We start from the raw sequence: 141,542 nt of genomic DNA on the forward strand, positions 1-141,542 counted from the left end.
AAAGAGCCTCTTGATGAAGGTGAAAGAGGAGAATGAAAAAGCTGGTTTATCACTCAGCATTCAAAAACTAAGAGCATGACATCCGGTCCCATCACTTCATGGCAAATGGATGGGGAAGCAATGGAAATAGGGACAGACTTTATTTCCAGGGCTCCAGAATCACTGCAGATGGTGACTGCAGGCATGAAATTAAAAGACACTTGCTCCCTGGAAAGAAAAGCTATGACCAACCTAGACAGCGTATTAAAAAGCAGAGACATTACTGCCAACAAGGTGTCCATATAGTCAATGCTACAGTGCTTCCAATAGTCATGTATGGATGTGAGAGCTGAACCATAAAGAAGGTTGAGCATGGAAGATTTGATGCGTTTGAACTGTGGTGTTGGAGAAGACTCTTGAGAGTGCCTTGGGATTCAAGGAGATCAAACCAGTCAATCCTAAAGGAAATCAGTCCTGAATACTCACTGGAAGGACTGATGCTGAAGCTGAAGCTCCGGTACTTCGGCCACCTGATGAGAAGAGCTGACTCATTGGGAAAAGACCTTGCTGCTGAGAAAGATTGAAGGCAGGAGGAGAAGAGGGGTGACAGAGGATGAGATGTTGGATGGCATCACCGACTCAATGGACACGAGTTTGAGCAAGCTCCGGGAGTTGGTGATGGACAGGGAGCCTTCCGGCTGCAGTCCATGGGTCGCAAAACGTCCGAGAGGACTGAGTGACTGAACAGCACAACAGATGTTTCTGCTAGTTAATAAAATTATCTTTTATCCCTCACGATCTGTCTGAGCCTCTTCACAGGCTTCCTGGGAGGTCTCATTGTCTCATCCATGCTTTTGCCTGCTCTCCGCTCCTTTTCACGTTTCCTCGTTGGACGTGATCTCTCTGGCTGCAGCCACATGCACCTCGTCTACTAAACCGATGTCCAGAAGCGCAAATGGTCGGATGAAGGCGGAGCAAACCAGGAGCCATCAGCTTCCTTCGGGCGCCCCTTGGATCAAGCTCCGGACGTCTCCTGGCCGCTGGCATCTGCGGCGGAGTTGGAGCAACGCGCGGCGGGGACACTTCGGGGACCTTCTGCCCTCGGAATCGCACGGCTTCAGGAACCGCGGAATGAACACGCTGAGTGGACTCCATCTCTCAGGTTGTCCGAGGCTCGGAGGGGGAGACGCTATTCTGAGAGACACAGGTGGCTCCGGCTAGCTCCGTAAGCATGCTTGCTTTCTGTCGGAGTAAGCTCTCCTCGTGTCTCTGTGGTGCAATCTGTTACGGAGTTCGGCTGTTAACCGAAAAGTTCCTGGCTCGAGCCCACCCAGGGAGGCATCTCACTCTTAGAGTGTAAATGATATACGATTGTTTCTAATCTCTGCATCCTCTCCTGAGCTCCAGTACTACATTACTCTGTGTGTTGGATACACACGCGCGCGCACACACACACACACACACAGGAGGACCTATGTCCGGGATCTCGGGGGAAAGCAGGTCACCGGAATCCTGGAATTCACGAAACAGTAGGCTCATCATCTACCCTGTAAACTCATTTTACTAATGAAGTTTCTTCCACTGTTTGTAGTAGTCTCTATTTAACCTTTCCCATATGCTTTTCCAATTAATTTGGTTCTATTCTTTTCCTCCATTTTCCATCCACTGGATCATAGAAGAAGCCAAAGAATTCCAGAAAGACATCTGATTCTGATTCATGAACTACTCTAAAGCCTTTGACTGTGTGGATCACAACAAACTGTGGAAAATTCTTCAAGAGATGGGAAAAACAGACCACCTTTACCTGCTTCCTGAAAAACCTGTATGCAGGTCAAGGAGAGATGAAACCAGTCAGTCCTAAAGGAAATGAACCCTGAATATTCCTTGGGAGGACTGATGGTGAAGCTGAAGCGCCAAGTCTCACTCCCTGCGGCGGGCCTCCAGTTTCGTTTAAAATAAAAATCTAAAAGTTTGTGGAGAGGTGCTGCTGTTTCCGCCCGGTTTCGAACCGGGGACCTTTCGCGTGTTAGGCGAACGTGATAACCACTACACTACGGAAACCACATGGCTACTACCGCCTAGTGACATGCTCAAGAAATGCATGTTTGGACACAGGTGGCCTTCAAATTTTCAAAGGAAGAAGCCTCTGGAAGCCCAAGTGATCCCTCAAGTAAGGATCTGGGGTTCCTGAAAGGCCCTGACTTAGGGTTCCTCACCTCTCCCAGAGCGAGGTCCCTGTGGGTACCCAGGCAGTTAGACCTCAGGATGCCCCAGAATCTGCTCTCCACTCCCCCAACTCTTCTCCCAGGCCAAAATTTCAGGCTCCTCTGTGAACTGCAGCTGGTCAGTTACTCCTTCCATTAGCGAGGTCCAGAGGCTTTCAGGACCTTGATAGTTGAAAAGCAAACATCAGAGCGATGCAAACCTTTGGGATTTGTCTTCCAAAAAAAGGAGTTGGAATGGAGGCCCCCAGGTGAGACCTGGGATCCCAAATATCTCTAAGGACCACAGATGTGGGAAAGGGGACAGCGTCAATGGATTATGCTTTCTGGGAAGGCCCCGGGTTCCGAAAGATACTCTGGGTCTTTCCCCTTCCACCCCTGTGGCAAGGGTGTTTTCCCACCTAACCTGATGCTCTGTTGGCTCAGACCGAACACACTTCTCTTTGACACCAGTCTTTCAGACCACACTTCCAACTTGTCAGAAAATCCTATTTTTCTTTGGTTAGTTATGCATTTTGAGGCACATAACCTTTTTCTTGGTCTGATTTCCTCCCTCAGCTTTACTCATAAAGGCCGGGAGATGGATTCAACTCGAGAGTCTCCCTCCTTTGAAACTGTAGGGTTTGAGTCTTTTAACCTCGAGTGTGTGGGGCTGGGCCGAGGTCGAGAACTCTCTTGGCCAGGTCGGTCAAGATTGGCCTCTCCGTGGCCTGTCCTCCAGGGTCGGGGGCAGGGCCGGGCCACTTCAGCATGGCCCCTGTCGCGGGGTCTAGAGCCCCACGCAGGCGTGGCCCCGCGGGAGAAGCTTCAGCCGGCAGCGTGGATTCAGTACGCCACGAGTCGGCAAGGCGCACCCGGGTGCACGCGGCGAATTTTGGTTCTCAGAGAGCCGGTGCTCTCCCGGCCCCCTGGTTCTCATCCCGCGGACAGTAACCTCCCGGCCAGAAGAGACCAGTAGGAGAAGAGCAGCATCTCCTTCAAGCCCTGTCTACTCAGCATCCAACCATCCAACAATGGTCTTGAAGAGACACAGTGAGAAGTGGTAATAGATTAGGGGAAAAGAAGAAATCCTTGGTGATTTCCTCATCGAAACACCTCATGAGGATGAAGTGGGAGCCTGCAGGGACCCAGTCCTCCTGGCGCTGCTGAAGGCCAGTCTAGTTCCCACCAGTTGCTGGAGCCAAAGCAAACGACCTTGGGCAGGTGACCAGTGAGTAAGCAGTCCTTCTTCCTCTCCAGCTGCATTGCACTTGAACTTGCAGCCCTGGAACGTATCCCTTGGCTTTTGATGGGTTCTAAAGAAGTAACACAGGTTTCTTTCTTTTTTTCATAAGTTTTTTTTGTCCAACTTTTTTGAGACATAATTGACATAACAGTGTGTGAGTTGACCACGTTAATTGAGCACAGTTATATATAACAAAATGATTCTCACCAGAGCATTAACTGGCACCTCCATCCCATCACATAATCTCATTTCTTTTTTGTGATGAGAACATTTATGATTCAGTCTCTTGCAGTTTTCAAGTGTACATATAATGAAGTGCTTTGATGAAGTTTACACCCAGGTAACTGACATCTTAAGATGTGATAAGAAATCCCTGGAAGTCTAGCGGTTAGAACTTGGTGCTTTCGCAGCTGTGGGCCAGGGTTTGTGGAACTAAGATCCCACAGTCTGTGTTCAGTCATGCATGCTCAGTCATATCCAACTCTGTGGGACGCCATGGACTGGAGCCCACCAGGCTCCACTCTTCATGGGATTTTCCAGGTAAGAATACTGCAGTGGGTTGCCTTTTTCTACTCCAACAACAGATAGGTTTCTTCTTAATGCACTTATTAAGGTCGGTAGTGGCTGGTGGCCAGATGGCACAGCATGCTTTGTTTGCTGATATGGCAGGCAACATTTATCATTCACATTCCTCCCCTCTCCCTTCTGATCTCATTTGTTTGGCTGCACCCATTGGATTCCATGGGCAAGAAAGACCTGGAAATGCTGGTTGCCAGGGTCAGCCTCAAGCACACAGATCGGGGCAAAACCTAGACAGGAAACCAGGGACCAGGAACAGCAGAGAATATTTAGCCCAAATGTAATGAGCCCAACATTCAGGGGGCCTCCTATTAGTCCTGGTGCCACCACTTACCTTCCTTTTGACCTTGGGTCAACTCCAATTTGCTAGGCCAATTTTGCAAATGTCATATGAAAGAAATAATAAGTACTTCATAAAGCTGTTGTGTAGATTAAATGAGATAATCAAATAACACAGCTGGCACAGAAGGTGGCCAATATTAAGTATGTTCTGGGAGGAAACAATCAAAGATAAGCTGGCACTTCAGTCTTTTGTAACATTTGAATACATTTTTAAATATTTCAATAAATTTTGTCATGATGAATGTAACATCCATTCACAAAATAAATGTATATTAAAGATTAGAAAATGGAAACGGAATTTATAAAACATATGCCCACAAAGAGACTTGCTTATAGTAGCTTTGTTCATAATAGTCCCCAAATTGAAAAGCATTCAAATGTCCGGCAGGAAGTGAATAGATATAATTGTGACATATTCACTCAAAGGAATACTGCTACTGCTGCTGCTAAGTCGCTTCAGTCATGTCTGGCTCTGTGCGACCCCATAGACAGCAGCCCACCAGGCTCCACTGTCCCTGGGATTCTCCAGGCAAGAACACTAGAGTGGGTTGCCATTTCCTTCTCCAATGCATGAAAGTGAAAAGTGAAAAGTGGAGTCGCTCAGTGGTGTCCGACTCTTAGCGACCCATGGACTGCAGCCTACCAGGCTCCTCCGTCCTTGGGATTTTCCAGGCAAGAGTACTGGAGTGGGGTGTCATTGCAAAGGAATACTACTCTTCAATAAAATGAAACACATTCCTGATACATGGCACCGATATGGATTAAAATATCACCCTGAGTGATGAAAAGAGTACATACTCTGCGGAGCCACCTATGGGAATTACTCAATGAGACAAACTAATCACTAGTGACAAGAACTAGATCACTGAGCACCTGGGACAGGAAGTGGAAGGGGGATTGACGGCAAAGAGGCTCAAGAGGATGTTCTGGAGTGCTGGAGATGTTCGTGAACTGGGTAGTGTTTCCATGGGTACGTTCAGTTGTCAAAAGTCATCAGATTTGAAATGGATAGATTGTATTATTTTAAAATTAATTCTTAAGAAATTTGATTTTTTAAAAATAATGAGAAGAATCATCCCACATTTTAATAACTTAATACAATGACACTCATTATTATTATTAGCATTAGAGGGTTCTTTTAGAAACGTATGTCTCTTAAGGTAAACAATTTGATTGAAAGTTCAACAGTTTCTTCATTTTTGTGTTTTTTCATTAAATTTATACACTAGTAAATTGAAATACTTTAAAGTTGGAATAGATTCTATAAGAGCTCAATCATATAAAAGCATATATATATTTTTTCTCTTGGTTGGTATACCTAAATGACTCCATTATCATTTACTTACATTAACAGAAGTTACTTTTGAATTTAAGATGTTTCAAAATTTTACGTATTTGTATGTTCTGTATCATTTTAATTTTTTAAAATAACACATATAGAGTGTAGGGGCTTCCCAAGTGATACTAATGGTAAAGAACCCATCTGCCATTGCAAGAGGCACAAGAGATGTGGGGTCTATCCCTGGTTCAGGAAGATTCCCTGGAGGAGGGCATGGCCACCCACTCCATATTCTTACCTGGAAACCTCTCATGGTCAGAGGAGCCTGGGGGGCTACAGTCCCTGCGTCCCAAAGAGTCAGACAGGACTGAAATGATTTAGCATGAACCCATGCACTTTTGATACTTAGAATAATGTAAAAACAGATTTGAAGGAAAATGTGCAAAGTTGTTAACAGCAGTCCATTCTAGGAGGTGGGACTACGGATGACTGCTTATTTTCTTCTTTAGATATAGTTAACATTTTTAAATTAAAAAAAAAAAATGAATGACCTGGAAGTGAAAGAACAGAAGAGCTATGGAAGAGGTATTGGAAAAGTGAGAGGAAAGGATAAAAGGGAGGGAAAACCTAGTTCTTGCAGAAGTGTGTGTAAGTTGGGGAATCAAGGGGAGCAGCTCTTGGAATAAGAAAGGTGTTTGGGAGGCAAGTGGGTCATGAGGATACTGCAGTTTTATTCGTCTTACATGACTCCTCCTTGGTGTTTTGTCAAAGAAACATGCGGGCTTAAATCTCTTGCCAAACATTTTTACCATTTGTGTTCCTCTTTGACTAGCACCATATCCTGTGGAGCCAGGCAGGCTCCAGTTCAAATTGCTGCTTTCAGATCCCACTCACTGATTGAGTGACTAGACAAGTTACTTAACCTTCCATGTCTCAGATTTCTCATATGTGAAATGAGGATGATGATATGATAGAAGCCTGTTGAAAGGATAAAATGAGTACACCCATGTAAAACTTGTAGACAGTGCCTCAGCACATGGCACTTTGCATGTCACCATTGAGTGTAAGCTCTTGCATGTTGGCACTGCACTGCATAAAGTCTGGGTGCGGTTTTCTTTTAAGTTAGTGATATCTTTCAGTGGCAGTGGAACTTTCAAGAGAGAGTGAAGGAATCCTGTCTGACCAGCAGTAACCTCCTGGGCTTGTGGGATCTGCCAGTTTACGCGTTCATCTGATCAGCTCATCAAAAGGGGAACAGTAGCCTAATTCCTTGCTTCAAAAATCCCCCAATTAAAAAAAAATTAAAGTTTTACAGTGGAAAACATTCCTATACATGACACAAGACCCAGAATTTTACATAACATATATATATATATTTATGACTACATAAAAATTTAAAGTTAAAATACAAGCAATGGACCTTACTATGTGTATATCTGTGTATATACAGCACACACACACACACACACACACACACACACACACAGTATCAAGTTACACATGCCTGCTGAAAAGTAGTCCACTGGCACCTTGTCAGGTTCCCACTCCCACTCCTCCACCAACATAACCACTTTCACTGACTGCTTGGCTGTTGATCTCCTTATCTTGAAATCAATATTGATATCCGCACTCAGATTTTCCAGTTTCCCACCCAGACCCTGAAGGCCAGCCTGAAAAGGGGAAAGTGAATTTGTGTGTTTCCTTGCCCACTAGTCATCTCCAAGGTAGCCCACAGGTCTTGCATTCACCTGCAAACCCACACAGCCCAACTTGCCCCTCCTCATGGAACCAGCAAAGGAACTGCCAGAACAAATGTAAGGCCAGCAACTTTGCGATTGGGGGTGAACCGGATTCCCGGACACCTCAGTAAAGCATGGGAGCTGAGCAAGAGTCAGGCGCTGTGATGTCCCCATCCAGCGACTGTCCCGGCCGCGATACCAGCCGGCTCCTCTCTCTTGCAGTCCCTTTCTCCCTCTGGCTCATTCTCTGTTCTCTCCTGCCCTTGGCCTTCCTCGGATCTATTCGCCCTCTTCACACCTTTCCTTTCCCGTCCTCAAAAGACAGCTAAAGCCTTACATTGTGTGGATCACAACAAACTGACCTCTTTCCAGCTGCAGCCACACGCACCCCATCTACTAAACCGAAGTCCAGAAGCGCAAATTGTCAGACGAAGGCGGAGCAAACCAGGAGCCATCAGCTTCTTTCTGGGGCTCCTCGGCTCAAGCTCGGGGCTTCTCTTGGGCGCTGACATCTGCGGCGGCGAGGACGCTCAGGAGACCTTCTGCCCTCGGAACCTCCCGGCTTCCCGACTGGAACGAACAGGCCGGCCGAGTGGACTCCATCTCTTAGGTTGTCCGAGGCTCCGAAGTGGAAACGCCATTCTGTGAAACACAGGTGGCTCCGCCCAGTTCCGTAAATATGCTTGCTTTCTGTGGGAGTGAGGATTAAACTCTCCTCCCGACTTTGTGGCGCAATCGGTTAGCACGTTGGTCTTTTAACCGCAAAGCTCCTGGTTTGAGCCCATCCAGGGACATGTCTCACTCTTTTAGAATGTAAATGATGTATGATTGTTTCTAGTCTATGCATCCTCTCCCATGCTCCACTACTACCCTAATCCTCTGTGTCTTGTACACACACACACACACACACACACACACACACACACACAAGGACGTAGGTCCAGGTAGTCTGTGATCCTCAGAGAGGATCTCTGGAGGAAAGCAGGTTGACTGGGAATCCTAGAATGCATGAAAGTGTAGGCTCATCATCATCACCCTGTACACGCCTTTTACCAATGAAATTTCCTCCATTGTTTATATACTCTCTATTTAACCTTTCCATATACTTTTCCAATTAATTTGGTTCTATCCGTTTCCTCCTTTTCCCCTCCATTTTTCCTCCATTGTATCATAGAAAAAGCAAGAGAATTCCAGAAAGACATCTATTTCTGCTTCATTGACTCTTCTAAAGCCTTTGACTTCGTGGATCACAAGAAAATATGGAAAATTCTTCAAGAGATGGGAATAGCAGACCACCTTACCTGCTTCCTGAAAAACCTGTATGCAGGTCAAGGAGAGATGAACCAGTTAGTCCTAAGGAAATCAACCCTGAATATTCTTTGGGAGGACTGATGGGGAAGCTGAAGCTCCAAGCCTCACTCCAGCCGGCAGACCTCTATTTTGTGTTTAAAATATGAATCTAAAACTTTTGGGGGAAAGTGGAGTCGTTCCCGCCCGGTTTCGAACCGGGGACCTTTCACGTGTTAGGTGAACGTGATAACCACTACACCGGAAACCACACGGCCAGTTTTGTCTAGTGACATATTCAAGAATTGCATGTTTGAACACACCTAATCTTCAAATTTTCAAACGAAGAGGACTCTGGAAACACAGGCAATCCATCAACTAAGGATCTGCAGGTCCTGAAAGGGGCTGATTTAGGGTTCCTCGCCTCTTCCGGGGCAAGGTCCCTGTGTGTGAACTTTGCGCCCAAGCACAGAGGTCGCCCCCGCCGCCTCCCCAGTTCTCAGAAGCCTCAGGACCGAGGGGGGCGCGAAGGAAGTAAGGTGCGTCTTAGCCCCAGGTGGCCCCACGTCGGTCAAGGTGGACACAGCCCTTCCAGAGGCAGATCCAGTGCCTTAGAGTCCCTTTTCATGGCGCCAGCGGGGACGGGGCTCGATGTTTCAAATCCCACTCGGGAAATAAAGGATCCGCCCTCCCTTCTGCCCCGCCTGACCCGTGCGCTCCTCTCTCGCAGGCCTTTCACAGCAGCGCTTTTCCAGCGCCGCCTGGCACTGGGGGGTTCCTCAGATTCCTGCGTCTGTGGCTGATTCTAGTCCTCTAGTTTCAGTCCAGACTTGCATCACGCTTTCACATTTAGCAGGAACCGCCGCAAAGACTGAGGCTCGGGTCACTTGTTGAATTCCTTTGCCTACCAGGCCCAGCATAAAGCCGCGGAGGAGCCAGGCGCGGTCCACGCAGATCTGATGTCTTCATTCCAAACTTGAGATTCTTCTTGAAGGACGGCTTTGTTTTACATTTTACAATGTCTGAAACCCCTCTTCTTTTCCTTTTATAATTTTGCAGTTCAACAGTTCGTGGAGCACGAATTTAACAGAGAGGTAAAGGCGGTTTTTTTTTTTTTTTTTTTCCTTTCTTTCAGAAAGCAGGTGTCTTGAAGGGTTTTCCTATTTCCCTCACAGCAGGCAGTTTCTTTTCGCTGAAAGGTTTTAATGCAATGTTGTCTGTGTGTCTGTCTGTCTCTGGTTTCCTTTAGCAGTAGAGCTTCTCAATTTGAGGAATGGATGTGCCCTTTTCTCCAGCAGTGGTTTTCCTCCTTTTCTCAGTGCGGCGACTCCTTCGCGTCGGAGGTTCAGTGGCTCAGACCCCAAGGAAGGCGCGGGCCGCATGCGCACCGTCTCCCGGGCCACAGGGCTCCTCCTGGATCCGCGTGGACTCTGAGTGCGATCGAGAGTGAGACCGTGCGACAGCACCCTCAATCGCGCTAGAGGCCTGAGTTACCAAAGAGGCGGACTTGAAAATAGCTTTAGATCAGGGCGTTTCTTGAGATTTCGCCTTGCTTTCCTCCCCTGCAGGTCCTAGTTTGCACCTCCCAGGTCGACAGAGGAGCGGATTCATCGTTTTCTGTCGTGTCCGGCATGCTGACGTCCCACTGGGATGGGACGAGGGTGACGTGGTCCTCTCCCTGTCAGGGTGGACGCACAGCGGATGCCCGAGGGACCACAGACACAGAGCTCCCTGCAGCAGTAATGGTAGGCCCAGGGCTTCAGAGCCGGCGAGTTGAGCGCGCGGAGGGGACGGATCCATCCCCTGCCCCCGAAGATGTGACAAAGCACAACGATGGCCGCCCAACCCCTGGATCAGAGGTTCAGCCTCATCCAAGAACTGGACAAGGGAGGCTCCGCAGGTCGTGTGGGAAGACCTGGAATCCAGGTGTGGTGAGAAGCCAAGCTCTCTTTCTGAACCTGTTTCCTTGTGAAGCAGGGGCTACTTGGTTCTCAGCTGGTGATGGGCGGGTCCATCTACTCCCTGATCTTGACCTGATTTCTGGGCCTCCCTTGATAGCGGCTCTCGACCACCTGCTGCTTTTCCTCCTGTATCAGCTCAATCCGAAGAGCCTGACCCTCTTCATCATTGTGTCTTCGGCTGGAAACCGCGGTGTAGAGTTGAATTCGTTCCCTTTTGATCTCTGACTCAAATCAGATTGTCCCACAGGTGTGCTAGGGTGAGGAAAGCGAAGTGTCTTCACAAGGGATGAACTTCTTGGTTTGCAGAGAGAAAATAGGTGTCACGGGTAGAGACGATGTAGGGCCCAGGTGAAAAGGTGAGGGGATATCAGGAGGTAAAAGTATCCTGCAGTCAGCTTTGTCCTGTGCCCTCTTGGATTCACTGACTGTGGCATGTTCTACAAGGTGACTCAGAGCAGAGAAAGATGGGCTGGTTGTAGGCCCTATGGAGCTTTCCCGTGGTAAGGAACTGTTCTCCAATTTCTTCAGTTCAGTCGTGATCCAAGGATGGCAACACGCCAGGCTTCCCAGTCTATCACCCAAACCTGCAGTTTGTTCAAATGCATGTGCATGGAGTCAGTGATGCCATCCAACCATATCGTCCTCAACCACCCGCTTCTCCTCTTGCCTTCAATCTTTCCCAGCATCAGGGACTTCTATACTGAGTCAGCTCTTCCCATCAGGTGGTCAAAATATTGGAGCTTCAACTTCAGCATCGGTCCTTCTGATGAATATTCAGGACTGATTTCCTTTGGGATGGACTGGTTGAATCTCCTTGCAGTCCACGTGGCTCTCGAGGGGCTTCTCCAACACCAGTTTAAAAGCATCAATTCTTTGGTACTCAGTTTCCTTTATAGTCCAACTCTCACATCCATACATGACTACTGGAAGAACCAGAGCTTTGATTAGCCGGACCTGTGTTGGCACAGTAATATCTCTGCTTTTTAATATGCTGTCTAGGTTAGTCATAGCTTTTCTTCCAAGGAGCAAGCATCTTTTAATTTCATGGCTGTGGTCCCCATCTACAGTGATTTTGGAGCCCAAGAAAATAAAGTCTCTCACTGTTTCCATTGTTTCCCCATCTATTTGCCGTGTTGTGATGGGATCAGATGCCATGATCTTAGTTTTTGAATGTTGAATATTAAGCCAGCTTTTTCACTCTCCTTTTTCACTTTCATCAAGAGGCTCTTTACTTCCTCTTTGCTCTCTGCCATAAACGTGGTGTCATGTGCATATCTGAGGTTATTGATATTTCTTGCAGAAATATTGATTCCAGCTTGTGCTTCATCCAGGCTGGCATTTCACGTGATGTACTTTGCATAGAAGTTAAATAAGCAGGGTGACAACATACAGTCTTGACATACTCCTTTCTTAATTCGGAACCAGTCCGTTGTTTCCTGTCTAACTGTTGCTTCTTGACCTGCATACAGATTTCTCAGGAGGCAGGTAAGGTGGTCTGGTATTCCCATCTCTTGAAGAATTTTCCACAGTTTGTTGTGATCCACACAGTCAAAGTCTTTGGCGTAGTCAATAAAGCAGAAGTAGATGTTTTTCTGGAACGCTCTTGCTTTTAGTATAAAACAATGGATGTCGGCAATTTGATCTCTGGTTCCTCTGCCTTTTCTGAATCCAGCTTCCACATCTGGATGTTCTCAGTTTACATACCGTGAAAGCCTCACAGTGAGAAGTTTGACCTTTCCTTTGCTAACATGTGAGATGGGAGCAATTGTGTAGTAGTTTGAACATTCTTTGGCATTGCCCTTCTTGGGACTGGAATGAAAACTGACCTTTTTCAGTCCTGTGGCTGCTGCTGAGTTTTCCAAGTTTACTGGCATATTGAGTGCAGCATTTTAACAGTCAGGCCCCCCTGTCCATCACAAGAGTTTTTTGAATGTTCTTCCCAATGGCCCATGAGTTATAAGTAGTCCAGTCTGTGTGGGGAGATCATTTAGATACAATTGCTTGTCCTGTGTGAGCACCAGGTGTTGTTCCAGGATCTTTTTAAAACGTTCTTTCCTTGGCCTCAGGCACTTTTTTCATGAGGATACCCCGATCATTACTCTGCTGAATACCTGAGGGATCCCGTTTCATATCCCAGTATTCTATCTCTCTCCCACTCTCTGTCATCACGGGACCTTTCTTCATGTTTCTTTTTTTATTATTAACTTTTATTTGAGTATAGCTGTTTTCCAGTGTGTTAATTATGATGTTGTGTTAATAGCACAGTGAATTGGCTATACATATATTCCCTCTCTTTTGGATTTCCTTCTCATTTAGGTAACACAGAGCATCCAGTAATTCCCTATGCCATACAATTGGTTCTCATTTGTTATTTATTGTACAAGTTGAGATCAGTTCAGTCGCTCAGTTGTGCCCGACTCTTTGCGACCCCATGAACTGTAGAACGCCAGGCCTCCCTGTCCATCACCAACTCCCGGAGTCCACCCAAACCTATGTACATTGAGTCGGTGATGCCATGCAACCATCTCATCCTCTGTTGTCCCCGTCTCCTCCTGCCCTCAATCTTTCCCAGCATCAGGGTCTTTTCAAGTGAGTCAGCTCTTTGCATCAGGTGGCCAAAGTATTGGAGTTTCAGTTTCAACATCAGTCCTAATGAACACCCAGGACCGATGTCCTTTAGGATGGACTGGTTGTATCTCCTTGCAATCCAGGGGACTCTCAAGAGTCTTCTAAATACCGCAGTTCAAAAGCATCAATTCTTCAGTACTCAGCTTTCTTTTTAGTCCAATCTCACATGCACACATGACCACTGGAAGAACCTGTGTTGGCAAAGTCATACCTCTGCTTTTTAATATACTGCCTAGGTTGGTCATAACTTTCCTTCCAAGGAGTAAGCCTCTTTTAATTTCATGGCTGCAGTCACGATCTGCAGTGATTTTGGAGCCCAGAAAAATAAAGTCTGCCATGGTTTCCCCTGTTTCCCCATCTATTTGTCATGAAGTAATGGGACCAGATGCCCTGATCTTAGTTTTCTGAATATTGAGCTTTAAGGCAACATTTTCACTCTTTTCGTTCATTTTCAACAAGAGGCTCTTTAGTTCTTCTTCAGTTTCTGCCAGAAGGGTGGTGTCATACATAGCATCAATAGTGTATTTAGGTAAACCCTAATTTCCCAATTCCCCCAACACCCCTTTCAGCCTTGATAGCCATACCTTTGCTCTACATCTGCTTTGCAAATAAGAATCACTGGATCTTTATCCTGTGAACTCTAGTTGCCTTGCTCTCCACCAATACTACCTGAAATCCTCCTCTTGGTGCCCAGCCTGGGAACTCACTGAAAGCAGGAACCTGGGCCCATGGCAAGATTCATCTTGTTTGTTTGTCACCTCTCAGGGCTTGCTGTCCTTTGTTGCCTGATTTCCAGTGCCTTAGAAATCGGTATTTCATGGTTTTTGTCTTTTTGTTCTTTGGGAGTGGGACAAACAGGGAAAGTGAGATTTAGGAAGGAGGGTTAATCTGATTTCTGTCACTGCACCTTTGCTAGAAACTGAAGGCATCTCTTTATGTTCTTAATTTTCCCTAAATAGATGTGCTAATTTATATTCCAATGTATTTTGCCGACTCAAAGAAAGAGTCTTTTTCTTCATGGTCTTGGCATCACAAGAAATTGTCAATACACCTGTCTGTTACTCTAACAAAGGAATTTGTGCCCTACTGACTCAACTTAGTGGGAAATACAATGAAAAGACAATGTGTACATTTCCAGAGCAGCAACCAAACTTCCAAGCTGATTGGAAAGTATTCTAATAATTGTAACTGTTTTCAGTGCTGACGAAGTCATTGAGTCCAGACAAGACCAGCCAGAATGACTCTGGAGAGCCTCTTGCAGAGCAGCTTATGGATTACAGGAGTTAAAAAAAAAAAAAGCCCACTGGTCCCAGACATTTATCCTCTTTCCTTCATGAGTTGTATTTTGGCTTTGGTTGGATGCACACAGTCTAATGAGGGGTCTCCCTCTAGTATGTGGGTGCATTTGCAAGCCTGAGACTGTCTCTGTATGATATCTGGACAGTACGTGGCTACATCTGCAAAAGTTATCTCATTTGAGACACATTGTTGCAAGCTACAGAATCCTGCACCGATAATACATCTTGGGCAAACCTGGATCCTTAGAGTTCCTGGTTCACCTTCCACTGATTCCTCAGTTGAAGTTCATGAGGAAAGAAGAGCTTTTCAGATTTTCCATACTCAGTTAAGGATATCTCTAGGTTCTAGGACATTTCTCTCTGCCCTTATCTCTCCCTCTTGGAGTTTTTGTCCTTCTGTCCCTTATACTCTAGGCCTCTGTGGATCTTACCCACATTCTGTCCTCTTCATCAGTTTTCCGAAAGTGTGTATTAGAAGTCCTTCAGTCAGCAAGCACTTACTAGGTGCTCACCAGGCACCAGGCCCTTCTCCAGGAAAACTGCTGTATCAGGAGCAAAGTCAAGGTCCCACTCCTTGGTGCATTCACAACAGGAGGCATCAAAAATAAGAATCTCACTCACACACACACAGACAAATAAGAATCACAGCAGGAGAGCAGCCTGTCATGTTCTCAGGTTCACCTGCCTTCCAGCACCTAAGGACCCCGAAGTGACTAAAAAAAGAATTACCTAGCACATGGGAAAATGGGTGACTTGAGATCTAGAAGGCAGGTAACTAAGAATCAGTAATTTTTTTTTTTTTTAATGAAGGAGTACATCAGGTAAGCAACACGTCCTTACTTAACTTAGAGAGTCCACGTGTTCTGCTCTTCTTCAAGTGACGTAATGGCTACATTCAGGAACATCTCCTAAAGGTACGCACACATTCTCTTAAGGTGTTAAGCTAGAGCTCTTCTATATATAACCTATAAAAAAGTAGGCATTATGATTTCTACTTTAATTAGAAATTTTCCGGGCAAAGATTATACATTAATTCAACCAATTTGATATCAGTCAAGGAACTTAAAGTTAATGATAGATCTTAAAATTGCAATTTGAGCTGAGTCGTGTCTGATAAATGCTGCTTAGAGTCACACATTCGATGATACCTAAAAACATTGACCCCAAATTGAAAGGGGAATAATTAAGTCATTATGATTTCTTAAATCAAAAGACTTAATCCTGATTTAAAAGATATTATATGGTATATTTAATTTACTGGAGCACATAATTTTAAATTTTATAAATAATAATAAACCTGAAAGTAACCACGAGGTAGTTTTTAGGCCAAAATTATTAAAGTAGTGTGGTGCATACCAAAAGTCATCTCTGTGAGCATGACAGGACAAACATTTTCTATGTAATTATACATCAATTATTAGAATTTTCAAGAGTGTAAAAGTATTCAAGATTCATCCTTATAATCAACTTGAATTTTATTCTTGTTTGTAGCATGGAGAGCACTAATTTATCTAAAGCTAAACCCTTTTTATATTCCTGAGTTACATTTCAGCAAAACAAAGTTAAAGGGAAAAAAAAAAAGAAAAGACCCACATGGTTGCTCTTCATTGAGATAGAAAAGGTGGTTCAGAACTCCCCTTGGAGAGAGGCAGAATCACATATGTGTGGGAAAGCAGGGTGCCTCTGTGCTTGAATTCAGACTGGACCTGGGACTGGGTCAGGGCCAGAACACAAGGCTAAGCACTATTGTCATAGGGCAGCCACCCAACCAACAGCGCCCACACAGCAGTTCTGGGAAGCTTTTGAGAATATTCCCCTCCCTTTGCAGCATTTCCCATCTGGTTCTCTCATCCTCTGACCACAGGGAAGGATTCTTCACCTCTGTGTCCTGACAGAACACTTTATGCTCCCTGCAGGGCGCGGAAAGCCAGGCAAGAGCCAAGGGGGCTGCTGTACTGCCTCGATAGGTTTCTAGCAAAGGAGCATGGAAATCCCAAGGACAGAGGAGCCTGGTGGGCTACAGTCCAAGGGGTCGCAAAGAGTTTTGGACAAGATTGGGCCAGTGAGCACGAGCAGCAGGCGGTTCCACCACTCAGACGGATCCAAAGCACACCTGAGTGCCCGCCAAAGCAACCCGCAGGAGGCCAGAGGGCAGAGGGCAGCCGGTACAGCTGAGGGCGGAGGAAGAAAGCCTAGACCGTCCTACAAGCACAGGGCATGAGTGGCCTGCACTTGAGAAAGACCTGAATAAATCTACATCTGGGCTATCCATGCAAATATGCTCTCTATAGTGGCATTGGTGGTTCAGTGGTAGAATTCTCGCCTCCCACGCGGGAGACCCGGGTTTGATTCCCGGCCAATGCATTGTTGTTGTGTTGGTTTTGAGCTTTGCTGGCCCATGGACAGAGGAATGCTACAGTCCAAGGGATGGCCAAAAGTCCAAAAGGACTGAGCGACTAACACACATATACCTTCTCTACATCCTAAAGAGAACGGATTCCAGGTTCCTGAAGGGCCAAGAGGACCCTCTTCCGGACGGGAAAGCTGTTCCCTGGCCTTGGAAGACAGGTCCCACAGAAGTTAGTTGTGAGAGGGACGCCAAGGGAAGGAACAATCCCGAAATATCGGTAAGTTACTATCAGGTGATGTCATGACTTATATAAAGAAAGAATGTGATGTTAACTGGGTACTTAGGTACAGGATATAGGATGTTCGTATTCTTGCAAACTTTGGTATCTTAAAAAAGCTTTTGGTTTGGGATTTTAATGAATTTTTGGAACTGAAGCCCCACATTCTCCTTGAATGAAAACTCTGTTAAGTAAGACTCTGGGTTTACCATGCCAGGAGAAAAGAGTGTAGGCCAGAGCTGGCCAGCACAGGCTGTTCACGGCATCTCAGCTCCAACAGCCAGCCCGAGGTCCAGGACCCTGAGGCCCGGACTCAGCGGCATTTAGAAACTCTGTGCAGAAATGTTCTGCATTGGACCTTTAAGCAAAATACAGTTCCGATCTGGGCAGCAAGAGAGAGACTTGTGTGAGTGCAGACGCTGGAAGAAAGAAAGCTTTCCCTGACCGGGAATCGAACCCGGGCCGCGGCGGTGAAAGCGCCGAATCCTAGCCACTAGACCACCAGGGAGCTGTAGACAAATACCTTATTTAGCTTCTCCAGGTGAAAGGTGAGTGGAAGATGACCCTTCAGAAAGTCAGAAAGCGGGAAAGGCAATGTCGCAGCAGCCCAGGGCTGTGTGCATCTGTTCAAGGCTCCCAGCCCTGCCCCGTTGCTCATCGCCCTTCACGTCTCCTTTCTTGGGCGTCGCTTTTGCTCTGGGGCAAGGACACAAAGTAGCGGGCTGGGTCCCTCCTGGTCTAGCTGTAGCGCTGCGTGCTGCCGAGCCCAGGACTTGCTCTCTTTGTGAACCTCGGTTTTCTTTGTCGTCAGGCTCGGTGATGAGTGGCTGGTGATGAGTGAATCCGTCCACCTCCAGATCTCTAAAGTGGCTCCGAGGCCTCTCCTAGCGCTGAATAAAGAGACTTCCAGGTGGTCACCAAGTCTTCCTCCAGCTGCGTCCCCTGCCTCACCCCGTGCCTTTCGCGCCTGTTGGTTTTTCCAATGATAAGACATATCTCAGCGGGGCGAAAAGAAAGAGAAAAACCTGTTTCCGCCCGGTATCGAACCAGGGACCTTTCGCGTGTGAGGCGAACGTGATAACCACTACACTACGGAAACGGGATAAACTCTACTCCTGAACAATGTATCCATGAAATTCAAAGTCCCGCCACCAGTAATCACACAACCAATTCTTAACACTCAAAGAGGAACCTTGAAGCTCCAAGCTCTCTCAGGCACGGAGACGGCGGCTCCGGAGGGCCCTGCTTTAGGGTTCCTCCTCTCCCATGAAGTGAGGACCCCTGGGCCCCTCAGGTTGCCTTCGGGGCCCCGCACCCAACGAAGAATCCTCAGATCCTCAGCTGCGCACCCTGAGTTCAGGGGTCGCCCCCGCCGACTCCCCAGCTCCCGGAAGCCTCAGGAGGCGGGGACGGTGGGTGCGCCCGAGGCCCAGGTGACCCCGAAACCCAGCGGTGTGGAAGCCGCCCCTCCATGGCTGCGGACCCGCGCCTCGGTGGTACTGTTTTCGGCGCCGGCGATCAGCGCTCTGGGCTCTCAGGAATGACCGACGCTTCCAATCCACCCGGGACGCGCCCTCCCTGCTGTTCCTTTGCACCTGACTCCTGTTGTGTTTCTCTGAAAGTCCGTTGGGCGCATCACTTCTTCGGTGTCCTCCTGGCAAAAGGGAGTTCTCTTTGGTGTTGCCTAAAATGTCACCCCCACCGTCCCTGGGTGGGCTCGAACCACCAACCTTTCAGTTAACAGCCGAACGCGCTAACCGATTGCGCCACAGAGACAGCACTACGGGGTTCTTTTGGACACTCTCTGGAGTAGACACTCATTCCCGGGGTGAGCGCTCTGTCCCCCAGAGAAACGGTGCTGTTTCTCTGCCCCTACCCACCACAGATGCCAGTGCCCCCGGAGAAACCGCCATCCAGGCCTCAAAGCTTCCGGGCTTGAACCGAAATAGATCCAAGCACAGCTGAACACCGGGTTGCTCCCACGGTGACTCTTTCCGTTTCGGCGCCTACACCCAACGAATGAGAGTTTGCCCACCCTGGCAAAGGCCTCCGGGGCTGTGCTTCGGTTTCCTGTGTCCACTAGGCGGTTTTCACCAGAGTGGGCTTTCCTGGGGGTCAGACGGTAAGAATCCGTCTACAACGCAGGGCACCCTGGTTCAATCCTTGATTTTGGAAGATCCCCTGGAGAAGGGAATGGCCACCCACTCCAGTATTCTTACCTGGAGAATCTTTGGACAGTGGAGCCTGGCAGGCTACAGTCCCTAGGGACACAAAGAGTTGAACACGACTGAGCGACATTGACTTCAGTTTAAGTGAGTATAGCTCGTATGTCTGAGTGTTTTCTTTAAATGGTTATTTGTACTCACATTGTAAATTTAACAATATACACTTGTTGTGAGAATAACTTATCCCTCTCCAAATCAGAAATATATGAAGAATAAAAGAAGAGTTCTCCTGCCTCCATTCCCACCCCACCGCTGACACACTTTATATGTTACACGTAAGAGGTGGTGGCTGCTTAGGTGTGAGATCAGCGCTGTGAGAAAACTAAGGGACCCAGGAAACCCTGCCTCTTGCCCTGACGAATGTCTGCCCTCCCTGGGCTACGGGAAAAGGCAAAGAAAAGGAAAATAACACTGTTATTTGCAGAAATTTTACCTCCGGATGGGACACTCTGGTTACCTGAACAGAATATGCGGTTGGTGATAGAGACCTAGGGGGTCATCCCCGGCACAAAACCCAAAGTGGATTTCACCTCATTTTCTGAGGTGAGAGTGAGCTGAGTCGATCAAAGGAGAGGAGCGGAGAGAAAGCGAGAGGGTTGAGCACCTAGGGGAGTCAACCGTATTGGAGTCTCCTCAGGACCTTAGAAGAACTGCCCTGAGCTTTTGGGTGGGACGTACGGAGGCTAAAGAAGCGGATACCGTTGTCTGGCGATGGAGGCGAGGTGGCTCCGGAGGGGGTTCCATGGTGTAATGGTGAGCACTCTGGACTCTGAATCCAGCGATCCGAGTTCAAATCTCGGTGGGACCTTTCTGCCTACTTAGAAGAGAAGCACTTTTTACCCCCGAATAGGACCCACCTGAGGTCTCCCGCGACCCTCAGCGGCCTGGCTGACACGGACACGGTGGACAGGTGTGGGACCGATCCTGGGCGTCCTCGCTGGACCCGGGCGGCTTTGCCCATCTGTGCCTTCCAAGCCCCGGCCAGGGGCGCAGCGGCCCAGCCAGTGCCTCCCCCTCGTCGGGTGCCCTAGGTCTCTGAATTAAAAGGCAGAGGCTGAGCCCACGGAGTCCTGCCTTGTGAGGAGCCTTCGCCCTGCCCATTTTGTAACTGCACAGGTGTCCCTGTGAGTAAATGGTTGCCGGTATGAGTTGTCATGTCAGATATTCACATATTACATGGTACCTAAAAACATTTACCCACATGTTGAAAGGGGAATATATGTAACTATGATTTCTATAATTATACGACTTAATCTTCATTGAAAAAATATTATATGGTATATTTAATTTTCTGTGGCACATAATTTTGAATTTTATAAATGGAAATAATTTTTGGAATTAGAGTTTGCTTAAGGGAATCAAAACAATACAGGAAACTTAGGCAGTTCACTTTCATTAGGATTTTGAATAGAAAATAAATGCAAGACTTCTACAACCTAGAATAGTATGGTACCAATATTTTACACATTTTTAGAAAATCTGAAAGTCAACATGAAGTAGGTTTTAGACTAAAATTATTAAAGCTGGGTAAGGCGTACCAGGAGTCATCTCTGAGAGTATGACAGGACATTTTCTATGCAATTATATATAAATTATTAGAATTATCTAGAGTGTTAAAAGTATTCAAGATTCATCCTTATTATCAATTTGAAATTTTTTCTTGTACGTAGCATGGAGAGCACTAATTTATCTAAAGCTAAATGTTTTTTATATTTCTGTGTTACATTTCAGCAAATCAGAAAGTTCAAGAGGAAAAAAATACCCAACCCACATGGGTTCTATTAACTGAGATAGAAATGGTGGTTCACTACCCCACTTTGGAGAGAGGGAGAGTGGAATATGTGTGGTAAAGCTGGATGCCTCTGTGCTTGAATTCGGACTGGACCTGGGACTGGGTCAAGGCCAGAACAACACAAGACTAGGCATTATTATCCTGGGGCTTAGACCCACCTGACAGCACCCACGCAACAGTCCTGGAAAGCTCTTGAGGATACTCCCCCTCCTGTGGACGCGTTTCCCATCTGGTTCTCTATTCCACCAGCCGCAGAGAAGGACTTTTCACCCCTGTGTCCTGACAGAATACTTTATGATCCCTGCAGGACACAGGGAGCCAGGCAAGAGTGAAGGGGGCAGCTGCACTGACCCGATGGGTTTCTAGCAAAGTAGCGGGAAAATCCCAAAGAGAGAGGAGGCTGACTGGCTACAGTTCATGGGGTTGAAAAGAGTAGGACATAACTGAGCCAGTGGAGGTGAGGACGAGGTGGTTCCACCAATCAGAAATCTCCGCGATGGGGTGGTGGGGGAGAGCAACCTGTTTCCTCCCGGTTTTGAACTGGGGAGCTTTCGCGTGTAAGGCGAACGTGATAACCACTACACTACGGAAACGGACACCCTCTAGTCCTTAACACTGTATTCATGAAATCCCGAATGCTGCCACCAGCATCTAGACCACCTAATTTTAACACTCAAACAGGAACCTTGAAGCCCCAAGCTAGCTCAGACGCGGAGACGCCAGTTCCCGAGAGACCTGCTTTAGAGTGCCTCATCTCTCCTCAAGTGAGGACACTGGGGCCCCCACAGGCTGCATTTGGGGTCCCGCACCCAACGCAGAGGCCTCAGACCCTTAGCTCCGCCCCCGAGCTCAGGGGTGGCCCCAGCCGATTGACAAACTCCCGGAAGCCCCAGGAGGCGGGGACAGTGGGTGTGTCCGAGGCCAGGAGACTCCACGGCCCAGCTGTGTGGACGCCGCCCCTCCCACGCTGCGGTCCCGCGCCGCGGTGGCCCTTTTCACAGCGCCGGCGGTCAGTACTCTGGGCTCTCAGGAATGACCGACGCTTCCAATCCCCTGGGACCCGCCCTCTCCGCTGCTCCTTTGTACCTGACTCCTGTGCTCTTGCATGCCGGCTGGCCACTGCACTTTCTGGTGTTCTCCTGGCAAAAGGGAGTCTCTTTGGCGGTCTGTAAAATGCCACCCCACCGTCCCTGGGTGGGCTCGAACCACAAACCTTTAGGGTTAACAGCCGAACGCTACGGAGAGAGCAGTACCGGCTTTTCCTGGAGTCTTTGGGGTTGACACTTCTTCCTAGGATAAGACCCCTACCCCCAGGGAAACGGTGCCACTTCCGTGCCCTCTACCGACCACAGATGCCAGAGCCCCCAGAGATACCAGGAGCCAGGGCTCCTATCCTGTGGGCCTGAACGGAAATAGATCCAAGACAGCCGAACACACGGGGGGGGGGGGGGGGGGGGCGGAGCACCCATGATGGCTCTCCCCACGTCCTCACCTACACCCAACGAATCAAAGTTTGCCCACCCCTGGCATAGGCCTCCGGGGCTGTTAGGTTTCCTGTGTCCACCAGGCGATTTCCACCAGAGTGGGCTTCCCTGGGGCTCAGACGGTAAGAATATGCCTGCAATGCAGGACACCCATTTTCAATCCCTGGTTTGGGACTATCCCCTGGAGAAGGGCGTGCAACCCACGCCAGTATTCTTGCCTAGAGAATCCCCATGGACAAGGAGCCTGGCGGGCTACGTCCATGGGGTGACAAAGAGTCGGACAGGACTTAGCGACTAAGCACAGAGGTCGCGGGGATGGTCATTCTGTGTCCGCGCCGGCGACAGAGTCGGGCACTCACTGCGATGCTCTAAGACTTGGATGAATACATTGTCGTCTTTAGCCCTTCGTCCCATGAAGACCGTTGAGAAGGGAAACACAGAAAAGTTTTCGAAGTGAACGGTTCTTTTTTAAAAGACTTTATCCCAGTTTTTGGAATCCGCAGCATCCAGTGGGTTGGGCAACGGAAAGGCCCCCGCGGAGCAGTCCCAGGAGGTTGGAACTCCTGCATCCCAACCTGGGCAGGCTGCATTCTGTGAGGTCCGCCTGGGAGCGGGAAAGGGTGAAAACCAAGCTGGGAAGGCTGGTTTGGGAGGAAGGCATGGAGACCTCCCAGGAGGCTTGGGCAGGAATCCTTAGAGCTGAACAGTGCTCCACTCCAGGTAGCAGAGTGGGGAAGGAGGGAAAGGGCTGGTGCAGGCAAGAATCAAGGAGGTCTACGGAGAGGGGAGGAAGGAGAGAATAAAAGAATTTGTGCTTCTATCCTTCCCCCCTCCCTCCTCTTGCCTTCTCTCCTCTTCTTGGTCTTCTTCCCATCCCTACAACTGAGAAATCTTGATACACCCACTTCTGAGAAGACAGATCCAACTATCTGTGCTTGAGTGCACAAATTCTGGGTTGTAAAAATAGTTCTGTCCTTATGTGGCTTTAGACAAATAAAGAAAATTTCTTGTGCCTCCCTTCTTTCTGCTTTAAAATGGGAGTAATGAAAGCATTTGTTGTCAGATGTGCCTGGGTTTAGAAACTACTGGATGAATCATGTTATCAGCTGTGAAATCATAAATATTGTTGTCACTATTCTCAGAATCTTTTGACAAACTCTCAGTTCAGTTCAGTTCAGTCACTCAGTCCTGTCCGACTCTTTGGGACCCCATGAATCGCAACACGCCAGGCCTCCCTGTCCATCACCAACACCCGGAGTTCACTCAGACTCATGTCCATCGAGTCAGTGATGTCATCCAGCCATCTCATCCTCTGTCGACCCCTTCTCCTGCCCCCAATCCCTCCCAGCATCAGAGTCTTTTCCAATGAGTCAACTCTTCACATGAGGTGGCCCAAGTACTGGAGTTTCAGCTTTAGCATCATTCCTTCCAAAGATATCCCAGGGCTGATCTCCTTCAGAATGGACTGGTTGGATCCCCTTGCAGTCCAAGGGACTTTCAAGAGTCTTCTCCAACACCACAGTTCAAAAGCATCAATTCTTCTTGGGCGCTCAGCCTTCTTCACAGTCCAACTCTCATATCCATACATGACCACAGGAAAAACCATAGCCTTGACTAGACAAACCTTTGTTGGCAAAGTAACGTCTCTGCTTTTGAATATGCTATCTAGGTTGGTCATAACTTTTCTTCCAAGGAGTAAGCGTCTTTTAACTTCATGGCTGCAGTCACCATCTGCCATGATTTTGGAGCCCCCAAAAATAAAGTCTGCCACTGTTTCCACTGTTTCCCCATCTATTTCCCATGAAGTGGTGGGACCAGATGCCATGATCTTCGTTTTCTGAATGTTGAGCTTTAAGCCAACTTTTTCACTCTCCACTTTCACTTTCATCAAGAGGCTTTTTAGTTGCTCTTCACTTTCTGCCATAATGGTGGTGTCATCTGCATATCTCAGGTTATTGATATTTCTCCTGGCAATCTTGATTCCAGCCTGTGTTTCTTCTAGTCCAGTGTTTCTCATGATGTACTCTGCATATAAGTTAAATAAGCAGGGTGACAATATACAGCCTTGACATACTCCTTTTCCTGTTTGAAACCAGTCTGTTGTTCCATGTCCAGTTCTAACTGTTGCTTCCTGACCTGTATACAAATTTCTCAAGAGGCAGATCAGGTGGTTTGGTATTCCCATCTCTTTCAAAATTTTCCACAGTTGATTGTGATCCACACAGTCAAAGGCTTTGGCATAGTCAATAAAGCAGAAATAGATGTTTTTCTGGAACTCTCTTGCTTTTTTGATGATCCAGCGGATGTTGGCAATTTGATCTCTGGTTCCTCTGCCTTTTCTAAAACCAGCTTGAACATTAGGAAGTTCACGATTCACATATTGCTGAAGCCTGGATTGGAGAATTCTACCCTTATTTATTTCACCTTGAATTAACTTGATACTTCCAGAAATTTCTGTAAATGGAATCAAGACAAAGGCTCCCCTGATTGCTCTTGCAGTTTGCTCCCTGAGTGTTCTTGAAGTTTGCTCCCATGTAGCTGGACCACCCTTCACTGCCAGTTCTCTGCTTGCAGATCAGGACCGATGTGCAGGCTGGAGGAAAAGGGAAGAACACACATCTCCACCCATCCCAGTTCTAACCTCACCTGATTCTGTCCTTGTCCCTTGTGAGAGCCCTGTTCTCCAGGTTTCCTGGCCATTCTGGGATCTCTCAACATACTTTCTATGGGTTTCTTTTCTTCCTTTATAAGTCAGAGTCCATTTCAGGTCCTTGAACTCATAAACCTTGCCTTTGTGTTGTTCGTTACCACTCAACAGCTTGATTTTCCAAAAAGAAGATTCATATTCTCACCCTGGAGCTGTGAACTTCCTCCTCATAACAAGAGCCTCCCCTTTGCCTTCTTCCTCCTTGAGTGCCGGGAGCCGGTGGGGCATTCCACTCATGACAAAGGTCATGAGGAAGGAGGCTCGGCATACGCAAAGGCGGGATCGAGCCTCAGGAGTCCCCTCGGATATTCTCGAGCATCTTCCCCCCAAAACCAGAGTCTGCCTACTTTATTGCTTTGTGCTCTCACCTCTGACTTTACTGGGTGCTGTTCCGTACCACCATCTCGCTCTCTCTGTCAAAGAGTTAACTTACAGTTCCAATTAATAAAAGTTCCTGGGCAATTAGGAGTGTTTAAATCCAAACCCCTCAGATGGCTCTCTAACTCGCCTGACAAGTTTACCCAGACTCCTACAGCTATGCATACGATTGTTTACAGTCTCCCAGCCTCGAGAGGCACAGGAAGCTTAAGATATTCAAATAGCTTAGAGCCTCTCAGAGAGTTAGAAACTGTCAGAATAAAACTAGTAAAAGATTTCATTGATGAGCCAATGCTTGTTGCCAAGTTTTCACATCCCCTGAATTGTATCCTTGAATGTGTATTAATTAATATAGTTGGTATGTAGAAAAAATAAGTAGTGGCCTTGGTGTTAGTAACTTTAGACCCTTAAGGTAATAAATTCTTTCCTTTGTTGTAAACCCATTACACATCCGCCCTATAGGAATGCAATTTTATCATCGGAAGATGGCGCTAAACCTTAAAATAATTACTCTAAGAGAAAATAAGTCTTATGGTTGATAAGTCTTTGTCAAGAGCCATAAAATGTTAATAGGCCTTCTGGCCAGAAGATGATGTAAATCACCTAAACCATTTGTATACGATAAATTTGCAGGAAAAAAACCCTGGTTTTTGATAAGGGTCAAAGACTGCTGACTTTGCATCCCCTATTATCCTCTATGTGTAACTTAGGGTATATAAACCCCTGTTAAAAATAAAGCTACAGGCCTTGCTCACCAACGCTTGGTCTCCCCATGTCATTCTTTTCACATTCTGGCTGAAGTCTCCATCTGGAGCGCGGATATCCTCTGCAACCATTTATTTGCCTGGGCTTCAAAGACCCACTCGAGAAGGTGTCTAAGGTGGGACACCTTCTGCTATTCGAGAGGGCGCCTGCGGCCTCCGTGGTCAGAGCTAACCTGGTGTCACGGGTTATATTGATTTTCCGTGTAAACCAAGCTACTCAGCCTCTTTTCTCCACTGAATTTTCCTACTGAGCTATCCTCATTCTATTACTCTTTATATCTTTGATAAATATGTAAATAGTCGCCGACTCCGTCTCCCGTTCGAATACTCTGGATCAGCCGGGGCTGGACCTTGGCACTTGAGTAAACCTCTCTCCAGTCTCTGGAAGCAAATATGTCTCAAGGCAACACTAGGCATCTTTCTGACTCTTTTGACCCGCCAAAAACTAGTGCTATTTTTTCTGTTATGTGTATTGGCTTAGGGAAGAAACACTTTTAGGATACAATGAAGAAGTAAAGATTATTATTCTGAGCCCTGATAGGATTTATACCTATTATACATGCAAATATTTAATGTGGTGGTATTTTGGGTACATAAGTACCGTCTGTAGTGTAAGACAACTTGGATGTGCAACCTCTATGATTCAGCAAACAGTGCTCTTGTGTACCTTGATATTTGTATGCCTTTTTTAAAACTGCAATTTCTAGATTTGATATGTTAAGAAATGGAAGAGAAACTGACTTGACCGACCTGACCAAAGAGTCTGTGATTGCCTAAGTGTCAGAGCTGTGCCTCATGTCCTCCTCAACATGTGGTTGATTTTGAGTCACCCCAGGTGACTTTGGGTCTTCCCTAGTGGCTCAGCAGGTAAAGCATCTGCCTGCAATGCAAGAGACCCAAGTTAAATCTCTGGGTTGGGAAGATCCCCTGGAGAAGGGAATGGCCACCCACTCCAGTATTCTTGCCTGGAGAATCTCTTGGACAGAGGAACCTGGCATGCTCCAGTCCATGGCATCACAAAGTCAGACTAGACTGAGCGAGGTTCCCTTCACTTCTAGGTGAGTATAGCTGGTTTGTCTGAGTGTTTGATATAAATGGTTATTTTTACTTATATTGCAAATCTAACAAATACACACTTGCTGTGAAAAAACCTCACCCCTCCCAAATCAGAAATATATGAAGAAAAGGAGCGTTCTCCTGCCTCCATTCCCACTCCACTGCCCACACTTTACATGTTACAGATAAGAGGTGGTGGCAGTGGCTTTGGAGGGTAATCTGTACTATGGGAAAACTAAGGGACCCAGGAAATCCTGCCTCCTGCCCTGACAATCATCTGCCCTCTTGGAGCAATGAGAAAAGGGTGAAGGCAAGGAAAAGGCAAATAACACTCTTATGTGCAGAAATTTTAGCTCAAGATGGGACATTCTGCTTAACCAGGGCAGAATATGTGGTTGATGATGGAGAGCTAGGGGACTCTTCCCTGGCACAAAACCCAAAGTGGATTTTACCTCATTTTCTGAGGTGAGAGTGAACTGAGGCTACCAGAGGAGAGGAGCAAAAGAAAGCAAAAGGGGTGAGTGTCAACTGTGTTCAAGTCTTGGGAGTAGGAATGGGACTTATGGAGGCTGAAGAAGCAGATGCCCTTTCCCTGGCAGTGGAGAGAAGGGAGCTGCCAAATAGTCTTCATGGTGTAATGGTGAGGACCCTGGATCCAGCGATCCGAGTTCAAATCTCGTGGAACCTTTCTAATTAGAAAAGTTGTCCCTGTGACTAAATGGTGACGTGGAGGGGCTGCGATGTCGATAATCAGCTGGGAATCTCGACAGCTTTAGGGTCGAGGGTTCCAGACCTGAATGAGAAGAACTGTGTTTTATTCAAGTTCTCTATTCTTCTGACTTTTAATTGACCCTGTCCCAGTTTATTACGATTTTATTCAGAGTTTCTTGCTCTTAAGTCTCCGTTGGACACGCAAAGCCGCTGTTCGGTCAAGATTCGAACCGTCACTTCTGGAAATCTCGTCCTTTGGTCCCAAGCTCAGACCGAAAGAGGTCGCAGATTTCGGCGTCTGAGGAGACCCAGGTCCCTGACCCAGGGCCGCCCGGCCAGGCTGCTCCGGGGCAGAAGGGGAGACGAGCCGCTGGGAGTCCGGAGCCGAGGGCTGGGTTCCCTTCGTTCTGCCGCGACTCTGCTCCACCGAGAAGACGTCTCAGGACGTGAGCGAATGGAAACATTTGTGTCCTCTACTGCTCGGGAGAAAAGTACAGATGAGGCCCGTGATGGACCTGAATAGTTAGTTTTCCTTTCGCGGTGCTGAGAAGCATCTCTCTGATCTTTATAATCTGAAACTTTCAGAGGTTACAAGGATAGGTATGAGGCCGGCGAAAACATCCGAGGAAGGGCCAAGATCAGGAGAGAACAGAGGATGAGCCGGAAGCAGAAAGGGACTGGAAGAGAGAGGAGCGGGCAGGTACTGCGGCGGGGCCGTCGCTGGGTTGGGGCGACCACAGCGCCTCACTGCGAGCAGCTCCCACCCTTTACTGAGGTGTCCAGGGACCCGATTCACCCCAAATCGCAAAGCTGCTGGCCTGGCATTAGTTCTGACAAAGTTCCTTTTGCGGGTTCCGTGTGGAGTGGTGAGGTGGGTTATGTAGATCTGCAGGTGGCCGCTGCCTTGGAGATGACTGGCGGGCAGGGAACTACACAGACACTCCACTTTCAGCTTTGCAGGCCGGTCTGCAGCGTCCGGCTCCGGAAAATCCGAGCGTCAATATTTGCTTAGAGATAAGGAGATATATAGCCAAGCAGTCAGTGAAAGTGGTTATCCCTGGAAAAAAGGAACATGGGAAGGGATCAGGAAACTACTGTCTGGGGCGTGTGTAACATTGTATTACATACAGGATATTTTCAAAAGTTCATTGCTTGTATTTTGGATTTAAATTTGTGTGTAGTCATAAGTATCAGTCTTTAAAAATTCTGGGTCTATTGTCATGTGCAGGGGAGTGTTTTCCACTGTAAAACCATGATTTTTTTAAAAAAGTTCAAAATTCCGGAAGGAAGGAGTTGAAATATTATTGCTCTTTTGTTGATCTGATCAGATGAGCTGATAAACTCACAGATCCTCCCAGCCCTGGAGATAACTGCAGGTCAAAGAGGACTGCTTTACTCTTCTCTTGCCACCTGAGAAGCTCGGGGGCAGCAGATTCAAATTGCAGGGAGCTGGAGAGGCACAGGTGCACGGTGCACTTGGATGCACGAGGCGACAAAGGTTCTCAGGCAGCCAGTGGCCTCCCGGCCGCTCTGGTTGTGAACCCCAGGGCAGTAACGTCCAGGCAAGAAGAGACCAGTAGGAGAAGGGCAGTATCTCCTTTAAGTCCTGTACGTTCAGCATCCAACAGTGGTCTTGAAGACACACAGTGAAAGAGTGGGAATAGATTAGGGGAAAAGAAGAAATCCTCGGTGATTTCCTCATCTAAACCACTCCTGAGGATGAAGTGAATATAGGCAGGGACCAGGCCCTCCTGGCACCGGTGAAGGTGGGTGGAGTTGTCCTCAGCAGCTGGAGCCAAAGCAGACATCCTTGGCTAGGCGGCCAGTGAGTAAGCACGCCTTCTTCTTCCCTAGCTGGGTAACACTTGAACTTGCAGCACTGGAATGTGTCCCCCTAGGCTTTTGATGGGTTCCAAAGATACAAGAGATCGGTTTCTTTCTTTTTTTTATAAATTTTTTCTCCAGCTTTATTGAGATATAATTGACATATGACACTGTGTGAGTTTAGGGTGTGCAGCACGTTGATTGGATACAGTTATATATAGCAAAATGATTCCCACCAGAGCATTAACTAGCACCTCCATCCCATCACATAATTCTCATTTCTTTTTTGTGATGAGAATATTTATGATCCAGTCTCTTGCATCTTTCAAATACACATATAATGAAGTGCTTCTACAAAGTTTACACCCAGGTAACTGACATCTTAAGATGTGATAAGAAATCCCCGGCAGTCTAGTGGTTAGAACTTGGTGCTTTCACAGCTGTGGGCCAGGGTTTGTGGACCTAAGATCCCACAGTCTGTGTTCAGCCATGCTTGCTCAGTCATATCCAACTCTGTGGGACTCCATGGACTGTAGCCCACCAGGCTCCTCTCTTCATGGGATTTTCCAGGTAAGAATACTGCAGTGGCTTGCATTTCCTACTTCAACAACAGATAGGTTTCTTCTTAATGCACTTATTAAGGTCGGTAGTGGCTGGTGGCCAGATGGCACAGCATGCTTTGTTTGCTGATATGGCAGGCAACATTTTTCATTCACATTCCTCCCCTCTCCCTTCTGATCTCATTTGTTTGGCTACACCCACTGGAGTCCATTGGCAAGAAAGACCGGGAAATGCTGGTTGCCAGGATGAGCCTCAAGCACACAGATCAGGGGTGAAAGGTAGACAGGAAACCAGGAAGGGCAGAGAATATTTAGCCCAAATGTAATGAGCCCAACATCTGGGGGACCTCCTTTTAGTCCTAGTGCCACCACTTACTTTCCCTTTGACCTTGGGTCAACTCCAATTTGCTAGGCCAATTTTGCAAGTGTCATATAAAAGAAATAATAAGTACTTCATAAAGCTATTGTGTAGATTAAATGAGATAAGCAAATAATACAGCTGGTAGAGCATGTGGCTAATTTTTTTTTTTCATGTGACTAATCTTAAGGATGTTCTGGTAGGAAACAATCAAAGGTAAGCTGATACTTCAGTCTTTTGTGACATTTGAATACATTTTTTAAACATTTCAATAAATTTTGTCTTTATGAATTTATTCATAATTTGTGAATGAATTCACATTCACATAATAAGTTTGTGAATTTATAAAAAGTTTTAAATGGAATGTATAAATCATATGCCCACAAAAAGAACTTGCTAATATCAGCTTTGTTCACAATGGTTTCCAAATTGAAAACCATTCAAATGTCCGTCACGAAGTGAATAGATATAATGGTGATATATTCACTCAAAGGAATACTACTCTGCAATAAAATGAAACAAATTCCTGATACATGGCAACAATATGGATTAAAACATCACCCTGAGTGATGAAAAGAGTATATACTCTGTGGATCCACTTATGCAAATTACTAGATGAGGCAACCTAATCCCTAGTGAAAAGAACTAGATCCTTGAGCACCTGGGACAGGGTGACAGGGTGACAGGGTGTGGCAGGGTGATTGTCGGCAAAGGGGCTCAAGAGGATATTTTGGAGTGCTGGAGATGTTCTTGAACACGGTAGTGGTTCCATGGGCATGTTCAGTTGTCAAAAGTCATCAATTTTGAAATGGATAGATTGTATTATTTTTAAATTAATTCTTAGGAAATTTGATTTTTAAAAAGTAATGAGAAGAATCATTCCAAATTTTAATAACTTAATTCAATTGTAATCATTATTATTAGCATTAGAGGGTTCTTTTAGAAATGTATATCCCTTAAGGTAAACAATTTGACTGAAAGTTCAACAGTTTCTTCATTTTTGTAACTTTTCATTAAATTTATGCACTATTAAATTGAAATACTTGAAAATAGGAATAGAACCTATAAGAGCTCAATCATATAACAGCATATTTATATATATTCTTGTCTCTGTTGATATACCTAAATGACTCCATCAGCATTTACCTACATTAACAGATGTTACTTTTGAATTTAAGATGTTTCAAAATTTTACATATTTGTATTTTGTGCATTTTTTGAAATTTTAAAAATAAACCTATATACTTTAAGGGCTTCCCAGGTGATACTAATGGTAAAGAACCCACCTGCCAATGCAAGAGACACAAGAGATGTGGGGTCTATCCCTGGTTCAGGAAGATTCCCTGGAGGAGGGCATAGCTACCCACTCCATATTCTGGCCTGGAATCCTCTCACGGTCAGAGGAGCCTGGCAGGCTACAGTCACTGGGGTCCAAAAGAGTCAGACGGGACTGAAATGACTTAGCATGAACCCATGCACCTTTTGCTACAGCTTAGAATAATTTAAAAACAGATTTGAAGGAAAACATGCAAAGATGATAACAGGAGTCCCTTCCAGGAGGTGGGACTATGGATGACTGCTTATTTCCTTCTTTAGATATATTTAATATTTGTAATTAAAAAAATGAATGACCTGGAAGTGAAAGAACAGAAGAGATCTATGGAAGAGGTATTAGAAAGGTAATTAAAAAAATGAATGACCTGGAAGTGAAAGAACAGAAGAGATCTATGGAAGAGGTATTAGAAAGGTGAGAGGAAAGGATAAAAGGGAGGAAAAATCTAGTTCTTGCGGAAGTTGTATTTAAGTTGGGGATTCAAGGGCAGCAGCTCTTGGAATAAGAAAGGTGTTTGGGAGGCAAGTGGTTCATGAGAATATTGCAGACAATTTTATTCATGTTACGTGACTCCTCCTTGGTGTTTTGTGAAAGAAATATACAGTCTTAAATTTCTTGCCAAACATTTTTACCATTTGTGTTCCTCTTTGATGGGCACCATATCCTGTGGAGCCAGGCGGGCTCCAGTTCAAATTGCTGGTTTCAGATCCCACTCACTGATTGAGTGACTAGACAAGTTACTTAACCTTCCATATCTGAGGTTTCTCATATGTGAAATGAGGATGATGATATGATAGAAGCCTGTTGAAAGAATAAAGTGAGTACACCCATGTAAAACTTGTAGACCATGCCTGGGCACATGGCACTTTGCATGTCATCACTGAGTGTAAGGTCTTGCATTTTGGCACTGCACTGCATAAAGTCTGGATGTGGCTTTAAGTTCCTGATACCTTACAGTGGCAGTGGTAGCCTCCTGGGCTAGTGGGATCTGCCAGTTTACCAGTTCATCTGCTCAGCTCATCAAAAGAACAGTAGTCCAATTCCTTGCTTCAAAAATCTCCCAATAAAAAAAAATTAAAGTTTTAAGTGGAAAACCTTCTTACACATGACACAAAACCCAGAATTTTAGATAAGATATATATTTATTTATGACTATGTAAAAATTTAAAGTTAAAATATAAGCAATGCTCCTTACTATGTATATATGTTTGTATACACACACACACACACACACACACACACACACACATGTGAATGATACCGAGTTACATATACCCCAAAGAGTACTCCACTGGCTCCAGTCAGGTTCCCACTCCCACTCCCCCACCAACATAACCACTTTCACTGACTGCTTGGCTATGGATCTCCTTATCTCTAAATAAATATTGATTTTGGCACTCAGATTTTCTAGTTTCCCACCCAGACCCTGAAGACCAGCCTGCAAACGGGAAAGTGAATTTGTGTGTTTCCTTGCCCACCAGTCATCCCCAAGGTAGCCCACAGGTCTTGCATTCACCTATAAACCCACACTGCCCACCTTGCCCTTCCTCATGGAACCTGCAAAGGAAAATGCCAGAACAAATGCCAGGCCAGCAGCTTTGCAATTTGGGCTGAACCGGATTCCTGGACACCTCAGTAAAGGGTGGGCACGGCTCCTGAGTGAGGCGCTGTGATGCCCCAACCCAGCCACGGCTCCCACCGCGGTACCAGCCCGCCCCTCTCCCTTCCAGTCCCTTTCTCTTCTCGCTCATTCTCTGTTCTCTCCTTCCTCGGATGTTTTCGCCGGCCTCACACCTTTCTTTTCCCTAAGTCCAAAGACAGGTAAAGCCTTTAACTGTGTGGATCACGACAAACTGATCTCTTGCCAGCTGCAGCCACACGGACCACACGCACTAAACCGCTGCCCAGAAGCACAAATGGTCGGATGAAGGGATAGCAAACACCAAGAGCCAGCAGCTTCTTTCGGGGGCCCCTCGGCTCAAGCTCGGGGCGTCTCTTGGGCGCAATGCGCGGCGGGGGCGCTCAGGTGACCTTCTGCCCTAGGAACATCTCGGCTTCCCGACGGGAACGAACAGGCTGAGTGGACTCCATCTCTCCAGTTGTCTGGAGAAACGCCGTGCTAGGGACACAATTTTAGGCGGAAACTGCATGCTGCGAAACACAGGTGGCTCTGCCTAGGTCCCTAAGAATGCTTGCTTTCGGTAGGAGGGAGGAATAACTTGTCTCAGGTCTGTGTGGCACAATCGGTTAGCGCTCTCGGCTGTTAACCGAAAGGCTGGTGGTTCGAGCCCACCCAGGGACTTGTTTCACGCTTTTAGAATGTAAATGATGTATGAATGTAAATGATGTATGATTGCTTCCAGTCTGGGCATCCTCTCCCAAGCTCCACTACTACCCTACTCCACTGTGTCTTGTATACACACACACAGAAGGACGTACGACCAGATAGTACCTGATCCTCAGAGAGGATCTCTGCAGGAAAACAGGTTGACTGGGAATCCTAGAATTCATGAAAGAGTAGGCTCATCATCATCCTGTAAACTCCTTTTACCAATGAAGTTTCTTCCACTGTTAGTAGTAGTCTCTATTTAACTTTTTCCATATATTTTTCCGAATAATTTTGTTCTATGCTTTTCCTCCGTTTTTCATTCATTGAATCATAGAAAAAGCAAGAGAATTCCAGAAAGACATCTATTTCTGCTTCACTGACTCCGCTAAAGCCTTTGTTTGGATCACAACAAATTGTGGGAAATTCTTCAAGAGATGGGAATACCACACCACCTTACCTGCCTCCTGAAAAACCTGTATGCAGGTCAAGGAAAGTTCAAACCAGTCAGGAAAGGAAATCAACACTGAATATTCACTGGAAGGACTGACGGTGAAGCTGAAGTTCCAAGCCTCACTCCACGCGGCAGGCCTTCATTTTGTGTTTAAAATATGAATCTAAAACCTTGCGGGAAAGCGGAGTTGTTTCCGCCCGGTTTCGAACCGGGGACCTTTCGCGTGTTAGGCGAACGTGATAACCACTACACTACGGAAACCACGCGGTCTATAGTGCCTAGAGACATACACAAGAATTGCATATTTGAACACACCTGCCCTTCAAATTTTCAAAGGAAGAGGATTCTGGAAACACAGGCAATCCGTCAAGTAAGGATCTGCAGTTCCTGAAAGAGGCTGATTTAGGGTTCCACGCCTCTCCAGGAGCGAGGTCCCTGTGTGCCAGCTTGCGCCCAAGCGCAGAGGTCGCCCCGCTGAGTCCTCAGTTTTCAGGAGCCCTAGCAGCCAGTGGAGTTAAGTCAGTCTGATCTCCAGGAGGCTGGACGTCCTGCAAGGTGGACGCAGCCCTTCCAGGCTGCGAATGCGCGCTTTACAGTCCCTCTTCATGGCGCCAGCGGGCAGCGAGCTCGATGCTTTAAATTCCACTCGTGAAACGAATGACATGCCCTCTCCTCTGACCTGCCCTCCCCTCTGCTCCGATGCGCCTGACCCGCGCTCTCTCACAGCCCCATCACAGCACTTCTATGGTGCCATCCGGCACTGGGCGGGGCTGCGGGCAGGGGTTCCTCAGGAACCACTGAGGTAATGCAAGACTTGCATCACATTTTCACGTTTAGCAGGAAGTGCAGCAAAGGCTGAGGCTCAGGTCATTTGTTGAATTCGTTTGCCGACCTGGCCCCGCATAAAGCCGCGGAGGAGCCAGGCGCGGTCCACGCAGATCTGACAGTCTTCATTCCTTTCTCATCAAACTTGGTATTATTCTTGAAGGACAGCTTTGCTTTACGTTTTACAATGTCTGAAACGTCTTTTGTTTGCCTTTTATAATTTTCCAGTTCAACATTTCATGGAGAGTGAATTTTAACAGAGAGGTAAAGGCGGTTTTCTCAGAAAGCAGGTGTCTTGAAGAGTTTTCTTGTTCACCTCACAGCAGGCAGAATTTGTTTTCGCTGAAAGACTTTAATGCAATGTTGTCTGTGTGTTTGTCTGTCTCTGGTTTCCTTAGAAATAAAGCTTCTCAAGTTTAGGGATGCATGTGCCGTTTTTTCCAGCAGTGGCTTTTCTCCTTTTCTTAGGGCGGCGGTCACTGCATTTCCTTCCCGTCTGAGGTTCAGGGGCTCAAACCCCAGGAAGGCGAACCCAGGGTGCGAACCGGCCCCCAGGGCCGCGGGGCTCCGGCTGATTCCGCGTGGATTCCGAGTGCGTCTGGAGGTCTGAGTCCCCAAAGAGGCGGACTTGAAAATGGGTTTAGATCAGGACGTTTTGAGAGGGTAACAGGCAGGAAGGCCAGGGGTCTCCAAACGGAGGAAATAGCCTGCAAGTGTCAGACATTTTTCTCTCTCTTAAGCGGCAGGAGGAAACAAACTAGCGATATGTTTTCCTTCTCTATACAAATTTAAAAGGAGGTTTCTCTTAAAATACTGTGTTGCCATAATGACACTTGGTTTCACCTGAAGTTAAGCAATGCCTTTTTCTTATGGAAATGTTTGTCTTAAGCTATGCTAATGTACTTTGCATTTACCCCCAAACTCTGTCTTCAAGTCGGTTCTGCCTCTTGGCTCAGAACCTATTTGACAAACCAGTACGTTATACTCAGAGAATCCCTTGGACTGCAAGGAGATCCAACCAGTCCGTTCTAAAGGAGATCAGCCCTGGGATTTCTTTGGAAGGAATGATGCTAACGCTGAAACTCCAGTACTTTGGCCACCTCATTCGAAGAGTTGACTTATTGGAAAAGACTCTGATGCTGGGAGGGATTGGGGGCAGGAGGAGAAGGGGACGACAGACGATGAGATGGCTGGATGGCATCACTGACTCGATGGTTGTGAGTCTGGGTGAACTCCGGGAGTTGGTGATGGACAGGAGGCCTGGCGTGCTGCGATTCATGGGGTTGCAAAGAGTCAGACACGACTGAGCGACTGAACTGAACTGAACTCAGGAATATAAAAGTTTTAGCTTTAGATAAATCAGTGCTCTCCATTCTACAAACAAGAATAAAATTCAAGTTGATAATAAGGTTGAATCTTGAATACTTTTACACTCCTGAAAATTCTAATAATTGATGTGTAATTCCATAGAAAATATTTGTCCTGTCATGCTCCCAGAGATGACTCCTGGTATGCACCACACTGCTTTAATAATTTGGGTCTAAAAACTCCTTCATGGTGACTTTCACATTTATTATTATTTATAAAGTTTAAAATTATGTATCCCAGTAAATTAAATATACCATATAATATCTTTTAAATCAGGATTAAGTCTTTTGAGTCTCGAAATCACAGTGACTTAATTATTCCCCTTTCAATTTGGGGTCAATGTTTTTAGCTATCATCTAATATGTACTTCTAAGTAGCATTATATGCCATGATTCAGGTCAATTTACGATTTTAAGATCTGTCATTAACTTTAAGTTCTTTGACTGATATTAAATTGGTTGAATTAATGTGTAATCTTTGCCTGGAGAATTTCTATTTGAGGTAGAAATAACAAAACACTGTTTAAATATAATGCTGCCTACATTTTTATAGATTATATATAGAGGGGCTATAGGTTAACAGCTTAAGAGAATGTGTGGGAACCTTTAGGAGATGCTCCTGAATGTAGCCATAGCGTCACTTGAAGAAGAGTACAACACATGGACTCCCTAAGCTGAGAAGTAAGGACCTGTTGTTTACTGGAAGCACTCGTTTATTTATTTTTTTTAATTCTTCTTTATCATCCGACTCTCACATGGTACATGACGACAAGAAAGATCACAGCTTTGACTATATGGACCTTTGTGGGCAAAGTGATGTCTTTGCTTTTTAATACATGTCTAGGTTTGTCATTGCTTTCCTTCCAGGAAGCCAGTGTCTTCGAATTTCATGGCTGCAGTCACCATCCGCAGTGGTTTTAGAGCCCAAGAACAGAAAATTTGTCACTGCTTCCACATTTCCCCCTTCTATTTGCCATGAAGTGATGGGGCTGGATGCCATGATCTTAGTTTTTTTAATATTGAGTTATAAGCTGGCTTTTGCACTCTCCTCTTTCACTCTCATCAAGAGGCTCTTTAGTTCCTCTTTGCTTTCAGCCACTAGGGTGGTGTCATCTGCATGCCTGAGGTTGCTGACATTTTTCCCAGCAATCTTGATTCCAGCTTGTAACTCATCCAGCCTGGCATTTCCCCTGATGTGTTCTGCATTCAAGTTAAATAAACAGGGAGACAGTAAACAGCCTAGTTGTACTCCTTTCTCAATTTTGAACCAGTCAGTTGATCCGTATAAGGTTCTAACTGTTGCTTCTTGACCCACATACAGGCTTCTCAGGAGACAGGTAAGATGGTCTGGTATTCCCATCTCTTTTAGAGTGTTCCACAGTTTGTTATGATCCACACAGTCAAAGGCTTTAGTGTAGTGAAAGAAACAGAAGTAAATGTTTTTTCTGGAATTCCCTTGCTTTGTCTATGATCCAGCAAATGTTTGCAATTCAATCTCTGCTTCCTCTGCCTTTTCTAAACCCAGCTTGTACATCTGGAATTTCTTGATTCAAGTTGAATGCTGAAGCCTACCTAGCTTGAAGGATTTTGAGCATAACCTTACTAGCATGGGAAGTGAGCACAATTGTCCAGTACTTTGAACGTTCGAATGGTAGCACATCACTGAAAGACCTGATACATGGGTGACTGATGCTCCTGAAAATACCCAGGGATGAGAAACAGTTTTTGGAGGAACAATGTCAGATAATTTCAATCATAGTAAAGATGATAAACCCACCGATCCAAGGAGCCAAATGAACAAAATGAATGAGCACAACAGCACAGAAAACACACATCTAGTCGCATGGTAATTAAAGTGCTCAAAGCCATTGAAAAAGCATATAGTCCCCGAGGGACCAGAGGAAAAAGACCGGATACATATAGAAACAAAAGTACACATGTCAGATTTTATCAGAAGCATAGAAGTGAGGGACTTCCCGGGTGGTCCAGTGGTTAAGACTTTGCCTTCTTGGTGTGAGTTGGATCCCTGGTTGGAGAGCTAAGACCCAACAGGCCTCATGGGGAAAAAAAAAAAAAAAAAACAAATAAAACATGAAACAGAAGCCATATTGTAAAAAATTTAATAAAGACTAAAGGAGGAGAGAGATGCATGGAAGTTATAATACAGTGGAGCAGCCTCTTCAAAGGACAGAAGCCAAAATAGTCAAGGTGGAATTCTATCACTACCCACCTTTAAAGTCCTTCAATATGAAGGTGAATAATGACCATTACAGACATACAAATGCTGAAAGACTTCATCAGCAGCAGACCCACTGTACAAGGAATGCTAAAGGAATCCTCCAGGAAGAACACCACCAGATGGAAATCTGCATGTATGCACAGGGAGGAAGGAAAAGAGAAATGGTATCTGTATGGGGAAAATAAAAGATTTTAAATATAAATCCCTATAGAAGTATGTAACGGATTAAAACACAGAACAGTGGATTTGTTACATGCTCAGTAAAGGAGAAACGTAAAGAAATATGGTTACTGGTTTCACTGCTTCAGGAAATTCTGGACTCCCAGGGACCTGGCAAACCTCCTGTGCACCATGACGCCGGACAGGAGGGAAGCAGTAGAGGAGCCCTTTTGCCTTTCCCGGAAAGCTTGCGCAGCGTAGAAAGAACCACACAGCTTTTGAGTGTTTCAAGGAAGGCGTTCCTAAGGTGTGTTTAGAACAACCAACCTTTCCGTGAACAGCCCAACGCACTAATAGATGGCGCCACAGAGACACGCTCGAGTAAGGTACTTCTCATCCCCGTGGATGGGTAATTACCCGCTTCCACGACCGGTGGAGCCACACACATTTCCGAGGGCAGAAACGCGCCAGAGACGCCCCGGGCCGGAGCCGAGGGGGCCAGAGGGAGGCGGGACGCCGGGTGGGCTCCGTACTGCTTCTTTCGGTTCTTTGCTCCGCCTTCACCCGGCCGTCCGCACCGCTGGTGTTGCCCTCCCTCGCCTCGGCCGCGGTCGGTGGGGCGGGAGCCGGAACCAGCTAACCGGGAAGGTGGATCCAAAGGGACGACTGCGAAGAGCTGGAAAAGAAGCCGGCGAGGTGGGGACGAGGACAGCCAGACTTCCCAGAAGGAATGTGCCGCATCTGGGGAGATGAGAATTGGTGTTTGGTTTGATTTTGTTTCCTTTTGTCACAATATATCAGAATTGAGAGACAGAGCGGGGAAACCGATGAGCGAGCATGAAAGAGAGAAAACGAATAGCTGCAGTTCCCAAGAATAAAGCAGCGCAAGGATCGAAATCATTTTACGTCAAAGGACAGACATTAAAGACCGTTCTCATTCATGGCGTGGTATGTGGCACGCCGTGATCGTATAGTGGTTAGTACTCTGCGTTGTGGCCGCAGCAACCTCGGTTCGAATCCGAGTCACGGCATGGCCTCCGTGTTTCACGTGGCGTCTGACTTCTTTTTCTTCAACACGGTAATGGTCTGCACTGGGTTCTGCAACATGTGACCGCCCATTCTATCCGAGATAAAAATTATCAAGGTGTATTCACAGAACAAGATGCACAAATCATGAATGAACAGCTATTTGATGTGAAATAATCACCAAAATCAAGAGGTACAAATTTTTTTTTATCAACCAGGTATGGAAGATACACTTTGATACATGGATGAAGCCCTTTGGCACGTTTCCCAGGTAACGCCTATCCGTCCCCTGCTACTTTAAACTATTGAGTTTGTCCTTTCCTCAGTTCACCTGAATGAATATAGACATTTTACTATATAGGGATTATCAAGCAGAAATTCTGAAGTCGATTTCACCCTAGTAGGGAAATCACAGAGGTCAGAACACCGGGAAGACAACGGACAAGACGTTCCATTGGAGAAAGCACCTTCAAGATCACGGTATCTCTGCTGCCAGCTAACTATAAGCATGGACCCGTCGGGCCACTATCTCTCACTCAGGGTCGCCCTCCTCCCCTCTTCCACCCTAATTCCAGCAAAGATCTCCCAATCCTCCTGCCCCTCCCCACACAGGCAGAGCACGCACTCTCACCTACTGGACTCACCGCCTTTCATCAGCTCTTCCTGAACCAAACACACGCACAGCTACCGTTGCTGCCTCATCTACTGCTGCCTCTGCAGGCTTGGTCCACACCCCTGGCCCCCGCCCACCAGCCCCGCTCCCTCGCTCACCTCTTTGCATAGAACTTAAATAAACAAGGTGACAACATACAGTCTTGACATACTCCTTTCCTAATTTGAAACCAGTCCATTGTTTCATGTCTAACTGTTGCTTCTTGACCTGCATACAGACTTCTCAGGAGGCAGGTAAGGTGGTCTGGTATTCCCATCTCTTGAAGAATTTTCCACAGTTTGTTGTGATCCGCACAGTCAAAGTCTTTGGCGTAATCAATAAAGTAGAAGTAGATATTTTTCTGGAACTCTCTTGCTTTTACTATGAACCAAGGGATGTCGGCAATTTAATCTCTGGTTCCTCTGCCTTTTCTGAATCCAGCTTCCACATCTGGATGTTCTCAGTTTACACACTGTGAAAGCCTCACAGTGAGAATTTTGACCATTACTTTGCTAACATGTGAGATGAGAGCAATTGTGTAGTAGTTTGAACATTCTTTGGCATTGCCCTTCTTTGGGACTGGAATGAAAACTGACCTTTTCCAGTCCTGTGGCTGCTGCTGAGTTTTCCAAGTTTACCGGCATATTGAGTGCAGCATTTTAACAGCCATGCCTCCCTGTCCATCACAAGAGTTTTTTGAATGTTCTTCCCAATGGCCCATGAGTTATAAGTAGTCCAGTCTGTGTGGGGAGATCGCTTGCATACAATTGCTTGTCCTGTGTGAGCACCAGGAGTTGTTCCAGGATCTTTTTAAAACATTCTTTCCTTGGCCAAAAGCACTTTCTTCATGAGGATACCCCGATCATTACTCTGCTGAATACTTGAGGGAGACCCTTTCATATCGCAGCATTCTCTCTCTCTCCCACTCTCTCTCATCACGGGACCTTTCTTCATGTTTCTTTTTTTATTATTAGCTTTTATTTGAGTATAGCTGTTTTCCAGTGTGTTAATTATGATGTTGTGTTAATAGCACAGTGAATCGGATATACATGTACATATATCCCCTCATTTTTGGATTTCCTTCTCCTTTAGGTAACGACAGAGCATCCAGTAATTCCCTATGCCATACAATAGGTTCTCATTTGTTATTTATTGTACAAGTTGAGATCAGTTCAGTCGCTCAGTTGTGCCCGACTCTTTGCGACCCCATTCACCGTAACAAGCCAGGCCTCCCTGTCCATCACCAACTCCCGGAGTCCACCCAAACCCATGTACATTGAGTCGGTGATGCCATCCAAGCATCTCATCCTCTGTCGTCCCCTTCTCCTTCTCCCTCAATCTTTCCCAGCATCAGGGTGTTTTCAAATGAGTCAGCTCTTTGCATCAGGTGGCCAAAATATTGGAGTTTCAGTTTCAACATCAGTCCCTGTAATGAACACCCAGGACTGATGATCCCCTTTAGGATGGACTGGTTGTATCTCCTTGCAATCCAGGGGACTCTCAAGAGTCTTCTCCAACACCACAGTTCAAAAGCATAAATTCTTCTGTGCTCAGCTTTCTTTATAGTCCAAATCTCACATCCATACATGACCACTGGAGAAACCATAGCCTTGACATATGTTGGCAAAGTCATATCTCTGCTTTTTAGTATGCTGTCTAGGTTGGTCATAACTTTCCTTCCAAGGAGTAAATGTCTTTTAATTTCATGGCTGCAGTCACCATCTGCAGTGATTTTGGAGCCCAGAAAAATAAAGTCTGCCATGGTTTCCACTGTTTCCCCATCTATTTGCCATGAAGTAATGGGACGGATGCCCTGATCTTAGTTTTCTGAATGTTGAGCTTTAAGGCCACATTTTCACTCACCTCGTTCACTTTCATCAAGAGGCTTTTTAATCTTCTTCACTTTCTGCCAGAAGGGTGGTGTCACACATAGCATCAATAGTGTATATAGGTAAATCCTAAGTTCCCAATTCCCCCAACTCCCCTTTCAGCCTTGATATCCATACCTTTGCTCTACATCTGCTTTGCAAATAAGAATCACTGGATCTTTGTCCTGTGAGCTCTAGCTGTCTTGCTCTCCACCAACACTACCTGAAATCCTCTTCTTAGTGCCCAGCAAGAGAACTCACCGAAAGCAGGAAGCTGGGCCCATGGCAAGACTCATCTTGTTTGTTTGTCACCTCTCAAGGCTTGCTATCCTTTGCTACCTGATTTCCAGTGTCTTAGAAATCAGTATTTCATGTTTTATCTTTTTGTTCCTTTGGGAGTGGGACAAAGAGGGAGAGTGAGATTTAGGAAGGAGGGTTAATCTGATTTCTGTCACTGTACCTTTGCTAGAAACTGAAGGCATCTCTTTATGTTCTTAGTTTTCCCTAAATAGATGTGCTAATTTATATTCCAATGTATTTTGCTGACTCAAGGAAAGAGTCTTTTTCTTCATGGTCTTGCCATCCCAAGAAATTGTCAATACACAGGTCTGTTACTCTAACAAGGGAATTTGTGCCCTAGTGACTCAACTTAGCAGGAGGTACAATGAAAAGACAATGTGTACATTTCCAGAGATTGCACATATTCAGCAGCCAAACTTCCAAGCTGATTGGAAAGTATTCTAAGAATTGTAACTGTTTTCATTGGTGACCAAGTCATTGAGTCCAGACAAGGCCAGGCAGAATGACTCTGGAGAGCCTCTTGCAGAGCAGCTTATGGATTACAGGAGTTAAAAAAAAAAAAAAAAAAAAAAAGCCCACTGGTCCCAGACATTTATCCTCTTCCCTTCATGAGTTGTATTTTGGCTTTGGTTGGATGCACACAATCTAATGAGGGGTCTCCCTCTGGTATGTGGGTGCATTTGCAAGCCTGAGACTGTCTCTGTATGATATCTCGACAGTATGTGGCTACATCTGCAAAAATTATCTCATTTGAGACAAATTGTTGCAAGCTACAGAATCCTGCACCGATAATACATCTTGTGCAAACCTGGATCCCTAGAGTTTCTGGTTCACCTTCCACTGATTCCTCAGTTGAAGTCAGGAGGAAAGAAGAGCTCTTCAGATTTTCCATACTCAGTCGAGGATGTCTCTAAATTCTAGGACATTTCTCTCTGCCCTTCTCTCTCCCTCTTGGAGCTTGTGCCTTTCTGTCCCTTATACTCTAGCCCTGTGTGGATCTTACCCACTTCTGTCCTCTTCATCAGTTTTCCAGAACTGTGCATTAGGAATCCTTCAGTCAGCAAGCACTTACTAGGTGCTCACCAGGTACCAGGCCCTTCTCCAGGAAAACTGGTGTATCAGGAGCAAAGTCAAGGTCCCACTCCTTGGTGCATTCACACCAGGAGGCATCAAAAATAAGATACACACACACACAGGGACAAATAAGAATCACAGCAGGAGAGCATCCTGTCATGTTTTTGTCAGGTTCATCTGCCTGCCAGCGCCTAAGGACGCCAGCAATGAGTAAAAAAAGAATTACATAGCACATGGGAAAATGGGTGACTTGAGATCTAGAAGGCAGGTAACTAAGAATCAGGAATTTTTTTTTTAATAAAGGAGTACATCAGGTAAGCAACACGTCCTTACTTAACTTAGACAGTCCATGTGTTGTAGTCTTCTTCAAGTGACGTTATGGCTACATTCAGGAACATCTCCTAAAGGTACCCACACATTCTCTTAAGCTGTTAAGCTAGAGCTCTTCTATATATAACCTATAAAAATATGGGCATTATTATTTCTACCTTAATTAGAAATTTTCCAGGCAAAGATTATACATTAATTCAACCAATTTAATATCAGTCAAAGAACTTAAAGTTAATGATAGATCTTAAAATTGCAATTTGAGCTGAGTCATGCCTGATAAATGCTGCTTAGAATCACATATTAGATGATACCTAAAAACACTGACCCCAAATTGAAAAGGGAATAATTAAGTCACTATGATTTCGAGACTCAAAAGACTTAATCCTGATTTAAAAGGTATTATATGGTATATTTAATTTACTGGAGCACATAATTTTAAATTTTATAAATAATAAATCTGAAAGTAACCATGAGGTAGTTTTTAGATCAAAATTATTAAAGTGGTGTGGTGCATACCAAGAGTCATCTCTGGGAGCATGACAGAACAAACATTTTCTATGTAATTACACATCAATTATTAGAATTCTCTTGAGTATTAAAAGTATTTGAGATTCATCCTTATTATCAACTTGAATTTTATTCTTTTTTTTTCTCTCTTTTAAAAAAAATTTTAATGCCCTCACAGACACACCGAGAAATAATGATTAGCCAAATATCTGGACACTCTATGATCCAGTCATGTTGACACATACAGTTAATCAACACAAGCTCCAACCTAATTTTTCTCCCTCCACTGACTTCTAGGCTGCTTGTTTTCACCATGATTTTGGCCACTGATTTTCAAAGTTACTGTGAAATCAGGGAAAAGGTGGAGCTAGGAATACGGTAAGTTCTAGTGCCACAAATCTTTCTATTTTTACTCAGATACAGCCATGTTCCTTAAGTTCCCTGGATTATTGCAAGCTTTTTGTTAAATTTCTAGAGTTCTTAGTTAATCCTTAAGAATTTTTGCTAGCTTTCTCACTGGTTTTATGGAGAAGAGGATTTTCAGCAGTCCTTATACGACCACTTTTGCTGCTGCTGCTGCTGCTAAGTCGCTTCAGTCATGTCCGACTCTGTGTGACGCCATAGACGGCAGCCCACCAGGCTCCCCGTCCCTGGGATTCTCCAGGTAAGAACACTGGAGTGGGTTGCCATTGCCTTCTCTGAATTTTATTCTTATTTGTAGCATGGAGAGCAGTAATTTATCTAAAGCTAAACCCTTTTTATATTCCTGAGTTACATTTCAGCAAAACAAAGTTAAAGGGAAAAAAAAAAAAAGACCCACATGGTTGCTATTCACTGAGATAGAAAAGGTGGTTCAGAATGCCACTTTGGAGAGAGGCAGAATGACATATGTGTGGGAAAGCAGGGTGCCTCTGTGCTTGAATTCAGACTGGACCTGGGACTGGGTCAAGGCCAGAACACAAGGCTAAGCACTATTGTCATAGGGCAGCCACCCAACCGACAGTGCCCACACAGCAGTTCTGGGAAGCTTTTGAGAATATTCCCCTCCCTTTGCAGCATTTCCCATCTGGTTCTCTCATCTTCCAACCACGGGGAAGGATTCTTCACCTCTGTGCCCTGGCAGAACACTTTATGCTCCCTGCAGGGCGAGGAAAGCCAGGCAGGAGCCAAGGGGGCAGCTGTACTGCCTCGGTGGGTTTCTAGCAAAGGAGCGTGGCAATCCCATGGACAGAGGAGCCTGGTGGGCTAGAGTCCAAGAGGTTGCAAAGAGTGGGACAAGACTGAGCCAGTGAGCACAAGCACCAGGCGGTTCCACCACTCAGAGGGATCCAAAGCACACCTGAGTGCCCGCCAAAGCAACCCGCAGGAGGCCAGAGGGCAGAGGGCAGCCTGTGCGGCAGAGGGCGGAGGGTGAAAGCCTAGACCGTCCTACAAGCACAGGGAATGAGTGACTTGCACTTGAGAAAGACCTGAATAAAAGTCCATCTAGGCTAGCCTTACAGACATTTTTCTCTATAGTGGCATTGGTGGTTCAGTGGTAGAATTCTCTCCTCCCACGCGGGAGACCCGGGTTCGATTCCTGGCCAATGCATTGTGGTTATGTTTGTTTTGGGCTTCACTGGCCCATGGACAGAGGAATGCTACAGTCCAAGGGATGGCCAAAAGTCCAAAAGGACTGAGCGACTAACACACATATACCTTCTCTACTTCCTAAAGAGAATGGATTCCAGGTTCCTGAAGGGCCAAGAGGGCCCTCTTCTGGTCGGTACAGCTGTTCCCCGGCCTTGGAAGACAAGTCCCACAGAAGTTAGCTTTGAGAGGGACGCCAAAGGAAAGAAACAATCCCGAGATATCAGCAGGTTACTATCAAGTGATGTCATGACTCTTATATAAAGAAAGAATGTGATGTTAACTGGGCACTTAGGTACAGAATATAGGATGTTCATATTCTTGCAAACTTTTGGTATTTTACAAAAGCTTTTGGTATTGGATTTTAATGAATTTTTGGAACTGAAGCCCCACATTCTCCTTGAATGAAAAGTCTGTTAAGTAAGACTCTGCGTTTACCATGCCAGGAGAAAAGAGTGGAGGCCAGAGCTGGCCAGCACAGGCTGTTCACGGCATCTCAGCTCCAACAGCCAGCCTGAAGTCCAGGACCCTGAGGCCGGGACTCAGCGGCATTTAGAAACTCTGTGCAGAAATGTTCTGCACTGGACCTTTAAGCAAAATACAGTTCCGATCTGGGCAGCAAGAGAGAGACTTGTGTGAGTGCAGGGAAGAGAGAGACTTGTGTGGGTGCAGACGCTGGAAAAAGAAAGTTTTCCCTGACCGGGAATCGAACCCTGGCCGTGGCGGTGAAAGCACAGAATTCCAGCCACTAGACCAGAAGGAATCTGTGGACAAAGATGTTTATTTAGCTTCTCCAGGTGAAAGGTGGGTGTAAGATGACCCTTGAGAAAGTCAGAAAGTGGGAAAGGCAATGTCGCAGCGGCCCAGGGCTGTGTGCATCTGTGCAAGGCTCCCAGCCCTGCCCCGTTGCTCATCGCCCTTCATGTCTCCTTTCCTGGGCGTCGCTTTTGCTCTGGGGCAAGGACACAAAGTAGCGGACTGGGTCCCTCCTGGTCTAGCTGTAGCGCTGCGTGCTGCCGAGCCCAGGACTTGCTCTCCTTGTGAACCTCGGTTTTCTTTGTCGTCAGGCTCGGTGATGAGTGGCGGCTGATGAGCGGATCCGTCCACCTCCAGATCTCTGAAGTGGCTCCTGGGCCTCTCCGAGCGCTGAATAAAGAGACTTCTAGGTGGTCACCAACTCTTCCTCCAGCTGCGTCCCCTGCCTCCCCCCGTACCTTTCACGCCTGTTGGTTTTACCAATGAGAAGACATATTTCGGGGGGGGCGGTGCAAAAAGAAAGAGAAAGCCTGTTTCCGCCCGGTATCGAACCGGGGACCTTTCGCGTGTGAGACGAACGTGATAACCACTACACTACGGAAACCGGATAAACTCTACTCCTGAACAATGTATCCATTAAATTCGAGGTCCCGCCACCAGTAACCACAGCACCAACTCTTAACACCAGAGGAGCCTTGAAGCCTCAAGCTCTCTCAGGCACGGAAACGGCGGCTCCGGAGGGCCCTGCTTTAGGGTTCCCCCTCTCCCCTGAAATGAGGACCCTCAGACCCCCACAGATTGCCTTTGGGGACCCCGCACCCAACGAAGAATCCTCAGATCCTCAGCTGCGCACCCTGAGTTCAGTGGTCGCCCCCGCCACCTCCCCAGCTCCCGGAAGCCGCAGGAGGTGGGGACGGTGGGTGCGCCCGAGGCCCAGGTGACCCCGAAACCCAGAGGTGTGGAAGCCGCCCCTCCAGGCCTGCGGACCCGCGCCTCGGTGGTCCTTTTCTCGGCGCCGGCGATCAGCGCTCTGGGCTCTCAGGAATGACCGACGCTTCCAATCCACCAGGGACGCGCCCTCCCCGCTGTTCCTTTGCACCTGACTCCTGTTGTGTTTCTCTGAAAGTCCGTTGGGCGCATCACTTCTCCGGTGTCCTCCTGGCAAAAGGGAGTTCTCTTTGGTGTTGCCTAAAATGTCACCCCCACCGTCCCTGGGTGGGCTCGAACCACCAACCTTTCGGTTAACAGCCGAACGCGCTAACCGATTGCGCCACAGAGACAGCACTACGGGGTTCTTTTGGACACTCTCTGGAGTAGACACTCATTCCCGGGATGAGCGCTCTGTCCCCCAGAGAAACGGTGCCGTTTCCCTGCCCCTACCCGCCACAGATGCCAGCGCCCCCGGAGAAACCGCCATCCAGGCCTCGAAGCTTCCGGGCTTGAACCGAAATAGATGCAAGCACAGGTGAACACAAGGGTGCTCCCACAATAGCTCTTCCCGTTTCCTCGCCTACACCCAACGAATGAGAGTTTGCCCACCCTGGCAAAGGCCTCCGGGGCTGTGCTTCGGTTTCCTGTGTCCACCAGGCAGTTTCCACCAGAGTGGACTTCCCTGGGGGTCAGACGGTAAGAATCCGTCTACAATGCAGGGCACCCTGGTTCAATCCTTGATTTTGGAAGATCCCCTGGAGAAGGGAATGGCTACCCACTCCAGTATTCTTATCTGGAGAATCTTTGGACAGTGGAGCCTGGCAGGCTACAGTCCCTAGGGACACAAAGAGTTGAACACGACTGAGCGACATTGACTTCAGTTTAAGTGAGTATAGCTCGTTTGTCTGAGTGTTTTCTTTAAAGTTATTTTTATTCACATTGTAAATTTAACAATATACACTTGTTGTGAGAATAACTTATCCCTCTCCGAATCAGAAATATATGAAGAATAAAAGAAGAGTTCTCCTGCCTCCATTCCCACTCCACCGCTGACACACTTTATATGTTACAGGTAAGAGGTGGTGGCTGCTTAGGTGTGAGACCAGCGCTGTGAGAAAACTAAGGGACCCAGGAAACCCTGCCTCTTGCCCTGACAACGGTATGCCCCCTCTGGGCTATGGGGAAAGGGTGAAGGCAAAGAAAAGGAAAATAACACTCTTATTTGCAGAAATTTTACCTCCGGATGGGACACTCTGGTTAACCTAAACAGAATATGCGGTTGGTGATAGAGACCTAGGGGGTCCTCCCCGGCACAAAACCCAAAGTGGATTTCACCTCATTTTCTGAGGTGAGAGTGAGCTGAGTCGATCAAAGGAGAGGAGCGGAGAGAAAGCCAGAGGGTTGAGCACCTAGGGGAGTCAACCGTATTGGAGTCTCCTCAGGACCTTAGAAGAACTGCCCTGAGCTTTTGGGTGGGACCTACGGAGGCTAAAGAAGCGGATACCGTTGTCTGGCGATGGAGGCGAGGGGGCTCCGGAGGGGGTTCCATGGTGTAATGGTGAGCACTCTGGACTCTGAATCCAGCGATCCGAGTTCAAATCTCGGTGGGACCTTTCTGCCTACTTAGAAGAGAAACACTTTTTACTCCCTTAATAGGACCCGCCTGAGGTCTCCCGCGACCCTCAGCGGCCTGGTTGACACGGACACGGCGGACAGGTGTGGGACCGATCCTGGGCGTCCTCGCTGGACCCGGGCGGCTCTGCCCATCTGTGCCCTCCAAGCCCCGGCCAGGGGCACAGCGGCCCAGCCAGTGCCTTCCCCTCGTCGGGTACCCTGGGTCTCTCGAGTAAAACGCAGAGGCTGAGCTCATGGAGTCCTGCCCCGCGAGGGGGCTTCGCACTGCCCGTCTTGTAACTGCACGGGTGTCCCTGTGGATAAATGGTTGCCGGTATGAGTTGCCATGTCAGATATTCACATATTAGATGATACCTAAAAACATTTACCCCCACGTTGAAAGGGGAATATAAGTAACTATGATTTCTATAATTATACGACTTAATCTTCGTTGAAAAATATTATATGGTATATTTAATTTTCTGTGGCAGATAATTTTGAATTTTATAAATGGAAATATTTTTTGGAATTAGAGTTTGCTTAAGGGAATCAAAACAATACAGGAAATTTAGGCAGTTCACTTTCATTAGGATTTTGAATAGAAAATAAATATAAGACTTCTACAACCTAGAATAGTATGGTACCAATATTTTACACATTTTTAGAAAATCAGAAAGTCAACATGAAATAGGTTTTAGACCAAAATTATTAAAGCTAGGTAAGGCATACCAGGAGTCATCTCTGAGAGTATGGCAGGGCATTTTCTATGCAATTATATATCAATTATTAGAATTATCTAGAGTGTTAAAAGTATTCAAGATTCATCCTTATTATCAATTTGAATTTTTTTCTTGTACGTAGCATGGAGAGCACTAATGCTTCCCTGGTGGCTCAGAGGTTAAAGCGTCTGCCTGCAAGGCTGGAGACCCAGGTTCAATCCCTGGGTCGGGAAGATCCCCTGGAGAAGGAAATGGCAACCCACTCCAGTATTCTTGCCTGGAGAATCCCACGGACGGAGGAGCCTGGTAGGTTACAGTCCACGGGGTCGCAAAGAGTCGGACACGACTTAGCGATTTCACTTTCACGTCACTAAATGTGTTTTATACTCCTGAGTTACATTTCAGCAAATCAGAAAGTTCAAGGTGGGGGGTGGGGGGGAAGCCCAACCCATATGGGTTCTATTTACTGAGACAGAAAAGGTGGTTCACTACCCCACTTTGGAGAGAGGGAGAGTGGAATATGTGTGGTAAAGCTGGATGCCTCTGTGCTTGAATTCGGACTGGACCTGGGACTGGGTCAAGGCCAGAACAACACAAGACTAGGCATTATTATCCTGGGGCTTAGACCCACCTGACAGCACCCACTCAACAGTCCTGGAAAGCTCTTGAGGATACTTCCCCTCCCGTGGACCCATTTCCCGTCTGGTTCTCTATTCCACCAGCCACAGAGAAGAACTTTTCACCTCTGTGTCCTGACAGAACACTTTTTGATCCCTGCAGGACACAGGGAGCCAGGCAAGAGTGAAGGGGGGCAGCTGCACTGACCCGATGGGTTTCTAGCAAAGTAGCGGGAAAATCCCATAGAAAGAGGAGCCTGACTGGCTACAGTTCAAGGGGTGGAAAAGAGTAGGACTTGACTCAGCCAGTGGGGGTGAGAACCAGGTGGTTCCACCAATCAGAAATCTCCGCGATGGGGTGGTGGGGGAGAGCAACCTGTTTCCGCCCGGTTTCGAACCGGGGACCTTTCGCGTGTAAGGCGAACGTGATAACCACTACACTACGGAAACGGGACACCCTCCAGTACTTAACACTGTATTTATGAAATCCCGAATGCTGCCACCAGCATCTAGACCACCTAATTTTAACACTCAAACAGGAACCTTGAAGCCCCAAGCTCGCTCAGACGCGGAGACGCCAGTTCCCGAGAGACCTGCTTTAGAGTTCCTCATCACCCCTCAAGTGAGGACACTGGGGTCCCCACAGGCTGCATTCGGGGTCCCGCACCCAACGCAGAAGCCTCAGACCCTTAGCTCCGCCCCCGAGCTCAGGGGTGGCCCCAGCCGATTGACGAGCTCCCGGAAGCCCCAGGAGGCGGGGACGGTGGTTGCATCCGAGGCCAGGAGACTCCACGGCCCAGCTGTGTGGACGCCGCCCCTTCCACGCTGCAGTCCCGCGCCGCGGTGGCCCTTTTCACAGCGCCGGCGGTCAGTACTCTGGGCTCTCAAGAATGATCGACGCTTTCAATCCCCGGGGACCCGCCCTCTCTGCTGCTCCTTTATACCTGACTCCTGTGCTCTTGCATGCCGGCTCGCCGCTGCACTTTCTGGTGTTCTCCTGGCAAAAGGGAGTCTCTTTGGTCTGTAAAATGCCACCCCACCGTCCCTGGGTGGGCTCGAACCACAAACCTTTAGGGTTAACAGCCGAACGCTACGGAGAGAGCAGTACTGGCTATTCCTGGAGTCTTTGGGGTTGACACTTCTTCCTAGGATAAGACCTCTGCCCCCAGGGAAATGGTGCCACTTCCGTGCCCTCTACCGACCACAGATGCCAGAGCCCCCAGAGATACCAGGAGCCAGGGCTCCTATCCTGTGGGCCTGAACGGAAATAGTCCGAGGACAGCGGAACACACGGCCGGGGGTGGTGGTGGGGGTGCTCCCATGATGGCTCTTCCCACGTCCTCGCCTACACCCAGCGAATCAGAGTTTGCCCACCCTGGCATAGGCCTCCGGGGCTGTGTTAGGTTTCCTGTGTCCACCAGGCGATTTCCACCAGAGTGGGCTTCCCTGGGGCCCAGACGGTAAGAATCCGCCTGCAATGCAGGACAGCGGGTTCAATCCCTGGTTTGGGACTATCCCCTGGAGGAGGGCGTGCAACCCACTCCAGTATTCTTGCCTAGAGAATCCCCATGGACAAGGAGCCTGGCGGGATAAGTCCATGGGGTGGCAAAGAGTCGGACAGGACTTAGCGACTAAGCACAGAGGTCGCCGGGATGGTCGTTCCGTGTCTGCATGCCGGCGACAGAGCCGGGCACTCACTGCGATGCTCTAAGACCTGGATGAATACATTGTCGTCTTTAGCCCTTCGTCCCATGAAGACCGTTGAGAAGGGAAATACAGAAAAGTTTTCGAAGTGAACGGTTCTTTTTTAAAAGACTTTATCCCAGTTTTTGGAATCCGCAGCATCCAGTGGGTTGGCAACGGAAAGGCCCCCGGAGCTGCCCCAGCAAGTTGGAGCTCCTGCATCCCAGCCTGGGTAGGCTGCGTTCTGTGAGGTTCACCTGGGAGCGGGAAAGGGTGAAAACCAAGCTGGGAAGGCTGGTTTGGGAGGAAGGCATGGAGACCTCCCAGGAGGCTTGGGCAGGAATCCTTAGAGCTGAACAGTGCTTCAGTCCAGGTAGCAGAGTGAGGAAGGAGGGAAAGGGCTGGTGCAGGCAAGAATCAAGGAGGCCTACTGAGAGGGGAGGAAGGAGAGAATAAAAGAATTTGTGCTTCTACCCTTCCCCCTCCCTCTCTTGCCTTCTCTCCTCTTCTTGGTCTTCTTCCCATCCCTACAACTGAGAAATCTTGATACACCCACTTCTGAGAAGACAAATCCAACTATCTGTGCTTGAGTGCACAAATTCTGGGTTGTAAAAATAGTTCTGTCTTTATGTGGCTTTAGACAAATAAGGAAAATTTCTTGTGCCTCACTTCTTTCTGCTTTAAAATGGGAGGAGTGTAAGCATTTGTTGTCAGATGTGCCTGGGTTTAGAAACTACTGGATGAATCATGTTATCAGCTGTGAAATCATAAATAAATATTGTTGTCACTATTCTCAGAATCTTTTGACAAACTCTACCCTTATTTATTTCACCTTGAATTAACCTGATACTTATAGAAATTTCTGTAAATGGAATCAAGACAAAGGCTCCCCTGATTGCTCTTGCAGTTTGCTCCCTGAGTGTTCTTGAAGTTTGCTCCCATGTAGCTGGACCACCCTTCACTGCCAGTTCTCTGCTTGCAGATCAAGACCGATGTGCAGGCTGGAGGAAAAGGGAAGAACACACATCTCCACCCATCCCAGTTCTAACCTCACCTGATTCTGTCCTTGTCCCTTGTGAGAGCCCTGTTCTCCAGGTTTCCTGGCCATTCTGGGATCTCTCAACATACTTTCTATGGATTTCTTTTCTTCCTTTATGAGTCAGAGTCCATTTCAGGTCCTTGAACTCATAAACCTTGACTTTGTGTTGTTTGTTACCACTCAACAGCTTGATTTTCCAAAAAGAAGATTCATATCCTCACCCTGGAGCTGTGAACTTCCTCCTCATAACAAGAGCCTCCCCTTTGCCTCCTTCCTCCTTGAGTAAACCTCTCTCCAGTCTCTGGAAGCAAATATGTCTCAAGGCAACACTAGGCATCTTTCTGACTCTTTTGACCCACCAAAAACTAGTGCTGTTTTTTCTGTTATGTGTATTGGTTTAGGGAAGAAACACTTTTATGATACAATGAAGTAAAGATTATTATTCTGAGCCCTGATAGGATTTATACCTATTATACATGCAAATATTTAATGTGGTGGTATTTTGGGTACATAAGTACCATCTGTACTGTAAGACAACTTGGATGTGCCTCCTCTATGATTCAACAGTCAGTGCTCTTGGGTACCTTGATATTTGTATGCCTTTTTTAAAACTGCAATTTCTACATTTGATATGTTAGGAAATGGAAGAGAAACTGACTTGACCAACCTGACCAAAGAGTCTGTGACTGCCTAAGTGTCAGAGCTGTGCCTCATGTCCTCCTCAACATGCGGTTGATTTTGAGTCACCCCAGGTGAGTTTGGGTCTTCCCTAGTGGCTCAGCAGGTAAATCATTGTCTGCAATGCAAGAGACCCAGGTTAAATCCCTGGGTTGGGAAGATCCCCTGGAGAAGGGAATGGCCACCCACTCCAGTATTCTTGCCTGGAGAATCTCTTGGACAGAGGAACCTGGCACGCTCCAGTCCATGGCATCACAAAATCAGACTAGACTGAGCGAGGTTCCCTTCACTTCTAGGTGAGTATAGCTGGTTTGTCTGAGTGTTTGATGTAAATGGTTATTTTTACTTATATTGCAAATCTAAGAAATATACACTTGCTGTGAAAAAACCTCACCCCTCCCAAATCAGAAATATATGAAGAAAAGGAGCATTCACCTGCCTCCATTGCCACTCCACTGCTGACACACTTTACATGTTACAGATAAGAGGTGGTGGCAGTGGCTTTGGAGGGTAATCTGTACTATGGGAAAACTAAGGGACCCAGGAAATCCTGCCTCCTGCCCTGACAACCATCTGCCTTCTTGGAACAATGAGAAAAGGGTGAAGGCAAGGAAAAGGCAAATAACACTCTTATGTGCAGAAATTTTAGCTCAAGATGGGACATTCTGCTTAACCAGGGCAGAATATGTGATTGATGATGGAGAGCTAGGGGGCTCTTCCCTGGCACAAAACCCAAAGTGGATTTTACCTCATTTTCTGAGGTGAGAGTGAACTGAGCCTATCAGAGGAGAGGAGCAGAAAGAAAGCAAGAGGGATGTGCACCTACGCGGGTCAACTGTGTTCAAGTCTTGGGAGAAGAATGGGACATATGGAGGCTGAAGAAGCAGATGCCCTTTCCCTGGCAGGGGAGAGAAGGTAGATGCCAAAGAGGTTCCATGGTGTAATAGTGAGGACCCTGGATCCAGCGATCCGAGATCAAATCTCGTGGAACCTTTCTGTTTAATTAGAAAAGTTGTCCCTGTGACTAAATGGTAACGTGGAAGGGCTGCGATGTCGATAATCAGCTGGGAATCTCCACAGCTTTAGGTTCGAGGGTTCCAGACCTGAATGAGAAGAACTGTGTTTTATTCAAGTTCTCTATTCTTCCGACTTTTTATTGGCCCTGTCCCAGTTTATTACGATTTTATTCAGAGTTTCTTGCTCTTAAGTCTCCGTTGGACACGCAAAGCCGCTGTTCGGTCAAGATTAGAACCTTCACTCCTGGAAATCTCGTCCTTTGGTCCCAAGCTCAGACCGAAAGAGGTCGCAGATTTCGGCGTCTGAGACCCAGGTCCCTGACCCAGGGCCGCCCGGCCAGGCTGCTCCGGGGCAGAAGGGGAGACGAGCCGCTGGGAGTCCGGAGCCGAGGGCTGGGTTCCCTTCGTTCTGCCTCGACTCTGCTCCACCGAGATGATTTCTTACGACGTACGCGGATGGAAACATTTGTGTCCTCTGCTGCTCAGGAGAAAAGTACAGATGAGGCCCGCGATGGACCTGAATAGCTAGTTTTCCTTTTGCGGTGCTGAGAAGCATCTCTCTGATCTTTATACTTTGAAACTTTCAGCGGTTATAAGGAAAGGTATGAGGCTAGCGAAAACATCCGAGGAAAGGCCAAGATCAGGAGAGAACAGAGGATGAGCCGGAAGCAGAAAGGGACTGGAAGAGAGAGGAGCGGGCAGGTACTGCGGCGGGGCCGTCGCTGGGTTGGGGCGACCACAGCGCTTCACGGCGAGCAGCTCCCACCCTTTACTGAGGTGTCCAGAGACCCGATTTACCCCAAATCGCAAAGCTGCTGGCCTGGCATTTGTTCTGACAAAGTTCCCTTTGCGGGTTCCGTGTGGAGTGGTGAGGTGGGTTATGTAGATCTGCAGGTGGCCGCTGCCTTGGAGATGACTGGCGGTCAGGGAACTACACAGACACTCCACTTTCAGCTTTGCAGGCCGGTCTGCAGCGTCGGGCTCCGGAAAATCCGAGCGTCAATATTTGCTTAGAGATAAGGAGATATACAGCCAAACAGTCAGTGAAACTGGTTATCCCTGGAAAAAAGAAACATGGATAGGGATCAGGGAACTACTGTCTGGGGGCGTGTGTAACATTGTATTACATACAGGATATTTTCAAAAGTTCATTGCTTGTATTTGGATTTAAATTTGTGTGTAGTCATAAGTATCACTCTTTAAAAATTCTGGGTCTATTGTCATGTGCAGGGGAGTGTTTTCCACTGTCAAACCATGATTTTTTTTTTAAGAAGTTCAGTATTTCGGAAGGAAGAAGTTGGACCATTATTGCTCTTTTGTTGATCTGATCAGATGAGCTGATAAACTCACAGATCCTCCCAGCCCTGGAGATAACTGCAGGTCAAAGAGGACTGCTTTACTCTTCTCTTGCCACCTGAGAAACTCGGGGGCAGCAGATTCAAATTGCAGGGAGCTGGAGAGGCACAGGTGCACAATGCACTTGGATGCACCTGGCGACAGAGGTTCTCAGGCAGCCGGTGGCCTCCCAGCCGCTCTGGTTCTGAACCCCAGGGCAGTAACGTCCAGGCAAGAAGAGACCAGTAGGACAAGGGCAGCGTCTCCTTTAAGTCCTTTCTGCATCCAACAGTGGTCTTGAAGACACACAGTGAAAGAGTGGGAATAGACTAGGGGAAAAGAAGAAATCCTCGGCAATTTCCTCATCTAAACCACTCCTGAGGATGAAGTGAATATAGGCAGGGACCAGGCCCTCCTGGCACCGGTGAAGGTGGGTGGAGTTGTCCTCAGCAGCTGGAGCCAAAGTAGACATCCTTGGCTAGACGGCCAGTGAGTAAGCAGGCCTTCTTCTTCCCCAGCTGGGTAGCACTTGAACTTGAGGCACTGGAATGTGTCTCCCTAGGCTTTTGATGGGTTCCAAAGATACAAGACATAGGTTTCTTTCTTTTTTTATAAATTTTTTCTCCAGGTTTATAGAGATATAATTGACATATAACACTGTGTGAGTTTAGGGTGTGCAGCATGTTGATTGGATACAGTTATATATGGCAAAATGATTCCCACCAGAGCATTAACTAGCTCCATCCCATCACATAATTCTCATTTCTTTTTTGTGATGAGAATATTTATGATCCAGTCTCTTGCATTTTTCAAATACACATATAATGAAGTGTTTTGACAAAGTTTACACCCAGGTAACTGACATCTTAAGATGTGATAAGAAATCCCTGGCAGTCTAGTGGTTGGAACTTGGTACTTTCACAGCTGTGGGCCAGGGTTTGTGGACCTAAGATCCCACAGTCTGTGTTCAGTCATGCATGCTCAGTCATATCAAACTCTGTGGGACGCCATGAACTGTAGCCCACCACACTCCTCTCTTCATGGGATTTTCCAGGTAAGAATACTGCAGTGGCTTGCATTTCCTACTCCAACAACAGATAGGTTTCTTCTTAATGCACTTATTAAGGTCGGTAGTGGCTGGTGGCTAGATGGCACAGCATGCTTTGTTTGCTGATATGGCAGGCAAACTTTTTCATTCACATTCCTCCCCTCTCCCTTCTGATCTCATTTGTTTGGCTGTACCCACTGGAGTCCATGAGCAAAAGACCTGGAAATGCTGGTTGCCAGGGTCAGCCTCAAGCACACAGATCAGGGGCGAAAGGTAGACAGCAAACCAGGAAGGGCAGAGAATATTTAGCCCAAGTGTAATGAGCCCAACATCTGGGGGACCTCCTTTTAGTCCTGATGCCACCACTTACTTTCCCTTTGACCTTGGGTCAACTCCAATTTGCTAGGCCAATTTTGCAAGTGTCATATTAAAGAAATAATAAGTACTTCATAAAGCTGTTGTGTAGATTAAGTGAGATAGTCAAATAATACAGCTGGTAGAGCATGTGGCTAATCTTAAGGATGTTCTGGTAGGAAACAATCGAGGAGAAGCTGGTACTTCAGTCTTTTGTAACATTTGAATACAGTTTTAAACATTTCAATAAATTTTGTTTTATGAATTTATTCATATTTCGTGAATGAATTCACATTCACAAAATAAATTTGAGAATTTATAAAAAGTTTTAAATGGAATTTATAAATCATATGCCTGCAAAAGGAACTTGCTAATATCAGCTTTGTTCATAATGGTTTCCAAATTGAAAACCATTCAAATGTCCGTCACGAAGTGAATAGATATAATGGTGATATATTCACTCAAAGGAATACTACTCTGCAATAAAATGAAACAAATTCCTGATACATGGCAACAATATGGATTAAAACATCACCCTGAGTGATGAAAAGAGTATATACTCTGTGGATCCACTTATGCAAATTACTAGATGAGGCAACCTAATCCCTAGTGAAAAGAACTAGATCCTTGAGCACCTGGGACAGGGTGACAGGGTGACAGGGTGTGGCAGGGTGATTGTCGGCAAAGGGGCTCAAGAGGATATTTTGGAGTGCTGGAGATGTTCTTGAACATGGTAGTGGTTCCATGGGCATGTTCAGTTGTCAAAAGTCATCAAACTTGAAATGGATAGATTGTATTTTTTTAAATTAATTCTTAGGAAATTTGATTTTTAAAAAGTAATGAGAAGAATCATTCCAAATTTTAATAACTTAATTCAATTGTAATCATTATTATTAGCATTAGAGGGTTCTTTTAGAAATGTGTATCTCTTAAGGTAAACAATTTGATTGAAAGTTCAACAGTTTCTTCATTTTTGTAACTTTTCATTAAATTTATGCACTATTAAATTGAAATACTTGAAAATAGAAATAGAACCTATAAGAGCTCAATCATATAAAAGCATATTTATATATATTCTTCTCTCTGTTGATATACCTAAATGACTCCATCAGCATTTACCTACATTAACAGATGTTACTTTTGAATTTAAGATGTTTCAAAATTTTACTTATTTGTATTTTGTGCATTTTTTGAAATTTTAAAAATAAACCTATATACTTTAGGGGCTTCCCAGGTGATACTAATGGTAAAGAACCCACCTGCCATTGCAAGAGACACAAGAGATGTGGGGTCTATCCCTGGTTCAGGAAGATTCCCTGGAGGAGGGCGTAGCTGCCCACTCCATATTCTGGCCTGGAATCCTCTCAAGGTCAGAGGAGCCTGGCAGGCTACAGTCATTGGGGTCCAAAAGAGTCAGACGGGACTGAAATGACTTAGCATGAACTCACGCACCTTTTGCTACAACTTAGAATAATTTAAAAACAGATTTGAAGGAAAACATGCAAAGATGATAACAGGAGTCCCTTCCAGGGGGTGGGACTATGGATGACTGCTTATTTCCTTCTTTAGATATATTTAATATTTGTAATTAAAAAAATGAATGACCTAGAAGTGAAAGAACAGAAGAGCTATGGAAGAGGTATTAGAAAGGTGAGAGGAAAGGATAAAAGGGAGGAAAAATCTAGTTCTTGCGGAAGTTGTATTTAAGTTGGGGATTCAAGGGGAGCAGCTCTTGGAATAAGAAAGGTGTTTGGGAGGCAAGTGGTTCATGAGAATATTGCAGACAATTTTATTCATGTTACGTGACTCCTCCTTGGTGTTTTGTGAAAGAAATATACAGTCTTAAATTTCTTGCCAAACATTTTTACCATTTGTGTTCCTCTTTGATGGGCACCATATCCTGTGGAGCCAGGCGGGCTCCAGTTCAAATTGCTGGTTTCAGATTCCCACTCACTGATTGAGTGACTAGACAAGTTACTTAACCTTCCATATCTGAGGTTTCTCATATGTGAAATGAGGATGATGATATGATAGAAGCCTGTTGAAAGAATAAAGTGAGTACACCCATGTAAAACTTGTAGACAGTGCCTCAGCACATGGAACTTGGCATGTCACCACTGAGTGTAAGGTCTTGCATTTTGGCACTGCACTGCATAAAGTCTGGGTGTGGCTTTAAGTTCCTGATACCTTACAGTGGCAGTGGTAGCCTCCTGGGCTAGTGGGATCTGCCAGTTTACCAGTTCATCTGCTCAGCTCATCAAAAGAACAGTAGTCCAATTCCTTGCTTCAAAAATCGCCAATAAAAAAAATTAAGGTTTTAAGTGGAAAACCTTCTTACACATGACACAAAACCCAGAATTTTAGATAAGATATATATTTATTTATGACTATGTAAAAATTTAAAGTTAAAATATAAGCAATGCTCCTTACTATGTATATATGTTTGTATACACACACACACACACACACACACATGTGAATGATACCGAGTTACATATACCCCAAAGAGTACTCCATTGGCCCCAGTCAGGTTCCCACTCCCACTCCCCCACCAACATAACCACTTTCACTGACTGCTTGGCTATGGATCTCCTTATCTCTAAATAAATATTGATTTTGGCACTCAGATTTTCTAGTTTCCCACCCAGACCCTGAAGACCAGCCTGCAAACGGGAAAGTGAATTTGTGTGTTTCCTTGCCCACCAGTCATCCCCAAGGTAGCCCATAGGTCTTGCATTCACTTATAAACCCACACTGCCCACCTTGCCCTTCCTCATGGAACCGGCAAAGGAAAATGCCAGAACAAATGCCAGGCCAGCAGCTTTGCAATTTGGGCTGAACCGGATTCCTGGACACCTCAGTAAAGGGTGGGCACGGCTCCTGAGTGAGGCGCTGTGATGCCCCAACCCAGCCACGGCTCCCACCGCGGTACCAGCTCGCCCCTCTCCCTTCCAGTCCCTTTCTCTTCTCGCTCATTCTCTGTTCTCTCCTTCCTCGGATGTTTTCGCCGGCCTCACACCTTTCTTTTCCCTAAGTCCAAAGACAGGTAAAGCCTTTAACTGTGTGGATCACGACAAACTGATCTCTTGCCAGCTGCAGCCACACGGACCACACGCACTAAACCGCTGCCCAGAAGCACAAATGGTCGGATGAAGGGATAGCAAACACCAAGAGCCAGCAGCTTCCTTCGGGGGCCCCTCGGCTCAAGCTCGGGGCGTCTCTTGGGCGCAATGCGCGGCGGGGGCGCTCAGGTGACCTTCTGCCCTAGGAACATCTCGGCTTCCCGACGGGAACGAACAGGCTGAGTGGACTCCATCTCTCCAGTTGTCTGGAGAAACGCCGTGCTAGGGACACAATTTTAGGCGGAAACTGCATGCTGCGAAACACAGGTGGCTCTGCCTAGGTCCCTAAGTATGCTTGCTTTCGGTGGGAGGGAGGAATAACTTGTCTCAGGTCTGTGTGGCACAATCGGTTAGCACTCTCGGCTGTTAACCGAAAGGCTGGTGGTTCGAGCCCACCCAGGGACTTGTTTCACGCTTTTAGAATGTAAATGATGTATGATTGCTTCCAGTCTGGGCATCCTCTCCCAAGCTCCACTACTACCCTACTCCACTGTGTCTTGTATACACACACACAGAAGGACGTACGACCAGATAGTACCTGATCCTCAGAGAGGATCTCTGCAGGAAAACAGGTTGACTGGGAATCCTAGAATTCATGAAAGAGTAGGCTCATCATCATCATCCTGTAAACTCCTTTTACCAATGAAGTTTCTTCCACTGTTAGTAGTAGTCTCTATTTAACTTTTCCCATATATTTTCCCAAATAATTTTGTTCTATGCTTTTCCTCCGTTTTTCATTCATTGAATCATAGAAAAAGCAAGAGAATTCCAGGAAGACATCTATTTCTGCTTCACTGACTCCGCTAAAGCCTTTGTTTGGATCACAACAAATTGTGGGAAATTCTTCAAGAGATGGGAATACCAGACCACCTTACCTGCCTCCTGAAAAACCTGTATGCAGGTCAAGGAAAGTTCAAACCAGTCAGGAAAGGAAATCAACACTGAATATTCACTGGAAGGACTGACGGTGAAGCTGAAGTTCCAAGTCTCACTCCACGCGGCAGGCCTTCATTTTGTATTTAAAATATGAATCTAAAACCTTGCGGGAAAGCGGAGTTGTTTCCGCCCGGTTTCGAACCGGGGACCTTTCGCGTGTTAGGCGAACGTGATAACCACTACACTACGGAAACCACGCGATCAATCATGCCTAGAGACATACACAAGAATTGCATATTTGAACACACCTGCCCTTCAGATTTTCAAAGGAAGAGGACTCTGGAAACCCAGGCAAACCGTCAAGTAAGGATCTGCAGTTCCTGAAAGAGGCTGATTTAGGGTTCCATTTCTCTTCAGGAGCGAGGTCCCTGTGTGCCAGCTTGCGCCCAAGGGCAGAGGTCGCCCCCCTGAGTCCTCAGTTTTCAGGAGCCCTAGCAGCCAGAGGAGTTAGGTGAGTCTGATTTCCAGGCGGCCGGACGTCCTGCAAGGTGGACGCAGCCCTTCCAGGTTGCGAATGCGCGCTTTACAGTCCCTCTTCATGGCGCCAGCGGGCAGCGAGCTCGATGCTTTAAATTCCACTCGTGAAACGAATGACATGCCCTCTCCTCTGACCTGCCCTCCCCTCTGCTCCGATGCGCCTGACCCGCGCTCTCTCACAGCCCCATCACAGCACTTCTATGGTGCCATCCGGCACTGGGCGGGGCTGCGGGCAGGGGTTCCTCAGGAACCACTGAGGTAATGCAAGACTTGCATCACATTTTCACGTTTAGCAGGAAGTGCAGCAAAGGCTGAGGCTCAGGTCATTTGTTGAATTCGTTTGCCGACCTGACCCCGCATAAAGCCGCGGAGGTGCCAGGCGCGGTCCACGCAGATCTGACAGTCTTCATTCCTTTCTCATCAAACTTGGGATTATTCTTGAAGGACAGCTTTGCTTTACGTTTTACAATGTCTGAAACGTCTTTTGTTTGCCTTTTATAATTTTCCAGTTCAACATTTCATGGAGAGTGAATTTTAACAGAGAGGTAAAGGCGGTTTTCTCAGAAAGCAGGTGTCTTGAAGAGTTTTCTTGTTCACCTCACAGCAGGCAGAATTTGTTTTCGCTGAAAGACTTTAATGCAATGTTGTCTGTGTGTTTGTCTGTCTCTGGTTTCCTTAGAAATAAAGCTTCTCAAGTTTAGGGACGCATGTGCCGTTTTTTCCAGCAGTGGCTTTTCTCCTTTTCTTAGGGCGGCGGTCACTGCATTTCCTTCCCGTCTGAGGTTCAGGGGCTCAAACCCCAGGAAGGCGAACCCAGGGTGCGAACCGGCCCCCAGGGCCGCGGGGCTCCGGCTGATTCCCGGTGGATTCCGAGTGCGTCTGGAGGTCTGAGTCCCCAAAGAGGCGGACTTGAAAATGGGTTTAGATCAGGACGTTTTGAGAGGGTAACAGGCAGGAAGGCCAGGGGTCTCCAAACGGAGGAAATAGCCTGCAAGTGTCAGACATTTTTCTCTCTCTTAAGCGGCAGGAGGAAACAAACTAGCGATATTTTTTCCTTCTCTATACAAATTTAAAAGGAGGTTTCTCTTAAAATACTGTGTTGCCAAATGACACTTGGTTTCACCTGAAGTTAAGCAATGCCTTTTTCTTATGGAAATGTTTGTCTTAAGCTATGCTAATGTACTTTGCTTTTACCCCCAAACTCTGTCTTCAAGTCGGTTCTGCCTCTTGGCTCAGAACCTATTTGACAAACCAGTTTGTTATACTCAGAGAGTCCCTTGGACTGCAAGGAGATCCAACCAGTCCGTTCTAAAGGAGATCAGCCCTGGGATTTCTTTGGAAGGAATGATGCTAACGCTGAAACTCCAGTACTTTGGCCACCTCATTCGAAGAGTTGACTCATTGGAAAAGACTCTGATGCTGGGAGGGATTGGGGGCAGGAGGAGAAGGGGACGACAGACGATGAGATGGCTGGATGGCATCACTGACTCGATGGACGTGAGTCTAGGTGAACTCCGGGAGTTGGTGATGGACAGGGAGGCCTGGCATGCTGCGATTCATGGGGTTGCAAAGAGTCAGACACGACTGAGCGACTGAACTGAACTGAACTGAACTCAGTAATATAAAAAAGTTTTAGCTTTAGATGAATCAGTGCTCTCCATGCTACAAACAAGAATAAAATTCAAGTTGATAATAAGGATGAATCTTGAATACTTTTACACTCCTGAAAATTCTAATAATTGATGTGTAATTCCATAGAAAATATTTGTCCTGTCATGCTCCCAGAGATGACTCCTGGTATGCACCACACTGCTTTAATAATTTGGGTCTAAAAGCTCCTTCATGGTGACTTTCACATTTATTATTATTTATAAAGTTTAAAATTATGTATCCCAGTAAATTAAATATACCATATAATATCTTTTAAATCAGGATTAAGTCTTTTGAGTCTCAAAATCATAGTGATTTAATTATTCCCCTTTCAATTTGGGGTCAATGTTTTTAGCTATCATCTAATATGTGCTTCTAAGTAGCATTTATCTGCCATGATTCAGGTCAATTTATGATTTTAAGATCTATCATTAAGTTCTTTGACTGATATTAAATTGGTTGAATTAATGTGTAATCTTTGCCTGGAGAATTTCTATTTGAGGTAGAAATAACAAAACACTGTTTAAATATAATGCTGCCTACATTTTTATAGATTATATATAGAGGGGCTATAGGTTAACAGCTTAGGAGAATGTGTGGGAACCCTTAGGAGATGTTCCTGAATGTAGCCATAGCGTCACTTGAAGAAGAGTACAACACATGGACTCCCTAAGCTGAGAAGTAAGGACCTGTTTACTGGAAGCACTTGTTTATTTTTCTTAAATTCCTGATTCTTAGTTACCTCCCTTCTAGATCTCAAGTCACCATTTTTCCATGTGCTATGTAATCCTTTTTTTACTCACTGCTGGGGTCCTTAGAGACTGGCAGGCAGATGAACCTGAGAACATGACAGGTTGTTCTCCTGCTGTGATTTTTATTTGTGTGTGTGTGTGTGTGTGTGAGATTCTTATTTTTGGTGCCTCCTGGTGTGGTGTGAATGCACCAAGGAGTGGGATCTTGACTTTGCTCCTGATACAGCAGTTTTCCTGGAGAAGGGCCTGGTGCCTGATGAGCACCTAGTAAGTGCTTGCTGACTGAAGGACTACTAATGCACAGTTCCAGAAAACTGATGAGGAGGACAGAATGTGGGTAAGATCCACAGAGGCCTAGAGTATAAGGGACAGAGAGAGACAGAAGGGCACAGACTCCAAGACGGTGAGAGGGGGGCAGAGAGAAATGTCCTAGAACCCAGAGACATCCTCGACTGAGTACAGAAAATTGAGAGAGCTCTTGTTTCCTCCTGACTTCAACTGAGGAATCAGTGGAAGGTGAACCAATAACTCTAAGGATCCAAGTTTGCACACGATGTATTATCGGTGCAGGATTCTGTAGCTTGCAACAATTTGTCTCAAATGAGATAACTTTTCTGGATGTAGCCATGTACTGTCGAGATATCATATGGAGAGAGTCTCGGGCTTGCAAATGTACCCGTATATTGGAGGGAGACCCCACATTAGATTGTGTGCATCCAACCAAAGCAAAAATGCAAATCATAGGGGAAGAGAAGAGGATAAATGTCTGGGACCAGTGGGCTTTTTTTTTTTTTTTTTTTTAACTCCTGTAATCCCTAAGCTGCTCTGCAAAAGGCTCTCCAGAGTCATTCTGGCTGGTCTTGTCTGGACTCAATGACTTGGTCACCAATGAAAACAGTTACAATTCTTAGAATACTTTCCAATCAGCTTGGAAGTTTGGCTGCTGAATATGTGCAATCTCTGGAAATGTACACATTGTCTTTTCATTGTACTTCCCACTAAGTTGAGTCAGTAGGGCACAAATTCCCTTGTTAGAGTAACAGACCTGTGTACTGACAATTTCTTGGGATGGCAAGACCATGAAGAAAAAGACTCTTTCCTTGAGTCAGAAAAATACATTGGAATATAAATTAGCACATCTATTTAGGGAAAACTAAGAACATAAAGAGATGCCTTCAGTTTCTAGCAAAGGTACAGTGACAGAAGTCAGATTAACCCTCCTTCCTAAATCTCACTCTCTCCCTTTGTCCCACTCCCAAAGGAACAAAAAGACAAAAAGACAAAAAAAAAAAAAAAAAAAAAACATGAAATACTAGCTTCTAAGACACTGGAAATCAGGTAGCAAAGGATAGCAAGCCCTGAAAGGTGACAAACAAACAAGATGAGTCTTGCCATGGGCCCAGCTTCCTGCTGGGCACCAAGAGGAAGATTTGAGGTCAATCCACTGGACTCAAGAAGCTGAGTGTTGGTGGAGAGCAAGGCAGCTAGAGTTCACAGGACAAAGATCCAGTGATTCTTATTTGCAAAGCAGAAGTAGAGACACAGATATAGAGAACAAAGGTATGGACATCAAGGGGGAAAGGGGAGTCGGAGGAACTGGGAAGTTAGGATTTACCTATATCCGCTATTGATGCTATGTATACAGTAAATAACAAATGGGAACCTACTCTATGGCATAGGGAAATATTGGATGCTCTGTGGTTACCTAAATGAAAAGGAAATCCAAAAAAGAGGGGATATATGTATATGTATAGCTGACTCACTTTGCTATTGTCACATCATCGTAAATCAGCTATACTTCAACAAAAGTTAATAATAAAAGAAAGAAACATGAAGAAAGGTCCAGTGATGAGAGAGAGTGGGAGAGAGAGAGAATGCTGGGATATGAAAGGGTCTCCCTCAAGTACTCAGCAGAGTCATGAAGGGGTATTGTTATGAAGAAAGTGCCTGAGGCCAAGGAAAGAATGTTTTTAAAAGACCCTGGTGCAATGCCTGGTGCTCACACAGGACAAGCAATTGTATTCGATCCCCCCAGACAGAATGGACTCCTCCTAACTCCTGGGCCATTGGGAAGAACATTCAGAAAACTCTTGTTACAGTATTGGGAATAAGCAGCTCTAGACTGACCTACCTAAAAAAATCACAAAAGGAAAATCCAAAGGGATCAAACCATTTACAAATCACTCAAATGTACCCCGGATAAAACTCAAGAAGATTTATAGGAATACCAAAACAGCCAGTGCCCCCAAATGGGAAACTCTGACAATGCTTGGCCTCCAATCAAAGGATGCCAGTCATGCAAAGAGGCAGGAAAATGACAGGTAAGGAGGAGACAAATGAATGAATGAATCAGTCAATGAAACTGAGCCAGAAGGGACACAATGTAAAAGTCTGCAGAGAAGACTTTAACAGTTATCATGACGGTATACATGTGTCCAAAATGTTAATTAGAAACACAGAACATACAAAAATGGCAAAAAAATCAAACTTTAGAGCTGAAAACTATAACATCCAATGCAATAAATTCACCAGATTGAAGAGCAGATTAGACATGGCAGAAAACAACATAAACAAGATTATGGAGCACAAAGCAATGAAAAGCTGTTCACAGTATCCAAATGGAAACTCACTGTCAAAATAAAATGCTTTTAATGAACACAGTGTCATTGAAGAGTCATTGTTTTTCAGTTGCTAACCTGTGTTTGACTCTTTGTGACTCCACTGACTGCAGCACTACAGGCCTCCCTGTCCCTCAATATCTCTCAGAGTTTGCCCAAGTTCGTGTTCGTTGAATCGGTGATGCCATCCAACCATCTCATCCTCTGTTGCCCTTTTCTCCTTCTGCCTTCAAACTTTCCCAGCATCAGGGACTTCTCCAAGCAGTCTGCTCTTCTCATCAGGTGGCCAAAGTATTGGAGTTTCAGCATCATCCTTCCAATGAGTATTCAGGGTTGATTTCCTTTAGGATTGACTGGTTTGGTCTCCTCGGCATCCAAGGGACTTTCAAGAGTCTTCTCTAGCACCACAGTTCCAAAGCATCAGTTCTTCAACATTCTGCCTTCTTTATCGTCCGACTCTCACATTGGTACATGACGACAAGAAAGATCACAGCTTTGACTATATGGACCTTTGTGGGCAAAGTGATGTCTTTGCTTTTTAATACACTGTCTAGGTTTGTCATCGCTTTCCTTCCAAGAAGCCAGTGTCTTCGAATTTCATGGCTGCAGTCACCATCCGCAGTGGTTTTAGAGCCCAAGAACAGAAAATTTGTCACTGCTTCCACATTTCCCCCTTCTATTTGCCATGAAGTGATGGGGCTGGATGCCATGATCTTAGTTTTTGTTTAATATTGAGTTATAAGCTGGCTTTTGCACTCTCCTCTTTCACTCTCATCAAGAGGCTCTTTAGTTCCTCTTTGCTTTCAGCCACTAGGGTGGTGTCATCTGCATGCCTGAGGTTGCTGACATTTTTTCCCAGCAATCTTGATTCCAGCTTGTAACTCATCCAGCCTGGCATTTCCCCTGATGTGTTCTGCATTCAAGTTAAGTAAACAGGGAGACAGTAAACAGCCTAGTTGTACTCCTTTCTCAATTTTGAACCAGTCAGTTGATCCGTATAAGGTTCTAACTGTTGCTTCTTGACCCACATACAGGCTTCTCAGGAGACAAGTAAGATGGTCTGGTATTCCCATCTCTTTTAGAGTGTTCCACAGTTTGTTATGATCCACACAGTCAAAGGCTTTAGTGTAGTGAAAGAAACAGAAGTAAATGTTTTTTCTGGAATTCCCTTGCTTTGTCTATGATCCAGCAAATGTTTGCAATTCGATCTCTGCTTCCTCTGCCTTTTCTAAACCCAGCTTGTACATCTGGAATTTCTTGATTCAAGTTGAATGCTGAAGCCTACCTAGCTTGAAGGATTTTGAGCATAACCTTACTAGCATGGGAAGTGAGCACAATTGTCCAGTACTTCGAACGTTCTTTAGCACTGCCCATTGAATGGTAGCACATCACTGAAAGACCTGATACATGGGTGACTGATGCTCCTGAAAATACCCAGGGATGAGAAACAGTTTTTGGAGGAACAATGTCAGATAATTTCAATCATAGTAAAGATGATAAACCCACCGATCCAAGGAGCCAAATGAACAAAATGAATGAGCACAACAGCACAGAAAACACACATCTAGTCGCATGGTAATTAAAGTGCTCAAAGCCATTGAAAAAGCATATAGTCCCCGAGGGACCAGAGGAAAAAGACCGGATACATATAGAAACAAAAGTACACATGTCAGATTTTATCAGAAGCATAGAAGTGAGGGACTTCCCGGGTGGTCCAGTGGTTAAGACTTTGCCTTCTTGGTGTGAGTTGGATCCCTGGTTGGAGAGCTAAGACCCAACAGGCCTCATGGCAAAAAACAAAAACAAAATAAAACCATGAAACAGAAGCCATATTGTAAAAAATTTAATAAAGACTAAAGGAGGAGAGAGATGCATGGAAGTTATAATACAGTGGAGCAGCCTCTTCAAAGGACAGAAGCCAAAATAGTCAAGGTGGAATTCTATCACTACCCACCTTTAAAGTCCTTCAATATGAAGGTGAATAATGACCATTACAGACATACAAATGCTGAAAGACTTCATCAGCAGCAGACCCTATATATACAAGACCCTAAGTATACAAGGAATGCTAAAGGAATCCTCCAGGAAGAACACCACCAGATGGAAATCTGCATGTATGCACAGGGAGGAAGGAAAAGAGAAATGGTATCTGTATGGGGAAAATAAAAGATTTAAAATGTAAATCCCTATAGAAATATGTAACGGATTAAAACACAGAACAGTGGATTTGTTACATGCTCAGTAAAGGAGAAACGTAAAGAAATATGGTTACTGGTTTCACTGCTTCAGGAAATTCTGGACTCCCAGGGACCTGGCAAACCTCCTGTGCACCATGACGCCGGACAGGAGGGAAGCAGTAGAGGAGCCCTTTTGCCTTTCCCAGAAAGGTTGCGCAGCGTAGAAAGAACCACACAGCTTTTGAGTGTTTCAAGGAAGGCGTTCCTAAGGTGTGTTTAGAACAACCAACCTTTCCGTGAACAGCCCAACGCACTAATAGATGGCGCCACAGAGACACGCTCGAGTAAGGTACTTCTCATCCCCGTGGATGGGTAATTACCCGCTTCCACGACCGGTGGAGCCACACACATTTCCGAGGGCAGAAACGCGCCAGAGACGCCCCGGGCCGGAGCCGAGGGGGCCAGAGGGAGGCGGGACGCCGGGTGGGCTCCGTACTGCTTCTTTCGGTTCTTTGCTCCGCCTTCACCCGGCCGTCCGCACCGCTGGTGTTGCCCTCCCTCGGCTCGGCCGCGGTCGGTGGGGCGGGAGCCGGAACCAGCTAACCGGTGGATCCAAAGGGACGACTGCGAAGAGCTGGAAAAGAAGCCGGCGAGGTGGGGACGAGGACAGCCAGACTTCCCAGAAGGAACGTGCCGCATCTGGGGAGATGAGAATTGGTGTTTGGTTTGATTTTGTTTCCTTTTGTCACAATATATCAGAATTGAGAGACAGAGCGGGGAAACCGATGAGCGAGCATGAAAGAGAGAAAACGAATAGCTGCAGTTCCCAAGAATAAAGCAGCGCAAGGATCGAAATCATTTTACGTCAAAGGACAGACATTAAAGACCGTTCTCATTCATGGCGTGGTATGTGGCACGCCGTGATCGTATAGTGGTTAGTACTCTGCGTTGTGGCCGCAGCAACCTCGGTTCGAATCCGAGTCACGGCATGGCCTCCGTGTTTCACGTGGCGTCTGACTTCTTTTTCTTCAACACGGTAATGGTCTGCACTGGGTTCTGCAACATGTGACCGCCCATTCTATCCGAGATAAAAATTATTAAGGTGTATTCACAGAACAAGATGCACAAATCATGAATGAACAGCTATTTGATGTGAAATAATCACCAAAATCAAGAGGTACAAATTTTTTTATCAACCAGGTATGAAAGATACACTTTGATACATGGATGAAGCCCTTTGGCACGTTTCCCAGGTAACGCCTATCCGTCCCCTGCTACTTTAAACTATTGAGTTTGTCCTTTCCTCAGTTCACCTGAATGAATATAGACATTTTACTATATAGGGATTATCAAGCAGAAATTCTGAAGTCGATTTCACCCTAGTAGGGAAATCACAGAGGTCAGAACGCCGTGAAGGCAACGGACAAGACGTTCCATTGGAGAAAGCACCTTCAAGATCACGGTATCTCTGCTGCCAGCTAACTATAAGCATGGACCCGTCGGGCCACCATCTTTCACTCAGGGTCGCCCTGCTCCCCTCTCCCACCCTAATTCCAGCAAAGATCTCCCAATCCTCCTGCCCCTCCCCACACAGGCAGAGCACGCACTCTCACCTACTGGACTCACCGCCTTTCATCAGCTCTTCCTGAACCACACACAGGCACAGCCACAGTTGCTGCCTCATCTACCGCTACCTCTGCAGGCTTGGTCCACACCCCTGGCCCCCGCCCACCAGCCCCGCTCCCTCGCTCACCTCTTGCCCTACAGTGGACATAACATTTGTCCTAACAGGTCTTCTGAGCGAGCTTCCAAGGGAAAAGAGAAACCGTGCCCACTGCCTGGTAGAGACCACGGGGATTCCAAACAACAGCAGCTGGAGAGTCAGGGCATTTCCCTGGATCACCATCGTATTGATATTCTGACACTGATTTTTACATGAACCATCTGCTTATGCTGCTGATAACAGTTTTCCCTTTATGATAGTGAGATGAATTGGCTGTTCAAAGTACTCAGGGAAATGAATGTGAAATGAATAGGTTGAAAGAGAATATTTTAAAAACATGTTCTGCACTTGCTCAACTGAAAGTGGGTGGAGATGGTAAAAGCCCGGGAGGCTGGGCATGTCCACTATTGCCAGGCCAGTCACTGGAGCTAAACCTGTCGACACTGGGAATACCCTGAGCCTGGGCCTCTGTCTCTGAGAGACACTTAGGAAAATCCATCTACACCTCAGCGACGGACCACAGCACCTGGTTCCCTTTTCCTGTGAAGCCTAAGCTGGGGATCACAAAGGTAATATTTTAATGACCAGAAGCTATAAGAAAATACTTTTGACATATTTACTCATTCGGGAAATAAACGTCACACTTACAAGGAGATATCATTACACAGCCTCCAGCATGACTGCTTTTTAAAAAATTCGTGCACTAAGTGCCGACAAACGTGGAGCACTTGCACCTGTAGCAGCCAGTTCAAAATCATTCTAGAAGACTGTTGGCAGTTTCTAATAAAGTTCATCTTGTACCTACTTCATGACCCAGGAATTGTAGTACTTCTATGAATGCACAATATAGAAGAAGTTGGTATGGGATATTCATCAAGAACACCAATTAACACCAAAAAATCCCGACAAAATTACTTCAAATTTTACTACCAAAAGTAGTGAAATGTGCATAACACTATGAATATGTTTAATGAACAAAATGTTGCATGAAAGCAAAGTCAGTTACCAAAAATGTAGCTTCCTTTATTTGAATTTCAAGAGCAGGCAACAGTACACTCTTGCAGTAGACCTCAGAATGGTAACACAATAAGCGATCTAGTGTAGGAATTGCCTACAAAGTGGCTCAAGTGACATTTCAAGGATGGGGAAAATTTTCTACACTTTGATCTGGGTGCTGATTACGTTTGCAAAAATTAAACAAACTGTGCCTATAGTTCAATGATTTACTGTTTCTGTAAAAATCAGTGGATGGTGGATGAAAAGGAGCTGGTCTAGACCATGATGACTAGTTTGCATTTTATTGTAAACTTCTGAAATACGCCTTCTCCTTTAGTGTAAGAAAAACCTCACTGATATTAGAAATATCTTTACCAGAAAACAACAACAACAATGACCATGTTATCTTGTTAGTGTAACTATAGGCAAGGCTCCTTGAAGGGCAATATTTAAACTTTGGGGATGTGTTCTGCTCAACAGGGAGTCAAGCAGTTATTCTAGGTTTTGCTTTGACTGGCAGGTTTGGGCGCTGTGGGATTTACTCCTCTTCTTGCTGCATTTTGCTTCCGGGCCAGTGGCAAATTCTGCTCTCCCACCACTGCTAGGGGGCATAGCTGGTGCTGGAATTAAAAGTAAATGGATAGAATATTACTCAACCAAAAAAAAAAAAAAAGGATGAAGTAATGCCAATTACAGCAACATGCATGGACCAAGAGATTGTCATCCTAGTGAAGTAAGCCAGGCAGAGAAAGACAAATATCATATGACATCGCTTAGACGAGAAATCTAAAACACAAAACTAAAGCTAATACAAAGGAACATGTGTACAAAACGGAAATAAACCCACAGACATAGAAAACAACATTATGGTTACTGAACGGGAAAGGGGGAGGGGTAAATTAGAAGTTTGGGATTAACATATACACACTACTACTGTGCAGAAAACAGATAACCAACAAGCACCTCAGGTATAGCCAGGGACCTATACTCAATATTTTGTAATAATCTGTAAGGAAAAATAATCTGAAGCAAAACTAGATGTATATGTGTGTGTAAGTGAATCACTTTGTTGTACACCTGAAACAAACACAACATTGAAAATCAACTGTAAGTCAAAGTAAAAAAAAGAAAAAAGGCAAATGGCAAGACAGGCTATAGACACTACCTTGCCTTAGCCTGGATCTGAACCGCACATGTACACACACACAGACAGGAGGACCTATGTCCAGGATCTCAGGGGAAAGCAGGTCACCGGGAATCCTGGAATTTACGAAACAGTAGGCTCATCATCTACCCTGTAAACTCATTTTACTAATGAAGTTTCTTCCACTGTTTGTAGTAGTCTCTATTTAACCTTTCCCATATGCTTTTCCAATTAATTTGGTTCTATTCTTTTCCTCCATTTTCCATCCACTGGATCATAGAAGAAGCCAAAGAATTCCAGAAAGACATCTGATTCTGATTCATGAACTACTCTAAAGCCTTTGACTGTGTGGGTCACAACAAACTGTGGAAAATTCTTCAAGAGATGGGAAAAACAGACCACCTTACCTGCTTCCTGAAAAACCTGTATGCAGGTCAAGGAGAGATGAAACCAGTCAGTCCTAAAGGAAATGAACCCTGAATATTCCTTGGGAGGACTGATGTTCGTGAAGCTGAAGCGCCAAGTCTCACTCCCTGCGGCGGGCCTCCAGTTTTGTTTAAAATAAAATCTAAAAGTTTGCGAAGAAGTGCCGCTGTTTCCGCCCGGTTTTGAACCGGGGACCTTTCACATGTGAGGCAAACATGATAACCACTACACTACGGAAACCACATAGTTACTACCGCCTAGTGACATGTTCAAGAAATGCATGTTTGGACACAGCTGGCCTTCAAATTTTCAAAGGAAGAAGCCTCTGGAAGCCCAAGTGATCCCTCAAGTAAGCATCTGGGGTTATTGAAAGGCCCTGACTTAGGGTTCCTCACCTCTCCCAGTGCGAGGTCCCTGTGGGTACCCAGGCAGTTAGACCTCAGGATGCCCCAGAATCTGCTCTCCACTCCCCCAACTCTTCTCCCAGGACAAAATTTCAGGCTCCTCTGTGAACTGCAGCTGGTCAGTTACTCTTTCTATTAGCGAGGTCCAGATGCTTTCAGACCTTGATAGTTGAAAAGCAAACATCAGAGTGATGCAAACCTTTGGGATTTGTCTTCCAAAAAAAGGAGTTGGAATGGAGGCCCCCAGGTGAGACCTGGGATCCCAAATATCTCTAAGGACCACAGATGTGGGAAAGGGGACAGAGTCAATGGATTATGCTTTCTGGGAAGGCCCCAGGGTTCCGAAAGATACTCTGGGTCTTTCCCCTTCCACCCCTGTGCTAAGGGTGTTTTCCCACCTTACCTGATGCTCTATTGGCTCAGACCGAACACACTTCTCTTTGACACCAGTCTTTCAGACCACACTTCCAATTTGTCAGAAAATCCTATTTTTCTTTGGTTAGTTATGCATTTTGAGGCACATAATCTTTTTCTTGGTCTGATCTCCTCCCTCTTCCTTTCCTCATAAAGGCCGGGAGATGGATTCAACTCGAGAGTCTCCCTCCTTTGAAACTGTAGGGTTTGTGTCTTTTAACCTTGAGTGTGTGGGGCTGGGCCGAGGTCGAGAACTCTCTTGGCCAGGTCAGTCAAGATTGGCCTCTCCGCGGCCTGTCCTCCAGTGTCGGGGGCAGAGCCGGGCCACCTCAGCATGGCCCCTGTCTCGGGGTCTAGAGCCCCACGCAGGCGTGGCCCCGCGGGAGAAGCTTCAGCCGGCAGCGTGGATTCAGTACGCCGGGAGCCGGCAAGGCGCACCCGGGTGCACGCGGCGAATTTTGGTTCTCAGAGAGCCGGTGCCCTCCCGGCCCCCTGGTTCTGATCCCGCGAGCAGTAACCTCCGGGCCAGAAGAGACCAGTAGGAGAAGAGCAGCGTCTCTTTCAAGCCCTGTCCACTCAGCATCCACAATGGTCTTGAAGAGACACAGTGAGAAGTGGTAATAGATCAGGGGAAAAGAAGAAATCATTGGTGATTTCCTCATCGAAACACCTCATGAGGATGAAGTGGGAGCCTGCAGGGACTCAGTCCTCCTGGCGCTGCTGAAGGCCAGTCTAGTTCCCACCAGTTGCTGGAGCCAAAGCAGACAACCTTGGGCAGGTGACCAGTGAGTAAGCAGTCCTTCTTCCTCTCCAGCTGCATTGCACTTCAACTTGCAGCCCTGGAACATATCCCCTTGGCTTTTGATGGATTCTAAAGAAGTAACACAGGTTTCTTTCTTTTTTTCATAAATTTTTTTTCTCCAAATTTTTGAGACATAATTGACATAACACTTGTGAGTTGAGCATGTTGATTGGATACAGTTATATATGGCAAAATGATTCCCACCAGAGCATTAACTGGCACCTCCATCCCATCACATAATTCTCATTTCTTTTTTGTGATGAGAACATTTATGATGCAGTCTCCTGCAGTTTTCAAGTATACATACAATGAAGTGCTTCAACGAAGTTTACACCCAGGTAACTGACATCTTAAGATGTGATAAGAAATCCCTGAAAGTCTAGTGGTTAGAACTTGGTGCTTTCACAGCTGTGAGCCAGGGTTTGTGCACCTAAGATCCCACAGTCTGTGTTCAGCCATGCTTGCTCAGTCATATCCAACTCTGTGGGACTCCATGGACTGTAGCCCACCAGGCTCCTCTCTTCATGGGATTTTCCAGGTAAGAATACTGCAGTGGGTTGCCATTTCCTACTCCAACAACAGATAGGTTTCTTCTTAATGCACTTATTAAGGTTGGTAGTGGCTGGTGGCCAGATGGCACAGCATGCTTTGTTTGCTGATATGGCAGGCAACCTTTTTCATTCACATTCCTCCCCTCTCCCTTCAGATCTCATTTGTTTGGCTGCACCCATTGGATTCCATGGGCAAGAAAGACCTGGAAATGCTGGTTGCCAGGGTCAGCCTCAAGCACACAGATCAGGAGCAAAAGCTAGACAGGAAACCAGGAACCAGGAATGGCAGAGAATATTCAGCCCAAATGTAATGAGCCCAACATTCAGGGGGCCTCCTATTAGTCCTGGTGCCACCACTTAACATCCTTTTGACCTTGGGTCAACTCCAATTTGCTAGGCCAATTTTGCAAGTGTCTTATGAAAAAAATAATAAGTACTTCATAAAATTATTGTCTAGATTAAATGGGATAATCAAATAACACAGCTGGCACAGAAGGTGGCCAATATTAAGTATGTTCTGGGAGGAAACAATCAAAGATAAGCTGGCACTTCAGTCTTCTGTAACATTTGAATACATTTTTAAATATTTCAATAAATTTTGTCATTGAATGAAACATCCATTCACAAAATAAATGTATATTAAAGAATAGAAAATTTTAAATGGAATTTATAAAACATATGACCACAAAAGGGACTTGCTTATAGTAGCTTTGTTTATAATAGCCCCCAAATTGAAAAGTATTCAAATGTCCAGCACAAAGTGAATAGATATAATTGTGACATATTCACTCAAAGGAATACTACTCTTCAATAAAATGAAAGAAATTCCTGATCCATGGCAATGATATGGATTAAAACATAACCCTAAGTGATGAAAAGAGTACATACTCTGCGGAGCCACCTATGGGAATTACTAGATGAGGCAAACTAATCCCTAGTGACAAGAACTAGATCATTGAGTACCTGGGACAGGGAGTGGCAGGGGGATTGATGGCAAAGGGGCCCAAGAGGATATTTTGGAGTACTGGAGATGTTCCTGAACTGGGTAGTGGTTCTATGGGTATGTTCAGTGGTCAAAAGTCATCAAACTTGAAATGGATAGATTGTAGTATTTTAAAATTAATTCTTAAGAAATTTGATATTTTAAAAATAACGAGAATCATTCCAAATTTTAATAACTCAATGACACTCATTATTATTATTAGCATTAGAGTGTTCCTTTAGAAATGTATGTCTCTTAAAGTAAACAATTTGTTTGAAAGTTCAAGTTTCTTCATTTTTGTATTTTTTCATTAAATTTATACACTAGTATATTGAAACACTTTAAAGTTGGAATAGATTCTATAAGAGCTCAATCATATAAAAGTGTGTATATATATATATATATTTTTTTTTTCCCCCTCTTGGTTGGTATACCTAAATGACTCCATTATCATTTACTTACATTAACAGAAGTTACTTTTGAATTTAAGATGTTTCAAAACTTTACATATTTGTATGTTCTGCATCATTTCAATTTTTAAAAATAACACATAGAGCTTAGGGGCTTCCCAAGTGATACTAATGGTAAAGAACCCACCTGCCAATGCAAGAAGCACAAGAGATGTGGGGTCTATCCCTGGTTCAGGAGGATTCCCTGGAGGAGGGTATGGCCACCCACTCCATATTCTTACCTGGAATCCTCTCATGGTCAGAGGATCCTGGTGGGCTACAGTCCATGGGTCCCAAAGAATCAGACAGGACTGAAATGATTTAGCATAAATCTATGCACTTTTGCTACTTAGAATAATGTAAAAATAGGTTTGAAGGAAAATGTGCAAAGATGTTAACAGTAGTCCATTCTAGGAGGTGGGACTATGGATGACTGCTTATTTTCTTCTTTAGATATATTTAACATTTTTAAATTAAAAAAAAAAAAAAAAAGAATGACCTGGAAGTGAAAGAACAGAAGAGCTATGGAAGAGGTATTGGAAAGGTGAGAGGAAAGAATAAAAGGGAGGGAAAACCTAGTTCTTGCAGAAGTGTGTGTAAGTTGGGGATTCAAGGGGAGCAGCTCTTGGAATAAGAAAGGTGTTTGGGAGGCAAGTGGGTCATGAGGATACTGCAGTTTTATTCGTCTTACATGACTCCTCCTTGGTGTTTTGTCAAAGAAACATGCGGGCTTAAATCTCTTGCCAAGCATTTTTACCACTTGTGTTCCTCTTTGACTAGCACCATATCCTGTGGAGCCAGGCAGGCTCCAGTTCAAATTGCTGCTTTCAGATCCCACTCACTGATTGAGTGACTAGACAAGTTATTTAACCTTCCATGTCTCAGATTTCTCATATGTGAAATGAGGATGATGATATGATAGAAGCCTGTTGAAAGAATAAAGTGAGTACACCCATGTAAAACTTGTAGACAGTGCCTCGGCACATGGCACTTTGCATGTCACCGTTGACTGTAAGCTCTTGCATGTTGGCACTGCACTGCATAAAGTCTGGGTGTGGTTTTCTTTTAAGTTAGTGATATCTCTCAGTGGCAGTGGAACTTTCAAGAGAGAGTGAAGGAATCCTGTCTGACCAGCAGTAACCTCCTGGGCTTGTGGGATCTGCCAGTTTACTCGTTCATCTGATCAGCTCATCAAAAGGGGAACAGTAGTCCAATTCCTTGCTTCAAAAATCCCCCAATTAAAAAAAAAATTAAGGTTTTACTGTGGAAAACATTCCTATACATGACACAAGACCCAGAATTTTACAAAACATATATATATATATATATATATATATATTTATGACTACATAAAAATTTAAAGTTAAAATACAAGCAATGGACCTTACTATGTGTATATCTGTGTATATACAGCACACACACACACACACACACACACACACACACACACACACGGTATCAAGTTATTCATGCCTGGAAAGAGGAGTCCACTGGCCCCAGTTAGGTTCCCATTCCCACTCCCCCACCAACATAACCACTTTCACTGACTGCTTGGCTATTGATCTCCTTATCTCGAAATCAATATTGATACCATGCCGGCACTCAGATTTTCCAGTTTCCCACCCAGACCCTGAAGACCAGCCTGCAAAGGGGAAAGTGAATTTGTGTATTTCTTTGCCCACTAGTCATCTCCAAGGTAGCCCATAGGTCTTGCATTAACCTGCAAACCCACACAGCCCACCTTGCCTCTCCTCATGGAACCAGCAAAGGAAACTGCCAGAACAAATGCAAGGCCATCAGCTTTGCGATTTGGGGTGAACCGGATTCCCGGACACCTCAGTAAAGCCTGGGAGCTGCGCGAGTCAGGCGCTGTGATCTCCCCAATCCAGCGCCCATCGCCCCCGCCGCGATACCAGCTGGCTCCTCTCTCTTGCAGTCCCTTTCTCCCTCTGGCTCATTCTTTGTTCTCTCCTGCCCTTGGTCTTCCTCGCATCTATTCGCCCTCTTCACACCTTTCCTTTCCTGTCCTCAAAAGACAGCTAAAGCCTTACACTGAGTGGATCACAATAAACTGATCTCTTTCCAGCTGCAGCCACACACACCCCATCTACTAAACCGATATACAGAAACGCAAATGGTCGGACGAAGGCAGAGCAAACCAGGAGCCATCAGCTTCTTTCTGGGGCCCCTCGGCTCAAGCTCGGGGCTTTTGGGCGCTGATATCTGCAGCGGCGAGGACGCTCAGGAGACCTTCTGCCCTCGGAACCTCCCGGCTTCCCGACGGGAACGAACAGGCTGAGTGGACTCCATCTCTCAGGTTGTCCGAGGCTCCGAAGTGGAAACGTCATTTTGCGAAACACAGGTGGCTCCGCCCAGTTCCGTAAATATGCTTGCTTTCTGTGGGAGTTAGGATGAAACTCTCCTCCCGACTTTGTGGCACAATCGGTTAGGGCGTTCGTCTGTTAACCGCAAAGCTCGTGGTTTGAGCCCACCCAGGGACGTGTCTCACTCTTTTAGAATGTAAATGATGTATGATTGTTTCTAGTCTATGCATCCTCTCTCATTCTCCACTACTACCCTAATCCTCTGTGTCTTGTACACACACACACACACACACACACACACACACAGCCTGTGATCCTCAGAGAGGATCTCTGGAGGAAAGCAGGTTGACTGGGAATCCTAGAATGCATGAAAGAGTAGGCTCATCATCATCACCCTGTAAACACCTTTTACCAATGAAATTTCCTCCGTTGTTTGTAGTACTCTCTATTTAACCTTTTCCATATACTTTTCCAATTAATTTGGTTCTATCCTTTTCCTCCATTTTTCCTCCATTGTATCATGGAAAAAGCAAGAGAATTCCAGAAAGACATCTATTTCTGCTTCATTGACCCCGCTAAAGCCTTTGACTGTGTGGATCACAACAAAATATGGAAAATTCTTCAAGAGATGGGAATAGCAGACTACCTTACCTGCCTCCTGAAAAACCTGTATGCAGGTCAAGGAGAGATGAAATCAGTCAGTCCTAAAGGAAATCGACCCTGAATATTCTTTGGGAGGACTGATGGGGAAGCTGAAGCTCCAAGCCTCACTCCACGCGGCAGACCTCTATTTTCGGTGTTTAAAATATGAAACTAAAAGTTTTGGGGGAAAGTGGAGCTGTTTCCACCGCATTTCGAGCCGGGGACCTTTCGCGTGTTAGGCGAACGTGATAACGACTACACTACGGAAACCATATGCCCACTTTTGTCTAGTGACATATCCAAGAATTGCATGTTTGAACACACCTGACCTTCAAATTTTCAAAGGAAGAGGACTCTGGAAACACAGGCAATCCATCAAGTAAGGATCTGCAGGTCCTGAAAGGGCCTGATTTAGGGTTCCTCGCCTCTTTCGGGTCAAGGTCCCTGTGTGCCAGCTTTGCGCCCAAGCACAGAGGTCGCCCACACTGACTCTTCAGTTCTCAGAAGCCTCAAGAGCCCGGGGTGGGGGGGTGAGTAAGGTGCGTCTGAGCCCCAGGTGGCCCCACGTCCATCCAGGTGGACACAGCCCTTCCAGAGGCAGATCCAGTGCCTTAAAGTCCCTTTTCATGGCGCCAGCGGGGACCAGGCTCGATGCCTTAAATTCCACTTGAGAAACAAAGGACCCGCCATCCCCTCTGCCCCGCCTGACCCGTGCGCTCCTCTCTAGCAGGCCTTTCACAGTAGCGCTTCTCCGGCGCCGCCTGGCACTGGGGATTCCTCAGATTCCTGCGTCTTTGGCTGATTCTAGTCCTCTAGTTTCAGTCCAGACTTGCATCACGCTTTCACATTTAGCAGGAACCACCACAAAGACTGAGGCTCGGTTCACTTGTTGAATTCCTTTGCCTACCAGGCCCAGCATAAAGCCGCGGAGAAGCCAGGCGCGGTCCACGCAGATCTGATGTCTTCATTCCAAACTTGAGATTCTTCTTGAAGGACGGCTTTGTTTTACATTTTACAATGTCTGAAACGCCTCTTGTTTTCCTTTCATAATTTTGCAGTTGAACAGTTCGTGGAGCGCGAATTTAACAGAGAGGTAAAGGCGGTTTTTTTTTTTTTTTCTTTCTTTCAGAAAGCAGGTGTCTTGAAGGGTTTTCCTATTTCCCTCACAGCAGGCAGTTTCTTTTCGCTGAAAGGTTTTACTGCAATGGTGTCTGTGTGTCTGTCTGTCTCTGGTTTCCTTTAGCAGTAGAGCTTCTCAATTTGGGGAATGCATGTGCCCTTTTCTCCAGCAGTGGCTTTCCTCCTTTTCTCAGTGCGGCGTCGCCTTCGCGTCTGAGGTTCAGTGGCTCAGACCCCAAGGAAGGCGCGGGCCGCATGCGCACCGTCTCCCGGGCCACAGGGCTCCTCCTGGATCCGCGTGGACTCTGAGTGCGATCGAGAGTGAGACCGTGAGACAGCACCCTCAATCGCGCTAGAGGCCTGAGTTACCAAAGAGGCGGACTTGAAAATAGCTTTAGATCAGGGCGTTTCTTGAGATTTCGCCTTGCTTTCCTCCCCTGCAGGTCCTAGTTGGCACCTCCCACGTCCAGACAGAGGTGGGTTCGCGTTTTCTGTCGCGTCCGGCATACTGACGTCCAACTGGGACGGGACGAGGGTGAGGTGGTCCTCTCCCTGTCAGGGTGGACGCACAGCGGACGCCCGAGGGACCACAGACACAGGGCTCCCTGCAGCAGAAATGGTAGGCACAGGGCTTCAGAGCCGGCGAGTTGAGCGCGCCGAGGGGATGGATCCATCCCCTGCCCCCGAAGATGTGACAAAGCAGAACGATGGCCGCCCAACCCCTGGATCAGAGGTTCAGCCTCATCCAAGAACTGGACAAGGGAGGCTCCGCAGGTCGTGTGGGAAGACCTGGAATCCAGGTGTGGTGAGAAGTCAAGCTCTCTTTCTGAACCTGTTTTCTTGTGAAGCAGGGGCTAGTTGGTTCTCAGCTGGTGATGGGCGGGTCCATCTACTCCCTGATCTTGACCTGATTTCTGGGCCTCCCCTGATACCGGCTCTCGACCACCTGCTGCTTTTCCTCCTGTATCAGCTCAATCCGAAGAGCCTGACCCTCTTCATCATTGTGTCTTCGGCTATAGAGTTGAATTCGTTCCCTTTAGTTCTCTGACTCAAATCAGATTGTCCCGCAGGTGTGCTGGGGTGAGGGAAAGCGAAGTGTCTTCACAAGGGATAAACTTCTTGGTTTTCAGAGAGATAATAGGTGTCACGGGTAGAGACGATGTAGGGCCCAGGTGAAAAGGTGAGGGGATATCAGGAGGTAAAAGTATCCTGCAGTCAGCTTTGTCCTGTGCCCTCTTGGATTCACTGACTGTTCTACAAGGTGACTCAGAGCAGAGAAAGATGGGCTGGTTGGAGGCCCTATGGAGCTTTCCGGTGGTAAGGAACTGTTCCCCAATTTCTTCAGTTCAGTAGCGATCCAAGGATGGCAACACGCCAGGCTTCCCAGTCCATCACCAAACCTTGGAGTTTGTTCAAATGCACGTGCATTGAGTCAGTGATGCCACCCAACCATCTCATCCTCAGCCGCCCACTTCTCCTCTTGCCTTCAATCTTTCCCAGCATCAGGGACTTTTATACTGAGTCAGCTCTTCCCATCGGGTGTCCAAAATATTGGAGCTTCAACTTCAGCATCGGTCCTTCTGATAAATATTCAGAACTGATTTCCTTTAGGATGGACTGGTTGGATCTCCTTGCAGTCCAAGGGACTCTCAAGAGGCTTCTCGAGCACCAGTTTAAAAGCATCAATTCTTTGGTACTCAGTTTCCTTTATAGTCCAACTCTCACATCCATACATGACTACTGGAGGAACCATAGCTTTGATTAGCGGGACCTGTGTTGGCACAGTAATATCTCTGCTTTTTAATATGCTGTCTAGGTTAGTCATAGCTTTTCTTCCAAGGAGCAAGCGTCTTGTAATTTCATGGCTGTGGTCCCCATATACGGTGATTTTGGAGCCCAAGAAAATAAAGTCTCTCACTGTTTCCATTGTTTCCCCATCTATTTGCTGTGTCGTGATGGGATCAGATGCCATGATCTTAGTTTTTTGAATGTTGAATATTAAGCCAGCTTTTTCACTCTCCTCTTTCACTTTCATCAAGAGGCTCTTTACTTCTTCTTGGCTTTCTGCCATAAACGTGGTGTCATCTGCATATCTGAGGTTATTAATATTTCTTGCAGAAATATTGATTCCAGCTTGTGCTTCATCCATGCAGGCATTTCACGTGATGTACTTTGCATAGAAGTTAAATAAACAAGGTAACAACATACAGTCTTGACATACTCCTTTCCTAATTCGGAACCAGTCCATTGTTTCATGTCTAACTGTTGCTTCTTGACCTGCATACAGATTTCTCAGGAGGCAGGTAAGGAGGTCTGGTATTCCCATCTCTTGAAGAATTTTCCACAGTTTGTTGTGATCCGCACAGTCAGTCTTTGGCGTAGTCAATAAAGCAGAAGTAGATGTTTTTCTGGAACCCTCTTGCTTTTACTATGAACCAAGGGATGTCGGCAATTTGATCTCTGGTTCCTCTGCCTTTTCTGAATCCAGCTTCCACATCTGGACGTTCTCAGTTTACACACTGTGAAAGCCTCACAGTGAGAATTTTGACCATTACTTTGCTAACATGTGAGATGAGAGCAATTGTGTAGTAGTTTGAACATTCTTTGGCATTGCCTTTCTTTGGGACTGGAATGAAAACTGACCTTTTCCCGTCCTGTGGCTTCTGCTGAGTTTTCCAAGTTTACCGGCATATTGAGTGCAGCATTTTAACAGCCATGCCTCCCTGTCCATCACAAGAGTTTTTTGAATGTTCTTCCCAATGGCCCATGAGTTATAAGTAGTCCAGTCTGTGTGGGGAGATCGCTTGCATACAATTGCTTGTCCTGTGTGAGCACCAGGAGTTGTTCCAGGATCTTTTTAAAACATTCTTTCCTTGGCCAAAGGCACTTTCTTCATGAGGATACCCCGATCATTACTCTGCTGAATACTTGAGGGAGACCCTTTCATATCGCAGCATTCTCTCTCTCTCCCACTCTCTCTCATCACGGGACCTTTCTTCATGTTCCTTTTTTTATTATTAGCTTTTATTTGAGTATAGCTGTTTTCCAGTGTGTTAATTATGATGTTGTGTTAATAGCACAGTGAATCGGATATACATGTACATATATCCCCTCATTTTTGGATTTCCTTCTCCTTTAGGTAACGACAGAGCATCCAGTAATTCCCTATGCCATACAATAGGTTCTCATTTGTTATTTATTGTACAAGTTGAGATCAGTTCAGTCGCTCAGTTGTGCCCGACTCTTTGCGACCCCATTCACCGTAACAAGCCAGGCCTCCCTGTCCATCACCAACTCCCGGAGTCCACCCAAACCCATGTACATTGAGTCGGTGATGCCATCCAAGCATCTCATCCCTCTGTCGTCCCCTTCTCCTTCTCCCTCAATCTTTCCCAGCATCAGGGTGTTTTCAAATGAGTCAGCTCTTTGCATCAGGTGGCCAAAATATTGGAGTTTCAGTTTCAACATCATTCCTTGTAATGAACACCCAGGACTGATGATCCCCTTTAGGATGGACTGGTTGTATCTCCTTGCAATCCAGAGGACTCTCAAGAGTCTTCTCCAACACCACAGTTCAAAAGCATCAATTCTTCTGTGCTCAGCTTTCTTTATAGTCCAAATCTCACATGCATACATGACCACTGGAGAAACCATAGCCTTGACTAGATGGACATATGTTGGCAAAGTCATATCTCTGCTTTTTAGTATGCTGTCTAGGTTGGTCATAACTTTCCTTCCAAGGAGTAAATGTCTTTTAATTTCATGGCTGCAGTCACCATCTGCAGTGATTTTGGAGCCCAGAAAAATAAAGTCCGCCATGGTTTCCACTGTTTCCCCATCTATTTGCCATGAAGTAATGGGACCGGATGCCCTGATCTTAGTTTTCTGAATGTTGAGCTTTAAGGCCACATTTTCACTCGCCTCGTTCACTTTCATCAAGAGGCTCTTTAATCTTCTTCACTTTCTGCCAGAAGGGTGGTGTCATACATAGCATCAGTAGTGTATATAGGTAAATCCTAAGTTCCCAATTCCCCCAACTCCCCTTTCAGCCTTGATATCCATACCTTTGCTTTACATCTGCTTTGCAAATAAGAATCACTGGATCTTTGTCCTGTGAACTCTAGCTGCCTTGCTCTCCACCAACACTACCTGAAATCCTCTTCTTGGTGCCCAGCATGGGAACTCACCGAAAGCAGGAAGCTGGGCCCATGGCAAGACTCATCTTGTTTGTTTGTCACCTCTCAAGGCTTGCTATCCTTTGCTGCCTGATTTCCAGTGTCTTAGAAATCAGTATTTCATGTTTTATCTTTTTGTTCCTTTGGGAGTGGGACAAAGAGGGAGAGTGAGATTTAGGAAGGAGGGTTAATCTGATTTCTGTCACTGTACCTTTGCTAGAAACTGAAGGCATCTCTTTATGTTCTTAGTTTTCCCTAAATAGATGTGCTAATTTATATTCCAATGTGTTTTGCTGACTCAAGGAAAGAGTCTTTTTTTCATGGTCCTGCCATCCCAAGAAATTGTCAGTACACAGGTCTGTTACTCTAACAAGGGAATTTGTGCCCTACTGACTCAACTTAGCAGGAGGTACAATGAAAAGACAATGTGTACATTTCCAGAGATTGCACATATTCAGCAGCCAAACTTCCAAGCTGATTGGAAACTATTCTAAGAATTGTAACTGTTTTCATTGGTGACCAAGTCATTGAGTCCAGACAAGGCCAGCCAGAATGACTCTGGAGGGCCTCTTGCAGAGCAGCTTATGGATTACAGGAGTTAAAAAAAAAAAAAAAAAAAAAAGCCCACTGGTCCCAGACATTTATCCTCTTCACTTCATGAGTTGTATTTTGGCTTTGGTTGGATGCACACAATCTAATGAGGGGTCTCCCTCCCGTATGTGGGTGCATTTGCAAGCCTGAGACTGTCTCTGTATGATATCTCGACAGTACGTGGCTACATCTGCAAAAATTATCTCATTTGAGACAAATTGTTGCAAACTACAGAATCCTGGACCGATAATACATCTTGTGCAAACCTGGATCCTTAGAGTTCCTGGTTCACCTTCCACTGATTCCTCAGTTGAAGTTCATGAGGAAAGAAGAGCTCTTCAGATTTTCCATACTCAGTCGAGGATGTCTCTAAATTCTAGGACATTTCTCTCTGCCCTTCTCTCTCCCTCTTGGAGCTTGTGCCTTTCTGTCCCTTATACTCTAGCCCTGTGTGGATCTTACCCACTTCTGTCCTCTTCATCAGTTTTCCAGAACTGTGCATTAGGAATCCTTCAGTCAGCAAGCACTTACTAGGTGCTCACCAGGTACCAGGCCCTTCTCCAGGAAAACTGGTGTATCAGGAGCAAAGTCAAGGTCCCACTCCTTGGTGCATTCACACCAGGAGGCATCAAAAATAAGATACACACACACAAAGACAAATAAGAATCACAGCAGGAGAACAACCTGTCATGTTCTTCTCAGGTTCACCTGCCTGCCAGCGCCTAAGGACGCCAGCAATGAGTTAAAAAACAATCACATAGCACATGGGAAAATGGGTGACTTGAGATCTAGAAGGCAGGTAACTAAGAATCAGGAATTTTTTTTTTTTTTAATAAAGGAGTACATCAGGTAAGCAACATGTCCTTACTTAAATTACAGAGTCCATATGTTGTAGTCTTCTTCAAGTGACGTTATGGTTACATTCAGGAATATCTCCTAAAGGTACCCACACATTCTCTTAAGCTGTTAAGCTAGAGCTCTTCTATATATAACCTATAAAAATATGGGCATTATTATTTCTACCTTAATTAGAAATTTTCCAGGCAAAGATTATACATTAATTCAACCAATTTAATATCAGTCAAAGAACTTAAAGTTAATGATAGATCTTAAAATTGCAATTTGAGCTGAGTCATGCCTGATAAATGCTGCTTAGAATCACATATTAGATGATACCTAAAAACACTGACCCCAAATTGAAAAGGGAATAATTAAATCACTATGATTTCGAGACTCAAAAGACTTAATCCTGATTTAAAAGGTATTATATGGTATATTTAATTTACTGGAGCACATAATTTTAAATTTTATAAATAATAATAAATCTGAAAGTAACCATGAGGTAGTTTTTAGACCAAAATTATTAAAGTAGTGTGGTGTATACCAAGAGTCATCTCTGGGAGCATGACAGAACAAACATTTTCTATGTAATTACACATCAATTATTAGAATTCTCTTGAGTATTAAAAGTATTTTAAATTCATCCTTATTATCAACTTGAATTTTATTCTTGTTTGTAGCATGGAGAGCACTAATTTATCTAAAGCTAAACCTTTTTTATATTCCTGAGTTACATTTCAGCAAAACAAAGTTAAAGGGAAAAAAAAAAAAAAAGACCCACATGGTTGCTATTCACTGAGATAGACAAGGTGGTTCAGCCTGGAGAAGGAAATGGCAACCCACTCCAGTATTCTTGCCTGGAAAATCTCATGGACAGATGAGCCTTGTGGACTAGTGTCTGGCATCGCAGAGTTGTATACAACTTAGCAACTGAACAACAACAACAGACAATCAGGCAGATGGTGATTTGGGGAAATAGTTCTTGATGGAAATGTGACATAAAATGAAGAGTGAAGTGACCTAGCAATATGGAATACAGAGTTTTGTAAGAAATTAACATTTGTGTATAGAATAATAATTGCAAATATTCAAACAATAAAGTCCATGGCTAAAGAAAAAAAAGAAAAAAGAAAACGTGGTTCAGAATGCCACTTTGGAGAGAGGCAGAATGACATATGTGTGGGAAAGCAGGGTGCCTCTGTGCTTGAATTCAGACTGGATCTGGGACTGGGTCAAGGCCAGAACACAAGACTAAGCACTATTGTCATAGGGCAGCCACCCAACCGACAGCGCCCACACAGCAGTTCTGGGAAGTTTTTGAGAATATTCCCCTCCCTTTGCAGCATTTCCCATCTGGTTCTCTCATCCTCCAACCACAGGGAAGGATTCTTCACCTCTGTGTCCTGACAGAATACTTTATGCTCCCTGCAGGGCGCGGAGAGCCAGGCAGGAGCCAAGGGGGCAGCTGTACTGCCTCGATGGGTTTCTAGCAAAGGAGCATGGAAATCCCATGGACAGAGGAGCCTGGTGGGCTAGAGTCCAAGGGGTCGCAAAGAGTGGGACAAGACTGCACGAGCACCAGGCGGTTCCATCACTTAGACGGATCCAAAGCACACCTGAGTGCCCGCCAAAGCAACCCGCAGGAGGCCAGAGGGCAGAGGGCAGCCTGTGCCACAGAGGGTGGAGGATGAAAGCCTAGACCGTCCTACAAGCACAGGGCATGAGTGACTTGCACTTGAGAAAGACTTGAGTAAAACTCCATCTAGGCTATCCTTACAGACATTTTTCTCTATAGTAGCATTGGTGGTTCAGTGGTAGAATTCTCTCCTCCCACGCGGGAGACCCGGGTTCGATTCCTGGCCAATGCATTGTGGTTATGTTTGTTTTGGGCTTCACTGGCCCATGGACAGAGGAATGCTACAGTCCAAGGGATGGCCAAAAATCCAAAAGGACTGAGCGACTAACACACATATACCTTCTCTACATCCTAAAGAGAACGGATTCCAGGTTCCTGAAGGGCCAAGAGGGCCCTCTTCTGGTCGGTACAGCTGTTCCCCGGCCTTGGAAGACAGGTCCCACAGAAGTTAGCTTTGAGAGGGACGCCAAAGGAAAGGAACAATCCCGAGATGTTGGCAGGTTACTATCAAGTGATGTCATGACTCTTATATAAAGAAAGAATGTGATGTTAACTGGGCACTTAGGTACAGAATATAGGATGTTCGTATTCTTGCAAACTTTTGGTATTTTACAAAAGCTTTTGGTATTGGATTTTTTTTAAATTTTATTTAATTTTTAAACTTTACATAATTGTATTAGTTTTGCCAAATATCAAAATGAATCCACCACAAGTATACATGTGTTCCCCATCATGAACCCTCCTCCCTCCTCATACCATCCCTCTGGGTCGTCCCAGTGCACTAGCCCCAAGCATCCAGTATCGTGCATCGAACCTGGACTGGCATCTTGTTTCATACATGATATTTCACATGTTTCAATGCCATTCTCTCAAATCTTCCAACCCTCTCCCTCTTCCACAGAGTCCATAAGACTGTTCTATACATCACTGTCTCTTTTGCTGTCTCGTACAGAGGGTTATTGTTACCATCTTTCTAAATTCCATATATATGCATTAGTATACTGTATTGGTGTTTTTCCTTCTGGCTTACTTCACTCTGTATGATAGGCTCCAGTTTCATCCACCTCTGGTATTGGATTTTAATGAATTTTTGGAACTGAAGCCTCACATTCTCCTTGAATGAAAACTCTGTTAAGACTCTGGGTTTACCACGCCAGGAGAAAAGAGTGGAGGCCAGAGCTGGCCAGCACAGGCTGTTCACGGCATCTCAGCTCCAACAGCCAGCCTGAGGTCCAGGACCCTGAGGCCCGGACTCAGCGGCATTTAGAAACTCTGTGCAGAAAATGTTCTGCATTGGACCTTTAAGCAAAATACAGTTCCGATCTGGGCAGCAAGAGAGAGACTTGTGTGGGTGCAGACGGTGGAAAAAGAAAGTTTTCCCTGACCGGGAATCGAAACTGGGCCATGGCGGTGAAAGCACAGAATTCTAGCCACTAGATCACAAGGGATCTGTGGACAAAAATCTTTATTTAGCTTCTCCAGGTGAAAGGTGGGTGTAAGATGACCCTTGAGAAAGTCAGCAAGTGGGAAAGGCAATGTCGCAGCGGCCCAGGGCTGTGTGCATCTGTTCAAGGCTCCCAGCCCTGCCCCGTTGCTCATCGCCCTTCACGTCTCCTTTCCTGGGCGTCGCTTTTGCTCTGGGGCAAGGACACAAAGTAGCGGACTGGGTCCCTCCTGGTCTAGCTGTAGCGCTGCGTGCTGCCGAGCCCAGGACTTGCTCTCTTTGTGAACCTCGGTTTTCTTTGTCGTCAGGCTCGGTGATGAGTGGCGGCTGATGAGCGAATCCGTCCACCTCCAGATCTCTGAAGTGGCTCCTGGGCCTCTCCGAGAGCTGAATAAAGAGACTTCTAGGTGGTCACCAACTCTTCCTCCAGCTGCGTCCCCTGCCTCACCCCGTACCTTTCGCGCCTGTTGGTTTTACCAATGAGAAGACATATTTCGGGGCGGGGCGGGGGAGGCAAAAAGAAAGAGAAAGCCTGTTTCCGCCCGGTATCGAACCGGGGACCTTTCGCGTGTGAGGCGAACGTGATAACCACTACACTACGGAAACTGGATAAACTCTACTCTTGAACAATGTATCCATTAAATTCGAGGTCCCGCCACCAGTAACCACAGCACCAACTCTTAACACCAGAGGAGCCTTGAAGCCCCAAACTCTCTCAGGCACGGAGACGGCGGCTCTGGAGGGCCCTGCTTTAGGGTTCCCCCTCTCCCCTGAAGTGAGGACCCTCGGACCCCCACAGGTTGCCTTTGGGACCCCGCACCCAACGAAGAATCCTCAGATCCTCAGCTGCGCACCCTGAGTTCAGTGGTCGCCCCCGCCACCTCCCCAGCTCCCGGAAGCCGCAGGAGGTGGGGACGGTGGGTGCGCCCGAGGCCCAGGTGACCCCGAAACCCAGAGGTGTGGAAGCCGCCCCTCCAGGCCTGCGGACCCGCGCCTCGGTGGTCCTTCTCTCGGCGCCGGCGATCAGCACTCTGGGCTCTCAGGAATGACCGACGCTTCCAATCCACCCGGGACGCGCCCTCCCCGCTGTTCCTTTGCACCTGACTCCTGTTTTGTTTCTCTGAAAGTCCATTGGGCGCATCACTTCTCCGGTGTCCTCCTGGCAAAAGGGAGTTCTCTTTGGTGTTGCCTAAAATGTCACCCCCACCGTCCCTGGGTGGGCTCGAACCACCAACCTTTCGGTTAACAGCCGAACGCGCTAACCGATTGCGCCACAGAGACAGCACTCCGGGGTTCTTTTGGACACTCTCTGGAGTAGACACTCATTCCCGGGGTGAGCGCTCTGTCCCCCAGAGAAACGGTGCCGTTTCCCTGCCCCTACCCGCCACAGATGCCAGCGCCCCCGGAGAAACCGCCATCCAGGCCTCGAAGCTTTCGGGCTTGGACCGAAATAGATCCAAGCACAGCTGAACACCAGGTTGCTCCCACGGTGGCTCTTCCCGTTTCCTCGCCTACACCCAACGAATAAGAGTTTGCCCACCCTGGCAAAGGCCTCCGGGGCTGTGCTTCGGTTTCCTGTGTCCACCAGGCGGTTTCCACCAGAGTGGGCTTTCCTGGGGGTCAGACGGTAAGAATCCGTCTACAATGCAGGGCACCCTGGTTCAATCCTTGATTTTGGAAGATCCCCTGGAGAAGGGAATGGCTACCCACTCCAGTATTCTTACCTGGAGAATCTTTGGACAGTGGAGCCTGGCAGGCTACAGTCCCTAGGGACACAAAGAGTTGAACACGACTGAGCGACATTGACTTCAGTTTAAGTGAGTATAGCTCGTTTGTCTGAGTGTTTTCTTTATTTTTATTCACATTGTAAATTTAACAATATACACTTGTTGTGAGAATAACTTATCCCTCTCCGAATCAGAAATATATGAAGAATAAAAGAAGAGTTCTCCTGCCTCCATTCCTACTCCACCGCTGACACACTTTATATGTTACAGGTAAGAGGTGGTGGCCGCTTAGGAGTGTGATCAGCGCTGTGAGAAAACTAAGGGACCCAGGAAACCCTGTCTCTTGCCCTGACAACGGTATGCCCCCTCTGGGCTATGGGGAAAGGGTGAAGGCAAAGAAAAGGAAAATAACACTCTTATTTGCAGAAATTTTACCTCCGGATGGGACACTCTGGTTAACCTAAACAGAATATGTGGTTGGTGATAGAGACCTAGGGGGTCCTCCCCGGCACAAAACCCAAAGTGGATTTCACCTCATTTTCTGAGGTGAGAGTGAGCTGAGTCGATCAAAGGAGAGGAGCGGAGAGAAAGCGAGAGGGTTGAGCACCTAGGGGAGTCAACCGTATTGGAGTCTCCTTAGGGCCTTAGAAGAACTGCCCTGAGCTTTTGGGTGGGATGTACGGAGGCTAAAGAAGTGGATACCGTTGTCTGGCGATGGAGGCCAGGTGGCTCCGGAGGGGGTTCCATGGTGTAATGGTGAGCACTCTGGACTCTGAATCCAGCGATCCGAGTTCAAATCTCGGTGGGACCTTTCTGCCTACTTAGAAGAGAAACACTTTTTACTCCCTTAATAGGACGCGCCTGAGGTCTCCCGCGACCCTCAGCGGCCTGGTTGACACGGACACGGCGGACAGGTGTGGGACCGATCCGGGGCGTCCTCGCTGGACCCGGGCGGCTCTGCCCATCTGTGCCCTCCAAGCCCCGGCCAGGGGCACAGCGGCCCAGCCAGTGCCTTCCCCTCGTCGGGTACCCTGGGTCTCTCGAGTAAAACGCAGAGGCTGAGCTCATGGAGTCCTGCCCCGCGAGGGGGCTTCGCACTGCCCGTCTTGTAACTGCACGGGTGTCCCTGTGGATAAATGGTTGCCGGTATGAGTTGCCATGTCAGATATTCACATATTAGATGATACCTAAAAACATTTACCCCCACGTTGAAAGGGGAATATAAGTAACTATGATTTCTATAATTATACGACTTAATCTTCGTTGAAAAATATTATATGGTATATTTAATTTTCTGTGGCAGATAATTTTGAATTTTATAAATGGAAATATTTTTTGGAATTAGAGTTTGCTTAAGGGAATCAAAACAATACAGGAAATTTAGGCAGTTCACTTTCATTAGGATTTTGAATAGAAAATAAATATAAGACTTCTACAACCTAGAATAGTATGGTACCAATATTTTACACATTTTTAGAAAATCAGAAAGTCAACATGAAATAGGTTTTAGACCAAAATTATTAAAGCTAGGTAAGGCATACCAGGAGTCATCTCTGAGAGTATGGCAGGGCATTTTCTATGCAATTATATATCAATTATTAGAATTATCTAGAGTGTTAAAAGTATTCAAGATTCATCCTTATTATCAATTTGAATTTTTTTCTTGTACGTAGCATGGAGAGCACTAATGCTTCCCTGGTGGCTCAGAGGTTAAAGCGTCTGCCTGCAAGGCTGGAGACCCAGGTTCAATCCCTGGGTCGGGAAGATCCCCTGGAGAAGGAAATGGCAACCCACTCCAGTATTCTTGCCTGGAGAATCCCACGGACGGAGGAGCCTGGTAGGTTACAGTCCACGGGGTCGCAAAGAGTCGGACACGACTTAGCGATTTCACTTTCACGTCACTAAATGTTTTTTATACTCCTGAGTTACATTTCAGCAAATCAGAAAGTTCAAGGTGGGGGTGGGGGGGGGAAGCCCAACCCATATGGGTTCTATGCACTGAGACAGAAAAGGTGGTTCACTACCCCACTTTGGAGAGAGGGAGAGTGGAATATGTGTGGTAAAGCTGGATGCCTCTGTGCTTGAATTCGGACTGGACCTGGGACTGGGTCAAGGCCAGAACAACACAAGACTAGGCATTATCATCCTGGGGCTTAGACCCACCTGACAGCACCCACTCAACAGTCCTGGAAAGCTCTTGAGGATACTCCCCCTCCCGTGGACGCATTTCCCATCTGGTTCTCTATTCCACCAGCTACAGAGAAGGACTTTTCACCTCTGTGTCCTGACAGAACACTTTTTGATCCCTGCAGGACACAGGGAGCCAGGCAAGAGTGAAGGGGGCAGCTGCACTGACCCGATGGGCTTCTAGCAAAGTAGCGGGAAAATCCCATAGAAAGAGGAGCCTGACTGGCTACAGTTCAAGGGGTGGAAAAGAGTAGGACTTGACTCAGCCAGTGGGGGTGAGAACCAGGTGGTTCCACCAATCAGAAATCTCCGCGGTGGGGTAGTGGGGGAGAGCAACCTGTTTCCGCCCGGTTTCGAACCGGGGACCTTTCGCGTGTAAGGCGAACGTGATAACCACTACACTACGGAAACGGGACACCCTCCAGTACTTAACACTGTATTTATGAAATCCCGAATGCTGCCACCAGCATCTAGACCACCTAATTTTAACACTCAAACAGGAACCTTGAAGCCCCAAGCTCGCTCAGACGCGGAGACGCCAGTTCCCGAGAGACCTGCTTTAGAGTTCCTCATCACCCCTCAAGTGAGGACACTGGGGTCCCCACAGGCTGCATTCGGGGTCCCGCACCCAACGCAGAGGCCTCAGACCCTTAGCTCCGCACCCGAGCTCAGGGGTGGCCCCAGCCGATTGCCGAGCTCCCGGAAGCCCCAGGAGGCGGGGACGGTGGTTGCATCCGAGGCCAGGAGACTCCACGGCCCAGCTGTGTGGACTCCGCCCCTCCCACGCTGCAGTCGCGCGCCGCGGTGGCCCTTTTCACAGCGCCGGCGGTCAGTACTCTGGGCTCTCAAGAATGATCGACGCTTTCAATCCCCGGGGACCCGCCCTCTCCGCTGCTCTTTTATACCTGACTCCTGTGCTCTTGCATGCCGGCTCGCCGCTGCACTCTCTGGTGTTCTCCTGGCAAAAGGGAGTCTCTTTGGTCTGTAAAATGCCACCCCACCGTCCCTGGGTGGGCTCGAACCACAAACCTTTAGGGTTAACAGCCGAACGCTACGGAGAGAGCAGTACTGGCTATTCCTGGAGTCTTTGGGGTTGACACTTCTTCCTAGGATAAGACCCCTGCCCCCAGGGAAACGGTGCCACTTCCGTGCCCTCTACCGACCACAGATGCCAGAGCCCCCAGAGATACCAGGAGCCAGGGCTCCAATCCTGTGGGCCTGAACAGAAATACATCCAAGGACAGCCGAACACACCGCGGGGGGTGGGGCTCCCATGATGGCTCTTCCCACGTCCTCGCCTACACCCAACGAATCAGAGTTTGCCCACCCTGGCATAGGCCTCCGGGGCTGTGTTAGGTTTCCTGTGTCCACCAGGCGATTTCCACCAGAGTGGGCTTCCCTGGGGCCCAGACGGTAAGAATCCGCCTGCAATGCAGGACACCCAGTTTCAATCCCTGGTTTGGGACTATCCCCTGGAGGAGGGCGTGCAACCCACTCCAGTATTCTTGCCTAGAGAATCCCCATGGACAAGGAGCCTGGCGGGATAACTCCATGGGGTGGCAAAGAGTCGGACAGGAGTTAGCGACTAAGCACAGAGGTCGCGGGGATGGTCGTTCTGTGTCTGCATGCCGGCGACAGAGTCGGGCACTCACTGGGATGCTCTAAGACCTGGATGAATACATTGTCGTCTTTAGCCCTTCGTCCCATGAAGACCGTTGAGAAGGGAAACACAGAAAAGTTTTCGAAGTGAACGGTTCTTTTTTAAAAGACTTTATCCCAGTTTTTGGAATCCGCAGCATCCAGTGGGTTGGCAACGGAAAGGCCCCCGGAGCTGCCCCAGCAAGTTGGAACTCCTGCATCCCAGCCTGGGTAGGCTGCTTCTGTGAGGTCCACCTGGGAGCGGGAAAGGGTCAAAACCAAGCTGGGAAGGCTGGTTTGGGAGGAAGGCATGGAGACCTCCCAGGAGGCTTGGGCAGGAATCCTTAGAGCTGAACAGTGCTTCAGTCCAGGTAGCAGAGTGAGGAAGGAGGGAAAGGGCTGGTGCAGGCAAGAATCAAGGAGGCCTACTGAGAGGGGAGGAAGGAGAGAATAAAAGAATTTGTGCTTCTACCCTTCCCCCTCCCTCTCTTGCCTTCTCTCCTCTTCTTGGTCTTCTTCCCATCCCTACAACTGAGAAATCTTGATACACCCACTTCTGAGAAGACAGATCCAACTATCTGTGCTTGAGTGCACAAATTCTGGGTTGTAAAAATAGTTCTGTCCTTATGTGGCTTTAGACAAATAAAGAAAATTTCTTGTGCCTCCCTTCTTTCTGCTTTAAAATGTCCTCCATGTAAGCATTTGTTGTCAGATGTGCCTGGGTTTAGAAACTACTGGATGAATCATGTTATCAGCTGTGAAATCATAAATAAATATTGTTGTCACTATTCTCAGAATCTTTTGACAAACTCTACCCTTATTTATTTCACCTTGAATTAACCTGATACTTCTAGAAATTTCTGTAAATGGAATCAAGACAAAGGCTCCCCTGATTGCTCTTGCAGTTTGCTCCCTGAGTGTTCTTGAAGTTTGCTCCTATGTAGCTGGACCACCCTTCACTGCCAGTTCTCTGCTTGCAGATCAGGACCGATGTGCAGGCTGGAGGAAATGGGAAGAACACACATCTCCACCCATCCCAGTTCTAACCTCACCTGATTCTGTCCTTGTCCCTTGTGAGAGCCCTGTTCTCCAGGTTTCCTGGCCATTCTGGGATCTCTCAACATACTTTCTATGGATTTCTTTTCTTCCTTTATGAGTCAGAGTCCATTTCAGGTCCTTGAACTCATAAACCTTGCCTTTATGTTGTTTGTTACCACTCAACAGCTTGATTTTCCAAAAAGAAGATTCATATTCTCACCCTGGAGCTGTGAACTTCCTCCTCATAACAAGAGCCTCCCCTTTGCCTCCTTCCTCCTTGAGTAAACCTCTCTCCAGTCTCTGGAAACAAATATGTCTCAAGGCAACACTAGGCATCTTTCTGACTCTTTTGACCCGCCAAAAACTAGTGCTGTTTTTTCTGTTATGTGTATTGGCTTAGGGAAGAAACACTTTTATGATACAATGAAGTAAAGATTATTATTCTGAGCTCTGATAGGATTTATACCTATTATACATGCAAATATTTAATGTGGTGGTATTTTGGGTACATAAGTACTGTCTGTACTGTAAGACAACTTGGATGTGCATCCTCTATGATTCAACAATCAGTGCTCTTGGGTACCTTTATATTTGTACGCCCTTTTTAAAACTGCAATTTCTAGAGTTGATATGTTAAGAAATGGAAGAGAAACTGACTTGACCGACCTGACCAAAGAGTCTGTGACTGCCTAAGTGTTAGAGCTGTGCCTCATGTCCTCCTCGACATGTGGTTGATTTTGAGTCACCCCAGGTGAGTTTGGGTCTTTCTTAGTGGCTCAGCAGGTAAATCATTGCCTGCAATGCAAGAGACCCAGGTTAAATCCCTGGGTTGGGAAGATCCCCTGGAGAAGGGAATGGCCGCCCACTCCAGTATTCTTGCCTGGAGAATCTCTTGGACAGAGGAACCTGGCACGATCCAGTCCATGGCGTCACAAAGTCAGACTAGACTGAGCGAGGTTCACTTCACTTCTAGGTGAGTATAGCTGGTTTGTCTGAGTGTTTGATGTAAATGGTTATTTTTACTTATATTGCAAATCTAAGAAATATACACTTGCTGTGAAAAAACCTCACCCCTCCCAAATCAGAAATATATGAAGAAAAGGAGCGTTCTCCTGCCTCCATTCCCACTCCACTGCTGACACACTTTACATGTTACAGATAAGAGGTGGTGGCTGCGGCTTTGGAGGGTAATCTGTACTATGGGAAAACTAAGGGACCCAGGAAATCCTGCCTCCTGCCCTGACAACCATCTGCCTTCCTGGAACAATGAGAAAAGGGTGACGGCAAGGAAAAGGCAAATAACACTCTTATGTGCAGAAATTTTAGCTCAAGATGGGACATTCTGCTTAACCAGGGCAGAATATGTGATTGATGATGGAGAGCTAGGGGGCTCTTCCCTGGCACAAAACCCAAAGTGGATTTTACCTCATTTTCTGAGGTGAGAGTGAACTGAGCCTATCAGAGGAGAGGAGCAGAAAGAAAGCAAAAGGGATGTGCACCTACGCGGGTCAACTGTGTTCAAGTCTTGGGAGTAGGAATGGGACATATGGAGGCTGAAGAAGCAGATGCCCTTTCCCTGGCAGCGGAGAGAAGGTAGATGCCAAAGAGGTTCCATGGTGTAATAGTGAGGACCCTGGATCCAGCGATCCGAGATCAAATCTCGTGGAACCTTTCTGTTTAGTTAGAAAAGTTGTCCCTGTGACTAAATGGTAACGTGGAAGGGCTGCGATGTCGATAATCAGCCGGGAATCTCCACAGCTTTAGGTTCGAGAGTTCCAGACCTGAATGAGAAGAACTGTGTTTTATTCAAGTTCTCTATTCTTCCGACTTTTTATTGGCCCTGTCCCAGTTTATTACGATTTTATTCAGAGTTTCTTGCTCTTAAGTCTCCGTTGGACACGCAAAGCCGCTGTTCGGTCAAGATTCGAACCGTCACTTCTGGAAATCTCCTCCTTTGGTCCCAAGCTCAGACCGAAAGAGGTCGCAGATTTCGGCGTCTGAGGAGACCCGGGTCCCTGACCCAGGGCCGCCCGGCCAGGCTGCTCCGGGGCAGAAGGGGAGACGAGCCGCTGGGAGTCCGGAGCCGAGGGCTGGGTTCCCTTCATTCTGCCGCGACTCTGCTCCACCGAGATGATTTCTTACGACGTACGCGGATGGAAACATTTGTGTCCTCTGCTGCTCGGGAGAAAAGTACAGATGAGGCCCGCGATGGACTTGAATAGCTAGTTTTCCTTTTGCGGTGCTGAGAAGCATCTCTCTGATGTTTATAATCTGAAACTTTCAGCGGTTATAAGGAAAGGTATGAGGCTAGCGAAAACATCCGAGGAAAGGCCAAGATCAGGAGAGAACAGAGGATGAGCCAGAAGCAGAAAGGGACTGGAAGAGAGAGGAGCGGGCAGGTACTGCGGCGGGGCCGTCGCTGGGTTGGGGCGACCACAGCGCTTCACTGCGAGCAGCTCCCACCCTTTACTGAGGTGTCCAGGGACCCGATTCACCCCAAACCGCAAAGCTGCTGGCCTGGCATTAGTTCTGACAAAGTTCCCTTTGCGGGTTCCGTGTGGAGTGGTGAAGTGGGTTATGTAGATCTGCAGGTGGCTGCTGCCTTGGAGATGACTGGCGGGCAGGGAACTACACAGACACTCCACTTTCAGCTTTGCAGGCCGGTCTGCAGCGTCGGGCTCCGGAAAATCCGAGCGTCAATATTTGCTTAGAGATAAGGAGATATATAGCCAAGCAGTCAGTGAAAGTGGTTATCCCTGGGAAAAAAGGAATATGGATAGGGATCAGGAAACTACTGTCTGGGGGCATGTGTAACATTGTATTACATACAGGATATTTTCAAAAGTTCATTGCTTGTATTTTGGATTTAAATTTGTGTGTAGTCATAAGTATCACTCTTTAAAAATTCTGGGTCTATTGTCATGTGCAGGGGAGTGTTTTCCACTGTCAAACCATGATTTTTTTTTAAGAAGTTCAGTATTTCGGAAAGAAGGAGTTGGACCATTATTGCTCTTTTGTTGATCTGATCAGATGAGCTGATAAACTCACAGATCCTCCCAGCCCTGGAGATAACTGCAGGTCAAAGAGGACTGCTTTACTCTTCTCTTGCCACCTGAGAAGCTCGGGGGCAGCAGATTCAAATTGCAGGGAGCTGGAGAGGCACAGGTGCACAATGCACTTGGATGCACCTGGCGACAGAGGTTCTCAGGCAGCCAGTGGCCTCCCAGCCGCTCTGGTTCTGAACCCCAGGGCAGTAACGTCCAGGCAAGAAGAGACCAGTAGGACAAGGGCAGCGTCTCCTTTAAGTCCTTTCTGCATCCAACAGTGGTCTTGAAGACACACAGTGAAAGAGTGGGAATAGACTAGGGGAAAAGAAGAAATCCTCGGTGATTTCCTCATCTAAACCACTCCTGAGGATGAAGTGAATATAGGCAGGGACCAGGCCCTCCTGGCACCGGTGAAGGTGGGTGGAGTTGTCCTCAGCAGCTGGAGCCAAAGCAGACATCCTTGGCTAGGCGGCCAGTGAGTAAGCAGGCCTTCTTCTTCCCCAGCTGGGTAGCACATGAACTTGCGGCACTGGAATGTGTCTCCCTAGGCTTTTGATGGGTTCCAAAGATACAAGAGATAGGTTTCTTTCTTTTTTTATAAATTTTTTCTCCAGGTTTATAGAGATATAATTGACATATAACACTGTGTGAGTTTAGGGTGTGCAGCATGTTGATTGGATACAGTTATATATAGCAAAATGATTCCCACCAGAGCATTAACTAGCTCCATCCCATCACATAATTCTCATTTCTTTTTTGTGATGAGAATATTTATGATCCAGTCTCTTGCATCTTTCAAATACACATATAATGAAGTGCTTTGACAAAGTTTACACCCAGGTAACTGACATCTTAAGATGTGATAAGAAATCCCTGGCAGTCTAGTGGTTGGAACTTGGTACTTTCACAACTGTGGGCCAGGGTGTGTGGACCTAAGATCCCACAGTCTGTGTTCAGTCATGCATTCTCAATCATATCCAACTCTGTGGGACGCCATGAACTGTAGCCCACCACACTCCTCTCTTCATGGGATTTTCCAGGTAAGAATACTGCAGTGGCTTGCATTTCCTACTCCAACAACAGATAGGTTTCTTCTTAATGCACTTATTAAGGTCGGTAGTGGCTGGTGGCTAGATGGCACAGCATACTTTGCTGATATGGCAGGCAAACTTTTTCATTCACATTCCTCCCCTCTCCCTTCAGATCTCATTTGTTTGGCTGCATCCATTGGAGTCCATGGGCAAAAAACCTGGAAATGCTGGTTGCCAGGGTCAGCCTCAAGCACACAGATCAGGGGTGAAAGGTAGACAGCAAACCAGGAAGGGCGGAGAATATTTAGCCCAAGTGTAATGAGCCCAACATCTGGGGGACCTCCTTTTAGTCCTGGTGCCACCACTTACTTTCCCTTTGACCTTGGGTCAACTCCAATTTGCTAGGCCAATTTTGCAAGTGTCATATTAAAGAAATAATAAGTACTTCATAAAGCTGTTGTGTAGATTAAGTGAGATAGTCAAATAATACAGCTGGTAGAGCATGTGGCTAATCTTAAGGATGTTCTGGTAGGAAACAATCGAGGAGAAGCTGGTACTTCAGTCTTTTGTAACATTTGAATACAGTTTTAAACATATCAATAAATTTTGTTTTATGAATTTATTCATAATTTGTGAATGAATTCACATTCACAAAATAAGTTTGAGAACTTATAAAAAGTTTTAAATGGAATTTATAAATCATATGCCTGCAAAAGGAACTTGCTAATATCAGCTTTGTTCATAATGGTTTCCAAATTGAAAACCATTCAAATGTCCGTCACGAAGTGAATAGATATAATGGTGATATATTCACTCAAAGGAATACTACTCTTCAATAAAAGGAAACAAATTCCTGATACATGGCAACAATATGGATTAAAACATCACCCTGAGTGATGAAAAGAGTATACTCTGTGGATCCACTTATGCAAATTACTAGATGAGGCAACCTAATCCCTAGTGAAAAGAACTAGATCCTTGAGCACCTGGGACAGGGTGACAGGGCGTGGCAGGGGGATTGTCGGCAAAGGGGCTCAAGAGGATATTTTGGAGTGCTGGAGATGTTCTTGAACAGGATAATGGTTCCATGGGCATGTTCAGTTGTCAAAAGTCATCAAACTTGAAATGGATAGATTGTATTATTTTTAAATTAATTCTTAGGAAATTTGATTTTTAAAAAGTAATGAGAAGAATCATTCCAAATTTTAATAACTTAATTCAATTGTAATCATTATTATTAGCATTAGAGGGTTTTTTAAGAAATGTATATCTCTTAAGGTAAACAACAGTTTCTTCATGTTTGTAACTTTTCATTAAATTTATGCACTATTAAATTGAAATACTTGAAAATAGGAATAGAATCTATAAGAGCTCAATCATATAAAAGCATATTTATATATATTCTTCTCTCTGTTGATATACCTAAATGACTCCAGCAGCATTTACCTACATTAACATAAGTTACTTTTGAATTTAAGATGTTTCAAAATTTTACATATTTGTATTTTGTGCATTATTTGAAATTTTAAAAATAAACCTATATACTTTAGGGGCTTCCCAGGTGATACTAATGGTAAAGAACCCACCTGCCAATGCAAGAGACACAAGAGATGTGGGGTCTATCCCTGGTTCAGGAAGATTCCCTGGAGGAGGGCGTAGCTACCCACTCCATATTCTGGCCTGGAATCCTCTCAAGGTCAGAGGAGCCTGGCAGGCTACAGTCACTGGGGTCCAAAAGAGTCAGACGGGACTGAAATGACTTAGCATGAACCCATGCACCTTTTGCTACAACTTAGAAAAATTTAAAAACAGATTTGAAGGAAAACATGCAAAGATGATAACAGGAGTCCGTTCCAGGAGGTGGGACTATGGATGACTGCTTATTTCCTTCTTTAGATATATTTAATATTTGTAATTAAAAAAATGAATGACCTGGAAGTGAAAGAACAGAAGAGCTATGGAAGAGGTATTAGAAAGGTGAGAGGAAAGGATAAAAAGGAGGAAAAATCTAGTTCTTGCAGAAGGTGTGTTTAAGTTGGGGATTCAAGGGGAGCAGCTCTTAGAATAAGAAAGGTGTTTGGCGGGCAAGTGGTTCATGAGAATATTGCAGACAATTTTATTCATGTTACGTGACTCCTCCTTGGTGTTTTGTGAAAGAAATATACAGTCTTAAATTTCTTGCCAAACATTTTTACCATTTGTGTTCCTCTTTGATGGGCACCATATCCTGTGGAGCCAGGCAGGCTTCCAGTTCAAATTGCTGGTTTCAGATTCCCACTCACTGATTGAGTGACTAGACAAGTTACTTAACCTTCCATATCTGAGGTTTCTCATATGTGAAATGAGGATGATGATATGATAGAAGCCTGTTGAAAGAATAAAGTGAGTACACCCATGTAAAACTTGTAGACAGTGCCTCAGCACATGGCACTTTGCATGTCACCACTGAGTGTAAGGTCTTGCATTTTGGCACTGCACTGCATAAAGTCTGGGTGTGGCTTTAAGTTCCTGATACCTTACAGTGGCAGTGGTAGCCTCCTGGGCTAGTGGGATCTGCCATTTACTAGTTCATCTGCTCAGCTCATCAAAAGAACAGTAGTCCAATTCCTTGCTTCAAAATTCCCCCAATAAAAAAAAAATTAAGGTTTTAAGTGGAAAACCTTCTTACACATGACACAAAACCCAGAATTTTAGATAAGATATATATTTATTTATGACTATGTAAAAATTTAAAGTTAAAATATAAGCAATGCTCCTTACTATGTATATATGTTTGTATACACACAAACACACATGTGAATGATACCAAGTTACATATACCCCAAAGAGTACTCCACTGGTCCCAGTCAGGTTCCCAATCCCACTACCCCACCAACAAAACCACTTTCACTGACTGCTTGGCTATTGATCTCCTTATCTCAAAACCAGTGTTGATATCGGCACTCAGATTTTCCAGTTTCCCACCCAGACCCTGAAGACCAGCCTGCAAAGGGGAAAGTGAATTTGTGTGTTTCTTTGCCCACTAGTCATCTCCAAGGTAGCCCATAGGTCTTGCATTAACCTGCAAACCCACACAGCCCACCTTGCCTCTCCTCATGGAACCAGCAAAGGAAACTGCCAGAACAAATGCAGGGCCAGCAGCTTTGCAATTGGGGGTGAATCGGATTCCTGGACACCTCAGTAAAGCCTGGGAGCTGCGCCAGAGTCAGGCGCTGTGATCTCCCCAATCCAGCGACGGCCCCCGCCGTGATACTAGCCTCCTCTCTCTTGCAGTCCCTTTCTCCCTCTGGCTCATTTTCTTGTTCTCTCCTGCCCTTGGCCTTCCTCCGACCTACTCGCCCGCTTCACACCTTTTCTTTCCGGTCCTTAAAAGACAGCTAAAGCCTTACATTGAGTGGTTCACAATAAACTGATCTCTTTCCAGCTGCAGCCACACGCACTCCATCTACTAAACCGATGTCCAGAAGCGCAAATGGTCGGAGGAAGGCAGAGCAAACCAGGAGCCATCAGCTTCTTTCTGGGGCCCCTCGGCTCAAGCTCGGGGCTTCTCTTGGGCGCTGACATCTGCAGCGGCGAGGACGCTCAGGAGACCTTCTGCCCTCGGAACCTCCCGGCTTCCCGACGGGAAGAACAGGTCGAGTGGACTCCATCTCTCAGGTTGTCCAAGGCTCCGAAGTGGAAACGCCATTCTGCGAGTAACAGGTGGCTCCTCCCAGTTCCGTAAGTATGCTTGCTTTCTGTGGGAGTGAGGATTAAACTCTCCTCCCGACTTTGTGGCACAATCGGTTAGGGCGTTCGTCTGTTAACCGAAAAGCTCGTGGTTTGAGCCCACCCAGGGACGTGTCTCACTCTTTTACAATGTAAATGATGTATGATTGTTTCTAGTCTATGCATCCTCTCCCATGCTCCACTACTACCCTAATCCTCTGTGTCTTGTACACACACACACACACACACACACACACACAAGGACGTAGGTCCAGGTAGTCTGTGATCCTCAGAGAGGATCTCTGGAGGAAAGCAGGTTGACTGGGAATCCTAGAATGCATGAAAGAGTAGGCTCATCATCATCACCCTGTAAACACCTTTTACCAATGAAATTTCCGCCATTGTTTGTAGTACTCTCTATTTAACCTTTTCCATATACTTTTCCAATTAATTTGGTTCTATCCTTTTCCTCCATTTCCCCTCCACTGTATCATAGAAAAAGCAACAGAATTCCATAAAGACATCTATTTCTGCTTCATTGACTCCGCTAAAGCCTTTGACTGTGTGGATCTCAACAAAATATGGAAAATTCTTCAAGAGATGGGAATAGCAGACCACCTTACCTGCCTCCTGAAAAACCTGTATGCAGGTCAAGGAGAGTTCAAACCAGTCAGTCCTAAAGGAAATCGACCCTGAATATTCTTTGGGAGGACTGATGGGGAAGCTGAAGCTCCAAGCCTCACTCCACGTGGCAGACCTCTCTTTTGTGTTTAAAACATGAATCTAAAAGTTTTGGGAGAAAGTGGAGTTGTTTCCGCCCGGTTTCGAACCGGGGACCTTTCGCGTGTTAGGCGAACGTGATAACCACTACACTACAGAAACCACACGGCCAGTTGTGTCTAGCGACATATCCAAGAATTGCATATTTGGACACACGTGACCTTCAAATTTTCAAAGGAAGAGGACTCTGGAAACACAGGCAAACCGTCAAGTAAGGATCTGCAGTTCCTGAAAGGGCCTGATTTAGGGTTCCTCGTCTCTCTCGGGGCGAGGTCCCTGTGTGCCAGCTTTGCGCCCAAGCACAGAGGTCGCCCCGCTGACTCCCCAGTTCTCAGAAGCCTCAGGAGCGGGGATGGGTGGGGTGGGGTAGGGATGGGGGCGGTGGGTAAGGTGCGTCTGAGCCTCAGGTTGCCCCACGTCCGTCAAGGTGGACACAGCCCTTCCAGAGGCAGATCTAGTGCCTTAGAGTCCCTTTTCATGGCGCCAGCGGGGACGAGGCTCGACGCTTCAAATCCCACTCGGGAAACAAAGGACCCGCCGTTCCCTCTGCCCCGCCTGACCCGTGCGCTCCTCTCTCGCAGGCCTTTCACAGCAGCGCTTCTCCGGCGCCGCCTGGCACCGGGGGTTCCTCAGATTCCTGCGTCTGTGGCTGATTCTAGTCCTCTAGTTTCAGTCCAGACTTGCATAACACTTTCACGTTTAGCAGGAACCGCAGCAAAGGCTGAGGCTCGGGTCATTTGTTGAATTCCTTTGCCTACCAGGCCCAGCATAAAGCCGCGGAGGAGCCAGGCGCGGTCCACGCAGATCTGATGTCTTCATTCCAAACTTGAGATTCTTCTTGAAGGACGGCTTTGTTTTACATTTTACAATGTCTGAAACGCCTCTTCTTTTCCTTTTATAATTTTGCAGTTCAACAGGTCGTGGAGCGCGAATTTAACAGAGATACAGGCTTTTTTTTTTTTTTTTCAGAAAGCAGGTGTCTTGAAGGGTTTTCCTATTTCCCTCACAGCAGGCAGAGTTTCTTTTCGCTGAAAGGTTTTAATGCAATGGTGTCTGTATGTCTGTCTGTCTCTGGTTTCCTTTAGCAGTAGAGCTTCTCAATTTGGGGAATGCATGTGCCCTTTTCTCCAGCAGTGGCTTTCCTCCTTTTCTCGGTGCGGCGTTGCCTTCGCGTCTGAGGTACAGGGGCTCAGACCCCAAGGAAGGCGCGGGCCGCATGCGCACCAGACCACAGGCGGCAGGGCTCCTCCTGGGTTCCGCGTGGACTCTGAGTGCGGTCGAGAGTGCGATCGCGCGACAGCACCCTCAATCGCGCTAGAGGCCTGAGTTGCAAAAGAGGCAGACTTGAAAATAGCTTTAGATCAGGGCGTTTCTTGAGATTTCGCCTTGCTTTCCTCCCTTGCAGGTCCTAGTTTGCACCTCCCACGTCCAGACAGAGGAACGGATTCATCGTTTTCTGTCGCGTCCGGCATGCTGACGTCCCACTGGGACGGGACGAGGGGGAGGTGGTCCTCTCTCCGTCAGGGTGAACGCACAGTGGATGCCCGAGGGACCACAGACACAGGGCTCCCTGCAGCAGAAATGGTAGGCACAGGGCTTCAGAGCCGGCGAGTGGCGCGCGCGGATCCATCCCCTGTCCCGAAGATGTGACAAAGTGCAACGACCGCCGCCCAACCCCTGGATCAGAGGCTCAGCCTCATCCAAGAACTGGACAAGGTAGGCTCTGCAGGTCGTGAGGGAAGACCTGGAATCCAGGTGTGGTGAGAGGCCCAGCTCTCTTTCTGAACCTGTTTCCTTGTGAAGCAGGGGCCACTTGGTTCTCAGCTGGTGATGGGCGGGTCCATCTACTCCCTGATCTTGACCTGCTTTTGGGGCCTCCCCTGATAGCGGCTCGAGGACTGGCTGCTTTTCCTCCTGTATCAGCTCAATCCGCAGAGCCTGACCCTCTTCATCGTTGTGTCTTTGGCTGTAGAGTTGAATTCGTTCCCTTTAGTTCTCTGACTCAAATCAGATTGTCCCGCAGGTGTGCTGGGGTGAGGGAAAGCGAAGTGTCTTCACAAGGGATGAACTTCTTGGTTTTCAGAGAGATAATAGGTGTCACGGGTAGAGACGATGTAGGGCCCAGGTGAAAAGGTGAGGGGATATCAGGAGGTAAAAGTATCCTGCAGTCAGCTTTGTCCTGTGCCCTCTTGGATTCACTGACTGTGGCTTGTTCCACAAGGTGACTCAGAGCAGAGAAAGATGGGCTGGTTGGAGGCCCTATGGAGCTTTCCGGTGGTAAGGAACTGTTCCCCAATTTCTTCAGTTCAGTAGCAATCCAAAGATGGCAACACGCCAGGCTTCCCAGTCCATCACCAAACCTTGGAGTTTGTTCAAATGCATGTGCATTGAGTCGGTGTTGCCACCCAACCATCTCATCCTCAGCCGCCCACTTCTCCTCTTGCCTTCAATCTTTCCCAGCATCAGGGACTTTTATACTGAGTCAGCTCTTCCCATCGGGTGTCCAAAATATTGGAGCTTCAACTTCAGCATCAATCCTTCTGATAAATATTCAGGACTGATTTCCTTTAGGATGGACTGGTTGGATCTCCTTGCAGTCCAAGGGACTCTCAAGAGGCTTCTCGAGCACCAGTTTAAAAGCATCAATTCTTTGGTACTCAGTTTCCTTTATAGTCCAACTCTCACATCCATACATGACTACTGGAGGAACCATAGCTTTGATTAGCGGGACCTGTGTTGGCACAGTAATATCTCTGCTTTTTAATATGCTGTCTAGGTTAGTCATAGCTTTTCTTCCAAGGAGCAAGCATTAATTTCATGGCTGTGGTCCCCATCTACAGTGATTTTGGAGCCCAAGAAAATAAAGTCTCTCACTGTTTCCATTGTTTTCCCATCTATTTGCCATGTAGTGATGGGGTCAGATGTCATGATCTTAATTTTTTGAATGTTGAATATTAAGCCAGCTTTTTCACTCTCCTTTTTCACTTTCATCAAGAGGCTCTTTACTTCCTCTTTGCTTTCTGCCATAAATGTGGTGTCATCTGCATATCTGAGGTTATTGATATTTCTTGCAGAAATATTGATCCAGCTTGTCTTTCAACCAGGCTGGCATTTCACATGATGTACTTTGCATAGAAGTTAAATAAGCAGGGTGACAACATACAGTCTTGACATACTCCTTTCCCAATTTGGAACCAGTCCGTTGTTTTATGTCAGATTCTAACCATTGCTTCTTGACCTGCATACAGATTTCTCAGGAGGCAGGTAAGGAGGTCTGGTATTCCCATCTCTTGAAGAATTTTCCACAGTTTGTTGTGATCCACACAGTCCAAGTCTTTGGCATAGTCAATAAAACAGAAGTAGATGTTTTTCTGGAACTCTCTTGCTTTTACTATGAACCAATGGATGTTGGTAATTTGATCTCTGGTTCCTCTGCCTTTTTTTGAATCCAGCTTGCACATCTGGACGTTCTCAGTTTACACACTGTGAAAGCCTCACAGTGAGAATTTTGACCATTACTTTGCTAACATGTGTGATGAGCGTAGTTGTGCAGTAGTTTGAATATTCTTTGGCATTGCCCTTCTTTGGGACTGGAATGAAAACTGACCTTTTCCAGTCCTGTGGCTGCTGCTGAGTTTTCCAAATTTACCGGCATATTGAGTGCAGTATTTTAACAGCCAGGCCTCCCTGTCCATCACAAGAGTTTTTTGAATATTCTTCCCAATGGCCCATGAGTTATAAGTAGTCCAGTCTGTGTGGGGAGATCACTTACATACAATTGCTTGTCCTGTGTGAGCACCAGGAATTGTTCCAGGATCTTTTAAAAATGTTCTTTCCTTGGCCTCAGGCACTTTCTTCATAAGGATACCCCAATCATTACTCTGCTGAGTACTTGAGGGAGACCCTTTCATATCCCAGCATTCTCTCTGTCTCCCACTCTCTCTCATCATGGGACTTTTCTTCATGTTTCTTTTTTATTATTAGCTTTTATTTCAGTATAGCTGTTTTCCGATGTGTTAATTACAATGTTGTGTGTATAGCACCATGAGTCGGCTCTACATATACATATATCCCCTCTTTTTTGGATTTCCTTCTCATTTAGGTAACCACAGAGGATCCAGTAATTCCCTATGCCATACGATAGGTTCTCATTTGTTATTTATTGTACCAGTTCAGCTCAATTCACTTGCTCAGTCGTGTTCGACTCTTTGCGACCCCATGAACCATAACACGCCAGGCCTCCCTGTGTATCACCAACTCCTGGAGTCCACCCAAACCCATGTCCATTGAGTCGGTGATGCCATCCAAACACCTCATCCTCTGTCGTCCCCTTCTCCTGCCCTCAATCTTTCCCAGCATCAGGGTCTTTTCAAATGAGTCAGCTCTTTGAATCAGGTGGCCAAAGTATTTGAGTTTGTTTCAACATCAGTCCTTCTAATGAACACCCAGGACTGATCCCCTTTAGGATGGACTGGTTGGATCTCCTTGCAGTCCAGGGGACTCTCAAGAGTCTTCTCCAACACCACAGTTCAAAAGCATCAATTCTTCTGTGCTCAGCTTTCTTTATAGTCCAAATCTCACATCCATACGTGACCACTGGAAGAACCATAGCCTTGACTAGGTGGACCTTTGTTTGCAAAGTAATATCTCTGCTTTTTAATATGCTGTCTAGGTTGGTCATAACTTTCCTTCCAAGAAGTAAGCATCTTTTAATTTCATGGCTGCAGTCACCATCTGCAGTGATTTTGGAGCCCAGAAAAATAAAGTCTGCCATGGTTTCCACTGTCTCCCCATCTATATGCCAGGAAGTAGTGGGACCGGATGCCCTGATCTTAGTTTTCTGAATGTTGAGCTTTAAGGTAACATTTTCACTCTCCTCATTCAATTTCATCAAGAGGCTCTTTAGTTCTTTTTCACTTTCTGCCATAAGGGTGGTGTCATACATAGTATCAATAGTGTATATAGGTAAATCCTAATTTCCCAATTCCCCCAACTCCCCTTTCCGCATTGATATCCATACCTTTGCTCTGCTTCTGCTTTGCAAATAAGAATCACTGGATCTTTGTCCTGTGAACTCTTGCTGCCTTGCTGTCCACCAACACTACCTGAAATCCTCCTCTTGGTGCCCAGCGTGGGAACTCACTGAAAGCAGGAAGCTGGGCCAATGGCAAGACTCACCTTGTTTGTTTGTCACCTCTCAAGGCTTACTATATCCTTTGCTGCCTGATTTCCAGTGTCTTAGAAATCAGTATTTCATGTTTTTTGCCTTTTTTGTTCCTTTGAGAGTGGGACAAAGGGGAGAGTGAGATTTAGGAAGGAGGGTTAATCTGATTTCTGTCACTACACCTTTGCTGGAAACTGAAGGCATCTCTTTATGTTCTTAGTTTTCCCTAAATAGATGTGCTAATTTATATTCCAATGTATTTTGCCGACTGAAGGAAAGAGTCTTTTTCTTCATGGTCTTGGCATCACAAGAAATTGTCAATTCATATGTCTGTTACTCTAACAAAGGAATTTGTGCCCTACTGACTCAACCTATCAGGAGGTACATTGAAAAAACAGTGTGTAGATTTCCCAGAGATTACACTTATTCAGCAGCTAAACTTCCAAGCTGATTGGAAAGTATTCTAATAATTGTAACTGTTTTCATTGGTGACCAAGTCATTGAGTCCAGACAAGGCCAGCCAGAATGACTCTGGAGAGCCTCTTGCAGAGCAGCTTATGAATTACAGGAGTTGAAAAAGAAAAAAAAAAAAAACAAAAACTGGTCCCAGACATTTATCCTCTTCACTTCATGAGTTGTATTTTGGCTTTGGTTGGATGCACACAATCTAATGAGGGGTCTCCCTCCCGTATGTGGGTGCATTTGCAAGCCTGAGACTGTCTCTGTATGATATATCGACTATACGTGGCTACATCTGCAAAAATTATCTCATTTGAGACAAATTGTTGCAAGCTACAGAATCCTGCACCAATAATACATCTTGTACAAACCTGGATCCTTAAGAGTTCCTGGTTCACTTTCCACTGATTCCTTGGTTGAAGTTCATGAAGAAAGAAGAGCTCTTCGGATTTTCTGTACTCAGTCGAGGATGTCTCTAGGTTCTAGGACATTTCTCTCTGCCCTTCTCTCTCCCTCTTGGAGTTTGTGTCCTTCTGTCCCTTATAGTCTAGGCCTCTGTGGATCTTACCCACATTCTGTCCTCTTTATCAGTTTTCCAGAACTGTGCATTAGGAGTCCTTCAGTCAGCAAGCACTTACTAGGTGCTCACCAGGTACCAGGCCCTTCTCCAGGAAAACTGCTGTATCAGGAGCAAAGTCAAGGTCCCACTCCTTGGTGCATTCACACCAGGAGGCATCAAAAATAAGACACACAAAGACAAATAAGAATCACAGCAGGAGAACAACCTGTCATGTTCTTCTCAGGTTCATCTGCCTGCCAGCGCCTAAGGCTCCCAGCAATGAGTAAAAAAAGAATTACCTAGCACATGGGAAAATGGGTGACTTGAGATCTAGAAGGCAGGTAACTAAGAATCAGGATTTTTTTTTTTTCTTTAAATAAAGGAGTACATCAGGTAAGTAACACGTCCTTACTTAACTTAGTCCATGTGTTGTACTCTTCTTCAAGTGACGTTATGGCTACATTCAGGAATATCTCCTAAACATATCCACACATTCTCTTAAGCTGTTAAGCTAGAGCCCTTCTATATATAACCTATAAAAATATGGGCAGTATTATTTTAATTAGAAATTCTCCAGGCAAAGAGTATACATTAATTGAACCAATTTAATATCAGTCAAATAACTTAAAGTTAATGATATATCTTAAAATTTGAACTCAGTCATGGCTCATAAATGCTGCTTAGAAGCACATATTAGATGATACCTAAAAACAATGACCCCATATTGAAAGGGGAATAATTAAGTCACTATGATTTCTTAAATCAAAAGACTTAATCCTAATTTAAAATATATTATATGGTATATTTAATTTACTGGGACACAAAATTTTATAAATAATAATAAATCTTAAAGTAACCATGAGGTAGTTTTTAGACCAAAATTATTAAAGTAGTGTGGTGCATACCAAGAGTCATCTCTGGGAGCATGACAGGACAAATGTTTTCTATGTAATTACACATCAATTATTAGAATTCTTTACAGTGTTAAAAGTATTCGAGATTCATCCTTATTATCAACTTGAATTTTATTCTTGTTTGTAGCATGGAGAGCACTAATTTATCTAAAGCTAAACCTTTTTTATATTCCTGAGTTACATTTCAGCAAAACAAAGTTAAAGGAAAAAAAAAAAAAGACCCACATGGTTGCTCTTCACTGAGATAAAGAAGGTGGTTCAGAACTCCACTTTGGAGAGAGGCAGAATGACATATGTGTGGGAAAGCAGGGTGCCTCTGTGCTTGAATTCAGACTGGACCTGGGACTGGGTCAAGGCCAGAACACAAGACTAAGCATTATTGTCATAGGGCAGCCACCCAACTGACAGTGCCCACACAGCAGTTCTGGGAAGCTTTTGAGAATATTCCCCTCCCTTTGCAGCATTTCCCATCTGGTTCTCTCATCCTCCAACCACAGGGAAGGATTCTTCACCTCTGTGTCCTGACAGAACACTTTATGCTCCCTGCAGGGCGCGGAGAGCCAGGCAGGAGCCAAGGGGGCAGCTGTACTGCCTCGATGGGTTTCTAGCAAAGGAGCATGGAAATCCCATGGACAGAGGAGCCTGGTGGGCTAGAGTCCAAGGGGTCGCAAAGAATGGGACAAGACTGAGCCAGTGAGCACAAGCACCAGGCGGTTCCACCACTCAGACGGATCCAAAGCATACCTGAGTGCCCGCCAAAGCAACCCGCAGGAGACCAGAGGGCAGAGGGCAGCCTGTGCCGCGGAGGGCGGAGAATGAAAGCCTAGACCGTCCTACAAGCAAAGGGCATGAGTGCCCTGCACTTGAGAAAGACCTGAATAAAAGTCCACCTAGGCTATCCATGCAAATATGCTCTCTATAGTGGCATTGGTGGTTCAGTGGTAGAATTCTCACCTCGCACGCGGGAAACCCCGGTTCAATTCCCAGCCAATGCAGTTTCGGGAGCCACGTTAGGCACTACTGACAAAATGGAGGCACGGCCCTAAACCCCCTCCCTTTGTTCCGTATGCACTGACCCGGAATGAAGGAGTCAGGCCTTGTGATTCTGACTTGTTTTTTCCTTTCCTCGGCTGAGTTGACTGAAGAGAATATTAAGGTGCTTATTGTTTTTGAGAGGAGCACGAGAAGGCATAAAGCCTTCTGCAGCTGTGCTCAAAGAATAATTCATAAAGTTAATCACTGACATTTGTTCAAGGACTTTTACAAAAAAGTGTTCCAGGGTGAGCACACAGGCCGCAACTTGAGGCCATGGGAGGGATTGCTATCTGAAGCCCATTTGTGAGAAAAGTGTTTAAGAAGTTTGCTGAATTGAGGGCTTAGGAATAATTAAAATAGTTAGAAGCTAAAGATTTAAGGATTGCTGTAATGTTAGCATATTCTATTATAGCTTATAGAAATTAGGGACTTCAGAGATATTATTAGCAAGAAGCCCTTTCTAAGAAATAGTGAGCTTAGGATACTAGGGGCAAACAGGACTTAGAAAGATAAGAATTAAACTGAGGAATGTGGTATGCAGCCCAGACATTAGCATGAGTTACAGTGTATTCACAAGGACACATGAGAAAAAGTAGATAAGAAAATCGCTGAGGAAGGAACTCCTTTTGAGGGGCAACAATGATTTTTGGAGAAAAATAAATCTGGGTCTCTGGGAACTAAAAATATCAAACCTCCAACCTAATGCTTTTGTAAAAGTATAAAAGAGAATTATAAGCTTGAAATAAACAGGCAGTCCAAGAAAAATGAGAGGCTGCCTCAGTTTCTCGCCAACACTGCTCATCCCTTCAGGTTGAATCCCTGGCTGCTGGAGCTGGACTCCGGCAATGCATTATGGTCTTGTTTGTTTGGGGCTTCTCTGGTGGCTCAGACGGTAATGAATCTGCCTGCAAAACAGGAGACCTGGGCTGGGAAATCCCCTGGAGAAGGAAATGACAACCCACCCCAGTATTCTTGCCTGGAGAATCCCATAGACAGAGGAACGCTGCAGTCCAATTGGTGGTAAAAAGCCCAAAAGGACTGCGCGACTAACACACATATACCTTCTCTACATTCTAAAGAGAATGGATTCCAGGTTCCTAAAGGGCCAAGAGGGCCCCCTTCCAGAGGGCAAAGCTGTTCCCTGGCCTAGGAAGACAGGTCCCACAGAAGTTAGCTTTGAGTGGGACGCCAAAGGAAAGGAACAATCCCGAGATATCGGCATCTTAGTACCAAGTAACGTCATAACTCTTACATAAAGAAAGAATATGATGTTAACTGGGCACTTAGGTACAGAATATAGAATGTTTGTATTTTTGCAAACGTTTGGTATCTTACAAAATCTTTTGGTTTTTAATGAATTTTTGGAACTGACCTCACGTTCTCCTTGAATGAAAACTCTGTTAAGTAAGACTCTGGGTTTACCATGCCAGGAGAAAAGAGTGAAGGCCAGAGCTGGCCAGCCCAAGCTGTTCACGGCATCTCAGCTCCAACAGCCAGCCTGAGGTCCAGGGCCCAGAGGCCCGGACCCAGCGGCATTTAGAAACTCTGTGCAGAAATGTTCTACACTGGACCTTTAAGCAAAATACAGTTCCGATCAGGGCAAGAAGAGAGAGTTGTATGAGTGCAGACTCTAGAAGATAGAAAGTTTTCCCTGATGGGGAATTGAACCCAGGCCGTGGCAGTGAAAGCCCCAAATCCTAGCCAGTAGACCACCAGGGACTCTAGATAAAATATCTCTTTAGTTTCTCCAGGTGAAAGGTGAGTGTAAGATATACCTTCAGAAAGTCAGAAAGCTGGAAAAGCAGTATCCCAGCGGCCCAGGGCTGTGTGATGCTGTGCAGGGCTCCCAGCCCTGCCCTCGCTGCTGATCGCCCTTCACGTCTCCTTTCCTGGGCGTCGCTTTTGTTCTGAGGCAAGGACACAAAGTAGCGGACTGGGTCCCTCCTGGTCTAGCTGTAGCGCTGTGTGCTGCCGAGTCCATGTCTTGCTCTCCTTGTGAACCTCAGTTTTCTTTGTCGTCAGGCTCTGTGATGAGTGGCGGGCGATGAGCGAATCCGTCCACCTCCAGATCTCTGACGTGGCTCCGGGGCCTCTCCTAGCGCTGAATAAAGAGACTTCTAGGTGGTCACCAAGTCTTCCTCCAGCTGCGTCCCCTGCCTCACCCCGTGCCTTTCGCGCCTGTTGGTTTTGCCAATGAGGAGGCACATCCCGAGGGGAAAAAGAAAGAGGCAGCCTGTTTCCGCCCGGTTTCGAACCGGGGACCTTTCGCGTGTGAGGCGAACGTGATAACCACTACACTACGGAAACAGAACAAACTCTATGTGTGAGCTATTTGTCTGTGAAATCCGGAGGTCCCGCCACCACTAACCAAAGAGGAACCTTAACACTCAGGAGGAACCTTGAATCCCCAAGCTCTCTGAGGAGCGGAGACGGAGGCTCCCGTGAGCCCTGCTTTAGGATTCCTCCTCTCCCCTGAAGTGAGGACCCCCGGGCCCCCACAGGTTGCCTTTGGGGCCCCGCACCCAACGCAGAATCCTCAGATCCTCAGCTGCGCACCCCGAGTTCAGGGGTCGCCCCCGCCACCTCCCCAGCTCCCGGAAGCCACAGGAGGCGGGGACGGTGGGTGCGCCCGAGGCCCAGTGACCCTGAAACCCAGCGGTGTGGAAGCCGCTCCTCCATGGCTGCGGACCCGCGCCTCGGTGGTCCTTCTCTCGGCGCCGGCGATCAGCGCTCTGGGCTCTCAGGAATGACCGACGCTTCCAATCCACCCGGGACGCGCCCTCCCTGCTGTTCCTTTGCACCTGACTCCTGTTGTGTTTCTCTGAAAGTCCGTTGGGCGCATCACTTCTTCGGTGTCCTCCTGGCAAAAGGGAGTTCTCTTTGGTGTTACCTAAAATGTCACCCCACGTCCCTGGGTGGGCTCGAACCACCAACCTTTCGGTTAACAGCCGAACGCGCTAACCGATTGCGCCACAGAGACAGCACTCCGGGGTTCTTTTGGACTCTCTCTGGAGTAGACACTCATTCTCGGGGTGAGTGCTCTGTCTTCCGGAGAAACGGTGCCGTTTCCCTGCCCGCTACCCGCCACAAATGCCAGCGCTCACGGAGAAACCGGGATCCAGGGCTCGAAACTTCCGGGCTTGAACCGAAATAGATCCAAGCACAGCTAAACACCGGGTTGCTCCCACGATGGCTCTTCCCGTTTCCTCGCCTACACCCAACGAATGAGAGTTTGCCCACCCTGGCAAAGGCCTCCGGGGCTGTGCTTCGGTTTCCTGTGTCCACCAGGCGGTTTCCACCAGAGTCGGCTTCCCTGGGGACTCAGACGGTAAGAATCCGTTTACAATGCAGGACACCCTGGTTCAATCCCTGATTTTGGAAGATCCCCTGGAGAAGGGAATGGCCACCCACTCCAGTATTCTTACCTGGAGAATCATTGGACGGTGGAGCCTGGGAGGCTACAGTCCCTAGGGACACAAAGAGTTGAACACGACTGAACGACATTGACTTCAGTTTAAGTGAGTATAGCTCATTTGAGTGTTTTCTTTAAATGGTTATTTTTATTCACATTGTAAATTCAACAAATATACACTTGTTGTAAGAATAACTTCAGATCAGATCAGTCGCTCAGTCGTGTCTGACTCTTTGCAACCCCATGAATCGCAGCATGCCAGGCCTCCCTGTCCATCACGAACTCCCGGAGTTCACCCAGACTCACGTCCATCGAGTCAGTGATGCCATCCAGCCATCTCATCCTCTGTCGTCCCCTTCTCCTCCTACCCCCAATCCCTCCCAGCATCAGAGTCTTTTCCAATGAGTCAACTCTTCGAATGAGGTGGCCAAAGTACTGGAGTTTCAGCTTTAGCATCATTCCTTCCAAAGAAATCCCAGGGCTGATCTCCTTCAGAATGGACTGGTTGGATCTCCTTGCAGTCCAAGGGACTCTCAAGAGTCTTCTCCAACACCACAGTTCAAAAGCATCAATTCTTCGGCGCTCAGCCTTCTTCACAGTACAACTCTCATATCCATTCATAACCACAGGAAAAACCATAGCCTTGACTAGATGGACCTTTGTTGGCAAAGTAATGTCTCTGCTTTTGAATATGCTATCTAGGTTGGTCATAACTTTCCTTCCAAGGAGTAAGCGTCTTTTAATTTCATGGCTGCAGTCACCATCTGTAGTGATTTTGGAGCCCAGAAAAATAAAGTCTGACACTGTTTCCACTGTTTCCCCATCTATTTCCCACGAAGTGGTGGGACCAGATGCCATGATCTTAATTTTCTGAATGTTGAGCTTTAAGCCAACTTTTCCACTCTCCACTTTCACTTTCATCAAGAGGCTTTTGAGTTCCTCTTCACTTTCTGCCATAAGGGTGGTGTCATCTGCATATCTGAGGTTATTGATATTTCTCCTGGCAATCTTGATTCCAGTTTGTGTTTCTTCCAGTCCAGCGTTTCTCATGATTGTACTCTGCATATAAGTTAAATAAACAGGGTGACAATATACAGCCTTGACGAACTCTTTTTCCTAATTGGAACCAGTCTGTTGTTCCATGTCCAGTTCTAACTATTGCTTCCTGACCTGCATACAAATTTCTCAAGAGGCAGATCAGGTGGTCTGGTATTCCCATCTCTTTCAAAATTTTCCACAGTTTATTGTGATCCACACAGTCAAACGCTTTGGCATAGTCAATAAAGCAGAAATGGATGTTTTTCCGGAACTCTCTTGCTTCTTCCATGATCCAGCGGATGTTGGCCATTTGATCTCTGGTTCCTCTGCCTTTTCTAAAACCAGCTTGAACATCAGGAAGTTCACGGTTCACGTATTGCTGAAGCCTGGCTTGGAGAATTTTGAGCATTACTTTACTAGTGTGTGAGATGAGTGCAATTGTGTGGTAGTTTGAGCATTCTTTGGCATTGCCTTTCTTTGGGATTGGAATGAAAACTGACCTTTTCTAGTCCTGTGGCCACTGCTGAGTTTTCCAAATTTGCTGGCATATTGAGTGCAGCACTTTCACAGCATCATTTTTCAGGATTTGGAATAGCTTAATTGGAATTCAATCACCTCCACTAGCTTTGTTCGTAGTGATGCTTTCTAAGGCCCACTTGACTTCACATTCCAGGATGTCTGGCTCTAGATCAGTGATCACACCATCGTGATTATCTGGGTCGTGAAGCTCTTTTTTGTACATTTCTTCTGTGTATTCTTGCCACCTCTTCTTAATATCTTCTGCTTCTGTTAGGTCCATACCATTTCTGTCCTTTATCAAGCTCATCTTTGCATGAAATGTTCCTTTGGTATCTCTGATTTTCTTGAAGAGATCTCTAGTCTTTCCCATTCTGTTGTTTTCCTCTATTTCTTTGCACTGATCGCTGAAGAAGGCTTTCTTATCTCTTCTTGCTATTCTTTGGAACTCTGCATTCAGATGTTTATATCTTTCCTTTTCTCCGTTGCTTTTCGTTTCTCTTTTCACAACTATTTGTAAAGCCTCCCCAGATAGCCATTTTGCTTTTTTGCATTTCTTTTCTATGGGAATGGTCTTGATCCCTGTCTTCTGTACAATGTCACGAACCTCATTCCATAGTTCATCAGGCACTCTATCTATCAGATCTAGGCCCTTAAATCTATTTCTCACTTCCACTGTATAATCATAAGGGATTTGATTTAGGTCATACCTGAATGGTCTAGTGGTTTTCCCTACTTTCTTCAATTTAAGTCTGAATTTGGCAATAAGGAGTTCATGGTCTGAGCCACAATCAGCTCCTGGTCTTGTTTTTGCTGACTGTATAGAGCTTCTCCATCTTTGGCTTCAAAGAATATAATCCATCTGATTTCGGTGTTGACCATCTGGTGATGTCCATGTATAGAGTCTTCTCTTGTGTTGTTGGGTGTTTGTTATGACCAGTGCATTTTCTTGGCAAAACTCTATTAGTCTTTGCCCTGCTTCATTCTGTATTCCAAGGCCAAATTTGCCTGTTACTCCAGGTGTTTCTTGACTTCCTACTTTTGCATTCCAGTCCCCTATAATGAAAAGGACATCTTTTTTGGGTGTTAGTTGTAAAAGGTCTTGTAGGTCTTCATTTGAACCGTTCAACTTCAGCTTCTTCAGCATTACTGGTTGGGGCATAGACTTGGATTACTGTGATATTGAATGGTTTGCCTTGGAAACGAACAGAGATTATTCTGTTGTTTTTGAGATTGCATCCAAGTACTGCATTTTGGGCTCTTTTGTTGACCATGATGGCCACTCCATTTCTTCTGAGGGATTCCTGCCCGCAGTAGTAGATATAATGGTCATCTGAGTTAAATTCACCCATTCCAGTCCATTTCAGTTCGCTGATTCCTAGAATATCAACATTCACTCTTGCCATCTCTTGTTTGACCACTTCCAATTTGCCTTGATTCATGGACCTGACATTCCAGGTTCCTATGCAATATTGCTCTTTACAGCATCGGACCTTGCTTCTATCACCAGTCACATCCACAGCTGGGTATTGTTTTTGCTTTGGCTCCATCCCTTCATTCTTTCTGGAGTTATTTCTCCACTGATCTCCAGTAGCATATTGGGCAGCTACTGACCTGGGGAGTTTCTCTTTCAGTATCCTATCATTTTGCCTTTTCATACTGTTCATGGGGTTCTCAAGGCAAGAATGCTGAAGTGGTTTGCCATTCCCTTCTCCAGTGGACCACATTCTGTCAAATCTCTCCACCATGACCCGCCCGTCTTGGGTTGCCCCACGGGCATGGCTTAGTTTCATTGTCTAACTCAATGAGAATAACTTATCCCTCTCCAAATCAGAAATATATGAAGAATAAAAGAAGAGTTCTTCTGCCTCCATTCCCACTCCACCGCTGACACACTTTATATGTTACACATAAGAGGTGGTGGCTGCTTAGGAGTGTGATCAGCGACGTGAGAAAACTAAGGGACCCAGGAAACCCCGCCTCCTGCCCTGCCTGACAATGTCTGCCCTCTCTGGGCTATGGGAAAAGGGTGAAGGCAAAGAAAAGGAAAATAACACTCTTATTTGTAGAAATTTTACCTCAGGATGGGACACTCTGGTTAACCTAGGCAGACTATGCAGTTGGTGATAGAGAGCTAAGGGGGTCTTCCCTGGCACAAAATCCAAGGTGGATTTCACCTCATTTTCTGAGGTGAGAGTGAGCTGAGTCGATCAAAGGAGAGGAGCAGAGAGAAAGCAAGAAGGATGAGCACCCACAGGAGTCAACCGTATTGGAGTCTCCTCAGGGCCTTAGGAGAACTGCCCTGAGGTTATGGGTGGGACATATGGAGGCTAAAAAAGCGGATATCATTCTGTGGAGATGGAGACCAGGTGGCTCCCCAGGGGGTTCCATGGTGTAATGGTGAGCACTCTGGACTCTGAATCCAGTGATCCGAGTTCAAATCTCGGTGGGACCTTTCTGCCTAGGTAGAACACTTTTTCTAATAGGGAACCCTAGTTAGAAGAACACTTTTTCTAATAGAGAACCCTATTCCCCTAATAGGACCCGCCTTCCGGCTCCCGCAACCCTTAGTGGCGTGGTTCACACGGACACGGCGGACAGGTGTGGGACCGACCCGGGGCGTCCTCGCTGGACCCGGGCGGCTCTGCCCATCGCTGGCCATCAGAGCCCAGCCCCTCCTCTGCCCTCCAAGCCCCGGCCAGGGGCACAGCGGCCCAGCCAGTGCCTCCCTCTCGTCGTGTCCCCTGGGTCTCCGGAGCGAAAGGCAGAGGCTGAGCTCACGGAGTCCTGCCCCGCGAGGGGGCTTCGCACTGCCCGTCTTGTAACTGTACGGTTGTCCCTGTGAGTAAATGGGTGCCAGGGATGAGCTGCCATGTTTGATATTCACATATTAGATGATACCTAAAAACATTTACCCCCACGTTGAAAGGTGAATATAAGTAACTATGATTTCTATAATTAAAATACTTATTAATCTTCATTGAAAAAATGTTACATGGTATATTTAATTTTCTGTGACACATAAATTTGAATATTATAAATGGAAATATTTTTTTGGAGTTAGAGTTTGCTTATGGGAATCAGGACTTTCCTGGTGGCTCAGATGGTAAAGCGTCTGTCTACAATGCAGGAAACCTGGGTTCGATCCCTGGGTCGGGAAGATTCCCTGGAGAAGGAAACGGCAACCCACTCCAGTACTCTTGCCTAGAAAATCCCATGGACGGAGGAGCCTGGTGCAGGCTACTGCCCATGAGGTCGCAAAGAGTCGGACAGGACTGAGCGACTTCACTTTCACTTTCACTTTATGGGAATCAAAGCAATACAGGAAATTTAGGCAGTTCACTTTCATTAGGATTTTGAATAGAAAATAAATGCAAGACTTCTACAATCTATAATAATATGGCACCAATATTTTCCACATTTTTAGAAAATCTGAAAGTCAACATGAAGTAGTTTTTAGACCAAAATTATTAAAGCTGGGTAAGGCATACCAGGAGTCATCTGTGAGAGTATGACAGGACAAATATTTTCTATACAATTATACATCTATTATTAGAATTATCTAGAGTGTTAAAAGGAGAAGGCAATGGCACCCCACTCCAGTACTCTTGCCTGGAGAATCCCATGGATGGAGGAGCCTGGTGGGCTGCAGTCCATGGGGTTGCTAAGAGTCGGACACGACTGAGCGACTTCACTTTCACTTCTCACTTTCATGCGTTGGAGAAGGAAATGGCAACCCACTCCAGTGTTCTTGCCTGGAGAATCCCAGGGACGGGGGAGCCTGGTGGGCTACCATCTATGGGGTCGCACAGAGTCGGACACGACTGAAGCGACTTAGCAGCAGTAGCAGCAGAGTGTTAAAAGTATTCAAGATTCATCCTTACTATCAATTTGAAATTTTTTCTTATATGTAGCATGGAGAGCACTAATTTATCTAAATCTATATGTTTTTTTATATTCCTGAGTTACATTTCAGCAAATCAGAAAGTTCAAGGGGAAAAAAAAAAAAAACCAACAACCCACATGTGTTCTATTCACTGAGATAGAAAAGGTGATTCACTACCCCACTTTGGAGAGAGGGAGAGTGGAATATGTGTGGTAAAGCTGGATGCCTCTGTGCTTGAATTCAGACTGGACCTGGGACTGGGTCAAGGCCAGAACAACACAAGACTAGGCATTATTATCCTGGGGCTTAGACCCACCTGACAGCACCCACTCAACAGTCCTGGAAAGCTCTTGAGGATACTCCCCCTCCCGTGGACGAGTTTCCCATCTGGTTCTCTATTCCACCAGCCACAGAGAAGGACTTTTCACCTCTGTGTCCTGACAGAACACTTTATGATCCCTGCAGGACACAGGGAGCCAGGCAAGAGAGAAGGGGGCAGTTGCATGGATCCGATGGTGCCGGGGTCCAGCCCCGGTGGATACAGGGAATTCGAAGCGGGGACAGTGTCGGCGAGGATCAGGAAACAATTGCTTAAATAAACGTTAATTAAGGATATAAAGAGTGGTTAAATAAGGATAGCTCAGTGAGGAAATTCAGTGGAGCAAAGAGGCTGAATAATTCAGCCAAAAGGTGAGAGAAAGAATGACATGAGGAGACCAAGTTTCAGTGAACAAGGCCTGCACTTTATTTTCCAAAGTAGTTTTTATACCTTAAGTTATGCATAGAGGATAATGGGGGAAGGGGTAGAGTTACGCAGTAATCTAGGCTTTCTTCCTGCAAACTTATCATATGCAAAAGTTTAGGTGATTTGCATCATCTTCTGGCCCAGAGGCCTGTTAACATTTTAAGACCCTTTCTTCAGAAAACTTATTTTTCTCTAAAGGTGGTTAGTCAGGCGCCACCCTCCAAAAGCATTAGATAGTTGCATTCCTATAGGGCAAAGGTGTGGTGGACTATAACAAGAAAAAGAATTAACTCAAGGGTCCAAGGTTACAAACATTAACACTACTACTTACACCAATTATATTAATCAACGCACTGCCAGGGACACAGTAGGTAAGGGATATGGAAACTTAGCAGCAAACATTGGCCCAAAAAGTGAAAAACCCTTCACCAATACAATTTCTAATCAATCTTTTAACTGCTCAAAGGAATCTGTATTCAGACAGTTTAGAACATCTCATGCCTCTCATGGTTGGGAGGCTCTGAACAATCACAAATGGCCTGAAGAACCTATTCAGGAGAGAGATGGTGGTGGGGGACAGCCCCCATAAAGTCAGAGGTGTCGGTGAGAGCACAAAGCAGTAAAGTAGGCAGACTCTGGTTTTGGGGGTAGATGCTCGAGAATTTCCAGGGGGACTCCTGAGGTTCCATCCCGCCTTTGCGTATGCCAAGCCTCCTTCCTCATGACCTTTGCCACGGGTGGAGTTCCTCACACTGGCTCCCGGCACAATGGATTTCCAGCAAAGTAGCGGGGAAATCCCATACAGAGAGGAGCCTGACTGGCTACAGTTCATGGGGTTGAACAGAGTAGGACATGACTGAGCCAGTGGGGGTGAGGATAAGGTGGTTCCACCAATCAGACTGATCAAAACACCACTGACTGCCCACCAAAGCAACCTGTAAGAGGCCAGAGGGCAGCCAGTGCTGCAGAGGGCAGAGGATCAAAGCCTAGACTATCCTACAAGCACAGGGCATGACAGGCCTGCCTGCACTTGGAAAAGAGGTGAATAAAACACCATCTAAGTTATTCTCTTAAAAAGCCTCTCAGTAGGAGCATTGGTGGTTCAGTGGTAGAATTCTCGCCTATCACGCGGGAGACCCAGTTTGATTCCTAGTGAATGCATTGCGGTCGTTTTTGTTTGGGGCTTCCCTGGTGGCTCAGATGGTAAAGAATCTGCCTGCAATACAGGAGACCTGGGTTGGGAAGATCCCCTGGAGAAGGAAATGACAACCCACTCCAGTAGTCTTGCCTGGAGAATCCCATGGACAGAGGAGCATGGTGGGCTACAGTCCAAAGGGATCTCAAAAAGTCTGACACGACTGAACGACTAACACACATACCCTCTCTACATCCAAGAGAGACCAGATTCCAGGTTCCTGAGGGGCAAGAGGGCCCTCTTCTGGACGGCCAAGCTGTTCCTGTCCTTGGAAGACAGGTCGCACAGAAGATAGCTTTGAGAGGGACTCCAAAGTAAAGGAACGATCCTGAGATGTTGGCATGTTATTATCAAGTGATGTCATAACTCTTACATAAAGAAAGAATATGATGTTAACTGCCCACGTAGGTACAGAATATACCATCTTGCAAACTTTTGGTATCTTTCAAAAGCTTTTGGTTTTGGTTTTGAATGAATTTTTGGAACTGAAGCCCCACATTCTCTTTGAATGGAAACTGTAAGTAAGACTCTGGGTTTACCATGCCAGGAGAAAAGAGTGGAGGCCAGAGCTGGCCAGCACAGGCTATTCACGGCATCTCAGCTCCAACAGCCAGCCTGAGGTCCAGGACCCTGAGGCCCGGACTCAGTGGCATTTAGAAACTCTGTGCAGAAATATTCCCCACTGGACCTTTAAGCAAAATACTGTTCCGATCCGGGCAGGAAGAGAGTGACTTGTGTAAGTGCAGACGCTGGAAGAAAGCAAGTTTTCCCTGACCAGGAATCAAACTAGGGGCCGCAGCGCTGAGAGCATCGAATCCTCGCCACTAGACCACCAAGGAACTGTGAAGAAAAAGGTTATTTCGCTTCCTCAGGAGAAAGATGAGTGTTAGATGAATCGTCAGAAAGCAGAAAAGGAAATACCTCAGCGGCCTACAGCTGAGTCTGCTGCCTCACCCCTTGCCTTTCGCCTTTGCCGATGCAAATGCGGTGGGGCGGTGGGGTTGGCAGAGGTGGGGGGGAGAGCAACCTGTTTCCGCCCGGTTTCGAACCGGGGACCTTTCGCGTGTAAGGCGAACGTGATAACCACTACACTACGGAAACCGGCCCACCTCCGTTACTTAACACTGTATCCATGAAATACCGAATGCTGCCACCAGCATCCAGACCACCAAATGGTAACATTCAAACAGGAACCTTGAAGCCCTGCTTTAGGGCTCCTCATCTCCCCTCAAGTGAGGACCCTCGGGCCCCCACAGGCTGCATTCGGGGTCCCGCATCCAACGCAGAGTCCTCAGACCCTTAACTCCGCACCCGAGCTCAGGGGTCGCCCCAGCCTATTGCCGAGCTCCCGGAAGCCGCAGGAGGCGGGGACGGTGGATGCGTCCGAGGCCAGGAGATTCCGTGGCCGAGCAGTGTGGACGCCGCCCCTCCCGCTCTGCGGTCCCGCGCCGCGGTGGCCCTTGTCATGGCGCAGGCGGTCAGCACTCTGGGCTCTCAGGAATGATCGATGCTTCCAATCCCCCGGGACCCGCCCTCTCCGCTGCTCCTTTGTACCTGACTCCTGTGCTCTTTCTCTGCGTTCCGGCTCGCCGCTGGACTTTCTGGTGTTCTACTGGCAAAAGGGAGGCTCTTTGGTGGTCTCTAAAATGCCACCCCACCGTCCCTGGGTGGGCTCGAACCATCAACCTTTACGGTTAACAGCCAAACGCTCTAGTCGATTGCGCTAGGAAGACAGCAGTACCGGCCTTTCCTGGAGTCTATGGAGTTGACACTTCTTTCTAGGATAAGACCCCTGCCCCCAGGGAAACGGTGCCACTTCCATGCCCTCTACCGACCACAGATGCCAGAGCCCCCAGAGATACCAGGAGCCAGGGCTCCAATCCTGCGGGCTTGAACCGAAATAGATCCAAGGACAGCTGAACACAAGGTGGGCTCCCATGATGGCTCTTCCCACGTCCTCGCCTACACCCAACGAATCAGAGTTTGCCCACCCTGGCATAGGCCTCCGGGGCTGTGTTAGGTTTCCTGTGTCCACCAGGCGATTTCCACCAGAGTGGGCTTCCCTGGGGCTCAGACGGTAAGAATCCGCCTGCAATGCAGGACACCCGGGTTCAAACCCTGGTTTGGGACTATCCCCTGGAGGAGGGCATGCAACCTACTCCAGTATTCTTGCCTAGAGAATCCCCATGGACAAGGAGCCTGGCGGGCTAAGTCCATGGGGTGACAAAGAGTCGGACAGGACTTAGCGACTAAGCACAGAGGTCGTGGGAATGGTCGCTCTGTGTCTGCACGCCAGCGACAGAGTCGGGCACTCACTGGGATGCTCTAGGATGAATACATTGTCTTCTTTAGCCCTTCGTCCCATGAAGACCGTTGAGAAGGGAAATACAGACAAGTTTTCGAAGTGGATGGTTCTTTTTAAAAAGCCTTTATCCCAGTTTTGGAATCTGCAGCGCTAGCTGGATGGAGCTCCTGCATCCCAGCCTGTGTAGGCTGCGTTCTGTGAGGTCCGCCTGGGAGCGGGAAAGGGTCAAAACCAAGCTGGGAAGGCTGGTTTGGGAGGAAGGCATTGAAACCTCCCAGGAGGCTTGGGCAGGAATCCTTAGAGCTGAACATTGCTCCACTCCAGGTAGCAGAGTGGGGAAGGAGGGAAAGGGCTGGTGCAGGCAAGAATCAAGGAGGCCTACGGAGAGGGGAGGAAGGAGAGAATAAAAGAATTTGTGCTTCTACCCTTCCCCCTCCCTCTCTTGCCTTCTCTCCTCTTCTTGGTCTTCTTCCCATCCCTACAACTGAGAAATCTTGATACACCCACTTCTGAGAAGACAGATCCAACTATCTGTGCACAAATTCTGGCTTGTAAAAATAGTTCTGTCCTTATGTGGCCTTAGACAAATAAAGAAAATTTCTTGTGCCTCCCTTCTTTCTGCTTTAAAATGGGAGGAATGTAAGCATTTGTTGTCAGATGTGCCTGGGTTTAGAAACTACTGGATGAATCATGTTATCAGCTGTGAAATCATATTGTTGTCACTATTCTTAGAATCTGACAAACTCTATCCTTATATATTTCACCTTAAATTAACTTGATACTTCTAGAAAGTTCTGTAAATGGAATCAAGACAAAGGCTCCTGTGATTGCTCTTGCAGTTTGCTCCGATACAGCTGGACCACCTTTCATTGCCAGTTCTCTGCTTGCAGATCAGGACCGATGGGCAGGCTGGAGGAAAAGGGAAGAACACACATCTCCACCCATCCCAGTTCTAACCTCACCTGATTCTGTCCTTGCCCCTTGTGAGAGCCCTGTTCTCCAGGTTTCCTGGCCATTCTGCAATCTCTCAACATACTTTCTATGGATTTCTTTTCTTCCTTTATGAGTCAGAGTCCATTTCAGGTCCTGTACCCATAAACCTTGACCTTTCTTCAATTTTCCTGGAGGAGTACTTTGTCTTGTTTATTACCACTCAACATCTTGATTTTCAAAAAGAAGTTTCATCTTTTCACTCTGGAGCTGTGAACTTCCTCCTCATAATAAGAGCTTCCCCTTTGCCTCCTTCCTCCTCGAGTCAACCTCTCCGTCCAGTCTTTTGGAACAAAATACATCTCCAGGCAACACTAGCCATCTTTCTGTGTTTTCTGGCTGGCCAAAAACTTGTGCTATTTTTTTCTGTTCTGTGTATTGGATTAGGGAGGAAACAGTTTTAGGATACAATGAAGAACTAAAGATTATTAGTCTGAGCCCTGATAGGATTTATACCTATTATACATGCAAATATTTAATGTGGTGGTATTTTGGGTACATAAGTACTGTCTGTACTGTAAGACAACTTGGATGTGCATCCTCTATGATTCAACAATCAGTGCTCTTGGGTACCTTGATATTTGTATGCCTTTTTTTAAACTGCAATTTCTGGGTTTGATATGTTAAGAAATGGGAGAGAAACTGACTTGACCGACCTGACCAAAGAGTCTGTGACTGCCTAAGTGTCAGAGCTGTGCCTCATGTTCTCCTCGACATGTGGTTGATTTTGAGTCACCCCAGGTGAGTTTGGGTCTTCCCTAGTGGCTCAGCGGGTAAAGAATCTGCCTGCAATGCAAGAGACCCAGGCTAAATCCCTGGGTTGGGAAGATCCCCTGGAGAAGGGAATGGCCACCCACTCCAGTATTCTTGCCTAGAGAATCTCTTGGAACCTGGCATGCTCCAGTCCATGGCATCACAAAGTCAAACAAGACTGAGCGAAGTTCCCTTCACTTCTAGGTGAGTATAGCTAGTTTGTCTGAGTGTTTGATGTAAATGGTTATTTTTACTTATATTGCAAATCTAACAAATATACACTTGCTGTGAGAAAACTTTACCCCTCCCATATCAGAAATGTATGAAGAAAAGGAGAGTTCTCCTGCCTCCATTGCCACTCCACTGCTGACACACTTTACATGTTACAGATAAGAGGTGCTGGCGGCGGTTTTGGAGGGTAATCTGTACTATGGGAAAACTAAGGGACCCAGGAAATCCCACCTCCTGCCCTGACAACCATCTGCCCTCTTGAAGCAATGAGAAAAAGTGAAAGCAAGGAAAAGGCAAATAACACTCTTATTTGCAGAAGTTTTACCTCAAGATGGGACATTCTGCTTAACCAGGGCAGAATATGTGGTTGATGATGGAGAGCTAGGGGGCTCTTCCCTGGCACAAAACCCAAAGTGGATTTTACCTCATTTTCTGAGGTGAGAGTGAACTGAGCCTATCAGAGGAGAGGAGCAGAAAGAAAGCAAAGGGATGAGTGTCAACTGTGTTCAAGTTTTGGGAGTAGGAATGGGGCATATGGAAGCTGAAGAAGCAGATGCCCTTTCCCTGGCAGGGGAGAGAAGGGAGCTGCCAAAGAGGTTCCATGGTGTAATGGTGAGGACCCTGGATCCAGCGATCCGAGTTCAAATCTCGTGAGACCTTTCTGATTAATTAGAAACAATGTCCCTGTGAGTAAATGGTGACATGGAGGGCCTGCGATGTTGCTAATCAGCCGGGAATCCCGACAGCTTTCGGGTGGAGAGTTCCAGACCTGAATGAGAAGAACTGCATTTTATTCAAGTTCTCTACTCTTCCGAATTTTTATTTGCCCTGTCTCAGTTTATTATGATTTTATTCAGAGTTTCTCACTCTTAAGTCTCCGTTGGACATGCAAAGCCGCTGTTCAGTCAAGATTCGAACCTTCACTCATGGAATCCTGTGCCTTGGTCCCAAGCTCAGACCGAAAGAGGAGCTCGGGTAGCATATTCCGGCGTCTGAGGAGACCCAGGTCCCTGACCCAGGGCCGCCCGGCCAGGCTGCTCCGTGGAAGAAGGGGAGATGAGCCGTTGGGAGTCCGAAGCGGGGGGCTGGGTTCCCTTCGTTCTGCCGAGACTCTGCTCCACTGAGATGATTTCTCACGACGTGAGCGAATGGAAACACTTGTGTCCTCTACTGCTCGGGAGAAAAACACTGATGAGGCCCGTGATGGACCTGAATAGCTAGTTAAAGTTTTCCCTTCGAGGTGCTAAGAAGCATCACTCTGATACTTATAATTTGGAACTTTCAGTGGTTACAAAAGACTCAATGACGCAGCTGTCATTGTAGGACAAGAAACAAAGGTGTGAGGCTGGCGAAAAGATCCGAGGAAGGCAAAGATCAGGAGGGAACACAGGATGAGCCAGAAGGGAGAAAGGGATTGGAAGGGAGAGGAGTGGGTGGTCTCTGGGTTGGGGTGACCACAGCGTCTCACTCTGGTGTTCCCACCCTTTACTGAAGTGTCCCAGGACCCGATTCACCCCAAATCGCAAAGCTGCTGGAGTGGCATTTGTTCTGGCAAAGTTCCCTTTGCGGTTCTGTGTGGAGCAGTGAGGTGGGCTGTGTGGGTCTGCAGGTGAGTGGAAGTCTTGGCTGTTGCCTTGTAGATGACTGGCGAGCAGGAAACACACACACTCCACTTTCCCCTTTGCAGGCCAGTCTGCAGCGTCTGGGGTGGGAAACTGGAAAATCGCAAGGTCAATATTTATTTAGAGATAAGGAGATATATAGCCAAACATGCAGTGAAAGGGGTTATCCCTGGAAAAAAGGAACATGAGAAGGGATCAAGAGACTACTGTTTTGGGGCATGTGTATCTTTGTACTACATATATATTTTCTAAAGTTCATTGCTTGTATTTTGAATTTAAACATATGTATCACTTTTTAAAAATTCTGGGTCTCGTGTCATGTGTAGGGGAATATTTTCCAGTGTAAAACCATGATTTTTTTTTAAGTTCAGCATTCTTGAAGCAAGGAGTTGGACCATTATTGCTGTTTTGTTGAGCTGATCAGATCAGCTGATAAACTCAGATCCTTCCAGTCCAGGCGATTACTGCTGATCAAACAGGATTGCTTTACTCTCTCTTGGAGGCTCCACAGACACTGCAAGCCATCAGTAACTTAAATAAAACCACACCCAGACTTTATGCAGTGTTGTGCCAAAATGTAAAAGCTTACACTCAATGATGACATGCAAAGTGCCATATGCCCAGGCATGGTCTACAAGTTTTACATGGGTGCACTTATTTAATCCTTTCAACAGGCTTCTATCATATCACCATCCTCGTTTCATATATGAGAAAACTGAGACATGGAAAGCTTATCGAACTTGTTCAATTGCTCAGTCAGTGCGTAGCATCTGAAAGGAGGAATTTGATCTGAAGCCCACTTGGGTCCACAAGATACGCTGCCAATCAAAGAGAAACACAAGCGGTAAAAATGCTTGACAGAAATTTAAGCCTGAATATTTCTTTTGGTAAAACAACAAGGAGGAGTCATGTAACAGCCATTAAACTGTACTAAATATCCTCATGACCCACTTGCCTCCCAAAGATCTTTCTTATCCCAACAGCATGCATGCGTGCTAAGTTGCTTCAGTCGAGTCTGGCTCTTGTGACCCTATGGACTGTAGCCCCCCAGGCTCCTCTGTCCATGAGATTCTCCAGGCAAGAATACTGGAGTGGGTTGCCATGCCCTCCTCCAGGGAATCCTCCCAATTTGGGAATCAAACCCACATGTCTTATGTCTCCTGCATTAACAAGCAGGTTCTTTACCACTAGCTCCACCTGTGAACCCATTCCAACAGCAGTTCCTGCCAATTCTCCAACTTCAACACAATTCCTGCCAGAACTAGGTTTTCTCTCCCCTTCATCTCTTCCTCTCACCTACCTCATACCTCTTTCACAGCTCTTCTCTTCTTTCACGTCCAGGTCATTCATTTTCTAAATTAAAAAATGTTAACTACATATAAAGAAGTAAACAAGCAGTCATCCATAGTTCCAATTCCTGAAATTAACTACTATTAACATCTTTATGTATTTTCTTCAAATCTATTTTTAAGTTATTTACATTTTTTGCAAAACTTTTATGTGCTGATTATATAAAATTCAAATGCTGAAGAAAAAACAAATATGTAAAGTTTTGAAACCTCTTAAATTCAAAAATAACTTTTGTTAATGTAGGTAAATATGGATAGAGTTGTTTTCATATATCAACAGAAAAGCATCTACATATGCTTTTATAAAATGAGCTCTTACAGATTCTATTTCTATTTTAAAATATTCCACTTAATAGTACACATATTTAATGCAAGAAAATCAAAAATGCAAAAATTAAGAAATAGTTGAACTTTCAAGCAAATTGTTTATCATAAAAGAGAGGTTTCTGTGGTGGCTGAAGTTGTAGTAATGGTCGAGGTGGTACCTTCACCACTCCTCAAGGATTTCATGGTGGATTGAGAGGAGGTCATGAAGGCAAGGAGCTTGCAGATTTTGAATACAGGAAAGACAACAAACTAGCTGCATAGTCTACAAACAAGTCTTTGGAAATAGATGGATTTCTAGTTCTTCTTGGTCCTAAGAATTGGTTTCAATCTTTGAGAGGAATGAAGAGAATTTGCTGTATTATCTGTCATTAGCACTAGGTTGTTTGTTTTCCCGCTTAATTTCAAAGATACAATACAATACAATGCTCATCTTAAAACATGAGCATTAAATATATCTGGTATAACAGAAGGTTGCTGCTGCTACTGCTGCTAAGTCTCTTCAGTCATGTCCGACTCTATGCGACCCCATAGATGGCAGCCCACCAGGCTCCCCCGTCCCTGGCATTCTCCAGGCAAGAACACTGGAGTGGGTTGCCATTTCCCTCTCCAATGCATGAAAGTGAAAAGTGAAAGTGAAGTCACTCAGTCGTGTCCGACTCTTCATGACCCCATGGACTGCAGCCCACCAGGCTCCTCCATCCATGGGATTTTCCAGGCAAGAGTACTGGAGTGGGGTGCCATTGCCTTCTCCCAACAGAAGGTTAGGTAATTTCTTATGTATAGAACTCCAGTGGAAGTTGAAAGTATTTTTTCATCACTGAAAGGATCTATCTTATCACTAAATTGTATTTGGCAGTTGCTGCACGTTGCCTGCAAACAGGACTGTGAAATTGGGAAAGGAATACAAAGGCAGTATATTGTCACCCTGTTTATTTAACTTATATGCAGAGTAAACCATGCAAAATGCCAGGCTGGATGAGTTACAAGTGGGAATCAAGACTGCCAGGAGAAATATCAACAACCTCAGATATGCAGATGATACCACTCTAATGGCAGAAAGTGAAGAGGAACTAAAAAGCCTCCTGATAAAGGTGAAAGAGAGTGAAAGATCGGGCTTAAAAATCAACAAGAAAAACTAAGATCATGGCATCCAGTCCCATCACTTTATGGGAAATAGACAGGGAAAATGTGGAAGCAGAGAGATTTTCTCTTCTTAGGCTCCAAAATGACTGTGGATGGTGACTGCAGCATGAAATTAGAAGATGCTTGCTTCTTAGAAGGAAAGCTATGACAAATCTAGACAGTGTATTAAAAAGCAAAGACATCACCTTACCATCAAAGGTCCATGTAGTCAAGGCTATGGTCTTTCCAGTAGTCATATACAGATATAAGAGTTGGACCATAAAGAAGGCTGAGCGCTGAAGAATTGATGCTTTGAAATTGTGGTACCCGGCGAAGACTCTTGAGAGTCTCTTGGACAGTAAGATCACATCAGTCAATCCTAAAGGAAATCAATCCTGAATACTCATTGGAAGGAATGATGCTGAAACTCCAATACTTTGGCTACTTGATGTGAAGAACTGACTCATTGGAAAAGACCCTGATGCTGGGAAAGATTGAAGGCAGGAGGAGAGGAGAAGAGATCGACAGAGGATGCGATGGATTGATAGCATCACTGATTCAATGGACATGAGCCTGGGCAAACTCTGGAAGATAGTGACGGACAGGGAGGCCTGGCATGATGCAGTCCATGGGGTTACAGAGTCAGATATGACTTAGCAACTGAACGACAACAGCAGGGCTGTGATGATACTGTGTTTTGAGCTACAGAAGGTTGTGTGTGTGTGTGTGGCAGGAAGGAGGTCAGTCTATCTTTCTTTTTCTTTCTTTTTTAGAAATCCTATAATACCCCTTTTGAGGCAACTTATTTTGTTAATTAAATAGGGTGCTGGATGGTAGAGAATTTTGTCAGTCAACTATGTACATATAGTAAATACTCTTTCTTAGGTAAAGGTAACATTTTTATATAGTTGTAAAATTCCAATTGGAAAAGACCCTAATGCTGGGAAGGATTGGGGGCAGAAGGAGAAGGGGACGACAGAGGATGAGATGGCTGGATGGCATCACCGACTCGATGGACATGGGTTTGGGTGGACTCTTGGAGTTGGTGATGGACAGGGAGGCCTGGCGTGCTGCGATTCATGGGATCACAAAGAGTCGGACATGACTGAGCGACTGAACTGAACTGACTGAAAATTCCAGTATATTCCATTGCCAAAGAAACATTAAGAATTTTGTACAACTGTATAAAAAGCAACTAACTTTTTAGAGAATAAACATTTTAGAGTTAGCAAAAAATAAAAAAGAACCCTGTAAAGGCTAACAACAACAATAGACATTTAAACATAACTTAAGACATTAAGACCTGGAACTACAGGGGCCAAATAGGAAAGCCAGGAGCATGGAGGGAAGGACTGTCATCCCTTCCTGACTACCTCGGGGATGGCATTCATAGATCTGTTCAGTCCCAGAAGCCTCTGAGATCCGAGTGGGTACTGAGAGTGTGAGTGGAGAGTGGGATGATGTTTAAGGGTAGGTCCAAAGAAAACTAATTAAAAAGCACAATATGCAGATGGAGTATCTAGGTCATTGAAAGTAAAAGTTGTACATCCTACTCATCCCCAACAGTGGGAAGTTTCCTTGGTCAAATATGAAATATATAAACCAAGACCAAAGTTAACTCTCAGTGCCTTACTGATTAGAAAACGGGTTTTTCGAGTTTCTAAGAGATTTCCTCAGTCTCAAGGAAGTCTGTCCATGCTATTATGCTCTGCACTCCCAACAGATGAGTTTTTGACCAAAAAAAGCCAATCAAGAAATAACACCATGACTAGGGCCTGCTTGGATATTGGTTTCCAGGTCTGTCAGACACACTGAGTTTATTACAATGACATTAGGGTGGGTTTGTGGTTAGGAGCCCAATCTGATGAGGTGTGGCTGTGGGATTGGCAGAACTTGCTGCTATTCGCCTTCTGTTTGACCTTGGGCAACGCCAGTTTTGCAAGTGTGGTTGGGAAGATTCCCCTGGAGAAGGAAATGGCTACCCACTCCTGTATTCTGGCCTGGAGAATTCCATGGTCTGTATGGTCCATGGGGTCGCAAAGCGTCAGACATGACTGAGCGACTTTCACTTTCACATGAAAATAATAATAAGTACTTCATAACGTTGTTGTGCAGATTAAATGAAATAATCTAATAATACACCTGACATACTGTGTGGCTTATATTAAATATGCTCTTGATAGGAAACAATTCAGCCTTTTGGACATTTGAATAATTTTTGTATTTGTGAATGTAATATCCTTCACAAAATAAATTCATATTAAAGAATTAAAAATTTTAAATGAAATTTATAAAATATATGCCCACAAAAAAGGGTTGCTTTTATGTAGCTTTGTTCACATTAGTCACTCGGTCAGTGTCCAGCTCTCTGCAACCCCATGGACTGTAGCTCGCCAGGCTCCTCTGTTCTTGGAATTCTCCAGACCATTTCCTTCTCCAGGGGATCTTCCTGACCCAGGGATTCAACCTGGGTCTCCTGCATTGCAGGCAGATTCTTTACCGTCTGAGCCACAAGGGAAGCCCTCTAGACCCCCCAGTTGAAAACCATTCAAATATCCATCACGAGGTGAATGGATATAATTGTGATACAGTCATTCAAAGGAATATTACTCTTCTATAAAATGAAATGAATTCCTGATACTTGGCAATAATATGGATTGCTCTCAAAAGCGTCATGCTGGGTGACGAACAAGTACATACTCTGAATTTTGAGAACTGACAAAACTGGTCCATAGTGACAGGAACTAGATCACTGATCACCTGGGACAGGGAGTGGTAGGGAGATTGACTGCAAAGGAGCACAGGAAGACATTTTGGAGTAGTGGGGAAGTTCTTTTTTCTTGAACAGGGTAGTGGTTCCTTGGGTACATTGATTTGTCAAAAGTCATCAAACTTGAAATGGATGCATTATTCTCAAATTATATCTTAAGAAATTAATTTTTTAAAGTAATAAGAATCGTTCCAAGTTTTAATGTCTTAAATTAATTTTTAAAAATGTCATTATTTTCAAATTATATCTTAAGAAGTTAATTTTTTAAAATAGTAAGAATCACCCCCATAGTTTCTACTTGCAAATACTTTGTGGATCAGAACTGAGAGTGAAGGGATAGGCAAAATAGGCCACATCTGCCACACTGGACCTGAGGTTTTCTTCTAAACTGTAGATCAATATTTTCAGATAGGGAAAAAACTAAGATTATATTTGAATAAAAAAAATGCCCTGTAGAATTCTTACTGCCATTTAAGGAGAAGGGATGTTTAGGAAACTTCCTAATTTGCCAGGTTACTGAAGCATGTCAGGTGCTCACTGGAAGCTTAGGAAAGAGAACTACTGCTTTCTGTCTAGGGAGGTAGTAAGAGAAAGTCTGAGAGAAAAGGTGAGGGGAAGACAGAACTGGATCTAGAAATACGAAGAGGCTGCTTGGGGTGCAAATGATAAGTGGGGTGGTACTTAGGGAATTCCCTAGAAATGATTGGGAAAGGAAATGGCAACCCACTCCAGAATTCTTGCCTGGAAAATCCTATGGACACAGGAGTCTGGTGGATTACAGTCCATGGAGTTGCAAAGAGTCGGACACGACTGAGCAGGCACACACTACCAATAATTCACTAGCGGTAAAAACAAACAAACAAACAAATACCACTTACCAGTGCAGAAGACTTAAAGAGATCCGAGCTTGACCCCTGGGTGAGAAAAATTCTCTGAAGAAAGAAATGACAACCCACTCCAGTATTCCTGCTTGAGAAATCTCTTGGACAAACCAGCCTCGTAGGCTATGGTTCATAGGGTTGCAAAAAATCAGACACCACTAAATCAGTTTAGGCCAGGACGAAGCAACTTGGTAATATGTGAAAGCAAGTCAGCTGACGATTCAAGAAATAACGTCCTAGATTAAAGGACAGAAAACCAGTAGGGAAAATGGTTTACTTGCAGTCTCTCACCGTCAGATGAAAAAACTGGTCACATTACGGTTCTTGGCTCCTCTGCAAATCTGATTACAGTTACAACCTCAGGAGCTTACATACACAAGACATTCTCAGTAGCATAAAACTTCTGCTGCACACCTGTGTGATAACTGATGAATCACCTTATTGCATAAAATAAAATAGAAAGCTAACATTCATCAATGAAGTCTGTTTTTGCATGCATGAAAAAACCAAAGGAAAACGCGATGCATATTCACCCAGTATCTCAATTCCCCATTTGGGAAAATGCATAAGCATCAACAAATCGGGAGTATATTCGACTAATAGCAGCATGACATCACCCCCTTTACAATTACATTTGTTCCCTAATACATAACATTGCATTTTGCCTGCCCCACCTCAACCTCATATGCCCTACACTGTTTAGACATGCTCACTTCACTCCCCGCATCCCCGAGCCTTCCTGGACCTTCCACACAGCGGATACACGCACTTCAAAGCAAAAGTCCTCTCCACGCCACGGGAGACCATATAGTATTTAAGCACCAGAAGACGGACCAGCAGCCCCTGCGCTCATATATCTACATACGACACGCCCCATCCGTGACGTCAACGGGAATCCGCGCTTCCCTCCAGCCCACGCCCCGCCCTAGTCCCCGCCTCCCTCCTCCCACGGCGTCGGGCCCGGCCAACCGGCGGGCGGGCGCTCTCTAGGGGAAGTGACGTCCGCCTCCTGCTCCTGTTCTCCCACCCTCTATGAGTTGCGGCCAGGCGCGCTCCGCTGCTTGCCTGACCTTTGTCCTGCCCAGCATCTGTCTGGCAGTCGGCTGAAGCCTGTGCACCTTTTTTCAAATAACGGCGTTCAATGCGGAGAACAGAACATTTAGCAGTCCAGGGGAAACCGGTTCCTTTCAAATCCAGTTGTCTTTGTGATGTAGTATTGTGTGTATGTCTAGTAAGACGCAGTAAGTATCACGACCGGCGGTGAAATTTATTGAATTTTTGAAAGTTCAATTTCACTCATCAAAAATTTCGTTCACTTTATCTTCAAATGTTACTTTGACTCTATCTTCGAACAGATTTTTAACACCTATATTCCTCTGTCCTAGGAATCAAATACATTCTTTAACACATGTTCATTTGTTATAACTATGCAAGTTTATGATTTTACCTTTTCTGGAAATTATTTTTTAACACGTCTCCTTGCATATGATCCGTGCGTTAGGAGGTGCACATTTTTGGATGTTTTTTTTCACATTGCATTTGGACTAAATATTCTCTGCCCTTCCAGATTTCCTCTCTACCCTTCTCCCCTGATCTGTGTGCTTGAGGCTGACCCCCATAACCAGCATTTCCCAGTTTTTCTTGCCCTTGGGATCCCGGTGGCTGCAGTCACAGGAAGGATCAGAAGTGAGAGGAGAGAGATGTGAATGAAAAAGGTTGCCTGCCATAGCAGCAAACAAAAGATGCTGCGCCATCTAGCCACCAGCCACTACCGACCTTAGTAAGGGCAATGAAAAGAATCCTATTTGTTGCGTCCTGGGAATCCTTCAAAAGCCGAGGGAGAGACACACGTTCAAGTGCTGCCATTCTGGGGAGGAAAAGGGGCTGCTTACTCCCTGGTTGCCGGGCCCAGGTTGTCTGCTTTGGCTCCAGCTGCTGTTGGGAAGTCTACTCACTCACCTTCACCAGCGCCGGGAGGACTGAGCCCCTGCGGACGCCGACTTCATCTTCAGGGTGTCTTTAGATGAAGAAATCACCGAGGATTTCTTATTTTCTCTTAATGTATTTCCACCTCTCCCTCTCTTTCTTCAAGACCGTTTTTCGGTTACTGCCCGCGGGGTTAGAACCAGGCAGGCAGTGGGCGCCGGAGAACCACGGAGTCGCCCCGCGCACCGCGCACCTGCGCCTCGTGGGCTCTGGGCAAATTGAATCCACGCAGCCGCAGCCGCCGCCGGAAGCGTCTCCGTTCGCGCCACCCGAGGTGCGGAGCTCTTGACCCCGCCCCCGGCCCTCTAGGACAGGTCCAGGAGAGGTCGATTTTCGACCATGGAGCTAACTACGGCCCAAAACCAGGACCAAGCTTAAAGGTCTCAAACTCCACAATCTTGATGGAGCGACCGTCGCGAGTTGAATTTACCTCCACGCCTTTATCAGGAGAGTTGAGGGCCTAAATCACACACGAAAAAGATTGTGTGCATCAAAGCACACAATTGAAGAATAAGCTTTTCTTACAAGTTGGAAGTGTGGTATGAAAGACTGGCGTCAAAGAGAAGTGTGTTTGCCCTGAGCAAAACAGAGCATCAGCTAAGGTGGGAAAGCACCCTTGCCACAGGTTTCTGGGGAAAGATCTGGAATTTCGGAATTTCGTTTGGAGCCCTGGGGCCTTCCTTGGAAGTGTTTTTCATTAAGGCTGTCCCCTTTCCACATCCATCCTCGTTAGCGATGTTTGGGAATCCAAATCTCACCTCAGGGTCCTCCCCTCCTGCCGCATTTATTTTGAAGACAGAATTCCAAAGGTTTGCACCACTCTGATGCTTCCTTTTCAAGTATCAAGGTCTTGAAAGCATCTGCACCACACTAATCAGAGGAGTAACTGACCAGCAGCAGTCCTTTGATGTGCCTGAACTTCCGACTTCTGAATTCATTCAAACTGAGTTCTCCAGAAGCTGGATGAGAGCTACTAAAGATCCCTCCAGGCAAACTCGATGGAGGAAATGTTACCCAGCTTAGTCTTGGGAATTCTTAGTCAGTTCTCAGAGGTGCCATTGGAGCACGCAGACCTTTGCACAGGAACTGTTTTGGACTCCAGAACCCAGCTGGAAATTTGTAGCCTAGGAGGAATTGTATCCTGGTTGCAGTTCTCTTCCACTGGTTCTTTCCAGACCACGTTCCCAAACCTGAAAGGCTCTCAGTTTAGCTGTGCTGTCCCCCAGGTCAGATGTGGTGGTTTGCAGAAGCTGACCTATTGGGAGTGTTCTGAGCTTTCCAAGCAACCTTGAATTTAGAATATTGGTGACTCAGTGGCAAGTGTCACTCACTGTGGTCAGTGTGAGTCATTCACTCTGTGTGGTTTCAGTTGAACCTCGCCTCCCCAGGTAGGTTTACTCCTGGCAGGTTAAGAATCTTTGGCCCCCAATGCAGGAGATATGAAAGTCTGGAAGATCCCAGAAGGAAAAAATGGCAATCTGCTCCAGTATTCTTGCCTGGAAAAATTCCATTGATAAAGGAGCTAGAGGGCTACAGTCCACAGAGTCGCAAAGAGCTCGGACAGGATTTACCAGCTGAGCACACACACCCAGTTTTGACTCCTGACCAAGGTGTATGCTTGCTATTCACTCTGCCACAGTTCATTTTCTGCCTCTGCAGAGCATGTGTGGGAATCTTTAATGTGCATTCAAGATTAGAAGAGTCCCCTTTTTACTGTCTCTGCTATATGGTTATGGCACAGGTAAGTCTGTTCTGTGCAGAGATCTAGCAAACCAGAAGCAATGCTGCTGTCAACTGAAGAAATGGTGGAGAACCGAGCAGTGATTTTGG

At 46.1% G+C, this 141,542-nt stretch overlaps 1 long non-coding RNA gene and 32 other non-coding genes across 34 annotated transcripts; 11 read left to right on the forward strand and 22 right to left on the reverse strand.

Moving 5' to 3' along the window:
* Nucleotides 1–1,967: 1,967 nt before the first annotated feature.
* On the reverse strand, nt 1,968–2,040 carry TRNAV-AAC. Its single transcript has one exon. It is a non-coding gene; the product is annotated as a tRNA-Val (tRNA).
* A 6,810-nt stretch (nt 2,041–8,850) lies between these two features.
* Nucleotides 8,851–8,921, reverse strand: TRNAV-AAC. Its single transcript has one exon. It is a non-coding gene; the product is annotated as a tRNA-Val (tRNA).
* A 7,911-nt stretch (nt 8,922–16,832) lies between these two features.
* Nucleotides 16,833–16,903, forward strand: TRNAG-CCC. The gene has a single exon. It is a non-coding gene; the product is annotated as a tRNA-Gly (tRNA).
* Nucleotides 16,904–17,602: 699 nt separating this feature from the next.
* Nucleotides 17,603–17,674, reverse strand: TRNAE-UUC. The gene has a single exon. It is a non-coding gene; the product is annotated as a tRNA-Glu (tRNA).
* Nucleotides 17,675–18,192: 518 nt separating this feature from the next.
* Nucleotides 18,193–18,265, reverse strand: TRNAV-CAC. Its single transcript has one exon. It is a non-coding gene; the product is annotated as a tRNA-Val (tRNA).
* A 603-nt stretch (nt 18,266–18,868) lies between these two features.
* TRNAN-GUU lies at nt 18,869–18,942 on the reverse strand. Its single transcript has one exon. It is a non-coding gene; the product is annotated as a tRNA-Asn (tRNA).
* Nucleotides 18,943–20,127: 1,185 nt separating this feature from the next.
* On the forward strand, nt 20,128–20,199 carry TRNAQ-CUG. The gene has a single exon. It is a non-coding gene; the product is annotated as a tRNA-Gln (tRNA).
* Nucleotides 20,200–21,703: 1,504 nt separating this feature from the next.
* TRNAV-UAC lies at nt 21,704–21,776 on the reverse strand. The gene has a single exon. It is a non-coding gene; the product is annotated as a tRNA-Val (tRNA).
* Nucleotides 21,777–34,586: 12,810 nt separating this feature from the next.
* On the forward strand, nt 34,587–34,660 carry TRNAN-GUU. Its single transcript has one exon. It is a non-coding gene; the product is annotated as a tRNA-Asn (tRNA).
* Nucleotides 34,661–35,326: 666 nt separating this feature from the next.
* On the reverse strand, nt 35,327–35,399 carry TRNAV-AAC. Its single transcript has one exon. It is a non-coding gene; the product is annotated as a tRNA-Val (tRNA).
* Nucleotides 35,400–40,687: 5,288 nt separating this feature from the next.
* TRNAH-GUG lies at nt 40,688–40,759 on the forward strand. Its single transcript has one exon. It is a non-coding gene; the product is annotated as a tRNA-His (tRNA).
* A 336-nt stretch (nt 40,760–41,095) lies between these two features.
* On the reverse strand, nt 41,096–41,258 carry LOC113888506. Its single transcript, XR_003510002.1, has one exon. It is a non-coding gene; the product is annotated as a U1 spliceosomal RNA (small nuclear RNA).
* A 5,747-nt stretch (nt 41,259–47,005) lies between these two features.
* Nucleotides 47,006–47,076, forward strand: TRNAG-CCC. The gene has a single exon. It is a non-coding gene; the product is annotated as a tRNA-Gly (tRNA).
* Nucleotides 47,077–48,401: 1,325 nt separating this feature from the next.
* Nucleotides 48,402–48,474, reverse strand: TRNAV-CAC. Its single transcript has one exon. It is a non-coding gene; the product is annotated as a tRNA-Val (tRNA).
* Nucleotides 48,475–49,076: 602 nt separating this feature from the next.
* On the reverse strand, nt 49,077–49,150 carry TRNAN-GUU. The gene has a single exon. It is a non-coding gene; the product is annotated as a tRNA-Asn (tRNA).
* A 1,191-nt stretch (nt 49,151–50,341) lies between these two features.
* On the forward strand, nt 50,342–50,413 carry TRNAQ-CUG. Its single transcript has one exon. It is a non-coding gene; the product is annotated as a tRNA-Gln (tRNA).
* A 1,714-nt stretch (nt 50,414–52,127) lies between these two features.
* On the reverse strand, nt 52,128–52,200 carry TRNAV-UAC. The gene has a single exon. It is a non-coding gene; the product is annotated as a tRNA-Val (tRNA).
* Nucleotides 52,201–63,082: 10,882 nt separating this feature from the next.
* Nucleotides 63,083–63,155, reverse strand: TRNAV-AAC. Its single transcript has one exon. It is a non-coding gene; the product is annotated as a tRNA-Val (tRNA).
* Nucleotides 63,156–71,552: 8,397 nt separating this feature from the next.
* On the forward strand, nt 71,553–71,624 carry TRNAH-GUG. The gene has a single exon. It is a non-coding gene; the product is annotated as a tRNA-His (tRNA).
* A 334-nt stretch (nt 71,625–71,958) lies between these two features.
* Nucleotides 71,959–72,121, reverse strand: LOC113888505. Its single transcript, XR_003510001.1, has one exon. It is a non-coding gene; the product is annotated as a U1 spliceosomal RNA (small nuclear RNA).
* A 2,970-nt stretch (nt 72,122–75,091) lies between these two features.
* On the reverse strand, nt 75,092–75,164 carry TRNAV-CAC. Its single transcript has one exon. It is a non-coding gene; the product is annotated as a tRNA-Val (tRNA).
* A 14,850-nt stretch (nt 75,165–90,014) lies between these two features.
* TRNAG-CCC lies at nt 90,015–90,085 on the forward strand. The gene has a single exon. It is a non-coding gene; the product is annotated as a tRNA-Gly (tRNA).
* Nucleotides 90,086–91,830: 1,745 nt separating this feature from the next.
* Nucleotides 91,831–91,903, reverse strand: TRNAV-CAC. The gene has a single exon. It is a non-coding gene; the product is annotated as a tRNA-Val (tRNA).
* Nucleotides 91,904–92,504: 601 nt separating this feature from the next.
* Nucleotides 92,505–92,578, reverse strand: TRNAN-GUU. The gene has a single exon. It is a non-coding gene; the product is annotated as a tRNA-Asn (tRNA).
* Nucleotides 92,579–93,763: 1,185 nt separating this feature from the next.
* TRNAQ-CUG lies at nt 93,764–93,835 on the forward strand. The gene has a single exon. It is a non-coding gene; the product is annotated as a tRNA-Gln (tRNA).
* A 1,714-nt stretch (nt 93,836–95,549) lies between these two features.
* On the reverse strand, nt 95,550–95,622 carry TRNAV-UAC. The gene has a single exon. It is a non-coding gene; the product is annotated as a tRNA-Val (tRNA).
* Nucleotides 95,623–106,482: 10,860 nt separating this feature from the next.
* On the reverse strand, nt 106,483–106,555 carry TRNAV-AAC. The gene has a single exon. It is a non-coding gene; the product is annotated as a tRNA-Val (tRNA).
* A 7,918-nt stretch (nt 106,556–114,473) lies between these two features.
* TRNAA-CGC lies at nt 114,474–114,544 on the forward strand. Its single transcript has one exon. It is a non-coding gene; the product is annotated as a tRNA-Ala (tRNA).
* A 2,274-nt stretch (nt 114,545–116,818) lies between these two features.
* Nucleotides 116,819–116,891, reverse strand: TRNAV-CAC. Its single transcript has one exon. It is a non-coding gene; the product is annotated as a tRNA-Val (tRNA).
* Nucleotides 116,892–117,490: 599 nt separating this feature from the next.
* Nucleotides 117,491–117,564, reverse strand: TRNAN-GUU. The gene has a single exon. It is a non-coding gene; the product is annotated as a tRNA-Asn (tRNA).
* A 4,369-nt stretch (nt 117,565–121,933) lies between these two features.
* TRNAQ-CUG lies at nt 121,934–122,005 on the forward strand. The gene has a single exon. It is a non-coding gene; the product is annotated as a tRNA-Gln (tRNA).
* A 4,399-nt stretch (nt 122,006–126,404) lies between these two features.
* On the reverse strand, nt 126,405–126,477 carry TRNAV-UAC. The gene has a single exon. It is a non-coding gene; the product is annotated as a tRNA-Val (tRNA).
* A 4,011-nt stretch (nt 126,478–130,488) lies between these two features.
* On the reverse strand, nt 130,489–138,582 carry LOC113888504. Of its 2 annotated transcripts, XR_003510000.1 has the most exons (3): nt 137,724–138,582; nt 132,578–132,630; nt 130,489–132,095 (listed from the first exon to the last, which is right to left on the reverse strand). It is a non-coding gene; the product is annotated as an uncharacterized LOC113888504 (long non-coding RNA). The 2 variants fall into 2 exon arrangements; XR_003509999.1 differs by lacking the exon at nt 132,578–132,630.
* Between the last annotated feature and the right edge of the window lie 2,960 nt (nt 138,583–141,542).

This window comes from Bos indicus x Bos taurus, unplaced genomic scaffold (genome assembly GCF_003369695.1).
Source record: "Bos indicus x Bos taurus breed Angus x Brahman F1 hybrid unplaced genomic scaffold, Bos_hybrid_MaternalHap_v2.0 SuperScaffold_100333, whole genome shotgun sequence".
Taxonomy (NCBI): domain Eukaryota; kingdom Metazoa; phylum Chordata; class Mammalia; order Artiodactyla; family Bovidae; genus Bos; species Bos indicus x Bos taurus.